Below are 122042 nucleotides of genomic sequence, written 5' to 3' on the forward strand. Positions count from 1 at the left end.
GTCTTCCTACAAAGGTTTCATTTATGCTTTTTTTTATTTGAGATTTATCTTTTAATTTTTATTTTTAAATATGGTTTATGCATTAAGAATTTGATTTTAATATTAATTTAATTTTATAAAACTATCTTGTATATTAACGAGTGATCCGATATTTTGATAACAATATATCTAATAAATACTAAATATTTTGATAAAAGATGACATAATAAATCAATCAAATAAAAAATCTCATTAAAATAAGTTTTAACTCATGATTTTGAATATTAAAAAATAAATTTTAAATTTAATTTAAATTATAGAACTAATTTATAAAATGAGTTTTCCATCTAGTTATATATTTTAAATTGATTTTATAATTAATTAATAATTTGTCCACAAACCAAGAATCAGATTTCAATTTTACACAAGATTTGTTCATTAACCAGGTTTATTCTTGTACTTGTTAGTTAATTATTTGAGGTTTGAAGTATGGTGGGGAATACATGTTTGGCTCACTGTGGAAGAAGGTTAACTTCTATTATTTCATGAGTTCATCATTTTCGTTGTTTTCATGCGAGGTGGAATCTCGTAGACAATCTCACATGGACCAAAATGCATGCCAGATCAGTATGTATCCGCTTCTGATTCATTTAACTTTTTTTAAGAGATTTTATCTTAATCAATCACTGGTTTTTAATACTGTACATAATTTTGTTTCCATATTCATGTAACTTAGAAGAAAAATCATTTATATAATGATATGTAATGATAAAATATAGCGTATAGTGAGTTTATTACTTTTTATGATAGTTATCTTGTAAATCATAGTACAATTTTTTATTCCTAATTAATCAACAATGTAAATATTTTACACTAAAAAAATATTGAAAATTTATTAAACGCACTTTATTAAAACATTAAATTCGCTTAAAAGTTTGTACGAAAATAGAAAAAGTATTTTATTTATAATTTTTCCCATAAAACATTGATTAAGTTTTCATACTTCAAAGTGAACTCAAATTTGTACAACTGTATTCGCAAAAAATAAGAAAAAACATGATAATGGCTACAAAAGTTAGAAAATTATTATTTTGAATTTAAATTATGAGAGATAACGCTTATCTCTTTAAAAAGTCTTTGATGACATCAAGGAATAGTAGAGAGCTCAAAGCATTAGTTTTTTTTCTATTGAAATGAAGAACTTCAATTAATAGAATGAAAATAAATTCAAACTAGAGGAACTTAAGACTATCAATATAGGAACTGAAAATCTTACTTCTCTCCTTGGTTGCGAAGGAGTGAAGCAGAATATTTGGAGGAATTTTTATTTCTGATGGTCTACAAAACGTTAATTTAAATAAAAATGCATTCTCTCTTCTCTGGATTTATAGCTTAGACTTATTTTCCTTTCATTTAGATGCATAAGACATTAAGTCTGTCTTATCAAAGTGTGATAATGAAGAGTGAGGTCCACATAATTCTTTCTCTCATTTATGAATAGAAGCAAACCAGATATGTATGAAACATTTTCCTCTCTTCTAACCTCACGCACAGTGAAAATTGAGAAGCAAAGGCACATACATAGTGGCCGAAAAAATAGCTCAAATAAAACTAATCCATATAGATAGAAATAAAAATGCTTTGTATAATGTTTTATTGTCCTAAACATCAAGGAACCTTCAAAATCGTCTCAATTATTGGCACACAGATGCGTAGCTATCACTAGTACTAGTACAATAGAACCTAATTTTTCAGTCCTACGGCATCATTCTCAACCCATTAATAAGAACAACAATATTCACACAAACATCTTTTTCCTACAAGACGAGCTTACGTAAAATTGCTCAAATCATATTACCGGAATATCCCAAACAAACGTTATCTTTAACCTCGTATTAACAATGTAAATAAGTTTTAACACATAAGCTGTTGTACAAGAACAATATCACATGGCCTCATCAATCCTTCAGAGAACCTGTGTTAGCTGGTTTCTGAAAGAATCTTACAACCGGCGTCCCATCAGCATCATCGTTTCCTGCTCTCCAGGCACGATCTTTTTTCCTCTGCGGTTTTTTATGATGTTTATGCGATGCCTTGGACTTCTTAAGAGTCGTACTTTTTGGAGCAAGTCCATTAGCTAGGTCGAATGAACTGAGGTCATCCAATACATGCTCAAGATTTGGTGCAAGACCACTCTCGACATCTGAAGAATCTTCAATATCAGACGAATCTGATGCATGCAAGTCAATTGAGTCATGTGTGGTGGGATCTTCCAAAGCTTGTTCCTCTTCTGATGTACCTGGAGGCATTTCATAGTGAGGCAGCTTCCCATCAATGTAATCTTTCAGTATCTGACGGGTGGCCCTAGTTTCATCAGGGAGTCCACTAGAAGCAACATACCCACGGGAAGCACAGTATGCTCTTAAAAGTTCAGATGCTAGAGGGGGACGGGATTGGGACTCATATGGCTTAGGTTTAGGAAGCCTTATCTTATAAATCTGTTCGATGACATGTCTTGGGACTCTATCAGCCACAACTTGGACAGATTCCCGGTGTTCAGTCATCCTATCAATTGGCAACACTCCACAAGCAATCATCTCATATCTTGAGCTAGAGAAAGATGGAAAAACTAATCCAGGGCAATCACAGAGGGTCAGCTTATCAGAGATAATTAATGTCTGAAAGTGCTTTGTTTTCCCAGGGGTGGAGGTGACACCAGTCCGTTTTTCACCAACGAGAGCATTGATAGTTGAACTTTTCCCCACATTAGGATATCCAACAAATCCCACAACTACATTACTCGATGATGAACTACCAGCAGTATTTTCAGCAGGTGATTTAATGTTAGATGGCCCTGCACCGGAGGTGCCGGAATTCCTCCTGTTCACTATCTGTTCTGCTTCTGATTGAAGGCGGGCCAATAGCTCGTCCCTTCCGTATATCTTTGTGTCTGGGCTATTAGTTCTCCCCGTGTTATCATCATCCCATGATGAACCAAGATTTTTGCCTTCCAGGGCTGCTGTGGCAGCTTTAGCAGACCAGAAGATGAAGAGAATATCGTGAGCTCGAAAATATTCTGCCCATTTATCTCTACAAAAAATAAAAGAAATACGGACAAATAATGAGGCAAGATACAACCAAGGCCAATGATTTGATGCTGTATAAACCTCATCGTGGAATGGGACATTCAAACCTGATAGAAGCAGGCAAAAGATCTGCCTTATTAACCAGAAGCAATGTGCGTTTATGTTCATCAACCTCCCGTGCATAAGCCTGTCTCAAAGAAATAGGTGCAAAACAAATCATGCTTGGCTCATGCGATAGTGATTCTTAAAAGAAATAAATAAAGATAAGGGTTCAGAGTAGGCTATACAAACATACAATGTCTGATCAAATCTATCTCATTACTGCTTGCCATAATTTTTATGGAGATTAATTTAAGTTAATATTTTTTAGAGAATAGAAGTAGTAACTCTGAAAGGATGCTTTAACTGTTCTGAACTCATTACACAAGAATACCCAGTCAAAAATCTTCCATTATTTGCTACAAACCTAACCACCTCTAGAGTTGTCAAGTTAGCATTTAGTTATGAAGAATGAAAAGAGCATCTCACCTCAAGGTCTGGACACCGATAAAACAGAGGATCTCGGGAATCGACAACCATAACAAGCTGACAAAAAGGTATGAAAGGATCGTCAACTTTAACATTTCATGCACTTCAAAAAAAAAGGAAATATATAAAAAGCACAATATATATATTGATAGGAAGAAAAAAATGAATGTACATCTAAGGAGGAATAAGTAGACCGATATCCACTGTACCAGGTTTCCTACTAGAGCTTTTCTTTCTTTTTTTCATAGTATTAGAAAGTTGCAAAATGAGATTGTTTCGAACAATTCTCAATTTGCAGCTAATGATGCAGCTCCAACTTGTTTAGCCGTTTTCCCTTATTTTTTTTGTTTGAATAACAGGCCAAATTAAAGATAAGGCCGGTAAGAAATGGAATCAATGAAACCAGTATAGTTAAACAAGAAAATAATAACAAAGGATCACAAAGTGTTGTGGAACTCCTTCTGTATCTATTAATATACTACTAACAATTATCTTAAACAGAGCAGAGCTCCATTATTTGTTATCATACCAATATACTGTTTTCTTTCCAGCAAATGAAGTGATTAGGGAATTGAGATAGAACTCACCAACATAGAAAACAAGAACATGACACACTAGACTTATTTACTTCAACAACATAAAGTATTGCATGGATAAGAGGATGCCGTTGTTTTGCAATCATATTCATAAAAAGGAGAACCATGCTTATCTTCATTGTGTACAATCCAAGTAACTAGGTCATTATCAGTCATTCCAGCATATAACATAATCAGACTATTCATCAACCCATAAAACTTCAAAGAGGATATGAACTCACCAGATCACTACGCTCAACAACACGCCAGAGCTGTCTCCAGATGTCAAGATTTTTCTCAAAAGGTGTAAGGACAAGCTTCTTATTCTCCTCAAGCCTGAACCACCGCCAAAACACAAACTAAAATCCTCTAAATCCTTTAATAACGCCAGCAAAATTAGAAAGATGAAATTACATTCGTAATCCCAGAACATGCAATAACCCTAGTTTCCATAATTTAGTCTAGAAATCCGACTCATAGCCTAATATCCGGACAAGCCTAAACCAACTACAACTAACCTCGCTAAACTGCGACGCCAAACCAAAAAAGCTTGTGTTTCGCTGTCGTGAAGCTCATCGGGAGACATGTCGGGCTTCCACGGCGGCCGGCGCGGAACTCGGAGGCTGCTGGCGTGGATCGCCTCCTCCTGCTTTCTCGTTTCTTCAGGCGTCATTTCGGTAGGGTCCCTACTCTCACAGAAGGATTAAAGTCACAGAACATTCGCGGAAAGAAGGGCGTGGCGCGTGAGTGCCGAAGGAAAAGAAAGAAGACTCACAGGCTGATGATGGTGGTGGAGGCGACGGCGTGTTCGGGGAGAGATTCGAGGGATTGTTCGATGACGGCGTCGATGTCGGAGACTTCGGTGAAGGATTCGAGAACCTTCTTTTTGTAGAAGCGAGACTTGTCCTTGCTCTGTTGAATCATCTGATTGTGCTGCTTCACTAGGGCTCGACCTAGCCCCGTTTTCTGGTTCTCGTTCTTCTTGCCCATGGCTTCCAAGCAGTGCTTCTTCTCCTTCCTCTTTCTGTTTCTTTGCTTTTCGCTTTCTGCTTCCGCTATGCTACCATGGCTGATTTCGGATTTAGGGTTCGGATTTGTTGCAATGAAGAGGTGCCGTGACCCGGCCCCGTCCGGTTTATTTAGCCTGTTAAACCGACCCGATACGCAATTAATACTTCTATCTATAACCATATGTAGTAGAATATAAACTATTCATACCAAGATAAAAATGAAGATAAGAATAAATAAAATTTTCATAATAAACTATATGTAGTAGAATATAAATATGTAATAATTAGACAATTCATGGAATGATAAAACAACTCTTTATTAAAAGTTAGATTTACTTAACTATTAAAAATTATTTAAATATTTATCATCTACTTAAGATGTTTGTTTCTTGATATCTTTTTATAATATACTCATCCATTATTCAGTGCCAGCATGTTTGATTTTGTAAAATAATATTATATAAAAATGAATAAATTTTAAGAATATAAATAAAGATTGAAATAAAATTTAAACTAAAATAAAAACGAAATTTTATAATTAATGAGTATTAGTAAAAATAAAATTTAAGAAAAACATAAAAATAAATCATTCTATAAAGTACCTAAATTTAAATTAATTAATTTTAGGATGGAATAGAGTTGAAGGAGCCAGACGGTTAAGAGAATAGGGGTGAAGGATCGAACGGTTAAAGGAAGGAGATAAAGGAGACCAAACAGGGAAGGGGGTGAAAGGTCGAACGATTCAACACTTAAGAAACCGTTCGGTTCCTTCACTTCCTTCCCTTGACCGTTCGGCCCTTGACCGTTCGGTCCTTTACCAACATGGCAAAAGTTAAGAAGGAAAAATGTCATCGTGACCAGAAGCTTCTTTCTAACGTTGGTTGTTTCGGAGGATGAAAAATTGATCAAAATATAGCTTAGTTTGAAAGAAAGACTAACAGACTAAAAACATATTTAACCCTTATTTTAATAATTATTCTTCAAATATTTTATTTTTATAAAATATTTTAAAAATTATAAATTTTTTAAATATTATAAACTTTTTAAATTAATAAAACATTGTATCTCCTATTATATTTTTTAAATAAAATAATTAATAAATCATTATATATCTTATCATATTCTTTTGAATAAAATAAATCTTTTGAAATAATTAATAAACAATTTTATCTCCTATCATAATAAAATAAATTTAAAATTAAATAATTAGTAGTTCACTTTATATATATATATATATATATATATATATATATATATATATATATATATATATGTAATTATTATAATTTTTCAGGTATTTCATTATGGTTGTAAGAGAATAAAAATTAAATTAAAATTACAATGTCTAGAGAATAAAATTTCGGATAATATATTAAAGAAAACTAAAATTGTAATCTAGTTTAATAATACTGTAATATTATTTTATTATTGTCTTTTATACTACAATTATTAAGGAACCAAAATTTCCAATGAAACAAAAAAATTATTTGATAGATGTTTTGTGTATTTAATTTGGAGAAAGATTAGTGGAATGAAAAAAAGAGGGTAGAATTTGTGTGCAAATTAAAATGCTGAAAATGTTCTTTAATAAAGTGTAGAATCTACTATGATTTTTCTGTAAAAGAACAGTTGCTTGAATTGCTAGTGATTAGTTAATTAGGTGATACATTGTATCTTTTTCTTTTCTGAATTGACATGGAACCTTTTCTTTTCATTCTCAAGCCATTGTAGTATATATCGTTCAATTCTTATATGCTATAACCTCTTCTCAAGCCACATTTTCAATACACAATTTCAGATTTGGTAGTAAACTCTTTTATCAAACTAATGAAACAAACAAATTTAAATTCTGTGGTGAGTTTTTTTATATTGTCATTTGTTGTGTCTTTAAAATATACTAATATACACTGATTTTAATGTTTTAAAAATATATTTAAAATCTTTTTAAATAAATGAACAAGTAAAAGCGCATGCAGCCTGCAAGAATGTACAAACACTCTTCATGTAATGCTGACATAAACCAAAAACTGGTATGCAATAAATATGCAGTAACAAATAAGAAGGCAAAGAACAATATAGTCCCAGAAGTTACAATACCATCCCCAAACCATTAAAATAATCCATAGGAAGAGATTTTCTTTATGTTGTTAAAAGAATTTGTTATACTGGCTGGTGAGAGAGTCCCTCAGATTTGAGTACAAGCCGTAGAGAGAGTACTGCCGCAGATTTTCCACTTCATACCATGAATTAAGCACTGATAGATGCTTGTCTGTACCAGAAAATGCTAGCTGAATTCCTAGACTGCAATCTACTGCCCCTCCTCTGCCTTTACAAGATGATGTTCTGATAGCACAATCTTGTTTGTTGAGGCAAACAAAGTTGGATTTTCCCTTGCATGAAGAGCAACCATCTCTCTTCCAGTACAAGTTCTGCAGCCTACCCTTCTGAAACTCCAGCACCTAATCAAATGGAAAGTCCAACCACACCTTAGATTTTTCAATAACTAAACAAAACTCAACTCATCATGTCCATGATCTACATCTCTTACCAGTGTGAAACTTGTCACTGTATACGTGCTGTTTGCAACAAATGCAAGTGGAGACCGTGCAGCATACTTTCTCCCAGCAAATGCCACCATATATCCACCATAACTATCCTACTCATTGAGATGAAAATGAAAGTTATACATTAGTTGTTATGATGCCACTGTTCATGCAAGTTTCATTTCAGCTTGTGGTTCTCATTTTTGCTTCCAGGGTAACAAAAGTTGGTTTAAGGGATCCCAGTGCAAGTTACCATGACTTGTGATTTTCAATTCTATCCTATCAAAGCATAAGCGTTTCAAACGGATGTTTGAGTATAGCCTTCTCCAATACTTAAAGTCAACCAGGGAACTTGTATAACAATCTTGTGAATTTGAATGTTTCATGAAAAACATAACAAAAGTCATTTTATTATTAACTCAATTTTCAAATTCCATACAAAAATCATAATATACAATAGCAGTGTAAAAAGTTTTTACAAAGTCATCTGTTAAAATCACCATATACGATGAGTTTGTCAACTTAGACAACAACTGTACCGAATTACAATGAAATTCATTCTTCCCATGATTTCTAACTAGTTGTGACCTAATTTTTTTTTTACACTAATAGTACATCTAATTTTTTTTCTTCTCTAAAAGTAGCAAGCTCCTTACTTTAGATTATGCTGCCTAATTATTTGAATTTGTGGTTATTGATTTTATGTCTACGCACATGTGAATGAGCCTAATAGTTAAGAGTAATTTGCATACTGCAATCCTAACAGTTAAGAGTCATAGTTAGCTTTACTATCTCAATTTGAGTTTATGTTGAACATATGTACATCTTCTACAATGTGTTAAACAAATTTGTCATGTCAAACAGAAATAGAAATACTGCCAAGTTGGCCTGACTTCAGCATATACTCGTTGAGGAGTGGTTTAATTTCAACAGTGAAGATAACTACATAAAAAAAATTTAGATAATTTGGTCAGTACACTGTGTGCAATCAAGTTGAACAGTTGTACCAATAAGGGGTGGCTTAACTTTAAGTTGGAGCTAAAACAAGAATAAGGGGAAATAGTTTGTAAATAGCAGGTTATCAGGATATATCTTCATAGTAATTATGAAATAAACAGTCCATCTTAATCAAGTTCATTAAGGCTATTCTGTCACCGGATATTGTGCTCTTCTTAAGCCACCCACAAATATCTAATCCAACATTCAAGATGTTTATTCCTCAACATGAGAGTGTGTGTTGAAGATTCCATATCAATTAGAAAAAAGTCAAATTATAATATATAAATAGGATGCAATCTCTACTATAAGCCAACTTTGTGAGATCGAGTTAAGGATAAGCCTATTGACTAATACATAGTAACATGTCAACACAGTAAAAATACATTATGGTTGAAACTGGTGGATGAGGACTATTCCAATCCTATAGAGGCAAATACTAGCAAGAGAAAAAATTTAATTAGCACAATGCAAAAATAAAAGAAAATGACATTATTGACCTAAATGCAAAGAATATAGGTCAGGTTTGCTCGTTGTACCTAACTCCTTTAAGCAGGATTCAGGACAGGGCGTGCGTAATATGATGGGTATTACTGCAATGGGGGTTGAATCTCTATTCCCTGGCTTAGGTTTACCATTTTGACCAAAGCTCTAGTTGATCTCTCAGCAACATGGTATATTGTACCATATTTGATGTTTCTATATTGGAGCACAAGTCTCTGAAATACATAACAACTTCTCCTCCATGTGCTACAATAATAAATAACCTCTTATATCTCATCTAAAACACTTTAAAGCTGGATTTATGACATTCAACGACCTCAATAACCTCCTCGTACAGCTTAATTTCTTCTTGCCATAATTAGAACATAAAATTAGGTTCATTGGTCATGTCGAACGAGAAAGTCGTATGACAGCTATAAAAATGTATGAAAACTTATTTCTACATCTAACATTTTCCCAGACCAAATTCATATTTTCCAAAACAATATCGAATGATTGTTGAACCTTCACCATGACACGAAAGATGAATTCATCGCTCACAAGAACTACAACAAACCCGAGAAGTCACCAAGTCAATATCAAATACAGAAGTGCCCCACTTGACCAACCAATGAACAGAAGCCACAATCCCATTATCCCCATCCCATATTCTACTATGAAAATTATAACACATAAATATAAGGGATCCATTGTTTGTACAATGGTATCATCCACCATTTTCTTTAACCTCTATCTCTATCACACCAACTAACTAATTTTGTACAAAACTTTTATACCAATAAAATTTATCCAAATATAGTCTTCATCTAATATACATCACTGATTCGTACAACAATATCACCATGTCGACTATTTTATCCTGAGCATTGTCTTATCTTACTCTCTTATATATTTATGGTAGAAAACGATAAATTTCTATGAATACAATCAACATATCACCTCAAAGCTCCAAACTTTTCAAAACAAACAGAATCAAACATTCATATCACAGTAAAATTATAGCCCCAAAAGTTAACAACCAAGAGAAACAAATGGATATCATCAGTTTCAATCAGCCAGAGACCCAGATAAAAAACGATCAAAGAATAACACCAGATGGTGAGAAAACGAGACGAGAGGTGACACTGTTACTTACAGGGAAAAAACTAGAGGTGTTGATGGTGAGGAGAGAGATCTCATCAACCTTGGGACGAAAGAGAGCGAGCTGTGAGTTGGAGGAGGAGAGAGAAAGACGGTGGTCACAGGGAGAGAGCTGAAGGGATTGATTGAAGAAGAAAGACTCCCTGGAACTGAAGGCAATGCCAAAAGTGAAGCCATCAGATCTCTGAATCTTGGCATCAGCACAAGGCTGGTACACGTTATTGGTGTTAGTGGCAATAACAACAGCTACTACCAGTGGCAGCATCATCAAACACAATGCACCTTTCGCTGCCATTGTTGTGTTTGGATTTGATGATGATGATAGTGTGGTAGGAGTCCCAAGCTTTTGTTTTCTTCTTTCCCCTCAACTTTGAATCTACTGGCTACTAACGGGGTGTGGCTGGTTTTTATCCTACTTTACAAACTTTGCAGAGCTATAAGACGAAAATGGTTATTAGAGTTCTGTGATGGTGGCAAGTTTGGTAACAAATAACAAAATTCTTTTTTTTTTTTTAACTTGGTTCAATTTTAGATTGTTAACTTTTTTTAACTTTAGTATTTTCGTAATATTGCAGCAAAGAATGTGTTAAAAAGATAATAAAAAAGGCGGAAGTAATTTATTTTTAATTGTATTTTTATTTCTCAAAATAAAATTATTTTTGTCTTTATTGTTGTTTTAATCTCTTTAATTTAAAAGTTGTTGGGATATATATATATATATATATATATATATATATATATATATATATATATATATATATATATATATATATATATATTTCATAAACTTCTACGTTAGAATTAGAATTTTTCTTTATATGATATACTTTTATGTCAAAAAATTTGATAAGTGTGAAAAGGAGTTGTTTTTACACTTATAAATAAACTCAATCTGATAATTATTTATGTTATTACTCAGTGAAAGTTGTAATAAGAAGTATATATTATATAAAACATTGTAAGAAAATGTTGTATTATTTGGATGGTTGTCAATCATTTCTCGCTAAGAGCAAGCCAAAATTCGTATTACCAAAAGGAGGACATTTGCACAACGCACCAGTATAGCGTCAGTTGAAGTGCAACAGTTAAGAAAATTCGCACAAGGCATACACACATGTGCGCTGAGCAAATTAATGAAGTTAAGTGGCTTAAAAAGACGTGACAAAAAGACAAAAACTATCTGACACAAAACAGAGCACGAAAAATGCTAAAGACTTCAGGAGACGCTCAGGAGACACTTCAAAGCATCAAGACTTTGCTTTATGCAAGGAATTGTTGTAAAGAGTATGTTCTAGATGTATAGGAGAGGCTAGTTTTTTTGTTCTTTGGAATTGGTTGTATGACTTTACATTAATGTAAGCTTCCTGTTTGTATTTTTGTGCTTTTCTTTACTTGCTTATGATTATACCGAAGTATAAATTTCTTTAAACGTTCTTTTGTACTGGGATGTATTTTTGGAAAAGAAACTTAAGAAAAGCAACTAAAAGTAACTACGCTAGGGATAACTTCTGTGTTTTTGGTCATTTTCAACATCTGAAATTAATGCAAAGTTATCTGTTAAATTAATTAAGGAATTAAAAATTTAATAGATAATTTTAGAACTTGCTTTAAGGAATTAAATCAAGATACGCTTATGTGAATGTTTGAATAGAGAACAAATGTTGTTCAGTTAGTCAAGACCAATTCCAATGATCTTTTATTCAATTTTACATTATTAAATTTTTACATTGTTAATTTTATGCTATTTTCCAAAGTTGAAATCAAAAGTTATCATTAGAAATTGATTTTGATAAACAAGCTTGATTAAATAACGTGACTCAAATTCCTTTGGAAGAACGATATTTTACTTATTCACTGTATTACTTGTAACGATTTGGTATACTTACCAAAAAGTTATCAAATTTTAAAATAAATGAATATAATATAAAATGAAGGGTTAAATACTTTTTGGTTTTCATCTATTTTTTAAACTTTGATCAATTTTCGTCCTTATTTTTAAAAAAAACCTCAAATTTAGTCTTTCATAATCATAATGTTAGTTTTTTTTTTCTGATGTAATTAACAATGTACCATGTCCTCAAAACACGTGTAACATTGTTTGATAAGTGTGATATTACATTCAGATTTATAGGATTCAAGAACTCCATCTTCCTCTATCCTTTTCATCATTCCAGTCCATTATTGTGTTCTTGATGTATAGGAGTAAGTAACTAAACATCATTTCATTCGGTTAGATGTAATGTACCTTAACTTTTTGTAGTTATTTTTGTGGAATAGAATATCTTTCATATTTCTTGTGTTTTATCCTTTTTATTCACTTGCATAATGAAATATCTAGGCTATTTTGGTGATGTCTAATCATTGGAAAATGCTTTGGATTCTAGACATGGATAGAACAATCAAGAAGTTTGGTTTTAGACATAGACCAAGGTTATTGGTCATTATAAACATCTTTTCTTAATGCAAATCTTATGTTTGAATATCTAAGGGATTAGTATTCTCACACAAAGATTTAAAGCTTGCTATAAGGAATTAGGGCTTTTACACTTGTGATGTGAATGTTTGAATATGTTAGAGATATACTGTGTGGATGAGTGCATAAAGTTTGGATCATGAAGTCCAACCCCGATGAGTCTTTACCTGTATCACTTTATAAACTTTATATCCAGTAACTTTATATATTTGCAACTTATTTGAATCAATCATTGTTTATATTCATTGCCCAAACCACCAAGTAACCACAATTATCTAAAAAAACACAAATCCCTTGGGAAACGATACAATTTATATTACTTAAATGATTTGGTGCGCCTGCCAAGGAGTTAACACGTTTTAACCATATTATGTGATTTTTTGACAAGTCATTGTACATGTGTCAATTATAATTTTGTTTCAGGTTATAATTAAAAAAACAATTAAACATGTAGGGCCAAAATTGGGAATCCATCTTTTTTTCATTCATGCGTGAGGAAACTTCCTATTTCTCTATTGATGCCAAATGGAAGCATCGAAGGTGCAACATCTTCGATGAACCTCCAAGTCTTGTCGTTGATGGAAAGCATGAATGGCGAACGAAAGCATCCAAGGTCACCATGGTTCCCCACCATCTATCGCTCATAAACCCACATAAGTTTGTCACCCACCTCCATAGATTTATGCTCCATAACGTCCAACTCATAACACTATTATTCATTACACTTTCCTCATCATTCCTTTATGCTTATCATCAGCCTCCCAATCACTACATCATAAATATCTATCATCACCATCTTCATAATACCCTTCATTACCCTATATATTCATAAGCTCAACCGCTTCATTGTCCAGACTCAATGTAATTTCAAATTCTCCACCTCTGCAAGCACAAAACTACATGAATAATTGATATTACCGACGACCATAATTCATCTGTAATGTATAAAATTCGTCGATAATTGTCATGTACCGACGACTTACCGACAGTCAAAATGTCGTTGGTAAAAACGTTGTCGGTAAACTTTACCGACGAACATTTCATCTATCGAAAAATACCGCAACCTAGTTCATCTTCTTCCTCTTCCTTCCTCCCTCTGTGTCATTTTTTTTCGTTTTCACGAACTCCGCCACCAAAACAGCATCACGACAATAACCAACTCATTTCCAAACAATCAAACAATCAATTTATTTTCAATAGTTAAAATCACAGGGAATCATGTAGAGTTTCTCTGCAATTCTCAAATTTGTAAGAGAAAGAATATGTTATCAGGACCGGTGATGTTCCTAATCGCACAAATCAACTCCGCAACGGCTCGTCGGAAAAGTTTTGTACGCCAAAAAAGTTGAGCTCGCCGGAAAGGCTGAAAAGTGGACAGTGGTGGATTGCAACAGTGGCAAGCCCGCGACGGTGGAGAGCAGCGATGATGAAACTACGAGACGATAAGAAAAAATGAAAAACAGAAATGAATAGTGTTGGCAAGAAGTTTCCAGTGACCCAACATTGGAGGGTGACACTGCTAGTGGGAAAAAGTATGACACTGAGATGGTAGGGAAAATGAGAAGGATAAATGAGCGTGATGTTTTCCCCCATATATGGGCACTGGAGGCGGAATTTGGGAGGGAAAATTCCCGCTCTTTGGGTATTGATAGGAGGTATAATGTGCAAAAAAAGCACAACTTCAATTGATCGAACATAGACAACAAATTGATAGGATCTTTATATTGAGTAATATAGGAGAAAACTTTAAATTAAGGAACTTTCACACTATATGAAATGCTTTGAGCACTATCGAAGCATTAGGATGAAGTTGCGTAAGGACGCCATTTAACACATGCAATCCTCCTATGGTTAACTCATCAAAAAGGAGTTTGACATGAAAATTTGTGATCAAGGTCAGTGTATATATAAAAGAAGTCTCGAGGTACTCCTCTTGAGCATGACATACATTACCTACCAACCTTACTCAATCAAGAGATACATTGTCATTTGAACAACCACTCTAAAACGTAGTGCGCAATGACAAAGCTACAAACTAAACATAACCATTAGTACATGAATTTTATTTTTATTAATGTTGTTTGAATATAATTTTTATCTTTACAAATTATATTTATATTTATTAAATAAAAATTAACGTTAGTAGTCTTTTATTAGTAGTTTTTCATTGTATTTAAAATAAAATATATTATTATTTTTTGTACTAAATGTATTAACTATTCTAAAATAATTAGAGAATATTGTCTTATAATTAGGAACAAATAAGCTACTTAATTTAAATTAAAAACGATATGAAATAAGTGGGGAAGGGGTGAAAAAAAAAAGGCAGGAGAAGAGGTGTAAGAACTAAGGAAGAATGTAGAATTTCAAATAAGAATAAAAAGAGAAGTCTTAAGAGAAAAACTACTGAAAAATGAATGATATTTTCAAACAAATTAGTTAATTTATTTTAAAACTAATTTAAAAAATGAATAGTAGAATAATCTTTAAAAGGAATATTAATTAAAATTTAGATATAGAAATATACTATTGATTTTTAGATATTCAATTTAATTAAAATAATATCTCATTGGTGATTATTTATATTAATTTGTTAAAGTTAGTTTGAATAGAAGTGGCTTAAAGTTTCTTAAAAGAAAAATTTGAAAAAATTTCCAAAACTAAGATGTTAAACATTTGATAAAAACTAATTTATAAAACAGTTTAAGATTGTAAAAGGGTAAATTAAACCATAATCAACAATTGAATCAAATATTAACAATTTTTAAATGTATTTTTGTTACATTAGATTTCGAGTTTGATTTGTATTTAAACTAAAACGTAAAATGTGTTTATGAAAGGTTAAAATATTTTGTCCATTCGATAAGTATAAAGTAATTTGTGTTTATATAACTTTATCTAACAAGTAAAATGTTTATAATATTTGTTAGATATTTTAATACTTATTATATATGTGGAAATTGTTTGCTTATTCATTCTTTCAAAAGGAACATGAAGTGTCATGACATAAACTTAATATTCTTATTATTTTAAGCAATCTTGGGTCATTTTTTTGTGAATAAGAATATTTTTGTGTTAAATAAGAACTTGAAAGAATGTTTCTCATTTAATATATGTACTAGAATATTATATCAGTTTTAGTTAGCAACCCGTGATCTAAATCACATAATTTGTTTAACAAAATAATTTAATCATAAGTGATAGGATCTAAAGAATACTCAATTTATAGTCAAGATTTTAAAAAATAATTGTTTTGGTAGAAATGACTCTGTTAAAAATAATACTTAGATTTAACGAAAAGTATATGTGTTAAGATAATATTTATATTAGATATAAGTGGTTGAGTCAAAATAATATTTACCTTGTATTCCATCATATTGGTTTAATGAAATCTTAATGAAATTAATCAATAATTAAATGTAGTTTGGATTTATCCAATGAATCAACATTTTTTTTTACAAATCTATATATTTTTTATCCTCTTTACGTTACATGTTATTAATATGTTATTGATGACAAATTCAAAAAATTAAATCAAGTAACATATTGTCTTCTTTTGGAATTAAACTTTGCCTCCCTTCAAATTTATTAGATAAAACTTTGTAAAATTGTTAACAAATTGTTAAAGAAAAAAATTCACCTATCCCTTTTAATATTTTTAGTTTCTTTTTCACAATTTTTAATTGTTTTTATATAAATAATTGTTATATATATATATATATATATATATATATATATATATATATATATATATATATATAAACTTATTTTACAATAAAATTTTCAATAATTTATGTACATAAACATCTCAAACTTATCTTAATATTTACTCAAATATTAAGATCACGTAATTATATATTTTAATAATTATAAATTAACAGTTTTTAAATATTTTACAGTCAAATTTGTATACACATTAAGATTCAAATAATATTTGTATAAAAATCTCTTTGATAGTTTAAAATAGTTAACATTTTTTAATAAAAAGGCATTCTATTAAAAATAAATAATCAAAACAAAAACAAATATAACATTACATCAAATCATTAAAAGTTTGTAACTGCAAAAAAATTTCTGAAACATAATCATAAATGTTGTAACTTTCATATTTCTATTTTCTTTTAAAAATAAAATAATAAAATAACTTAACATGAATTAATTTTTCTTAAACACTAAATCAACATCCTACTAAAATAAGTTATATATTATTACAAAACTGCAAATCATAAAGAAAAAACACTTCCATCAACATTTTGTTTACAACACAATAAAAAAGTACTTAACTTTTTTTATGCACATGTTTACTTTTTGTTATAATAATAAAAAAGTAACAATTTTTTATTATATAGTGCTATAATTATAAAATTAAATATTAATAATTTTTATAGTTTTATTATAAATATTTTTTATTTATTTTATAAGTAGTTTTATAATTACAAAATGATTAAATTTAAAAAATGATCAAAATAAAAAAAATAGTTAAATTTTAAAATATTAATATGAAGTTAATAAAATAAATTTAATTTTAAAATAAATTATTTAAAAGATAAAATTATAAAGTAAATGTGAGAATATATATACATATATATTTAGAATACCTATTTTGTCCTCAGTTTCGCTCAAAAATGTCAAATTAGTCCATCCTTTAAAAAATGCGTCAATTACGTCCTCACTTAATAAAATTTACATCAATAAAATCCATTCCGTTAAATCCGTACAAACGACGTTAATTATCTAAGTAGAAGAAAGAAAAAAATAATTAACGGCATTTGTACGGATTTAACGGAAGGGATTTCATTGATGCAAATTTTATTAAGTGAGGACGTAATTTACAAGATGGACTAATTTGATATTTTCGAGCGAAACTGAGGACAAAATAAGGTATTAAGCCTTTAGAATACATATGATTAAGCAACCACTTTTGACCCTTCATTTTTTCTTAGAGAATTATGGATTACAATTTTGACTGAATTAAATAAAAAATAAAAAAAATATTTTTAAAGAATATAACATTAGAAAAAGAAATAGAACCCTCCTGCATTTCCTAGAGCTTACGGAGAAGGATCTAGAACAAAATTCCAAATGGAACACATTCATATCCAATGGTTCACACCTTCAACTTCACCTAAACAAGCAAACAAAAAATTCTAGACTCTTCTACTCTGGGACCCACGCCACAAGCACCCTCTATCGCAGCCGTCCATCTAGCACTCTTCACTCAATCTCCACCACAAAAAATAGAGACAAAAATAAAGAAGAATTTGAATATAAATATAAATATTCAACTCTAGAGTTTTCTTACCTAGGGTGTTTCTTCTTCTCTCGTTTGTTCCGATCTAACTTTCTCTTTTCGCTGTTATTCGCAACCTCAAACTAGGGTTTCCATTTCGATCCATTAGAGCACGATGTTTGGGAGGGCACCAAAGAAGAGCGATAACACACGGTACTACGAAATCCTCGGCGTCTCTAAAAATGCTTCACAGGATGATTTGAAGAAGGCTTACAAAAAAGCCGCCATCAAAAATCACCCCGACAAGGGCGGTGATCCCGAGAAGGTACCTTATCAGTTCAGGTTTATTCCATTTCTGCTTTGATTAGGGTTTAATTCGTTGATTTAGGTTTCAATTGACTTAGGGATTGTTGGTTGAATTAGGGATTAATTGCTGTCTGCCCCTGTCCTTTGTAGTTTTTATGCAAGTGAGGCTATGCTTATGTTTTTTGTTGTCTGGTGTAGTTTAAAGAGTTGGCTCAAGCTTATGAGGTTCTGAGTGATCCTGAGAAGCGTGAGATATATGATCAGTATGGTGAAGATGCGCTTAAGGAAGGAATGGGTGGTGGCGGTGGCCATGATCCATTTGATATCTTTTCATCTTTCTTTGGCGGTGGAAGTCCTTTTGGATCAGGTTTGACTATTCAATTAATGAATGCTTGTTAATTTTAATGGGATTCATAATCTTATGATAAGTTTGACTGTGTGCTAAAGGTGTTATGGCTATGTGAACAGGTGGTAGTAGTCGTGGTAGGAGACAGAGGCGCGGAGAAGATGTGGTTCACCCTCTCAAGGTCTCTCTGGAGGACCTTTACTTAGGGACTTCAAAGAAGCTGTCCCTCTCCAGAAATGTCATATGCTCCAAGTGCAGTGGGTAGGTATTTTCAGAATTTGTTTGGGTATTGATTTATAGTAGTTTTCTTTTTTGGAAAAGTCGTTTGTATTGGGTTTAGAATTATGTTATTAGTTAGTTTGAACATGATCTACTTTATATTGTTGGGAGGTTGAATGTTTTCTTTTATGAACAAATTAATTTTTACGGACAATTTTTGTTTTTTGATTTAATTTAGACATGGAGTAGTTTTTATTCTTTGTAGGTGTATTGAACGATTTAGTTCTTGAGTCCAATTAAGTTCAAGGGAATAATGCCTTTTTTGGTTTTGAGGGAAGGATGCGATTAGTATTTGCTACTTTTTAGTCCCTCTGTCTATGACAATGATCATCTATAGTCTTCAAAATATAATGACTCCTTTTGTTTTCTCATTTGTGGACATGTGTCATATATAACCTTATGTTCATAAATGAAGGACTGAAACCATATATATATTTTTTTTCTTGTGGAAGACAAGGGCTATAAGATGGCATTTTTTTTACAGTTTGTAAGCAAACAACGTTTTTATGTTTACTGGTTTTTATGTTTACTGGATGATAAGCGGAATCATATTTGTCCAGTTGGATTTTATTGTTTGCATTATTGTTGTGTGTTCTATCCATGGGATTTATTGTATTAGTGTTTGTGAATTGTTTACAGCAAGGGTTCTAAGTCTGGGGCTTCGATGAAGTGTGCTGGTTGTCAAGGAACTGGTATGAAGGTTTCTATAAGACACCTTGGTCCATCCATGATTCAACAAATGCAGCATGCTTGCAATGAATGTAAGGGTACTGGAGAAACTATCAATGATAGAGATCGCTGCCCACAATGCAAGGGAGAGAAGGTTGTGCAGGAGAAGAAGGTTCTTGAAGTAATTGTGGAAAAGGGAATGCAGAATGGGCAGAAGATTACATTCCCTGGTGAAGCTGATGAAGCGGTATGCTGTGATGCTTACAATATTCTTATTGGCATTTAGTTTATGATTATTGATTACATAGTTTATCAGACGTTTAATGATTGTTTGTGTGCAATGATTGTTTGTGTGTGCAGCCGGACACCATTACTGGGGATATTGTCTTTGTGCTTCAGCAGAAGGAGCATCCTAAATTCAAAAGAAAGAGTGAAGATCTTTTTGTTGAGCACACCTTGTCCCTTACTGAGGCTTTGTGTGGTTTCCAATTTGTCCTGACCCACTTGGATGGCCGTCAGCTTCTTATTAAATCAAATCCTGGGGAAGTTGTGAAACCTGGTACATAAATGATTCACATGTAATCCTTTTAGGTTTCTATTTATCTGTGATTTTTAACTTTTGTAAGGTCTACACATGCAGATTCATACAAGGCTATTAATGACGAGGGGATGCCCATGTACCAGAGGCCATTCATGAAGGGGAAGCTTTATCTTCACTTCACTGTGGAATTCCCAGATTTTCTAAATCCTGATCAGGTTAAGGCTTTGGAAGCCGTTCTGCCCCCAAAGCAGCCTTCACAGTTAACAGACATGGAGCTGGACGAATGTGAGGAGACCACACTTCATGATGTCAACATGGATGAGGAGTCTAGGAGGAGGCAGCAACAAGCTGCTCAGGAAGCATATGAGGAGGATGATGATATGCCTGGTGGTGCACAGAGGGTACAGTGCGCCCAACAGTAATGACTTGTGCCGAAGGAATGTAGAATCTGAATTGATGAAAAATGAATGATGATGAAACTGATGATGATGATACTGTTTTGATGTTCCGTAACTGTAGCGTGGACTATGGACTAAAAAATGAGTAGCATTTTAGTAGTTGATTGTGAGAAAGTGAAACAGTAATATGTGGAAAGGATAATTTTCGTTTTGTGTCCTAAATACTTCTCTTATTGTTTATTTTAAATATTTCTGTTTTGGTTATTCAATTTTATTACCATTTCTTAAATGGGATTGCTTGCTAATGAATGCATTTAAGAAACTTGCCGTGGAATGGGGATAACCTTATTATTCTCACAAGAAGTATCTCTGTCTGAGTTTGTCAGGATTAGGAAGAGTTTTTATATTGTATGTCTTTTGGTTTTTAAAATATGAAGTTGAATGAGTAGTTGAAGTGGTTGAAATATGGTGGGTTGTTGTACACCATAGGTATTCTTCAACATGTTCATTGGAGTTTCAACATCATTTGCAGCGAGATGCTGATAAATAAGTAACTTTTTGTTCATTTTCTAGATTGTGCTTGAATTGAATACTTTGATTAATTAAAATGGATTCATAACAGTTCAATCGAAATTTTTATATTAATGATATACTAGAAGATGATATATTGAACCATAGGGTAAAATGTTTGGAGTTGAACAAATAATTTAATTATTTATTAAATGAAAATGATGTTTTTTAGTTTACTAAAATTAAAATTAAGCTTGAAAGTTAACTTTAATATTAAGTTTATAGATTTAAGTAAACTCCTTTAAATGTCTTTCTGCAAGGGAATTTAATATGTTAAAAGCTTTTCATAATAACTTTTTGTTTTTTTATAATAAGGTCATATGTTTGTTAACAATTTTAACAGTATTGTATGTCATTATTTTAGTGATTCATTTTTGAAAAAATATTAATGATTAATTATGAGTCACCACTCATCATCATGTAAGTTATAAAAAAAATATTAAAAAAAAAGGCTCCTATGACCTCTGTATTTTACTAGAATACCACATTCCCATGCACTGCACGCGGTGCATATTGTTTATTTTAATTTATAACTCTTACCATTCAATACATTCGGTGACGAGCGTTCGTTCGCTGGTGGACGAGCGTTCGTTCGTCATCTCAGCATCCACTCATAAATTTTTTTAACGCCGTCCACCCAACTTAACGGAAAGGACTCAATTGATATCAATTTTTAAAATTAAGGACCATTTTGATACACTTTAAAAAAACGAGGACCAAATTGAGACATTCGTACATAAATAGAGATATAATAAAGGATTAAACCTTTACTTTATAAAAAAATGTTTGATCAGATGATAAGTTACATGTAATAATTGGTACATCATTAATTTTCGTAAACTAATATGTAATTAATCAAATTGTCTAGTGATAATCATATACCATGTAAATTAGATAATATTAAGGTGGAAATATTGAAAATGTAGGTGGTTATAATTTGCACTGTATTATCTTAGGAACATACTAATAATAATAGGATAGTGAGATATTGGGACATAGTATAATAAAGAAATAAATATTAAAAGAAGTTACCGATATTAAAATCATGATAAATTTAAAAATTGAACGCAGACGTCCTACTCAGGTGAATTAGATCAAGTAGAATTCTTAAAACGTAGACTCATCTACACTAATACGACACAATTTTTTGGTATAACTTTTTTATAATTTTATCCTTACTTTTAAACTATTTTTTTTAAATAAAAACTACTGTGCTATGTTATTTTCATTTTGGTAATTGAAAAAGAAATACCCACACAGGCCCACGTGCTTTCAGAATTATATTTAATGTTGATTTTATTGTATTTGTCGTCACATTGTGGGAGCCACTAATTTTGTTTAATATCTAAGCAAAACCTTGAGTTTATGAGTGTATCTCTTCCTTCCTAGTTCTCACTCTCTTGTTCATCCAAGCTTTCTTCCTTGTTCAACGATTTGCACTGAGCCATGGAGTTTCACTCTCTTCCCAAACTCTACCTTCTCTTTTCCTTATTCATTCTCTTCCTTTCACCCTTTCAGGCACAAGCTGCAACTCAAATCTCTTATTGCGGTACTTCATCACTCTCTCTTTCTGTGTTGACTTTTTGTTCTTATCATTTTGGTTTGATCCGATCGGTTAAATATTAGATTAGAAATTCAGTTTTACTTCTCTGTGTGTTTTAACGTTTAACTACTTCTGTTTGTTGATTTTAACTTTTCATCTGCACAATTGGTTTTTTCTGCTCCCTTTGCCACCCTCCAATTGATCCTGCAAATTTCAAAGTTTATACGAAAATATAAACCTTTTTTGGTTTCTGTTTGAAATTGGAACCTGTTGTTTTTGGACGAAGAAAAACTGCAGGAAGATGCTATTAGGTTGAAATTTATTGAAAACAACAAAATCATGAAAGTGGTTGTCTCCTTACGACTATCTCCTCCCATGTGCGTTTTTAAGAGGTTGATCAATGATAAACACTGCTTCTTAAATTTTTATAGCATCCAAGCATATGAGCTGGCGTTGACTATACTAGCACAATTGATTATATAGAAATGTTGCTTAAAATATTTTTGAGAAAAAAAAAACTATCGAGGAGAAAAATGATCGATCAACAAGACAGATGGTGCAATGCAACCTAAACAATTTGAATGATGAAACTCAAGAAATAGAACTTTGATCCCAAAAAAAAAAATCATTAAAAGGAATCAATTGTAGGATCTGCAAATCTAGATTAAACAAAGACTATAGCAACTTTATTATTCACATGAGTTTCACTGAATAGTGTTTAAATCTGTATGATATTTCAAGATCCATAAAATTAAGTTAAACAGTTCATTTAAGCAACCGTACATTTTGGATGCTCGGTGAGACCTATGAAACTGTCATTTTTAATAAGTTTTAGTATATATTAAGGCGTGCTTTAGTGTGAGCAAGAGCACGTATTGCTAATATTTCTCTTTATATTAATTTTGGGAATGTGTCACTGTGTGATTTCATGTAGTGCTGGTAGCTTATCTGTTGTGTTCATGGTTTGTTCAGGTTGTTTAGGTCATGGTAATCTTCTTGTGTATATTTATTTTTTCACTAAACAATCCTTGCAGATAAGAAGGCAAACTATCCTGTGAAGGTGACTGGAGTTGATATATCACCAGACCCTGTGAAGAGTGGCCATCCGGCTACCTTTAAGATCTATGCTACTTCAGGTAATACCCTTATCCTCTCTTCTTATTTGTCTAGTTTTGTTGTTTTCAAAAATTCCATCAAATTTTATTTTATCTGGATTGTAGTACATTACATACATTTCAGCGTTGTTTTTGAATTTTAAGTATGTGTAAGCAAAATAATTTGTCTAGACGCCTGTAATTTGCAAATGATTCAGAAGCTATCATTTATATTTTTGGCTCACTTTATTTGCTCCTTATCTTAGAGTATCACTTGTCTATTTTAACAGATTACAAGTGAGATTTCTGTCTATCCTTCATGCAGGTAAATCTATCCTTGGTGGAGAGGTAGTAATTGGAGTTTCATACGTTGGGGTGCCTGTCCATACAGAAAACATTGATCTTTGTAAAGAAGTAAAGTGCCCTGTTTCTAATGGCAATTTTGTGATTTCACACACCCAAACATTGCCTGTAATTACTCCACCGGTTAGTTTCACTTTATCACTATCTTACCAATGCTGATGACTTTGCAAAAATATAATCCTATCAGGAAATGTAGCTTCCTTTGATTCTGGTGCTAATTTATTTTTTATTGTTGGGCATTTACAAATTTGCACTCGGTGTGTATTGTACCATCTTCTCTTTTATAGGCTTGTAACTTAAAAATTATTGCAATTTAAAGTTTGCTATGATCAAGAGTAATTAAATTTATCCCATTAGAATGTGAAATGTCTTGCAGTGTTACTTCCAGGAGATCCTCACATGTAGTTCTTTTACACATGATTTTCTTTTTCTTTTGAAAAGTGGGTTTATTGGAGACATTCAAACTAGCCTTTTTTCACATAGCAAGTTTTCCTATATCTAAATGTACTTTTAAAAGTTGTCTTGTTCTCTCTCCGTGACATCAAGAATCACCGAAATGTGAAATCACAAGTCATTTTGCTACCAGTGAACATGCAAATGAATGATCATTGAAATGCTATTTATATCTGTGATGGTCATGGAGACTGAGTTAACAAACCCATATAACAGATTGAATTTGAATCAATAGTCGTTCTGCCTTTCTAAATCAGTCTCTGTTGGCTAAAAGTGTTTAAAGCGAGATCCGTGACATCAAATGTCTGTTACAATACATGTATAAGATGGTCAATGCTCTATGATAGTTAATATTAGGCAGGCAGTGATAAGCATGTGTAGCAGAGATGATATGGTTAGACACGAGGAAAGATAAAATTAGGAACAAATGTATTTGGGGAAAGTTGAAGGATCTCCTATTGATACGATTATGTTTGGACATATGGGAAGAACAATATAAGCTTTATCAAGAAATGTTAATCAAGTGGAAGATAATTCAATCAAAAGTGATAAAGGAATGCTGAATGAAGCTTCAGAAAAATAACCATTAGAACATGCTTTTACTATAAAGAGTTTAACTGAACATTAGGCCTTTGTCTTTTTATATTAAGTCATTGTTGTTCATACTTCCTTCCATCTATAGTATCTTCTAAGGTTCTTAATATTTTTTTAATTTATGAAATACTTTGCAGCTAGTCGAGCATGATTCTTTTCAAGTGGCATTTAAACTTTTAGTAGGCAAGAACAATATATGATTCATGTGTTGGATTTATTTATTTTATATGATTGTCTGAAAGGTTAGATTTAACTCAGTTGTTGGTCCTATGCACGTGCAAACTATAAAGCTCGGACACACCTCATAAATGGCGTGTCCGGTTGTCCCGTGTCTGATATATATCGGACACTAACGCACTTACGATACTCGTATGACACAGAAATCCGTAAAGTGTCCAATTTAAAAGACATTTTTTTGTCTTTGACATGATTTTGACATGGCTCCAACATAATGTTAATAATCACAAATCTAATGATTTTCTAAAAAACTCAAACTTCTAAACTTATTACATAAGTTTCTATTATGTTTATAAAAATAAGGAACAAATCGTATATGATCACTACTTTTCACTTTTTGGATATTAGATAGATAGATTAAATTCATTTTTGTGTTAGTTGACAGTTTGAAACTAATGTGTGTATACTTGCCGTGCCCTGTGTTCTCTGTTTATTCAATTTTGCCATAGCTCTGTGTCCGTATCGCATCCGCGTCCCTATCCGTATCTGGGCTTCATAGGGTGCAAACCTTTCTAATTTTATAGGGATATAAGGCCTTCTTAGGCAGAAGGTGAATAATAGAATAGACTGGAGCTACAAGGATGGATGGGCACATTTATGCATTGGTGGATAGATGTAATAGAATATTAGAAGGGAGGGAGTTTCCTGCTAAAGGTAGATAGAAGGAAGTGGTAGATGAAAATGGTAAAGTTAGAGCGGGTGCTGGGATGTTTACTTTTCCTAAATGTCAATTGTTGTGATCTCTTTCAATGTTTCCTGTCAGGGACTTTGGGATGAAGTGTGCATTCCACATGGTGTGTCACTATGTCTAATGTTGGGTACAAACAAAGTCTCATATCGGATAAAAAGTTTATATACACATAAGATACTTCCATTGGTAAGAAGTCTTTTGGAGTGATACCAAAATAAAATCCGTGGCGGACTGAATGTTTCACAATGGATGAAGGAGTATTGACCACTCGGTATGTGGCTGACCGGGCGGTCATCCTGTACAAGGTCAAACCACAAGATAAAAGGAAAATATTACACCTTTGTAATTGTTGAATATAGTGAAAAACTATATTTGGATTAATCTCCCTTGTGTAAAATACACACATAGGGTTCTCTATTTATAATAGAAGAAATATGGCTGAAATCTACAAAACTGCAGGGACTACACCCATATTTATGTGACTTGCAGTGTCTTGGAAACGTACTCCCCCTTAGTGTGAAGGTGGAAATGTGAAAGATCACAGTTGCTGAACCACTAAAACAAAACAAAATATTAAGCTACAATGCTGAAACAAAGGCATCAAAGATCCAAAGACATGTTGGAGGTCCAAAATTCTTTGCTGGACAACTCCCAAGTGGTGATACTTAGCAGTGTATCAAAAGAAGATCGGACTAAACTCTAGCCCAAGAAGAACTGACGCAGTTGCATCTGTTTGAGACGGTAGCGACTGCAGCGGCGGTTGATAGCTATAAAACTGTAGGGACTAAATTGCCATCACTGACTGATGGCTGGAAGCAACAAAACTACAGGAACTGCCATCACTAACTGACGAGGTGATGGGGGCCTACAGTGGTTGGAAGCATACAGCGTCTGGACAGCGGCAAACAGTGGCTGTACAGCGGCAAACAGTGGCTGTACAGCGGCAAACAGTGGCTGTACAGCGGCAAACAGTGGCTGTACAGCGGAAAACAGTGGCTGTACAGCGGAAAACAGTGGCTGTACAGCGGAAAACGGTGGCTGTACAGCGGAAAACGGTGCCGACAGCAGCCAACGGCAAACAACCGGACAATCAACGGCGGAGACGAAGACAGACGAAGATGGCAGCAATGGCTGCTCTGGAAGGTCTGAACAGAGAGAGGGAGGTCCGGCGAGAGCTATGGAAGGCGGCGCGTGCAGAACACGCGGCCGAGACTGGCCGAGAAGAAGCGGCGCGTGACAGCTGGTGCAGAGGCTTCGGAGAACGGGACCACTAGGGTTGGGTTGCGCTTCTCAAGGCGCACCTAACCCTTGACTTCGTCGGAGCAAACGACGTTCGGCGGCGGCGGCGACGACGGACTGGCCGGAAAGAAGGGTTGTGTGGCGGCGCGTGACTGAGAAGTGGCTCTCGAAACCGGCGTGGTTGGCCGTCGCTCGAAGAGACGGTCCAGATCCCCAGGTCACCCGTCGAAACTGTGACGGTGGCCGGCGGTGGCGACGGCGACAACAGCGGCGGCGACGGTGGCCGGCCGCAGACAGAGGTTGGAAGCGGACAGTGGCTGGCGATGGTCGACGGCAGAGGCGACTGGCTGCACTGGTACTGACTGTGGCACAGATTTAAGAAGAAAAGAAAGGGTTGCCCACTGAAATTTTAGGGGCTGCCGGCGGCCACGGCGGCCGGCCGCCGGCAGACAGTAGAGACCCGGAAGAAGATCAGAGAACCTGCTCTGATACCATGTTGAATATAGTGAAAAACTATATTTGAATTAATCTCCCTTGTGTTAAATACACACATAGGGTTCTCTATTTATAATAGAAGAAATATGGGTTAAGCCCAAAATACAAATGAGAAATAATAACAAACTAATAAAAGATAAAAGATATGATATATCTAATAGTAATTACTGTATTGAGAATAATCTAAGTATAAATTTAAATCCTACATTAGAAGTGGTGTCAATTCCTTACATTTTCACATATATATAATCTATTCCTAATGAATACATCCTCTAAAATAAACCATCCTATTGTAACAAGAAAAAAACACAGCTGAATGTGAACTGTGAGAGTACCCATCTCCCACAAAAAGACAATTTTGTTTCGTTTGATGCTTGATCTGAGCACTCAGGGTAATAGACACTGATAAGGTGATAATCAGCACCTATTTTGTCACGTACTGTACTGATGTTTTGGTTGGGTCCTAAGGCACAGAATAATCACGTGGTAAAATTTTCTTGAATTTTGTCTTCTTGGTTTAGTCATCTGTCTTAGACAGCAAAATTTTGTTTTGGTTAAACCTCACATTACTGAGCTCATTTCCCTCACTGTTCGTTTTGCAGGGACCTTACTCTCTGAAGATGACACTGAAGAATGATCGGGACGAGTTGTTAACTTGCATTAAGTTTAATTTTAAGATCGTTCTTGGATCTTTGGTGTCTGATATATGAAGTGTCCTTTGTATGATTGATCTGGCGAACTTCTTTGCTTCATTGTCAAGTGTTTTCATTGTAATGTGTACCGTATATCACCTTTCACCAGTCAGAATCATGTAAGGCTAAAATTCAGTGATGTCAAAGTCACTGCATGACTTTGGACTTGTGATGCTATATAAGGTTCATGATTGAAATTTATTTCTGTTTAGATTTAATTCAATTTTATAAAATTGCCTAATGAGATGTGGTCTCTTACACTGTGTTTTGGTTGGATAGAAAAAAAATACTAAATTATCTTAATTAATACTAAATTATTCAATAAATAGTTGTATAAAAATACATTTTTTTTTTTCTTGTAGCCATCTATAATACAGCAGTAATAAAAACTTGTATTATTGAAATAATATCTTCACTTTTTTTTACCTGTTTTTCATTTAATCCAGTGTTGGAATAGTATATTCTCTTAGAAATCTCATTTTGTATTCTTTATTGTCTTAAATTTTAAAAATTTACTATTTTTATTTAAAAAAATTATCTCTCTTGTTTATATTAGACCTTTGTTTATAGATTATTATTTTTTATATGTTTATTATTAACATTTTTCTTTCCTTTGATTATATCAAGTGTTGGTTTAAGCACTAACATGAAATTTTATTTAGAAAACACGACTTTTAACTGTATCACATCAATAATGTTAATTATTTTTAACATTTAAGTTTATTATAATTATTAAGTAAATCTAGAAAGCAAATTATTAAGCAATATTATACTTAAATAATTACACAATATTATTATGCATAAGAGTTTTTTTTTAGTTTTTACCTTCAAATTGAAAATATTGAAATAAAAAAAATATTAAAACCCTTATGAACATCATTTGGGTCAAGTTGATTAATTTTTGTTCCAGCAAAAAGAACTTTAAAAACATGCACGATTCACATTTCTTAAGGTAAAAAGAAATAAGAATTATATATATATATATATATATATATATATATATATATATATATATATATATATATATATATATATATATATATGAGTTTGCTAACTTGCATGCTAAGTTGGTACAATAATGTGTACCGGATTTTAGTAGACAAAAATGTTCTCATATATTATGGATTCTAAGTTTTAAGGTAAATGGTATTTGAATAATTTCATTCTAAAAAAAAAGAATAAACCCCAAACCCTTACTCACCTCCTCATTCCTTTCAATCATTTCTCTTTCATCCCTCTCACTCCAACATTTTCTCTGTCATCCCTAATGTACTCCAACTGGAAAAATCAGAAAGGTGTCACGGGTTGCTTTTAATTAACTTATAATTTTTTTCGGATTCGAATCTAAGAAAAAGATAAAAACAACTAAGATAAAAAAGAAGAATTCAAAAAATGATTTGTTCTAATTTAATTGAATCTAGTACAAAAAAATACTACAAAAAGAATACATGGATCTGGAACCATATTTCGTTTCAAATTGCCAATATTTTAGTTTTATCTAAAGTATTTTTTGATATTTTTACCCCAACCTATTCATGAATGTAAGAAATAGTGAGAATTCTTGATTTCTCTCAATTCGAAAACTCAGGATTTGAATTGATGTCTTTTCATTGAATCCTCCTAATTGCATTGATTTATCCGAAAGATTTCACTTCAATTGAAATTGTGTGGGTAAGAGAGTATGTAGACGAGAGAGAAACAAATTGGATAAGTGATGAAAGTGAATTAGGGTTAGACGAGTGTTTATGAATTTTTTTCAGTTGGGATTACAGTAGGGATGACAGAGAAAATGTTGGAGTGAGAAAGATCAAAGAGAAAAGATTGAGAAGAATGAGGGAGGTGAGTAAGAGTTTAGAGGTTTTTTGTTTTTTTTTAGTTTTGAGAATGAAAATTATTCAAATACTCTTGATCAAAAATCCATAATATATGAGAACATTTTTATCTACTAAAACCTGATATACAGCTAAAATATACTAGCTGAAAAAAGAAATTAAACCCTTATTTATATATATATATATATGGTTTTTACTTAATTGTTTACACATATGCTAATAAAATACATAAACACGAACGAAAGAAAATTTACAACAGAAAAAAAAGTGAGAAAAAAATGATTGAAGACTAAAAGAAAAAATATATAGATTCATGCGAAACAAAAAGTACAGACAACTTGTTACTGAATAATAAGAATAAAAAACAAATAAAAAATTTTAATACCAAAACTGAAGAAAAAAAATATTGAGAACCTATTCAAAATTCGCAAATTTACGAAAATGTTATTTAATTCTTATATATTTTTTTTTATTGTTGCTAAAATCTTTGTCTTTATTTTTTCCATGTGTATTTTGCAAACTGTGAGCAATGCTGGTAGAGTTACGGGTTCTTCCTCCTTCTTGAATTAGGGTTTTCAGATTTTCATTTCACTCTCACTTCATCATCCTCGTCACCTGCAATGTATTTTCCTTTGGATCGCTAATTGTTGAACATATCATTGCATTTCCACTCTCGTTCTGTTTCGCTAGCTCGATATTCCAAAGTGCTAATTGATTCGGTATGTTATAGAGCTCTGTTGACATATTTTATCCTTTTTATTTTCCCGTTATTTTGCACGTTCTATACACTTGCTCGTCTTCTATGATTGATTTACTTAAACTTTTTAGTTTGATTTCTTTATTCAACCCTAGGATTCAATGACTTATGTTTATTATACAGACTGATATGTCTTGATGGTTCTATTTGGGATTCAGTTCCCAGAGTTGGTAATTATTTTGAAATATCTGTTTCAATTTGTTTATGGAATGTTTCGTGTGAGAGCAAGTAATCGGTAAATGCGTGTTGCTGTATGATTGCAGTGTGGGTTATGTGGTTTAGTGATTGGTTTGGGTTTTGTGGTTTTGATGTCTCAGAGGTTGTGTTCACATAGGAGTTGTTTGTGACAATGCGACGGCAGGGGCACTATGGGGATCCATCGGCCAACACTAGTGTTGGTAGCCAGATGCATCATATGGTGGCCGGTCCAAGGGGGGAGGCCAAGTCTGGCAATTTTGAAGGACGGCTCGAAGCCTTTACTCCAGAAAGAGAGAATCCGTATGCGAATTCCAAGCCAGAGGGTCAGTGGAGATGGGAAATGGACGAATCGAAGATGTCCAATTCAATGGCATCTCGGATGTTTAGTGAAGGCAAGTATTTTTCGCTGCCACTTCACACTTGTTTATCCTTCTGTTAACCTAGCTATGTGCTGCATCTGGCTTTGTGAAAACAATTATGTTTTTGAAGTATGTCACGTGAGGGGCCCATAAATCTTGAAGTTGTAACTAAGTATTGTTTTTACAAGTTTTTATGATTATTTAGTATAATGTATATTTTGATTTCTTGCCATTTTTTTCATGAAATTGACATAAATGTCGAGTCTTGAACCGTTGGTTTTTCACTAAATAAAAAGTAGGATCTATGATGTAGACTTAATGGAGAAGAGTGTGTATGTATGATATATCTTCTGTTTTTTACGCTGTTGCCAGAACTAAATCACCTGATAAATGGCATAAGACAGAAGAATAACTCATGCTGCACTTGTGTACTGAATTTTGTAAAAAAATATCGAGAAAGTGAAAATGCTGAATTGGAGAGAAAGTAAAGAGAAGACGAGGAAACAAAGATAATGAGATTATAAAGAAGACTAGGAAAAGAAGAGGAAGAGACGTTATATGGTGTAGTCATAGTTATCTAAAGTATTATGATTGTTAACCTTTCTTCTGTATTTCAATATGGAGATTTTTGTTTCTAAATTAGAAGTGAGGTATTAGCGTGACTCAATTGGGCAGCATAATCCTTCAGAAAACAGATTAACAATTCACGTGACTCAATTGGGCAGCATAATCCTTTTAAATGTCATCCTTTCCAATTTGCTATTAAATGCATATAGTTATTCTTGTTCCTGGCATCCTTTCTGCAAATTTTGCTTCTTTTTCAATGAACAGACTTAAAAGTAGTACTTGATGTATAGGAGATGAATTTATTTTACTTTTGATGTCTGCTTTTATGGAGTTGTAATTCAGTAAACATGGCACATTTTCAGAACCTATTTTAGTTTTGAATTTTCAAAACATTAGCTTCCGTGTCTAGAAGGCCTGGTTACACATGTTTATATTACGGAAAGAGTTTTCAAACTCCTAAACAGAGGGGAACCGTTTCATGTTCTAGTGTAGGTCAAGGGGTTGATGCTTCAAAGTCCTATTTTCAAGGGCAGGGCCGGAACAACAATGATTCCAGATCTCAGGCCCATGAAGAAAATATGGATGTTGGATACGAAGGAAATCATTTATCACAAACTTTTGAAGGTCTTGAGCAGAATTTTCGTGATGACATTATTAAACTCACTAAAGAACAGAATGACGCTGAAGATGCAGAATATGCCAGACACAGAGAGGTTTGAGATAAACATAAAAATAAACATTATTAATTTGTTACGGTGTTCTTGAAATACCCTATGTCCTCTACTCTTTTTGCAACTTCTTTTGTCTTGTTTCTTTCTTTTTCCTAATAGATGTTATACAGTTTGCCTTTTTTTGAAGATGTTAAAGATACTGTTGAAGCTATAAAACTTTTTATAGCTGTTACGTAGAGTTAGAAACACACCAAGGTATCAGATACAGATCTTCTTAGAATTACGATTTGCAGGGATCCAACTATGTCAATGCAAGCTTATCAACGGGTTACTATCTCCATTTATGGAATAATTTTTGGAAGGAAAAAATTGTTTCTAATGGATAGTTTTGTTGTAACTTGTATACCTAGGCTTTTCCATTTGATAAACTTAAAGTCATTATGCAAATGTGAAACTGCAGTTATATACTGCTCTTTTTGCATCTAGGTTGATAAACTTGAAGTGATATTGTAAAACTTTGAATACAGCAGTTGCGTGTACTTTTTTGCATCGTTTAAACTATATGAACTAGCCATGGTGTTGTCTGATCTTAGTACTGTGACCCATTTTATAATTTTTATAATACTTCCTGAATATTAAATTGATGTGCAAAATCATCTTTGCATGAGTATTCTTATTTTTTATTGTTGAGTTGGGTTCTTCTTTTAGCTAACTGTGAGCACTGGGTCAGTTGTCACCTGCATATTTCCTTGTATTTTAAATGATCTATGTAACTGTCTTGAAGCTGGATATTTGCAGCACACTGGGTGTTGCAAGGATAATCTTATTCGTGTTGAATTCTGTATATTTTTCAATTCCATTGAGCTTTAACTAAGTTCTACATATTTCTTTTCAGAAAATTAATGCAATCAATGCTCAGTATGAAGAAAAACTGGCAGCACTTCGAGCTCAGCATAGCAACCGAAGAGCTGAATTTCTTCAAAGGGAAGCACATGCTAGGCAACAACAGTACCAGCAACTCATAAGGGATCCTTACCCAAGCAGTGGCTTGGCACCCCGAGACCCTCATGGTTTCAACAATGCGAATGCTCCAGGTGTAGGTGGAGAAGTGCAACGAGGTTATTCTGCCGATCATTTTGATCCTAACAGGGAGAGAGCTCGATTTCTTGGAGGTGGTAGAGATCAAGGATTTGAACCTAGGGGTCCATATCCTGGTGGTCGTGTCTACGACACTGGTTCACGCTACTACAATTGAGTTTTGACCCAAAGGTTTATCTCTCATTTTGGGTTTCTACTGCAGGTGAAATTATATTGACATGATCTAATGCTTTGTCGTTTTATCATCTTTTCGTTACCCTGTTTATGGAAGTTAACTGTTATTTATATAGATCAACATTGGAGGTGCAACATTGGTGTTGTGCATTTAGATGTAGAACCGCTAGGATATTTGTTGTTTGTGCTTATGAAAGTCAATAACATAAAAAAACTATGTAATACGGTGTTTCATTTAATTCAACTGCATACGGAGAGATAGCATTACTCGGATAACTTGTAGCAAGCATCGATGCCAACCACACAAGAAGCAGAGCAAAGCACCAAACCTTATGCTTCTGCTGCTGGTCTTCGATGTTTGTGATTCAAAAGTAAAAACCGCTAATTTAAACAACCAAACAGATAACAGACGAGTGAACCATTTTAGTTCCTAAATGTGTCTTGTTCACACCTTGATTTTTGAAGCTAAGGAGATTTTAAATAAGTTTCTACGTTTACTATTTATTGTCATGTTGGTCACTTATAATTTCAGTCACATTTTAATTTTTAAAGTAGTATGGTTGATCAGTTATACTTTAGATAATCTTTTTAGTGTTTTTTTCAGTTTTAGGACTATTATGATTGTTATACACTTTTAGAACTAAAATGATTTACTGAAAAGAAAAAAACTCTAAAATCCAAACTGGGCACAAAAGAATATAGAATGGCCTTTAAATGTTCAATGACTCATGATAGGACATATGTTGCAGTATATCTAATGCCATAAATTTTAGAGCTTTATTAAGTGACTGATGTTACATTATAAATAAGCAATTATTGTATAAAATTGTTTGGAGGGTAAACAATGAGCAATTCATATAATTTTTGTAGTTAGTTAAACTTATTCCATAAGTCTTTTTCTTCCAATTTCTTCCCCAGCCCATGTAACCGTACACACCATAGCCCTGCATGATCAGAACGTGGGAGAAGAATGGTAGCGTTGGGGTGGACGCAATCGGAGCTCAGGCAAGGAGCATACGGCGGAAGACGATGCCTCCAACCACTCGGTGGGCCTGGATCGCGAACTTGTACAAGCCCATCAGATCGTGCTTCTTAAAGAGCTTCTTGCGATTCCAAGAAGACTGTTGTTGCGCATTGCATCTGTTGGCACTGATTGGTTGTAGAAGGAGAACATCTTTTAAGCTTTTTCGGTGGTTTGTTGGCTTTAAATTTTCAAGTTTACTGGTTATGATTTTTCTTGCCACTGATTTGTTTTTCTTCTCTCTTCTACCCTGATCTCCTCTTCTCTCTATAACGGTAAAATACGCGACTGTATTCTCTATAAAATACATATTTTATTTAATGAGAAGAAAAATAAAATAAAATATTGTATCAGAATAAGACAACCACGAAGACATTTGCATTATTAAAGATTCTCTTAGAAATTATTGGATGTTGAGGTTATACTGAAACGGAGCTTGCAAATTTATTGCTGCTGCTATTTAAGCTAAGTTACGTTGATGGATCACAAAAGTGGGTTTAAAAGAAATTAATTAAGTGGACAATTATGTAATCAAGAAGAAAACAAATAGCAAAATTTTCAGGGGATCTATTCTTGAGCCGGAGACCCTGAATAACCATTATAAGCTTACAATTATAGAAAAAAAGAAGCTAACTTCTCGCTGAGCTCCTTCAAATAATTTCGAGTAAACTTGTATATATTCTTGGATTACGAATATGTAATTTTTGTTCCATTAACCTTACAAGGTAACTATTTGATTAGGACTCATGATAATTTGAAAAATTAACTTCATTTAGAAATATTTTCACTTCGAAATTTATATCTTCATTTGTGAATTTTATGTATGATTTAATTATTCATGAAGTTTGATCTTATTTAGAATTAATGCAATATCACAAATGGTTTCCTATGCTTTATTACGGAGTTGTTATATATACATGTCATTAATAGTTTTTTAAATATATATTTTTTAAGTAAACTCTTAAATTTATGAATAATGAGTTTCCAAGTTATATATATAATAAATTACGTTCTGCTTTTGTGTATTTTAAAAGTGCAATTGTAAGTCTTTGATACAGTTGAAAACTTTCAATGAAGTCTTTATTAAATTTTTGTATTTTTGAATTCAAAACTTAATTAAGCTTTCATTTAAATATATTATACTTGCCGATTGTAATGCATTCAAACTTTAGCATGCAAATAATTTATGCATATGTAACTCGTCATTGTACATTATGGAGTTTATGTGGAGTATGTCATCAAAGCCACAGTAACTAGACTATCATTAACAATACATCACAAGTACTTTCCATATACTACACTTTCTGCAAGAAAACATTGTCTTGTTAGTATTTCATATGATTGTATTTATGGTTTTTTCTCTCTCATTTTGTTCTTTATATTAGAGTCTTACACACAGAACATGTCTATAATTTTTTTGTGAAGAATAAACTACTTGACTTCAAGTTTCAACAATAGTTGTTACTATGAAGGTTATACTGCGCATTGTGTAGTGTATGAATGAGTGTTAGTAATTTCTGAGGTGCACTTTTGTGTAATGTTAGGTATTGTGAAGCTAGCGAGAAGTTGGATCGTTGAGACTAAGAGAGAGTTTGGTGATTGATAAGGGTTCCAATATAGTGACTTCATGAAGAAGAAGCTGGAGACATGTTGATTTTCCTGCAGATAATAATCTTCATCTGTCAGCTTGTATTGCGCATGGAAGTGACAAATCTTACGTACATGTTCCTTTATGCTACCAGGTGCTCATTATAGAGCATCTGTCCATCTAAAACTGCTGTTCATCTTTTCAATACCCATGTTCACCCCATCAGCAAATCAATAGAAGACAAAATCTGCACCTGTCTATGTTTTTTTTTCTTCAGAAGAGTTTCTGTAAGAATATTATATATATAAGAAAAAAATGAAAAAGTTAAATATTATATAAGAAAAGAAATCTTTGAATTTATTATGTTAAGGCTTTTGATTAAAAGTGATATTAAATCAATGCATTAAATTCATGTTTAATCGGTTATTTTTATAATGAATATTTTCTCAATATCATGTGTCCCGTTAAAGTGAATAACAATTCAAATAAAGATACTCATGGTTTAGCTTGAAAGAGATTAAATTTTCAATGTGAAGAGACTTACATTTGACATGAAGATTCTTGAATATTTAAATAGGAGTCCAAGCTTTCTATAGAATAAAAATAAGAAAGTTGAATATCATGTAAAAAGAAAATCAATAAATTTACTATTGTAAAAGTTTGGATTGGAAATTATGTAAATTTCTTATAGGTGAGTTAAATTAAAGTCTCATTTGTGTAATGGAAATTAATTTTCTTCAAGAGATCTCACTATGAGACCAGAAGACAAAAATGAGGTTTAAAATTTAGGATGAAATTGTCACTAGACATCATATCTTATGATAAATAATATCTTGAAACTTTGATTTCTAACTCTGACAATGACATTGTAAAATTCATGTAGCTGATAAGATAAGACAATGTTACTATTATTATCACCATTATTACAAAGTATACAATACAATATATATATATATATATAGGTAACAAAAGTAGGAGATTCTTCTGTGATTGACATTATTAAGACAAGAAGATGAATGTATGCATGAGAAAGATTAAACATGAAAGCCCTGGAAGAGATTGAAGGATAAGTTTGTTGATTCTGAAGGAGGTGTTGAGGGAGAAAAGAAGAAAGAAGATTTTGGAGTGATTACAGAAGCACAGGATTTGAGCAGTAGTATAGTAACATAATGTCTGACATTTGTTAGTTTTGAGCATCATGGACCACATTTCCATATTGGTGTTAAGGAGTGGCAGAAGTGTTGGTGTGTTGTAGGAAAGTACTTGAGAGACAGCCTTAGGGAGGGACCAGTGATTGATAGGACTTAGGGTGAATTTGTCTTTGTCATTCACATTTTACAGATATAATAATTTAAATGCAAGAGACTGAGGTAAAGTTTAAATAAGACAAGGATGATCAAACTAGACATAGAAGAAGCCACTTGTGCCACTTCAGTTACACAACACTTTCAGAAATCAGTTATTTAATACATAATGGCCTCTTTGTTATGTCCAAAAAAAGAAACTCTTTCTGCTATACAATGATTTAATAATTACTTTTCAGACAGTTTTTTTTTATACAACACCAGAATCTAATTTATGCTTTTTAAAAAATTGTTTTCTGAGAGATTATTCCAGGGTAATTTTTGTTCTTACTTTTTTAATACTAGAAGGTCCAAGTTTGATTACACTCCTCCTCTTCCTCAAAAGCAAAATTCATATATACATATCTTTTTGTCTTCATTTTTGTTGAGTATAAAATTTGTCTTATTTTTATTTTCATTGGATAATAAGTATGAATTCTTGGATACTATCCCAAATATTAATTAAATATTTTTCTTATAAAAGAAATACAATTAAAATAAAAAACAGATTACATTATTAACAACTTAACGTAAAAAGAACATACATTTTATTTTCTTCATTGTCAAAGTTAAGAAAAGGATTTTAGTGATCTTGTTGTTTATCAAATAGTCCAAATAATAAGATGGAGAATACAAATTTGTATAGTGAAAAAATATATTTGAAACTAAGAATCCAAGAAAAAATAAAATGGTTTTTTTAGTTTACCTACTAATGATTTACACTATTGATACTGTACATTCTTTCCTGAAAAAAAAAAAGAAGAGTCAAATGTAATATAAAAATTATTTAATTTGATAAAATTGTAATTTATGTTTTTTGAGTAAAAAAAAAATTAAATTAAAATTGTGATGAAAAGAAAAATACCTCTAAAGTTAAAATAAATGAATTTAGTGAATATTGAATGAAGGCAATTAATAAAGATAATGAAAAATTATGTAACAAAAGAAGAATTTTCCAATTATAACGAATTAAAGAATCAAAAGGAGAATAAGGAAAATACGTTAGGTTACATAATACACTAAATAAGTAATTTAAAACAAAGAATGTGTATGATAATGATTGCTTTTAACGGCAAAATTAAAAACCAGCCATTAATTACTTTGCTATTAGGACTTTTGTTACCATAAAAATTCAATTATAAAACATATTAGTGGCCGATTTCTGTTATTTAATGACTGAGTTTTTAAAATAATTTCTTTCTTATACCTATGCATAATGAAAATTCTATATCAAACTCATAACAAATTCCTAATCTGAGCTTATATGCAAGCATTTTCTTATTAATGATTATTTTAATGAGTAGGATCTTACATTATCTAAACTAGAATCTAAGTTTAAATGAAAAATAAAGTTATCTCTTTGAAAACAGTTTTGTGGGTTTTTGGATGTATGGACTAAAAATAGAACACAAACTTTTTAAGGAGACAAAAAATACTTAATGATTTTTTTTTTCTTAAATAAAGATAACATTAGTGACCACCAGTCTTTAAATTAAGAAAAATGATATTTTGGTATATATAATTTTTTTACATTTATTTAATATTATCTTTTTTCTTTCTTTCTTAAAAAAATACAATTTTTTATGACCATTTTACTTTTATAATATATATATATAATTATATATATATAATATATATATATATATATATTAAACGATCTGTCATTATACTATTATTTTTAAATTAATTAAATTAATTGTCTCAAGGCTAACCAGGCACGTCACCTTAGCTTAGTGTTTTAAGTTTTCTTATTAAATAGATTATTTTTTAAAAATTAATCTATTTCATTATATTAAATGTACTTACGCTAGACTTTCATTTTTTAAATAAAATATGTACTTTGTACAACTATACTTATCAGCTTATATTTTCAAAGTAAAAGTCTTCTAAGTTTTTATATAGAATTTTATTTTATTTTAACTAAATCTCATAATATTTTTTAAGCTTCTTTTGCAAGTTTCTCTCTAATAGTTTTATAAAACCTATACTTTTATATTTTAATTTTTATAATTTCAAAAAATTATTTGATTATATAATGCAAACATTTTGAATTCTTAAGATATAGTATTTATTAGGAAAATTCAAATTTTAAATTTATAGCTCACATAATCATGTTTTTGTAGGTTTCAATGTAATTTCTTTTATAATATATATTCCATCGGTTCTTCTAGAAAAAAAAAACACTGAGCTTTTTAAGATGAAGAAAACATCAACATTTTAATTGATGTTATTGGTCAGTTGTGATAACTTTTCAATGCATTTTTCTTTTGTTGCACTTGCCAGTGTTTGCCGAAAACAAAACTTTTGAAAGGACGTTTACACTTTTTTTTTTTTTAATTTTAGGAAATGAGAGGTCAAAACTTAGATGGAAGCATATCAAAATTGTCTTCTTAAAGTATAAGAGTTTTAAGATAAAGAAAAGAAAATTCCGACAATTATCACTATTTAAGACTCTATTTTTTCTAATGAAAAGTAACATTTAATAATCAAGATAATTTTATAATTATAAAGTTTAGAGCTAATCAGATAAAGTTTTTATTTTAATTTTTATAAGAGTTGTATATATAGCTTTTAATATTCATGGCACAGGGAAGTATTTAATTTGTTAGTGGGTTTTTTTGTAAAAGAAAAAATAGAGAAGAAAAGGGCGAAAGTAAATGATCCGTATCTTAATTGGGTTACAGTTTAGATGCATTATTTTGTAAGGAATGGAAGGGACAAAAAAAGAGGACACATGCCATGTTGTAACTAAGACCACTATACTGACTTTGATTAGCTACCAACATCGACCCTTTTTCAAACTTTTCTCTCAAAATAATAATTCATAACATTAAAAATGGATGTTTACTATTTCTACTTTTTAAAAATTTTTAAGAACTGAATTTTAATTAATGGAATAACATGTTAATAAAAACAATAACATTTTAATATTGTTAGTAGCGGACTTTAAACCTAACTCAACTCCACAAAACCAGTTTGTAAGGTGAGGTTTGCATCCACTTATAAACTAAGAATTGGCCTTATTTTTAGTCGATGTGAGACTTCCAACATACCCCCTTCACGCCAAGGTATAGACATCTCGTGCGTTATAGTAGAAATTGGGTGGTCCGATAACGGTCCGATTGCGGGTGGAATAGAATGCCCATTTAGAACTCGCTAGGATAGGCTCTAACCATGGTCTGATACTATCGTTGAAGCCTATTCTAGCGAGTTCTAAGTGAACATTTCTGTTTTCACCATTGTCGGACCACTATCGGACCACCCAATTTCTACTATCACGCACGAGATGTCTATACCTCGGTGTGAAAGGGGTGTGTTGGAAGTCCCACATCGATTAGAGATAAGACCAAATTATAATATATAAGTGAGGTGCTAATCTTGGATATTTGATATTAAAGAGAGATGTGATTTAAAGTACACTGTGACCAGAAAACACATAACATAACCAACCAATATAAAAGAGATGTTAGGATGAATGGCCATGGATGAAAGGGTTTAATGTTATTTTGAGCTTTTGTGATGACTTTGAGCGATGAGCAGAGATAGTTTGCCATATGAGGTAATGTTTGAATGGTAGAATGAAAACATGTTAGAGTAGAATCAAACGTGACTTTATATTATCTTGCATGTCTTGTTACATGTCATGTGGCCTACTACTTGGTGTGAACAGAATAAAGAAATGAATCATCTTCTTCCTTTAATCATCACCACTTCTGCCATGGAATTCCACCATCTTCCTATTCTTATCTCTCCCCACTCACCACTTTCGCTGTCACTGTTTACGTACTTCCATTCAAGGACTACTACTACACACTATTCTTATTTCTTATATATCTGTAACTTCTCTTTTTATATTGCAATCATCAATTACTTCATATACCGTCTCATATATCATATTTATCGCTACTGCATTCATATAACCGCAGATTTGGATTCTTCAAATCCATCAGATTAAGGTGTTTGAGGATACCTCACACTCGTTTCCATCATCTCTTTCTGCAACTCTCACAAGTGCTGCAGCAAAACCTACAGTGGAGTTTGTGCTAGACACATTAGTAGTTATACCCTTTTTTATATTATGTTGCATTATGTATTTATTATGCACTAGATGATTAGCTACGTATATAAATATATTATACTATGTTAGTTATTTTAAAAAAATAATTTTATAATGTGTAGATTTACCATTTAGTAATTTTATAGACTTAGGTAATATATTCGGCTTTTATTTTTTATATAATTAACACAACAATTTATAATAATATAATGATATAACTGCTAAATTAACGAAGTAACTTTTAATATTATATGATTATATTAAGATGGTTAACTAATGCCAAAATATTGTTTTTTAAGATATACATGGATTTTAGATGGGAATAATTCAAAAGATTAATAAGAAAAACAAAGTTAAAATCAATGTTTGACTTATTTATTATATAAAAAGTAAATTTATTGTTAAAGTTTTAGACAGAAAGTGATGTTTGGTTAGATTTAGGTTATATTTATGTAATCTTATTCTAATAAAATGAATCCAGGATGTTCCAAAAAGAAGTTAACTTAAGTTCTCTAAAGTTTTGTTAAAACAATAGAATATAAAAAAATACGATTTTTTATGTGACGAATTTTTTTTATAATTTTTATTTTGTTTTCTTTAACTTATTTATGTTTGAATCATATTTAGAGATAATTTTGTAAAAAAAAAAGTTATATACTTCTAAATGTTTTATATATTTTTTTTTCAATAAAAAATAAAAAATCATCGGTATAAGAATACATGGAGTAAAATTGATTACTAGTATTTTAATATGTGCATTCCAAAAGTTTAAAAAATATTATATATAATTAAAACTCATCAATAATGTATACTTTTTAAAGCTATAAATTGTATTGATAAACAATTCATATTACCATATTAGGTTACATTGACTATTGACAACTTCTTTTAAGACAACTAAAATTTAATTTAAATAAAATATAAGAAAAAAGATAGTTTGGAAAACATTAAATATTTAAAAAATAGTAAAAAATACTTTAATTTAAGAAAGCTCTCAAAACACAATTTCTTGCCAAAAATAATTTCCAGGTATACTGTAATTTGAGATAGCTATCATGATTTAGGTAGGGAAGGTGTATTTTACTAAATATGTAGTTTTTAATATATTTTAAGTTTCTGAAATAAAAATTTCATAAAAAATGATAAAGATGATTTTACTAGTATATATTTCATAGTAATGTAAAATAAAATGGTTAAATATATTTTTAGTTTTTAAATTTATATATAAAATTGAAATGATTTTTGTTTCAAATTTTAAAAATAAATAAATATAATTTTTTTATAATTTGATGGTGCAAATAATTTCTATAGCAGGTTAAAATTTTGTTTAATACATTTAAAAAATTTGAATAAAAAGACTATATTTATTTATTTATAAAAGTTTATAAATTAAATTATCTTAAAAATTTAAAGGGAAATGAGTTTGACTTTCAGTTTCAAATTAAAACCTAAAAACATATTTATAAAAATAGAGTGTGTTTTGATATGGTTTTATAGAAGAAATGAGAAAGGTAATTTAGATTAATGAGTTATGATGAGATGTAAAAGAGGATTAATTAGGGTTATGAGTGGGAAGAGGAAAGGTGTGTGTAAGTGACATGACAGTCTGAATAGGTTTGGGTGAGAGACATCCATTTATTGTTTTGTGCAGAGAAAGATAAAGTGAAGTCATACATCCATCCATCCATCTATCCATCTATCAGACAACACCCTATTTCACATGGATCCATTTAACCCCACCAACCTCCTTGATTTGACCTCTCAGATTCTCTACATTTGACCTCTTCCCACCAAACAAACACCTCCATTCTTCAATCTTCCATTTCTTAAACCATCTTTAACAATCATTTTACACTCTCTAACCTATCAAAACCCTAAATCTAAATCTAAACCTAAAACCTCTCTCTCACGTGTGCCTTCCTTCAATCAAGGATCAAACATTATGATGCTGGAACAGTAGCATTTCAAAGGACCATGCATCTCATAACCATATATAGCCACCCCCTCTACTGTGTCTAACATTATACGTCACGTCACCATGACTGCACCAATAGTAGTTTTTCATAATGGAAAACACTCCCAACAACAAAACAAAACAACCTCTTTCTGCAGCTACCATCCAATCTTCTGCTTCCACCACTCACGCGCCTTTTCACATTTTCCAGATTAATTACTCATTACTTTCTTTACTTCATAATCTATATATACGGATACATTATACTTACTATATATGTCACACTTAATTACATTCTTAATTATCACTCTCTCTATATATAACACTATTTCTATCACTCACATTTTTTTAATTCTTAATGCATATCAAGTGAACTGAATTCCACCATTTCAACTTTCTTATATTCTCTAAAACCCTGCAACTTATACATGTTTTTACTGATTAAATCTCACATCTTTATATTTTTATCAATATTGTTTGATAAAAAGTAGAATTATAGACTTCTTGTATAACCAACTGGTGCTTGTCACATTCTTAATAAGATGAAAATGTAAGGCAAGATTTTAATAGGCATATGTACAGGTTCTGCAAAATGAATGTAAGAGGTGGCCTAAAATTAATGAATTTTTCTTATGAGAGTTTGATAAGTGTATATGGGTGTTGTACAGAAATTATACTTTCCAAATTGATTAAAAAATATTGTTAATATGATTTTTAAGGTAATTATGATAAAATTCAAGTGGTTTACAGTACACTGTTGTTTGTAACTCTACTTTTTATAACAATCATAATTACAATTTAAAGTTATATTTTAAGTAAATTTTATTAGTTGACGAAGTCTTTTACAAATAACTGATCATGAAAAATCAAACTGTTCAAATAAAATGACAAAAGTTTGTTAAAAAGTTACATAATTTTATTTTTCACGAATTTAAACAAAACTTTATAAAAACACAGAACTCTTTACACATTTTCAATTAAAATCTTTGTTTGCTGCAACTCACCCTAAACAAGAGGAATATACTTACAACATTAATGTTTCATTTTTAATATTCAGTATTTATAAGCAGTTTTTGTTTGGGTTACATATATAAATGAATTTTAATACAAAAGTATAGTTATAATTAATATCAAACAGTTGATATTTTCTCATAATGAAAACTTCTAGGTCATTAAATTTTTGTATTTGAGAGAATAAAAGGTAATTATAGTTAAATAAGATTCACAAAATATATACACACGTAAATGAAGCAGTGATTATTTATTACTTTTTTGTATAGTTATTTTGAAAGCATATGTAAAATGATGATACTTTTACATTTGATATAGCATCAAAATTTAAGTCTCCTTTCTATATATAAATAATACAAAAGTAGAAGATGAAAATGAAACCAATTACGGAAATACATAAAGGCAACAGATGTACATCAATGAACTCCAACTAACTGGGTTCATACATTTATGTACTGATTCAACTTTTTAAAACAAAAAAATTATCATTATATCTGAGAGGAAAATTTTAATTATTGAAACAAGTAGTTTGATATATTATTGAACAATTCATCATTTTGTCACTAAAATTTTAGGATTTTGTATACTTGAGGAAGATTTATCTGATATTCTTGCTTAGAACGGATGGGCATGTTGATATATACTGATGCTAAAGAGTATATATTACAATCTTTTTAAATGACAGATTATGATTCTAAAGGATTAAAATACAACTATCTGTAGAATATAGTGATATTTCATTATTAATATTGTGAGTTCTTCTTTTGCCACCTATTTTCCTAGGTTGGTTTATATTTTTGTTTTATTAGTTTATTTAAGTTGGACAGTTTTGGTTTGAATTTATGAGGAGATAGAGTGTTTCCCTCACTGCTTTCCATACAATTCCCTTTTACTTAGAAGCTTAAAAACAAACTGAGTTCTGCGAGTGTGGCAGGTGATCATGCATGCAGAACCTGCACTACATGTTGCTCTTTTAATAGGGCTGTACTCCATTAACTGAAAAAATGGTCCAGGAAGAAAAATAGAAAGAAGAAGAGAAAAAAGGAGCCCATTAAAGAGCAAGAAATGTAATATTACACTCTTTAATTTACTGAAGGAACTACCATGCAAGGTGGGTAAAAAAGAGTTTCTCCAGAGGAAGCACTATATACCCAAAAATGGTCAAAGGGTAACCTTCTCAGAGATGAAAAAGGTGTTCATGTGGTCCTATGAGAGGGTGAAATATTATTGGTGTGCTTAGGGGTTGTCATAAAAAGAATAAATCATTTAGATAAACAGTACATAAATGTAACAATCTTTTCTCTTTACGTCTTCCAAATTAATGTGAAAGCAAAGAGAGATTTAAACACACTCAAACACTTTAGATTATGATGACTGAAGAAGCATCATCATCATTATGATATATAGAGGAACGTGTTGTTTACTTAAGGGCTCAAATTCAACACAATAAATGCAATCACAAGAATGGCAATCATTTCATAACAACGATATATCTATATATATAGAAAAGGGCAATACATGTACTATTAAACATTGGTGAGAGAGGGTGAGGTTAATTTGCAGGAGTCTCCCATCCAGTTGTACGATTGGGAAATTTGATCAACCTCATTTTCACTGATTTAGGTCAAGCATGAAAAAAACAAGCTCATACTCACAGGCTTCCATTTATATCAGTAGAATCCATTGGTCTTTTCACCTCCTTCTCCCTGCTCCAACTTTCCTTGACTGTTACCATCCAGCTTTAACCCAAAGTGAATGTGAGGGAAATGTGCCCACTGCATACACATATAAACATCAAGCACTCTTCATAAAGACAAATTTCATGGACTCACAAACATATATATTTATATATAACAATGAACTGCTGTTTATGCCATATATAGTCAAGATTCTTGCAGGAACTGGCAGATAATATAACTAATAAACTCCAAAGTTAACTTCAAAACTTTGAACAGATTTTCACTTATTAGTCTTTAAAATGGCTATAGCATGACCATGTTATTATAGTAACTCACTTTACAACACTTTCAGATCCATTTTATTAGTTTTTTTTCTGTATATATATATCTTTCAATGGCATTAGTTGTGATGGATAAAGTGAGAGTTTTTTCTGGAAATTCTAATGTCTGTGATGCTTGTGCTTTTCTTGTACAAATTAACATGCATAATTTTGAACAGGTATGGTCATTTTGAAGAAGGGTGATCGATCAGGTCTGGTTTTTCAATCAACTTGGACTGTGTGTGGCGTCCAAATAAAATGCGGTGAAAAACATGCTATGGTACATAGGAAAAATAAGAGAGTTCAAAAGCAGCACAGTGTAGTACATAGGAGAGTGATGGAATCACATGTAGACGAATTAGACAAGTGACACTGGTTACAGCATGTGTTAGGGTTAACAAAGTGATCACGTGAAAGTGAAAGTGGCTATGGCCTATCAAACTTGACCTAATTTGACAGGTTGTAGGCTTTTTAAAAGGGAGATTTGATACGGTTTTATGATAATGAACATAGTTGCCCACTCAAATGCTTAAACATATTCCTCAACAAATGTTGATTCACATCCCTTTTCTAATGCATCAGCTTTTGTAAACTTTGTCTTTACAAGATTGGATAACCTCATGTTGTATGTATTGTTTTTCTATCAACATCTCATGTTGTATATGACCAATAAATATATATATTAATATATATATATATATATATATATATATATATATATATATATATATATATATATATACACACGGCTATAACATAAAATACCATGTTCCTGGGTTGTAAACCAATTAAAAAATGTGATTTCCCACATATACCCTCAAGCTAGATGATTACTTTGGAAGGATGTTTGAAATAACCGTAGGAATAATATTGGATTGTGACCTTGAGCAAGAAGTTTATAGAAGAGACAAGAGTGTCTGTAAATTGACAGAAGTGGCTCCAAAAAACATGAAAAATGTAGAAAAGTGCAGCACGCAGTTGTATGGATCAGAGAATGATATATACTGATTAATGTAGTAATTAAGGTTAAACTCACGTTTTTGGCTGCGGAGCTGAAAGCCTCCCTGTGGCTGATATCTGGATTACTAGCCTTAATCCTTTGGATTTCCTCCCTGCAAAATCAGACACTTGAAAAGACTTGCTATTTGTTTTTACTCAATGGAATCATCTCTACTGTACTTTAGAATTAAGAAACTTATTTACTTGGATTGTTGGATCATCTTTATTCTTTGAATACGAAATAAAATTTTAATCATTTCGCTTGAATTAATAATGCTTGTTTCTTTCTTTAGTAATTACACCCTTTACTATTATCTTTATATATATACTACTTTTTAGAATAAATAATGTAATGATAAATGTTATTAATCAATGACAAATTATCCAATATAATACTTTATTGACTCTTAAAAAATTTAAATTATTATGCATGTCATCACTTTTATTTTTATATAATCTGAAAAAAAAAGTAAAAGTCAGGAAAGTATAAATATAATTGACATTATAACTTTAACGAAATGCGTATAATTATCTCTAATAATGGTGATGATGATAATTTCAGTCCTTAATCAAATCCTACATAATATATCACAGTAATTAGGGAGAAGCAAGGAGGTTGATTTTAAAATAACAAAGGGCGAAAACTACTTACTTAATGAATCGATTATAAGCAGAAGGCACACGATGTCTCTTCTCTGTAGCTGTTGAACAATCATGAGATGAATTAATTAGGAATATTGAATAACGATGTAAGAGAAAAATTAAGTAGAATGAATCATCAATTTGCACTAGATCTGTAACCCAAAAAAATTTACATCAGAGATTCCCCAACAGAAAAACTGGTTGAGATATGGAATTTTTCACACGAAAGGCCAAATTCCCTGGACAGACTGAAGCTGTGGAACTGGGTTGTGGAGGACCATTCAATTATATGCTCTAGCATTCAAATAGCATTGAAATTTCCGTTGTTTATCCAAGAGTCCATTGGATTTTCTTTCTAATTTCTGAAACAGTTTTTGTCGTCATTGCTTTGTACAGTTCACTCACAGCGAGAGAAGATCGACCACTACATAACTTAAGTACTGCTACCTCTTACTACCTTTTTCTTGCAAGTATCAATATAATTACCATGATGAGCTGTTATTATATAATGGTGAAAGGAATCTGTGACTGTAAAATGAATTACACGTGGATAATTGCGTTCAAATGTGTATATGTGTGTGATATAAAATACACAAGTCCTTGTTCTTGTTTTAGGGCATGGCATGACAGCAATGAATTAAGGATGGGTCAATTTTTTGTTACGTAAGGTCACCATCTTAGAGGGGGCCATTAAAATTGATGGAGAAAACAAGATGCCCCAATTGGGCACATAAAAACTGGTTACTCAGATGGACGCCGACTCTCTGAAAAAACTGGAAAAACTTGTTTTTATGACTAGTGGCCCTCAATGATAAGGTCGTTCTGCTGCTGCTGCTGCTTGTATTAAATTAGCTTCTGCTGCTATGGAGAGAGTAGTTTGAGTCTTTTTCATCCTTAATTAAAACTTGTCACTGATATTAAAAAGTTCCTCATCAGGTTAGCTGGTCTAGTTATACATGTTGCCTTTTTGTTCATTCAGATTTAGGCGAATTAGGATACGATCCAAAAGCAGATACCAAAAGGAGGGAAAATTAATCATGAAATGTGAGAATGTATACTCACGACGAATGGGAGGAATCCTTGGTTGTTCATGCTCTACTGCCTCAAATGGCGCTATTTTGTTACATTTTGAAGATGAGGATCCCAGTTCCTTGCTGCTGGGTTCTTCAAAGCTTAGGTGCTGTTTCTGTGACTTCATTAGCAACAGATTACACAGAAGAATTAATAAAGGATCACACAGTTATTCATTCAAAGAGCTGCAGGCTTTTTCTTCTTTTTTTTTCTGTGAGTATAAAGAAATTATGTTATCTCATTTATGGTTGCCCATGGCGTCAGAAAGAGGGAATTGACCAATACAGTCTGAAATGTATATGCATATATATATATATATAACACACACCTGAGGGTCTTGAGGAGGAAATGGTTGAAGGGATGCTCCCATGTTAACTGATAGCAAATTAGCACAATGTCCACATCTAACCGTCACTATGGTTAGCAAACTGTTGTATGGAACACTAACCTGCAACACCCCATTTTCAAATACATAATAAACACAATATACAGTAGAAAAGTGAGTATAAGAACATCCTCTTCTTGTATGCATACAGTAAAACATGCATTCACGAATGAAAACCAAGAACTTAAAGCTGCACAATTTTGATCACCAATGGACGCACTTACACACACACACACATATATATATATATATATATATATATATATATATATATATATATATATATATATGGATAGATATGTGTGTATGTATACATACATACATATACGGGTGTTCACATTGTCAAAAGAGGTTAACGTTTATACATGTATAGGATAAGTGAAGCTTTCACATTCCCAAGAAAAGTGCTTCCAAAGCACACCATGCAGCACTGCAATGAAAAATGAACAGAGAAAAAGACAAAATGCATAGCTGCCAGAAGAAAGAGGTTATAAGAAGATGATAAATAAGCTAGAGAGGGAAGCGAATGCAGTAATTTTTTCAGTTTTTCTCATTCATTCTGAGAGAGGTATACTTTTAAGGGTGTGTAGTGTGCAGTGTCCAGCTAGGGAGAGTGTGGTGTGGTGTGGCACATTCAATACATCCATATAATAGCAGCAAACGCTCTGAACCTGACATGGGGCGATTTAAAATTCAGTACTCTCAATCTCTCACAATGTCCCCTTGTTGTGGGTGCGCATCACTTTTTGCTGACACTACAAGGCAAGATGATAAAAGATAGAAATTGTTGCACACAGTGTGGTGGAAAGAGAGAGGGTGAAAAGGACTTGACTGGAACGGAAACCATCAAGGCCTTGAAGGGCTACACCACCGTTAACCACTACCAGAAGAGATGATGTATCATAATGAAGCAGATTAGCCCTTTAGGTATGGTAAGATCTCATTTGAGAAGGAGAGAAGAAAAGAGAATGCTTTCTCAAAAGGGGTAATTATAATTTCAACATGCTATGATGAAAGGAGAGACACAAAAGAAAGTAACAAGAAAGATTTAAGAAAAGGAGAGAGGGGGCATATGATATGATGTGATATAGCTTGTTCTGGTGGTGAAATATGAATTTATCAGAATCCCCACAAGTTCTTGTAGAAAGAAAGAGAGGACACTGCCTCTGTACTTAAGGGAAGCAACAAGGCTGAAACCGTGAAAAAACTTGATGAAATATACGATATCATAAAAGACGATATGATGCTTCACCCTCATCGCCACAGAAAGGCAATTAAGGGATCAAATCAAAGACTGAGGAGAGAGAAACTGCACTGCGTACCATCACATGGATTTGTTGTGTTCAGATTTAATTTTCTGAACCGTGTTAATTTAGCACACAAGTACACAGACCAACAAAGAATAAAAAATACCATATACCAAACCAAATCATATACTCATATACTAGTTGCTGTTTACTCTTCTGCCAAAAAAAATTATTATTTATTACAAAGTTGAACAAAAGAGGGGAACCCTAATACCTGTGAATAACCCTAGTATATAGATCTCAAGGCTGAGCCTTAGTAAGCATTTTTTAAGCATCTCAAAATTTCTTCCACTTCTGACTCACAAAATTCCTTTATTTCTCACAATTGTGTTGTTAGGTACGGGTAGGGGTTTCAATTATTTAATTTCATAACTTTCTGCTATTACTTTGGCTGCATATATAATATAAATATATACACATATATATCTCTTGCCGCTGACCAAACTAGCACCACTCATATCAAGGTAGAGGTTAGGGAGCAAAACCCAGTTACACTTTCTCATAAAATATTACATAGCAGTGGAATCCTTGGTACAAAAACCACCCATTTACCGAATTAATTCACTTTAAGTGATAGATTGGAGTGTTTCCCCGGGAATTAAGTTACCCTTATGTATAAATTGGGATACTTCTGTTGCATGCTTTCCAACAGTTAAGTTTTCATCCATTTATGTAATATATATAAATATGTGGATATATATATATTCACACACACAGACATGCATTCTGATTAGGTCTGAACTGAATTTCGCTTTTTGATGGGTACCCAGAAGCGCTTTTTCTTTATTCCTGGCTGTTGTATCATCTCACGATCTCGATCGATTAAAGAAATTAGAAAAAACCAGACTTGCCAAATTAGCTGGTGAAGGGCGTGGCGCAACAGAAAGCTCAGAAGAGTATGGAAAGAAATAACCAAAGAGAAGAAAGAAAGAGAGAAAGAGAGACATAGATAGGTAGATAGAAGAGAGAGAGAAAGAGAGTTCTGTACCGCTAGAATGGTGTTGCAGAAGTTGCAGTGAACATAACAAACACGTTCCGTTGCCATCATTTCCATTGACATTTTTAATCTATATGTGACTGTGTCCTTTGAGTGTGTGCTTGGTGGATTTATAGGCAGATCACGGGGGAGAGAATCACTTGGCTGAAAGAAAAGTGAACATGATCATCAACGATTTACAGAAGACGCGGAAGGAAGAGAAAATAAATAAAAAGAAATAAAAAAATAAATAATTTATTTACTTATTATTGTTGTGTTATTTAAGAAGAGAGAGGGAGAGAGAGAGAGAGTGTGTTTGCAGATAGGTTAAAGATGGGACTAGTGTGGTGTGGTCGGGGAAGTGGGGTGGGGTTAGTGGCATTTGATTTAGGAAGAAAAGATTGATTATGGGAAGTGTGCGCGTGTGAGTGACACGTGCGATGAGAGAGTGGGTGTGTAGATGTGTCTGTGTTATGATTGAGAGAATGAGTGGGTGGGAGTGACCCATCTCTAACCATACTGGCTTTCTGTAGCGGACGAGGGGGGCGAGCCATCAATGCTTAGAAATTTGGAATGAATGTTTAGGGATGTGTTCCAAACCAATAAACTATTCATAATTCAATCTAACATAGGAAAAAAAAACATTAAAAAAACCACAACATTGTTCATCTATGATTAAGGTTGTTACGTGTGGAATGAAAGAATTCATAGGGTTTCATTTTACTTCAAAGAGTTGAACTTTTTTTCCTACGTTTGTTACCGTTCATAGATAGATAGATACCTAGCTAACCAGGGTTTTTAATGAAAATAATTGTCTTTGTAGTTTTCAATGAAACTTTTTCAAAAGTTAACTATTTAACTTTCTCTCTGTCTTATTGTATTTGTTACTTTTGGATTGTTTCTCCATTATTTGCTTTCGAATATAAAGAAAATATTAAAAATCTATAATTGTTTATTTAAATTAAATATATTAACAGAAACATGTTGTTTTTCTTAAAATAATATAAAATAATGAGTTTCTGATAGAAAGGTGATGGAACAGGTTCATTTATTGTGCAGGGATTAAGACAAAGAACACAAAATGAATTAAGAGAAAAACATTCCGATTAAGAAGTTGTGTTTTTGATGTAATTAAGCATGAGGTGGAAAAGAGTATGGAAATAGGAAGTGGTGGAAAATAACTTTTGTCCATTTTTGTTTCTGTTTATCTATGGCGGTGTACTGCGTTAAAAGTGATTAGACGTGTTCTTGTACACATTCATCTCACGTATTTCCCCGTGAAACTCTCCACGTGGATTTATCACCATAATTAGAATCTTTTTTATTCGTTTGATTCGTAAATAAAACCTTAATCATATTCGGATCCAAAACTAAACAGAGTGAACCTCTAGACGGGCATGACCAACATGTGCATTTGTCACCAACATTGGGTGACATGATTCAGAATAATCATGTCGTTAAATATTCATAAGCTGTTCCATTTCCGTGTCTGTTTGTATCTATGAATATTTGGTCAGTAGAATTCTTATTAGGAGATTTTTTTTTAATAAATCATAATTAGTATTTTAACAAATTACTTAATGAAAGTTTTGTTACTTTCAATAAATTTGATTGCATTAAAATTGGACTTTAGTAATCATTTAATCTATGTGTGATTTCTATTATAAAAAAAGTTAGTAGACTAAAATTTAAAAAATCATTAAATAACAATTAATTTTAGAGATAAAAGTAATTAATTACTATATTTAAAATGTATAAATTGAATCTAAATTAACTTCTAACATTAGTTAACAAAGTTTTAGTTACTAAGATATTAATGTTTAAACTAATCTATTTAATTCAAAATCAGATACTAGTTTAGAATCAATAATACTAATTAGCTAAAATCTTAGTAGAGATCAATTTAAATTCTAATTTAAAAATTAATTATAATCTTTTATTCATAATAAAAAATATTTTTTTAATCAATAATTTTTAGTTATAAAATAGTATCTAATTTAGTAATATAGTGACTAATTATGTTTATCTTTGAAATTGATTGTTATTTAATGATTTTCTTGTAATCAAATTTACGATAAATTTTTAGGTCTAAACAAAAGTTATTTAAAGTTATTTCATCTCAAAATCATGTATAGATTAATTAAGTCCTTCATGTAAAATCACACATATTAACCAGTTTATCGGGTATTTTTATGTGATTTTTTGTGGATATTATAAATAAAAAAGTATTAAAATGTGTTCAATATTTTTACTCTCTTTTTTTTCATTCTATCAAGTTTATCATGTGTTTTTCTTTATTTAAAATCATTATAGAAATAATATTGCTCTATAAATTCAATAGTGTGGTTTAGTTTCACACTATATATACACACACACACTAAACATTCCTTTTTGAGAAAGTAGGAGTGAGGAACAAAATTGGAGCAACACATTCTTTGTTCCAAAAAGAGAATGTTGTAAAGTTTAAATAGAAAATTAAAAGTGTTGAATTATGATGTGAGTTTGTGTTTGAGAGAAGAGTTAACACTCATCACAAATATGGGTTAGAAGAATTTAGGGGGTTTTCTAAATTTAGTTATAACTTGTGTGTGTGCACCTTCCTCACCTTTGCACAACTTCATATTCTTTCACACTGTCTTTCATTCAACATCATTCATTATTCTAAACAAATAATTACCAAATTATGCGTGCCAGCTGCTCGATAAAAGACACCCTCTAGACACACAAGTTTCTGCATAATTCATTGATTCTAGCATACGGCTTCTCGTTTAGATCTTTCTGTTGATGGAAATTACATCTACCAGCTCAATTCTCCTAATCAAAAAATATGTTCACCATTATAAAAATTGCTTCAACTTACTTATAAATGGATTCTTCGAATACAAATAATACCAAGAGATGTAATTAGACAAACTTTAATACAATAAATTGTGAGGAACACTTCCAACCTAAAATATTAAAATTTTGAGTTAAAAATATATCCTTTAAAAGGTTATTTAAATACTCATTACAAGTTTAAGTCTAATTAATTTTAAAAAATAGTTTTTTTTTAAATGTAGGTCAAATTCAAATTAACTCACTTAAATTATTAAACAGGTTTGTGTCGAGTCCAATAGATTTGATTTATAATCCATCAACAACAAATATTTATTATTTTTTTACCGTATTTTCATAATTTTATTAGCATAATTATTTATTACTTCTAATTATATAGATTAGCAAATTGAGATTTTTATACTGTTTAATAATATTTAAATAGTTTAACTATTTAATTTGTTTGTTTATTGATATTTTAATTTTCAATTACTATATTTATAATAATGTTTGATCAAATAAATATCCATTATAATTGTATGATTATAAATAAAAGAGTCGAATTAATTCATCATGATTGTACTGCGTTAAAATATATACAAAAAAAAAATAAAAAACAAAATATTTTTAACCAAATCAATTCACCTAATTCACCGTCGTCAAGCCAAATAATAAATTTCTATATTACCAAAAAATGAACATAATTAAATTAATTATTTTTAGGTCGATAATACCATTAGTTAAAAATTTGATACCATATCTCTTGTATAAATTGACTTATGAGTTATCGGATTCAAATCTTCCAATTCCCAGTATATTTAGATCTCGAATATATTTACTCAAATAACACACTAATGTTACTGAACTCATGTTAGTATTAAATTCCATTAAAATTACAGGCCTTTATTATAATCACGTTTTAATTCGCATAATAAATCTAATAACAATAGTTACTATATACATCTTAGAATTTCTCATTTCTCATAGTCCACTCACTCATCTTTAAATGTTTTTATTTTTTCGTTTTTTTTTAAAGAATTTAGAACAAATTATTTATATTTTCAGATATAGGAGGGGTAACTAGTAAATGGAAAGATGTGTAAAATTACGAATATTTTTAATGTCTATTCACATGATCTATCAGTGTTCAAGATTTTGCTTAAATTAAATGAGATTACGTTGGACGTAAGAAAATTTTTAGTTAATTAGAAATATATTTAATTACACGAAACATATAATTACAATAAACGGTGATGCCGCAACATCCAGCTAGAAATGTTGCGTATATTATTCACGTAAAGTAGAAAATGAGAGCATTGTCAATTGATGGGGAATTGATTGGACAATAGACCATATGCTTTATCTATTATATTAATTAAGCTTAACTTAATACTTCATGTAAATTATAAACTTTTATCACTGGTTACTCGTGGTAATTTTTTTTTTCTGGTTTCAAATAAAAGGAAAAAGTATTTTGGTCAAATTGAAGTTAATTTTATGTAGTTTTACTCTATTTAATAACATTCTTGTTTCGGTAAATTAGTTGAGGCCGAGATACGAGCGTAATGAATCTCCATCGGTCCTTCCAGTGATACTGTTTCTGTCGCGTCTCCTTCCTGTATAAAGCTTTTTGAAATAAAATGGACTGGGTACCTGCAAAGGCACTCCGACGCTCAAGTTAGAAAAGGATGGATTGAACCTTTATCAGTTCAAAATGAAGAAGAAGATCAATATTCTCTTTCTTAATTTCTCTCTAGGGGAAAAAACGTACATTTCTTCCTCTTGCTTTGTCATATTTATCCCAGTAATGAAAATAAACCGTTTACCTTAAAATCCGGTGGGTTGAGAGTCTGACTTTCCAGAAAATACAACCGTTAAGTCGTACTTGATACTGGGTCAGTTGACTCCTTGATCCGCTGCGTTATAACCGGATACATCCAACCACTTGCTTCTTAACTTCTTAGGATTAAGATGTCAATTTTGACTAAAATCGACCGATCGCCCTATAGTTTAATTGATAGGCGATCGTTAGACAACGATCGCTCGTCAATCGATAGACGATCGTTAGACAGCGATCGCTCGTCAATCGATAGACGATCGTTAGATAGCGATCGCTTATGATGGTTGATGTCGAGGGCGGCGATGACCAACATAGGATGTCTCTATACGATCGTTCCTTTTAATAAGTAGACGATCATTTAGAAACGACCGTAAACTGCTTATCTTCGGTGGTCGCCTGGGTTATTAGTTGATTGGCTCAGGTAATCTACCATACAATTCTTATTCCTGTAATATCCTTCACTGAATCAATATTGTATTATCAATTATTCTCACATAAATAGTCTATTTTAATAATTAATTAATTAAATTTTTAATTTACTTGAATTATATTTTGTATGAAATTAAAATGTTTCAATAATTATATTTTAGAATAAACATGTTTTTTTTGTTTTTAAACTAATATAAAATATTATGTTTCATCTTTAAACTAAATTATAAAGCATTTAGTATTTATACTTTATCAAAGTCAATATAAACCATCTTTTCTAATAAACGACGTGCAGAGTTTTTTCTTGTAATAATAGAATTCCATAATTAAAATAGAAAAAAAAGTGGTTGGACACCACTTTTATTTTTTACGTCTATTTGACACCAAATTTTAATTATATATATATATATATATATATATATATATATATATATATAAAAATAAATATAAATTAAATGTTACAACAAAATAATAATTTTTTAAAGTGTAAATTGAAAGTACGAGAAAATTTACGTTGTCAAATAACTACTCTCCATTAAAATATAACCTTCATGAGTAGTTCGTTGGAAATAATGTTTTAAATAAAGTTTAATTAATAAAATTCTTTATAGATTAATTTAGAGACTAATCACAAATTTTGATAATAGTTTGGAAACGAAAAAACATATTTAATTCTTTCATATTAGTATAACGATAAGATGTATGTTAAATATAGAAATGATAAAAATATTTGCACATAACAAATAAAATTTATATAAGATATTAAATGAATAGCTGCGAATAATAAATATGGGTATTTTAATTACATCCTAGTTAATGGGTGAGTATTCCTTGTTTGTTAATCATTATAAATTGAATATTCTTAAAAGTAAATGATAAAGTAATATTATTAGTAAAATATATAGTGGAGTATGTGATTAGTCTTTTATAGTGTAAACTATGTTGGCACAACATGTTACTTAGTCAGAATCATGATAATATTTGTTTTATAAAGGATCTTCTCTTGTTAAGAATTTAGATGGTGGTGTATTAGTGGAGTCTGGTTTCTTAGTTGGTTTATCTTCTTTAAAAGACTTCATTTCTATTGTCGCGGTAATTTATAAAGTTTACAACAGCTAGATTCACCTTAGTAATTTTGAGAAAATTCCTAATTATTTGACGTCTAAAGAAGTTTATTTTGAGAATGAGTTGAAATTGGCTTTTAAATAGACTAATATTCTAGATGAGAGGAAAATTATAATACTAAAGATAATGATGCATCAGTTTAAACTAAAAAAAACATAGTAGAATAGGTCAAAGAAAGTTATAATACTAAATCATTGAAAATAATGACTTCTAAAAAACATAATGAGTTTTAAAGATTTTGTTTGGAATGTGAGATTCCTAACTAATGATAAAAGTTTTCATATGTGAAAGAATTTGTCTTTTTCCTTATATATGTAGTTTAAAGTATAAGAAATTTTGTGAAGGAAATGGGTTTAATGTTATTAGTTCATGTTTTTACTTAGTTTTTTTTTTCGTAATATGTCATGTAATTTTATATAAGTTTGATGTGATCTTTTTTATTTTTTTATCTTTTTTTCTAATAATATCCTTATGTAATGAGAGTAATATCCAGTATAAACTTATTTTAAAAAAAATATCAATTATTAAATAATTATTTAGAATTTAATTTTATATATTTATACTTTTTATTAAATGATTGATTTTTAAAAAGGTTGATTTTTTTGAAGTTTATACTTTGACGTAATTCATTTAAATTTATCTTTTAAAGAGAGCATTTACTTATATAAATAATTTAATATCTAACTTTATTAAAATTGTATTTTAAAATTACTTTTTTATCTTATTTATATTGTAAGACTTGTTTTAAATAATTTAACTTAAATTTAAAAAAAATATCGACAGATATCATATATATATATATATATATATATATATATATATATATATATATATATATATATATATATATATGTTATACTAGTACAAAATTAGCCTTTAACGTCATCCGTATACGTCAAACTTCAAAATAATCCACGTAAATTATTGATCGGTGGAATTTTTGTAAATAAGTTGAGCATATAGACGTCAGTTAGAGGGGTCCCTGACATCTATAATATTATAGACGTCGGTGCCCCTCCTAACAGACGTTTATATGTCTGACAGGTAGATGAAAAGTTCTTTTTTCCGCCATATAGTCGTTGATCCCGTCATCCCGATGTCTATATACGATTATCGATGTCGGTCCTCCTATCACAGACGTCTATATTTTTTCCGCCATATAGACGTTTGATCTCGCCATCCGACGTCTAAATGACCTGACAGGGTAGGTGAAAAGTTGTTTTGGACGTCAACTCCCCTTACGTCCGACATCGATATACACTGCGAATATTAATTTTTAAATCGAATGGACGTCATATTAGTGAGGTCCCCGACGTCTTATAGCATTTTAATCCAAAAAAATCAAAAATATTTTTTCATCACAAGTAGCTAAACGATAATAGAGTAAGTTATTCCAAACATGATAGATAACATATTGATACTACTCATTCCTGTCATTTCTAATTCAAAATACTGTAAAATTCAATATTCCATATCAAAATTGTGAATGCAAAACATGTGTCACAATATCAAATGATAACTTTATAAAACAATTATAAATTAGTATGATTATGACAAAAAGAAGGACACTAGTCGGGACCCCTCTTTTTTCGTAGTACCACGGTTGCCGGTTACATATATTTATTATAAAAAAATTAAAATAGAAAATTGACATTCAATAATAATTCACATTTGACAATTCATTTCTACCAATCAAATACATATTTAGCGAGTATTGTCCTATGTGTTTCTTAGTTTTAATAAACAAATGTGAAATACAGAAAAGTGAAAATTCAAACCTAAAAATGTGTGTTTAATATGAGTTGAATAATTATGAATAAATGAAAGTTGAGAAGCTAGATTTTTAAGAAAATTTAAAAGTTTGACTACATGACCTTCATATTATATATTTGATTTATTAGAATAAAAAATTATTAGAAAATATGGTTTAGGAAAAGGAATAAAGGAAAGACAACATGCAGTTGTCGAAACTACAAATGTGAAGAAGCACAAAGTAGGGATACGTATCGTACTAGCTACAACTAGCACCCCACCAATAATTTCCCCCCTAAATAATTGAGATAGATAGCAGAATCTATATAATTCTCAAGTGCGTCGTCACTCAAAAAAATCAAATAAAACTTATTTTCTCGTTATACTTTTCACCACTGAAAAAAAAATAGTTTTACAATAAACTTATTACTTTGTTTTTAGTATAATTATTAAGAATTAAAATCTAAGTCTAATTTAATTTTATAAAATTAAATTATAAAATGATATTTTTATTCATTATACAGTGTAATTTCACAATATATTTAATTATATAAGATCTCCAACATATTTTCTTACTCAGTTGACTTTAAGTTTATTTTTCTACCAAATCAATTTGTAATACAAGGTTTAATTTCTATACTATAAATTAACTTTTATTTTTAGTTGATATAAATTTTCAATAATATTAAAAAAGTCTTGAAAATTTTGTTTTAACTTTGCTAATGATTAAGGTAATTAAATATATATTTGATTTTTATTAATTATCACATGTATTATTAAAATAAAATATACGTGATCATTCTTAAAAATCAACCACAGTATTTAATCACGTCAACCATAACATTGAAGGAAATCAAAAGTTGAAATTATTTGTTGTCCTATATGAAAATATATGTTTATTGTGTTGGAGATCCTACCTTTATTAGAGTAAAAGCAAATTACAACATATAAATGAATTCGAATCTTATTTTTTGAGATATATATATTTTAGTAACATTGTTGTTTTTAAATTTATCATATTAATTATTAATATTTAGTCTAGATTTATTGAAATTACGATATATCTCATTAATGTTTAGAATGACAATTGAATATACATATTCTTCTAAAAAATACTATATATATATTATATATATATATATATATATATATATAAGTATAATATTATGTATTATTAATTTTGTAGGTGGTGACCAATCTCATTCTTCTTCAAGCTCCTTGTCAAAGCCACGATAGCTTGCCTCCTTGTGTTGCGGTATAGTTCTTGCGATGAGCAGGGCCACCAAGAAGCTCCTCCTTCTCGCTTGTAAGAGCTTTGTACAAGATCGTATTCATGCAAAACCCTTCTGACACTATGTCTCTTTGTCCTCTCTCTCATCATCATCCCAAACCCCATTCATGTGTTAAAGGTCACTTCCAACATGACATTCTATGGGATTTCGAGATTAGGGTTAGTTCCTACTTATCCCAAAATATATCATTTCACTTCATACACCTCGCGCCCTTCATATCTTACAAAATCATACTTTCTACATTTTCTAAATTTTAATCTATAACCCATATAAAATATTATTGTTATGACGGATTAAAAAACTTATTAGTATAATAATAAATAATATTTTAAATAATGAAAAATATTTAGTTGAAAGAAAAATTCAAGATGAACGATAAGAAAACATTAATTTGTTTCAAACTTGCATTCTCAAAATTTCTTGTTGTCATTCATGTAGAGCCTAATTATATTTTTCCCATGGAGTATAACTCACATGTTGCATGGTAAGAAAATTGCTTTGAGTAAAACATCCATTGCAATTTGAAATATTAGAGCTCTTAACTTTGTCGTAAGACAATAATTAGAACAAATACGTTATATTTATCTCATCCTTTAAAAATGATAAAAATTTGATTAACAACGAATAAACATTTGGGCTCATCTTATTACATGCTAATCAAAACAATATGGTTAAGAATTAGAATTAAGTTTCACATGCATATTTGATTTAATTGTCTACCTGCATTATTACCTTCAAACAAAGAATATGATGTATGACTCATGATGATCATAGGTCCAACCTACTTCATTTATTTTTTTTCTTCTTCGGCCTCAATACGAACTTTTATGAGGTCATATGATCAATATCTGGCTATATTTTTATAAGAATATAAAAGCTCTATTATATAGAGGACTATCTCCTAAAACATATATGAGAAGAACTTGAAAAAAAAATATTCGCAATTCAAAGGATTTATGACAAGGTCCAAGATCAAACAGTCTCCTTAAATCTTATAATGTTTCATGAAGAGAGAATTTAAAAACATTATAATTATGATTATGAGCACAGTTGAAGAATAATTTAGGAAATTAAATAATTTGTAATTTTAATTTAATTTTACTTCGCTGGATGAGCCAATTTGTGTTCACTAGACGAACGGGTCTCATAAGGCAAAAAGTTTGATTTGTGATTTTTTTTTGTTATTTTTATGTGTTTTGGGCTTTGAATTTTATTTTAGGTTTCTAGGTTTTCTTAAACTTATATACTTATATATAGAGATACCAAAAACTAATGTAGACATTATTTAGTCTTAATATATGCATTTGCATTTTTGAGAGAGGATTCTCTTTGATTTTGGATTTGAACTCATATTCTTATCAAAGATTAACATATTTGTGGTGAATCTTCACTTGACTTATCAATATGCTAGATTGTTTTTCTTTGATTTATTTTTATTGTGTCTCTTGAGGATTCAAATTTAGAAAAGATCGTAATCTTTCCTGGATATGATCATATCATTTAGACTTTTATGCATAAAATTGGACAAAAACACCAACCGGAATACACAAACTTAACTTGGCACTTTATTGAAATCTAAATCCAGCCTTTATTTGAGTTATTTGAATACCTGATAACTTTTTGGCAAGTATACCAAATCGTTCCAAGTAATACAGTGAATAAGTAAAAGTATCGTTCTCCCAAGGGACTTGTGCAACACATGACAATTCTTCCTTTTATAACTCAATTAGACATCAAAGTGTACAAAAAACACAAGAAACTCTTTTTGGTATTTTTATCAAACAGTTGGTGTGCAAGGAATTATATTTAAAAGAAACTTTGTTGGAATTGGGTTTCATGAATCATATGAATATAAAACTCTGTTCAATATTTCATTACTTCATTCAAACATTCACATCAAGGCATACTAGTCCTAATCCCTTAGCAACTAGTTCTAAATTAATATATTAAAATGCTAATCCCTTAGTCAATTTAACATACAATTTGCATTAGGGCCGATGTTAAGAATGACCAAGTTATTGAGTCTATCCCTAGATCCCAAATCACTCAGGTGCTCTATCTATGTTCATGTTCAAAATTACTTTTAGTAATCAGAAACATTCAAATAACATTATATTTCCATACAATGATAGTAAATACAAGAAAGAGCATATGAACGAACAACGATATATTGAACAGGAAAATTACATCAGAGTAAGTTCATTACATCCAATTCCAACGAAAGAAAAACTACTCCTAATCATCTAAACTTACACATTTGAAGCAATCCCTTGCAACAATGGTGTCTTGATGCCTCGAGGTAGTCTCCAGAAGTTCCTGAGATGTTTTCGTTTCTTTCTTTTGTCTGGAACTTCTGTTCGAAGAGAATGTTTTTGTCGCTCTGTCACGTCTTTTAAAGCCACTTAAATTCATTAATTCGCTTAGCGCACATGTACTGGTGCGCTATGCGAATTTTCTTAACTGCTGTATTTTAACTGATGTTATTCGCTCAGCGCACAGGTACTGGTGCGCTATGCGAATTTTCTTTTTCTGGCAGTGCGAATTTTGGCTTTCGCTTTGCGAAAATTGGCTGACAGAGTCTAAATAATATATCATTTCCTGTACAATATTTTACATAACAATCTACTACCTATTACAACTTTTCAACGAGGAACAACATGAAAAATTACAAGATTGAGTTCATTTATAAGTATAAAAACAACTCTTTTTCACACTTATCAATACCTTCTCAACATCTTTCACAGTCAACCAAACAATTTTATTGTTCTTATATGTTCATACAATTCATCCTATAGTAATCCATATACATTTTCATATTATTTTTCATTTATTGATTAACCTAGGCAACCTAAATTTTGGAAATGATGTTATTGTTGTGTTGTGATTTGTAATAGTTTTCAATCATTTGGCATACATATTCCGAAATTTTCCCTTTGTTATACAGTTAAATAATACATGTTGAATTGTTTAATCACCTCTTGCGCACATGACACATTCATGGCTTATGACATCCACCCCGCTTTTGTTTAAACCGTCTCAAGTTGAAATTAGATTTAACAATAATTTTCAAAACAATTTGTGACACTTTGATATTCAAAAATAGTTCATATAAATTAATATCTTAGCTTGATTTCTAATTTTATTATATATTGATTTCAATGTGTAAATTTTAGTTTTACTATCCTTCCAAACCCATTTTTCTTCTTTTCCATGTCTAGTGTAATATTGCCTAATTCATGCATTAAAATAATAACTTGTGTTTTCTCGTGTTCAAATCATTCCTTTCATTAAAATAGTAACTTTTGTTTGAATGACAATGCTTGGGGTAGGGATTTAGTACCTGCGGATATCTTTAACTGTCTGAAAAATGAAATTATAATTTTATCCTTCGTCCTTTAAATTATTTTTCTTAGTAGCTATTATATCTAGTATGTGCCGTCAAACCTTAAATCTCAATTTTTTTTTCATACACTCTCCTCTCATTCACATTGCCGTCAGAGAAGGGGAGAAAAAAATGAAGTTCAATCCTAGGGTTTCCTCTAGTCGTTCTCCATACCCTAAATTGCGGTCACAAGCAGCGCCAACCAGTCATCTTTGTCGCGTAAATCTCGCGAGTTCATCATCTTTCTCTCGCGCAACCTGTAAGAAGAATCCAAACAGAGATTCCAGAAAAAAAATTGCAAACTTAATCGCACCTCTCAATCGCGGCTCTAGGGAACCAAAAATGCAACTTGTGCCGCCACCACCTCCTTCGAAGGAGCCACCATGGAGTGCCGCTGCAAAAGAGAAGAGGTCAAACCCTATCATCACGAGAGAACCTCCAACGCGGGGAAAAATTTCCAGCAGCTACCGCGAAGCATCCTTGCCCTGGTCCAATTCGCGGCGCAAGCTCTCTACATTCTGGAACCCTAATTTTTTGGGTGAGAATGAGGGCTGCCACATGGCATCATTCCCATGCTTTCGTACCGCACTAGATGGGGAGGAAAAGGACCACTACGATGAACTTGAGGAAGAAATCCTAAAGAAGGGTTTGGGTTTGGCCTATTTTCAAAAAAAAAATTAATAATAAAAAAGGTGATTTGGACTTTTGGCCCGTTTTCATAAAATAAATGATTTGAACATTGGCCCAATTTTGTTTCAGAAAATTGTATGTTTTTTTTTTCAATTTAATTTAAACATTTTTAAAAAATTATAAAATATTATTTTTTTAAGGTTTAATACATCATTTGGTCCCTACTTTTATGGGTTTGATTCAAAATGATCCTACCTTTTAAAAAAGTTCAACAAGGTCCCATAATTTGTTAAAAAATGTTCAATTCGGTCCTTTTCGCTCACGCCGTTAAAAATCTAACGGTGCAAATGCCACTGTGGCCAAACTTGACTGAGCTGTGAAATTTGATGAATACGTGGCACGTTGCACCGTTAAATATTTTAAAAAATTAAAAATGACGTATTTCTTTCGCCACTTCAAGTTGCAGCACGACCACCGCCACTGTCACCGCTACGGTCACTGCCACCGCCACCACCTATTTCTTCCGAATCAACGGCAACACCTTCCACAACCCCCAAATCGATTGTCATGAATTTCGATCCCAAATCTTCCACATCACCAGCGCCAAACCCTAACTACAAGAAATAAGAAAGTTCTTCCCGGCTGCTTTCTTCGGGCCAAAGCAATCGGTCTCATGCCCATGATTGATCAGGTATAGTATATCAAACATTAAATTTACCACACGCCAATAACTCGTCTTTTGCTGAAATTCGTCGCTTTTTTGAAGACTGTATCTTTCCAAAATTTCAAAATATAACACATGATTCTCAATTTTTCTATTTTTTATGGTCTATAGACGTAATGGAATCATGAAAACGCATTGGTCATTTTAGTTCAGCATGTAATGAAAGTTATACATTTTCCTTCATAAAGGATTTATAGACAAGAAGAATGAAAACAAGGAAGTTGCTGTAAACGACTTTTTGCCTGCCTCAGCTGCTTTTGAAGCGGTTAAGAGATCCATGTAAGCAACACTCCTCTTTACTATTTTACTTCAATCATTACTGGTTTGGAAGCTAAGTGGTCCAAAGGTTTTGGATTGAGTTATTCAGTTCTTAGTTCCACACCATGTTCTATTTTCTTTGAAATGACTTTTTAAATTTGTCGAAACTGTCTTTCAAATTCCCATACATTTAGTTTTTATAGTTATTTTATTGGCATATACAATCAGACCTCCGTATTAGTTTCTTATAAAACTTCTCTTTGTTGAGAAGGAGCTTGTATGCGGACTACATAGTGGAAAGCTTGAGGCGGTAGCCGTTGATGAACGATTCACGTCAAGGATTTTGAATGGCGGAACAATTGATGATATTTGCGTAGTTAGGGTTTGGCGCCGATGATGTGGAAGATTTGGGATCGAAATCCATGACAATCGATTTGGGGGTTGTGGAAAGTGTTGTCGTCGATTCGGAAGAAATAGGTGGTGGCGGTGGTAGTGGCCGTAGCGGTGACAGTGGCGGTGGCCGTGCTGCAACTTCAAGTGGCGGAAGAAATATGTCATTTTTAATTTTTTAAAATATTTAACAGTGGAACATGCAACGTATTCATCAAATTTCATAACTCAGTCAAGTTTGGCCAATGTGCACCGTTAGATTTTTAACGGCATGAGCGAAAATGACCGGATTGAACGTTTTTTAACAAATTATGGGATCTTGTTGAACTTTTTTAAAAGGTAGGATCATTTTGAACCAAACCCATAAAAGTAGGGACCAAATGATGTATTAAACCTTTTTTTAAAATTGCGGGTTAAAACGAGTATCCAACGGGTATCCGCGGGTTGAAAAAAATCCGCAGGTTTTTTTCATGCGGGTATTCGGCGGGTACGGATACAACTTTTTACATGCGGGTCGGATTCAGGTATCACACTATTTGTGTCCGACCCGATCCGTTGTCATCCCTAGTTGGGGGTAACAATCATCATTGTTATTGAAAATAACGATGGTTCTAAGTAGAACTGTCGTCACATGACCATTTAATTTTCACTTTTACATGGCATTCAAATTTCATACCCTAGTTTTTCACTACTTACCCAGGCAACTGCTTATTTCTTTGTCGTTGAAAATGTTCATTACTATCGCTCATTACCGCTAGCACCATCATTCGCAAGCCACCAGAAGTCGCTTCCACCGTTAAAGTAATTGTTCGAGAGTGCAATTCCTACATGGTTTGCATAAATCGTCTCCCCTATTGTCGGTATCTTTCACGACCACTTTCCTCGCCTATGCCACAATCATTCGTAAGCCACTATAGGTCACCGCATTGTTAATAACCATTCGACAGTGCAGTTGGGCTTTCTTACCTGGTTTGCGTACATCTTCTCCTTCGTTGATATTCATGATCACCTTTCTCGCCTTCTTCGTTAACATACATGACCAACCTATTTGCCGATGTTTGCGACCACCGTGTTCGTCGCCATTGTGGTTTGTTGGCCAACATTTTCCCCATCACCTCTCGTTCGCTGCTTTTCTTTCTCATGGTTAGTATACTTTAATTTTAATTTAGTTTTATTATTACTATTTAATAAAATGTATTAATGTAAATGCATAATTTTGAATAAGTTTATTTTTAAAAATGTTTTTTTTCTCTTTCGGTAATAAGTATGAATTGTTAGATAGTTTTTATTTAATTAGTTTGGAATTAATGAGTATGAACTGTTATTTGAATTATCGGTTAAACGTGTTAGGATTAAGTCTGAAGGTATCCGACCTTCAACAAACCATGAGCGATCATTAGTTTTTCGGTTGATATTAAATACATTGATTTGTCTAGTACTCCAATTTTAAGCAGCATAAATTTAATTTTAATTTAGTTGAGGTTGTACTAACAATAATTGTATTAAATCTTGAATTGGCTTATAGGACAGTTAGTGAAGAGTAATCATGTTTTCTTAGTTGATTAATACATAAACTATAATTTACTTTTCATATATTTTACTCAATTTTGGTTTATTGCACTTTGTGTTGATTTTCGTATTCATATTTGACTGTGGAGATTTTTTGTTACTATTTTTATTTCGTGTCACTTAAAGATCAATGCGAAATTTTGCAAAATATAAGAAATAATAATTACAATTTTTGTACTATTCAATTATAATAAAGTGAATCTTTTCGAATGGAATAAAATCATACCTTTTATGAGAAAAAGTAAGATTTGCATGAATTTATAGAGAACTAATTTCAATCATGTATCTACAAAACATAGATATAGATCGGAGTTGGATTAATTTATCACAGATAAGTAATGATTACGAGATAGGGATTGAAAAGTTTTAATATATTTTTTGACTAATTTTCAATGCAGTTGTCATTGGCGGCCGCTAGTTCTACAAGTATAATAGATACGTAAATCTATTTTATAAAACACCTGCTACTACATTGACCTTGAATAAATGTCATGTTTTCTAACATTGAATGTTTTAATTTTAATGTTTTTAATGATATAGTATATTGAGTGGTAGATCAAATGCCAACACTAAGAAGGTCACTTAAATTTTCCTCAAGTATTTATATTTATGTAAATATTTTTATTATATGTGTAGTGAAATAAACAAACTAAAAGTCATGAGTGTGACTAATGGATAAAAATATAGAGTAGTTAGAGTTAGTTTATAATACTTTATATATATATATATTAGTTATTTAGTTATTTGTTACAATTTTAAGATCTTTAAATATTTTGAACTTTTTTAACGTGTTTGTGTAAAAGTTTCAGACAAGTTTGTGATAAAAAGAAATTGTAAATACTACATTAAAAAAAACTTATTTTCAATGATGATTATAGTTAAACTTGTCCTCGTTTTTTAATTGTAAATATTTTTGTTTTTTAAATTTTTATATAGATTATAATGACGGTTAAAATAATAACAGTTGTTGTTTTGTAAAAAATTTATTTTTAAGTTTCAGATAGCTTATGGCGACCTGATTTGAAAATCGTGATGATTTTAAGAGAATTGACGGCGGTCCAGTCATTTTTTTTATACTTTTATCGACAATCATTTTAACAATAGATCTAAATCAGCAGTAAAAAACCTGTTTTAATTTTCGTCCAAAAACTTTTCTCACATACTTTTCTTAAGTATCCCACCACTAAGATTCATAATTATTTTCAATATATAATTTAAGTTTCCTAAAAACTATACTTTAACTCCAAAAATATCTTTCCATAAGGCCGTACTTATCTTTTTTTCTAACCTCCATTGTTATTTTCCTAATAAAACTATGTCAAAAGTTTCTAAATTTTAAACTCCTAAGCCTCTTCTTTAGATTTATACATTTTCCTAACTTAGCCATACAAAAATGTTAAGTTACCCTATATTATTAAGAATGACTCTTTTAAACTTATAGCAATCTGAAATATACGTTATTGTGAATTCAGAAAATAACTTGTTTATTTAACCTTTTCTATTTTAGCATGAGAATATAAATTATATAAAAATATATATTTATTGCTTTTTTTATCAACGAGAATATTGTGAGTATTGCAACCTGTGTAAAAACATAAGTGATATGCAAATTACATGAGATAAATGGCAGGTATATAAAACATATTTTCTCATGTTCATACATAACCTTCATCTTTAGTGACGCTAACCACACACAAAAAAGATCAATTGAACCTTGTACTTGCTTTCGTTACAGAGGTCTTTTTCATCACAATATATATTGAATCGTTTGGAGATATTTTGAAGACAATTTTTAAAGTGGATGTAACTTCATTGTAAGCAAAAGTTGTGGCTAAGCCTCGTGTTATTGTTTATGTTCCAACAAAAATGTACTTCTACTAATCATGCATGGCCAAAACATTCTACTAAATGTTATAAAAAAGTATATATTTTATGCATTTTAAATTTTCTCACTTTACTAAAAAAAAAAGTTATTGAGTCTAAAAAAAGTTACGTTCTTATTCTATCTTACCTACATTATATCTTCTCTAAATTATTTTAGAATTTAAAACATATTTATATATTCATTCAAAGCATAATATCATATTTAAAAAAGATTTATAATCATCACAACATGATGGCATGATTTAAAGTAAGATATTAAACTAGGTTGTTTGGAAAGTGATTGAAAGTAAAATTATTATTAAGGAATTATTGTATGAGAAGTGATTGAGTGTAACATTGCCTTAATTAAAAGGTAATATGTAAAGCAGATAAATGATGGCTAAAAGGAGTTGGCAGAACTTTTTGGTGATTTCCTTAACTAATATTGTTGGAAGGGATATTTAGAACAAGATATGGTGGCTGGTGAGATAGATTGATGGTTGGTTGTTGTTGGTTGCAGACAAGTTGTTTCTTAAGATATGTGAAATCTATGAAACAAGAAAAGAAGCATTAATTTGGCTTTTATCAAATCATTGTACAGTAATATAAATCTATCCAATTTCGGGTCGAAGTCATTCGGGATGTTTTTGACTGGTGATGGTGAGTGTGAGAAACATGGTGACGGTCTTCAACACTATATCATACATATGTTATGTTACTACAAAAGTAGAAATTTTTTTAAGCTTTTGACAAAAGTGTAGTCTAAAAGGATGTTTAAACTCCGTAATTTCTGGTTATTCTTGTTAATGGGATGTCTACTTATTTCTTTGGTATGGAACCATCATGGTTCTTCTTTTATGTAGCAATTAAAAATTTGTCTTTACTAATAGATGAGACAACAGTTGAGTTTATCAAAGGGAGTTCGTAAAAGAGACATAAACACCAATAACATCTGTCACGTCAAAGATTGATATTACTCTTAAAACTTTAAAGCAATAAATATTTTATTTTTATATAATGTTCTACTTTATCAAAAAGTCGTATGTTTAAAGTATAATTTTCAAGATGAAACCTAATTAACTAGGATGACTTTTAATTATTAATTTTTAATTGCAAATAATAATTTAGACTTATTTTTTTCATAAAAGTCATGATCTATTCAACATGATTTTTGTTTTTTTGTTCTAGAAAAGTAAGGATCTATTAATTGAGTATTTTGTTTTTCCTATTTTAAAAGAATTAAAGGTAAAAGATATATTAAGTGGGGTATAAGCTACAACTAAAGAACAATTTAAATTCATAGAATAATAATGCAAATTTATATAATAATTGTTTTATTACATATAATAACGTAATCTTCAACAATTGTAATTAATATATTTATTGAGTGTTAAATTCTTTTTGACAATTTTTTTCATAGATAAATTTTAATATTATTAATACTTAAAAATCAAAATTAAAAATTATATTATTTTAAATGAACCATTACTTACAAAAAATAATTACTGTTTGCTATGTTTTTTGTACTCTGTTATCATCCACTGCATCTTTCTTCCTTTAATTCTTTTTATAAAAAAATAAAAACAAAGTATCCTTAGATCCTTATTTTCAAAAGAAAAACAAAAGTCGTATCCATATATTACAACTTTTATGTTCGAAGACTTTCAATTGAAAATTAACAACTGAAAGTTATTATTAATTGTCACGATTTCATTTATAAATTTCGATGTCAAAATAAAACTTGAAGTCATGTTCAATGAACACAACTTCACTAAGGAAAACATGACCCCTACAGTTTTAATAATAATAAAAAAAAATAATATTAATTTCAATTTTTATAATAATTTTTAGAATTATATATAATATTAACAATTATAATTTTATATTACTTTTACTACAAAGGGTATTTTAGTCATTTTTTATTTCTACTAATTAAATAATTTTTTTATTCATCATGTGATTAAATTCTACATTAATTTTTACAAACTTTAGTTTTAAATTAATTTTCATTCACCTCCAAATCCTGTCAAGAAAACAGTAATAAATTCAATCTCAAATCCATCAAATTCATACACTCACCCTTCCCTAATTATGAACACACTCTTAAAGGTCACCAAATTTTGATGGATGATAAAATACACAAAAAGAAAGGGCATTACCGAAGGCCACAATCCCTTAGAGACAACCATAAATCATCGGTAATGACAGTTTTCCGAGGGCTTATCGACGGTCAAATTACCGGCGGTAATTCTCTTGTCGCTAACCTTTACCGAGGGCTTTTGTCCTTCGGTAATTACCGAGGGGGAAAACCTCGGTAATTACCGAAAAGCAGCAGCCCTCGGTAAAACCTTCAGTAAAAACCAGGCAGAAGGAAATGATATTTGTATTTGTTATCAAACCACACAAACCTGCATAAGATGTTCACAGCACAGATAGACCTGTATAAATTTTCAAACCACAAACAGAGCTCCATAATATAGATTCCAAAATCATTCAATCATTAATGGAGTAAACAACAATATAATAACATCATTTGTATTGTTGAAATTTAAGAACTTGTATTTCAAAATCATAAAACATAAAACAATATGTTCATCTAGCAAATGTAATGTAACAAAATCCTAATGTAACATAAAAAATGTTCTAACAACTATGTTCATTAACAAAATAAAACTAAAAGTCTACATAGCCATCATCAGAATGATCTTCATCATCCTGTTGCTATGTAGATGGTTGGACTGGTGTGGGCTGGATGAACTTTACCTACCTGGAAATGATGAACTGTTGGACACTTGAGTGCAGCCCTTTTGCAACCAGCTTTAACCCATTGTGTTGGAACCTTCCACACATTTTGTGACTCAGTCCCTTATCGAAACCCTAAAACCTTGTAGAATAATGGACAAATTACATTAGCAAAACGTAACACCAACAAATATTAATCATCAAACACCCTCTTACGAAGAATAGGGGCTCAACACATTCAGGTTCAATAAGAAACCTACTTACCTTGACGGTAGGGGAAGTAGCGCAACACAAAACCTCCACTGTAGGGATTGTCCACACCCTCCCTCCAACATAGCCTCCTCGACAGCAACACAAAAGGCAGCAAGTAAGCCTCTACCGTACAATAGCCGTCAACGAAAACCCCTAACGAAGATGAGAGAAACGCACCACCCAGCCTCTCGTAGCGATAGCACCAAACCAGCTCCAAGCCTCACCTCACCACCACCTACCGAAGAAGGAATAGACAATATTGATTGGGAGCAAAGGAGAAACAATTTTCTCGGACTCAAATGGATTGAGGAATGAAGAAAGGGAGTAGTGCTCGAAGAAAGAAAGTTCGAGTAAAGGGAGAAAGGAAGACTTGCGCGAAAACAATTTGGGAGAATGGAGAGGAAAATCCCGAATTCGTATTTCATTAAGTCGATGCTTATATCGACAATCGTAAGCCTTCGGTAAAATCACTCAGCCATTATCGACGGTCACATACCCTTTGGTAAAATCACCTCACATGCTCTTCGGTAAAGCCTTCAATAAATCGATATTACCGACGGTCAAAAGACCTTCGGTATTTATCCTTCGGTAATTACTGCATTTCTTGTAGTGGTTATATCTTAAAAAATCATTATTATGCACAAACATAACGGACAAAAAAAAATGCTTGACAAAGTAAATAAAATGTATAAAAACTTTCTCTATCCATTTAATTAAAAATTAATCAAGTTATTATTATCATATTATATATATATATATATATATATATATATATATATATATATATATATATATTTCATAAGTAATAAGTATATAATATTTAAAACACTTTTCATAATAAATAATAAAAAACTAAAAGAAGACTTTAAATAAATAGTTAGTTTTTAACGAGGAGAATTTTGTATTGCGTATTGTTCTTTACTTTGAATTTAGTTAGTCTCTTAATATACGTGAATTTAGTCTCTTTAGCTAAATTATGTTAAGTTTATTTGACATTCTAAATGCATTTAATGATAACATTTAGAATGTCAAATAAACTTAACATTCTAAATGCATATTATAAACAAATCAAATGCTATCATTAAATGCATTTAGAATGTCAAATAAACTTAACATAATTTAGCTAAAAGACTAAATTCAGGTATATTAAGAGACTAACTAATTTCAAATTTTATTGAAAGCTAAGGGGAAAGAATATTTAATTCTTATCAATACTTATATTTTTCATTTTAGTCTAATTCATAAAATTTGACTTTGGCTCACATTTGCGAGAGAGAAAAACACTCACAAGGTTAAAAAACTAATAAAAAAAAGATTACAAGATTAAAATATAATAAAAGTTTCATGGATAAGGAATAATTTATGAGTTTATATGTATATATGAGGTCAAGATAGACAAGTTACATTGGGCTTATGATGACTCGGTTTTTTCATTTAGATTGAATTAGCTCAACTCCACCATTCAGGCTAACTCACCTTGACCAATAGCTCGTGTTGACACTGCTCAATCTTCGACCCTTGTTTAGTTCAACTTGACCTTCAACGTGAACAGACCAGGCTCCACCCCTTTTACATGAGCCAACTTAATTCAGTATTCGCTAAATTGTCTCATCTCGACTTGTGGTCCTTGTCGACTCGGCCTAACCATTGATCTTGAATGACTCGTCTCAACTTTTGACTCTTACTGAATTTTCTCGAACTTCAACCCTTACAACCTTTTCTCAATTTTTGATCTAAATTGATTTAGTTTGACTTTCAGCCTAGGCTACTCAACTAGACTTTCAGTATAGGTTGACTAAGCTTAAGTTTCAATATAGACTGACTCAACTTAACTATTAACCTAGGTTAACTCAGTTCGACTTTTAATTTAGACTAACTTAGCTCAACTTTCAACTCTTACTAAAGATATTATATTTAAAAATTAATTAAAAAATTTAGTTGATTTAAATCCACTTTGCTACTAATTAACCTTAACCTACTAAAAGTGAAATTTATTTAAAAATAATCGGAACTAACTTATAAACTGTGTGAGATGCACATATCTATTATTATTTTACAACTATAATAAGAAATTATTAATTTTATAACAAATGTCAAAATTAACTTATGTCCTTGCAAATTAATTAAAAAATAATCTATGTCATGTAAAAGAAAGTACATAACTAAACTAGGTGGACAATAAATTAATAGATTTTATAATAATTAACCCAATTATATAACCAATTAAAAAAAACTAAAACGTAAATAAAAACTATACATGCCTTAAAATATCTTATAATATTTTATAATGTAATAACTTATTATTATATTTTATTATTTTTTCAAAATATTATAATAATACAATAATTAATTATTTGATATCTCTAAATGTAATACTTAATTATTCTCAAACAATAAAATCTGTTTATGTCGAGATAGAAACAAAAAGTTCAAACATTCTTCCTTCATGGAAAATTCAAGATAAATTAATAACAATAAGCTCAATGAATAAGTAAATAAAAAGTCTCACTGGCAAATAAATTGAATCACAGAGTGAAAAAACATTTAGACATTGTGACTTTTTTTTTATTCGTTACGCTAATTAGATCATTCTACTTTAGGTATTACTCTCATATTTAATATTTTACCCAAATTTATGCAAAGCAGGTGCTATCAATCGTTCTTAAATAATATATTAGATGTAAAATATGTACAAACAATGTACAAACAAATTGTTCGACATCCAACCACCATGTTGGCTAAGAAGTTGACTATTCATATCAGATACGTAAAACTTAAGTATTTGTAATTAATTATTAGTTTAAATTAAATATTTTTATTTAGATGTCATTTTATGTTTAAATATGAATTTACATTAGATAGTTGTTAAACTAAACAAGCATACATGATTTCAGAGTGACATAATTAATTATTACGTTCAACATTAGATCTTTTCCATAATATCATTTTTGTGACTTAAAAAATGTGAAACATATATTTTGTTGCTATATTAAATTATATTATATTCATAACTATTTCAGACATGACTTTACTTAACTTGTATTAACAAATTAAATTAAATTAGTTGATGCCAATATTTTTATAATATGAATTAAAACATCAATCAAAACATTTACTTTGAATGTGTATTTCAAACCTGATAAAAAAAAATACCACTCAATTTAATTTCAAAAATTTTATTAAAAATATAAACCTTAATTTAGTTATAATTTATTTTTTAATTATAACTTATTTTTTATATGTAATATATTAATTATTTTTTAGAAAGGGTTCTTGTTTTTTTAATTCTATTATATCCATCATATATATATTTTAAGAGGGGTTATTTACCGGTGCTTTTAAAACCCCGGAGAGTTTCGGCGGTTATGACTAAAACCGCAGTTAGGTTTTTTTTAATTATCACTTATTACCTCCAAATTAGTTTCCTCTCCTGTCTGCACCTTCATTTCCCATCCTTCTCCAAAACCCTAGCTCATCCCTCTCTCCCCGTCTTCATCTTGCGTTCTTCAAACAATGCACCGCACCACATTCTTCAAACAAGGCCTCTTTCGTTCGTATTGGTCTTGGTCTTCCGTTGCATTTATGGGCTGAGCGAGGCTCCAATCGTTGTCGAAGGTTCTGTGCCTCCAACGTTCGTCATATCTTATGATATTGTGACACAGTTGTGATTGTAAGACATTCCATTTTCATGATATTTTGCTGCAGTAGAAATACGTGTATATACATAATATTAGAAATTTGCAGTTCCAGAACTATGGTGAGAAATGTGTGGCAGAGGTGTGATCCTAAGATGATCAGTTGGCTAATATGAACACCCACGATGTCGTCAAATTTTCACGTCTTCTCGGCAACGAGATTCGCATTCTCAAGGTACAACTTCTCTTTTCTATTTCTATAACCCTAAACCTATTGATTAAGCTATTAGTTTGATGTGTTCGTTTTCGTCTTCTTAGCATTAGGGTGTCTGAGTTTAATTGAAATTTTTGCTTTGGTTGAAGGAAGAGTTGAAGAGAACCGATCTGAAATTGGAATCTTATAGATCAAGGATAATTCAAAATTTTCAATGTGTTGAAATTCAATTCAATTGAAATTGAAATTTTAAATTCAATTCATCCCGAGAAAGTTATTTATTTTGGTTTGTTTATATTCTCATCCACATTAATTTTGTATAAATTTATTGCTCCCCTGTCTCACCATTTCGGTATGAATCATAGTTGATGCCGAGAATTTTTTCTCTAGTTTGTATAAACTCTCTAGTTTTTTCTGTAATCACTTTCAAGTTTCTGTTTATTCACTTTTCTTTCTTGAAATACATTGAAGAAGTTAAAGCCATTAGAATTTATATGTATCTACCTATCCATCCATTAGAATTTAGTACAAAATCTTTCTAATAATCTATATATGTTTAGCATCGTCCCTTCATGAAAAGATAATTTAATGACCTTGGTGGGGTTGAGTTTTATATTCTCTTACAAAGACAACATGAAGAAAGAGATGATAGGACTTTTATGGCAAAAAACCACGTTTTGGAAAGTAAATTCCCTGCTGCAACACTTTTGACCAAAATTGGAAAGTATTCTTCTTCACACAGTTCTTAACAGTCCTTAGATACTTAACTTCCAATTAACTTATTTATTCTTCCTTCCTAGCACTGAAAAGCTTTAAAGAAATATTTTATAGAAAAAAGAAGTCTCAAGATCAATATATGGGAAATTTTAATGATATCTAACAAATCTCTTAATTTCTAGGTGACTTTTGATGATGATAAATCAAAAGCAGTGGATTTCAATATTATCCACCATCTAATCCTGGTTTCCAAGCTATTGAAGAAGAAAATCCTCCACTGTTATTGAAGAGCCACGGTAATTCTGGTTCTTGAATAAGAAATTATCACTTTCTATTTAATTCTTATTTGTTTGTTTGATCAATTAGATGCTGAAAAGGTGGTCTTCCCTTTGCATTCAACCCTTTTATGTAGCTTAATTTCTACTGATCTACATGATAATTTATAATGGACTGCCTTTAAAAATTATAAGTGTATGCTAATACTGCTTGGGTTGTGAGAGCATTGTAATGACATTGACAATACTCTTGTGAAAGTTGTCGTGTGCATGCAACAGAAACTCCTATAAACATAGAGGTGTTATATACTTGTTTTTCTTCTCTGGTTATTTATATGTTTGTTTTTATTAATACATGTAATCGTTAACCAGTGTTGCTTTCGAGGAATTGGTTTTGCTTTCCAGGACAAAAAGGGAATTTGTTTCTTTCTTGGAAATGGACTTATTTGTGCTCTCTTCATCTTGTATTTATTGGGTAACAATTAATATTTTACATTTATGTTGAAGTTATTTTTTAATGTATAGACTAAATATTTGTTTTAGTACGTAGATTTTTCTTCAACAATACTCCTAAAAGTGTCATGGTTTCATATTCTTTTTCAACTAAAATTCTTCAAATCTTCGTTCAAAAGGAGAAGTTTATTTATAAGTTTGAAGAGATAGTGTGTTGCCCTTAAGAGTAGAATATATAATTTCTTATATGGAACTTAAATCATAGTGTGTACTGAATTATTATGTAAAAGTACTTGTTGTATGAAGTATTGCTTAATGAATCCTTATTGCTCTTATCATCGTGTAAATCTATAATGCACTGTGTTGCCACAAATTCATGATTTGGATTTTGGATTGCAGAGTAGGCCGGATTGGATTGACTACCCTTTCCTTGTAGAATAGGCTATTTGAAAGTTTGCTTATTGGTGTCTTCTATGTTTGACTTATTCTTTATTTGATTTGTTTCACTTTTGTCTCCTTTTTTATTTCTTCTACTTTTAGTGCTAGAAATTTAGCATAGCGGAATAGTTTTTGTGAACCCTTGAAAATGCACTAGTTTCACACATGCCGAGATTTTCTTAGATGACAAAGCTGGTACAGCAGAGAATAAAACTTCCAAAACTTCCAAAGAAGAAACACCATCTAAAGATTCTCCAGCAGGACCAAGAGCTGCTTCTAGACCTGCAGTTGGGTTTCCAAACAATCCTTTTGATTTCTCGGGGATGTAAATCAATACCTCTGTTTTTTTTTTCTTATTTGTATCATGTGGTATAATTCTATTTCTTAATATTTCTTAATAAATATGGCTTAATTGTTAATTGTTATTTAGGTGTTCTTTTCAAGACCACTTGTCAGTTCTCACTAACTATTATAGAAGATATTAAACATAGAGTCTTAGTGTTGTATAACATTTCAATCATAGTCTTGTATTTCTGCCCCCGTCATTCTCAATCTTTGCCACTCTGTTTTTAAACTCTTAATATTTGAATTTGCAGTGGTACTGATATTTCTTTGGACCCTCAAGTTTCGTTTGTTCCATCTGTTGAGGTGTTGGTTAAGGCTCTGCTTATGATGTCACCAGCAGCTCTGAAACATGCTCCAGATTCATTTGTCAGAATATTACTTTGCTCACATCATCCATGTGTAGTTGGTAGTGCAAAAAGAGATGTGGTGTGGAAGGTAGCTTTTCTTCATACTTGTGTGTTGTCCTATATAATTTGCACTTAATTATTTAATTTCTAATAAAGACCAACTAGTATAAACTTGGCAGTCTAGAAACCTGGCAACTTGGGCATGTGATCAGTTAATAACCTAATCTATCCGACCTATGCTGCAGTACAATTGAAATGTGTATTGATTATGGTAGGATCTATTTGGAAAATTATGACAGGTTCCATGCCATGTGGACATTGGTCAATTAGTTTATTTTTTGGCAATTGGTCTATCTCTCTTTCAAATTATTGTTAATCCATTATTACTTGAATTTTGATAACCAAATAAAACGGAAAAGTGCATTTATATGTATTATTGTTATAATTATAGAAAAAAGAAGCTGAACCTATATATTATATTAGGAACATTTTTATTTATTTCCATATCATATCGTTTTCATTTGAGAATGTGAAATCTCCTTTATTTATTTTATTGATTCTTGTTTTGTTAATATAAATAAAGCACCTGTGTTTTCTAAAACTCTTTCAACTTATTGTTTATCTTTTTCATAGAGTTTAACATGATATCTAAACCCTCTTTTAAAACTGTGTCGGCTAGATGTTGGGAACATTTTCATCTAAATTATATATAAAGAAATCTATATTATATATATATATATATATATATATATATATATATATATTATTAGGAACAGTTTTATTTATTCTTGTATCTTATCTTTTTGTTAGTATTGCATATAAAATCTCCTTTATATATTGTATTGATTCCATTATCTTCACAGTTTGTCATTTTTCAACCATCACCGGTAATAATTGTTAAATTCATTTGTATGATTCTTTTTATTAAATATTACTACTGATTGATTATTATGTTAATATTGTAGGGATATGATCAAGCGAGCATGCCAAACAATGAAAGTAATGAAGATCAAAATTAGACATTGTTTCCTTTGTAGTAATGTAATGAACATCTCAGTCATATTTTTGTATTTTAATTTAGTATTGAATATCTTTCTTTTTAATATATGAACAATTAGTTGTATGAACATGTTGAACAATGAATATTTTATATATAATAATCAGTTTTTGTTCATATTATTTCATTGTCTGTTTGGTTAATAAAACTAATTTTATCATAATCCCATTTTATTACAATAAAAAACTAAAAAATAAATAAATTTGTATACGTTTTTTGCGGTTTTGGCCCGGTTAACTTTTGTGGTTCTTTTAGCCCCTATAAGTAATTAGCGGCGGTTTTTTGAAAAACCGCTAGTATTAGCGGGGGTTTTGAGAAAACCGCGGTATTAGCGGGGGTTTTGAGAAAACCGCCGGTATTAGCGGGGGTTTTCGAAAAAACCGCGGTATTAGCGCGAGTTTTTGGAAAACCGCCGGTATTAGCGTGGGTTTTTGGAAAACCGCCGGTAATAGTGGGGGTTTTTGGAAAACCCGGTATTAGCGGGGTTTTGAGAAACCGTCGGTATTAGCAGGGGTTTTTGAAAAACCGCCGGGAATTACTTAGCGACGCAGCTTTTCCCAGGAGTTTTCGTAACCGCGGGTAACATATTTTCCGGGGGTTAAAACCGCCGGAAATGACAAAAATAACCCCCGGTAAAAATATAAATTTTTGTAGTGAACTATTGTTACAATTTGTCTGATTCTTGGTCCAATAAAAGTATTTGTTGCAATGAACAGGCCACGGTCATGTTCCAATCCAAATCCTAATCAGTGAAATTTATCTTTATAAAAATTTAAAATACTTTATACAATAAAATATTAAGGATTAACTTCAACCAATAATATTAATTCAAAATTAATCTATTAGTAAAACAATTTTATTGAGAAGAAACTTAATAATATCTTTAATGAAAAAAAAATATTATAAGAATGAAAAATTTTGAATAAAAAAAAAAAGTTGAATTCAATTTTTTTTTAATTTTTTAAACTTAATTGAAATTTGTTTATACTTTGAATCAATGTTATTTGAAAAATACATTCAACATAAAAAAAATTAACATTTTAAAATTAAAAACCAATGTATCCAAAATTAAATACTTATTTAATCCTGATTTTTATCAAACAAATAGTAAGAACGTGGCGAATTTAATAATGGAAGGAAGGCTGTCTGATGGAGGTTGAAAAAATGCATTGGGCATTGAAGTGTTTTAGGTGGTCACGAGGCTAAGGCCTGGTCACCTACCCAACCCACGCTGCTATTAGTTTGTTTGATCCAACAACCCTTTCTTCCTCGTAACGACTTTTCCATGACTCTGCTGCGAGGTCTTGCGATCTTCTTCCTCTTGGTTGCTCTCTACTGTGGGCTGGACCCCTTCCACCACAGCCCAATAGCCCATTTCCCGGAATTCCAGAGCAAGAGGGTGGACCTTCCCCCATGGTCGGACATTCCCACCGACCAAGACAAACATAATCTGTTGCAGAAGTCCGAGATTAAGTTCCTGAACGAGGTGCAGGGACCAGAGAGCATTGCTTTCGATCATCTTGGTCGTGGCCCTTACACTGGTCTTGCTGATGGAAGAATCGTCTTCTGGAACTCTCACTCTTGGCTTGACTTTGCCTATACCTCTCCCAATAGGTACTACCTCACTTCATTCCCTCACTCTTACTGCACTACTGTTCTTAACTAGGTTTATTTCGTAGGACAGTTTTATTAATGGTATTGTATGGTTTTGTGAATTTTATATGATAAATACTTTTTTTATTTTACAGGTCCTGTTTTGTTTGGTTTACTTAATTTCTTAACATGATTCCAGAATCATAAGGTAGAGCCCTAACGTAAGGTTTAAAATTAACTTAAGTAACTAGTTTTTTATAATAGAAAAATGTTTTTTTAGTTTAGCTATTGAAAATATCAAATGCAGACGGTGTTTTGACGCAATTCTGTGGGATTTTTTTATCCAATTGGATGATTGGGTTTGAAATGCATAAGAAAAAAAAGAATATTTAGATTTAAGAATTTCTATTTAGAGACCGCGGAAGAGTCTCCTTTTGCAAACTTTGTATTATAATATTATGGCTTTTTAAAGAGACATGTGAGTTTAAACTGACTTTTTATAGTAACAACTTGAATCCTATAATATGTTACACGTTAAAGTTGAGGATGTTGGAAAGATTTTAATAAAAGGTGGTTATCTAGGCTTTTATTACTCAACTTCCTCCGATATCATTGTTTATATATATATTTAGAGTCTTTTTCTCTTTTTTCAGTATTTTGTGTTTTGGGCTTTATTAGAACTTAAATAATTCATTAGATGCACAATCTTTAGAGTGTCAGTGGTCATTGATCCATTGAGCTCGTAATCTGAATAAAATTAGTAATAGTAAATATATTAAATTAACGACAGAGGAAACAAGCCAGTAATTCGGGTGTGCCACAATTATTTTAATAAAGGAATATTAAAAACGTTGGAATATTTGGGGGGTGACTATGCACCTGTGAGTCACCCCGTTCCCTTTGACACTTTGAAAATAAGTTTTTCAACGATGAAAGGTTTGTAACTTAACAGCCTATTTCAAATCCATCATAGCTGCATTCATAGATGAATGGCTTAATTGGATGAAAATCTATCAATTCTTTACTTGAAGATGTTAACAGAACTATCAATGCAAGCCTTTTTTTTCCCTAGTCTCTGATTTTCTACCCCACATATCATATTCCATGATACTGCTGTGAAACGCTACCTTCTTGTGACATGATTGATGGACCTTACATGCCAGTGTCATTTTCTATTTAAGTTTAAGCACAAATCTTTAGCATTGGAGTGATGACTAAATGTTAACCTTTTTCCTCATCCAGATTGTGGCTAAGTTTGCATACAATATCGTTTCCACTGTATAGTTATGATTTGTTCCTAAACACAGGTCGGAGATATGTAATCCAGTAGCATCTGCAACCCCATTTAGTTATGTGAAGACTGAGCATATCTGTGGAAGGCCTTTGGGGCTCAGATTTGACAAGAAAACAGGTGATTTGTTCATAGCAGATGCATATTTTGGGCTCTTGAAGGTGGGGCCTGAGGGTGGCTTGGCAACATCTCTTGTGACTGAGGCTGAAGGGATTCCACTGAAATTTACTAATGATGTTGATGTTGATGGGGAAGGGAATGTTTATTTTACAGAGAGCAGTGCTCATTATCAGAGGAGGTAGGATTTTGATCGTCATTAGAGTTGCAAGTTTTATTTGTCACCGTTTTAGATAAAAGTATTCTAACATAATTATAATGTACCACTGCTGAAAAGGGAATACTGATACCATAATTAGGAATGTTGAACTTGTTGCCACACATTACATTATAGCAGTGCTACGTTAGTATTTGTTAATGGAGGTATGGGCGTGATATTATTGGTGAGTGTTATACACGTTAGTTGTTAGGGAACTAATTGTATATAGTAGAAGGAGAAACGTTACCCAGCCTAACTGCCAAGGCAGTTAGGAAAGTCAGTATAAAAGGGGTGGCTTGGTTGGTGAGAAGACAGTTTTGGAGTATTATGTTTTGCGAGAACTCTTGTAGTTCTTTGGAGAGAGGTTAAGCTCTCGGTTACGTTGTAACACCATTCTTGTTGATTTTTTCAATAAAAGGAGGCGGTATAATTCCGAGTACTTGTTCTGTGTTGTGTTTCTAGTGCTATTCATAGGTTCTTGATTAAAAGAACCTATCATTTGGTCCGAGCTGCCGGATCAGAGTGGGGTGAAGGATCAAGAAGTAATCGAGAAACTGCCGGATTGAGACGCCACCGGAATCGTGTGCGGGTGAAGGAAATTGCGGTTGATAGAATGAAGGCGCAGATAGGGGAGCTACGACCAGATTATGCAGCAATACGCCAAAATTATGCTGCAATACGCCAAGATTTGCAAGAAATAATGAGGATGATGGGGGCGCGGGCTCACAACAACGACGAACAATCAGGTGGAAGTCAGGCTTACGTCAAAGGGAACCAGCGACGGTGCGAGGAGGATATTAGAGAGAGTGGGTGGCGATTACGGTGGGACCCAAACCCACAATCACTGTGGCGATCACCAGGAGGTGCAAAATCAATGGCGGAAAAGGGGTGAATTAACCGCTTTCGAAGGGTTGGACCCGTTAAACTGGATCAATAGGGCGGAGAGGGTTTCTCCTTCTACTATATACAATTAGTTCCCTAACATTAGTCAATAACTATAAATACACTATTTGGTCATTTTTGTTTCTAAATCATGCTCAGTTTAAAGAAATGGCATGTTATTGTTTAAAATGTTTTTAAAGGTTATTATTGTTGGTTTGTGGGTGTCCTACATTTTATAGAAATGAGAAATTTGAATAATATAGGAGAATGATCCAATCTACTACCTCAGGGCTTGGAATTTTAAAATGCTTATACTGTATTGTTTCATCTGTTTTGTTCTGGTGATTCTGACATAATTGTTGTACAGGAATTTCCTTCAACTGGTATTCTCTGGGGATGATAGTGGCAGGGTTTTGAAATACAACCTAGTCACTAAGGAAACCACTGTTCTTTTTAGGAACATTCAATTCCCAAATGGCATTACCTTAAGCAAGGATGGTTCCTTCTTTGTCTTGTGTGAAGGGGTTGTTGGCAGGTGAATCTAATATATCATATTTCAGCATTTTCTATGCTAACCTTTTATGTAGAATTTCTTATATGCTCTTAAAGCAAGAAAAGTTTCTGGCTTTTTTTTTTCTATTTCACAAATGGATCTTGTAATATTTGATCTTTAACCAAGCTGAATGACGCCATGTGATTCATATAGTCAACTTCATCATCAATGCGTTTTCCACTTGACTAAACACAAAATCGAAATGCTACACTTCTAATTACAAAAATCTTCTCTTGCTTTGGAGAACCTATGAATTTCTCCCAATGTTTGTTATTTACCTTTACCTGAGCATGCTTTGTACTCAATTGGGCATAAGAAATTTAGTTCTTATTTACTCAAAGCCTGATACTAATATATCTCTCTAGGTTGCAAATGATGCAAATCCAGTTTATTGATTGTTGTTGTCAGCTGCTGGCAATTACTTCTACATCTGAATTCAAGTTACTGCAAAAGTCACCTTCTCAAACCATTTTCTGTTATGTAGGTTACGTAAATACTGGCTGAAAGGAGAAAAGGCTGGGACTTCAGAGATTTTAGCCACTCTACCTGGATTTCCTGACAATGTGAGAGTCAATGAAGATGGTGATTTTTGGGTAGCTCTTCATTGTAGAAGGTATATGTATCCATACTATATGGGTCTGTACCCAAAGATAAGGAAAATCATACTCAAGCTTCCTATACCATTAAAATTTCATTACATGCTACAAATAGGAGGTCACCAACATGCAGTAGTTATGAAGTATAGCCCTGAAGGTAGAATTTTGCAGATATTGGAAGACAGTGAGGGGAAAGTTGTTAGAGCGATAAGTGAAGTGGAGGAGAAGGATGGTAGACTATGGATAGGAAGTGTTCTCATGCTTTTGTTGCAGTATACAACTTGAAATGAGATTCTCTTTGCTAGGTTGACTTGGCAATCTTTAGATTCTCTTTGCTACGTTGACTTGGCAATTGAAGAGGGTTTTGATTCAATATTATCATAATGAGTCTTAAATTCCTGGTTTGAAATTGAAATGTTGTAACAAGTTTTGCTTCCACGTTACCATTACAGTGGTTGGTGGTGTTTCCATTGATAAACAACTTTATATGTGGCTACTACTGTTTTCATTGATTATCAAAATGAAGAATGAATATCCGAAATATTACTTTGGTTTGGTTTGATATTCGAAATTCTCTATTTATATGAATTGGTCTTCAATGAACTTAGCTGCAACGGAAGTAGATAACAGCAACTACTACCTCTAACTTAATATCGTGACCGTGTTTAGAAGGTTAATGTAATTCTGTGCTAGCCAGAAGATTGAAAGTAAATATTATTGGAACAAAGGGTTTGCGTTAAAAAGATAGTAAAAATGCGGATTTGTTTGAAAGTAGGCAAATTCTTCCAGCATCTCCATAATTTTCGTCCTGTCCTCTATATCTGAAAGTTAAAGTATCTTTGAGATTGTGAAATTCAAAAACAAAAACTCATTTTTGAATTATATTATTTGGAAGAGTTTTTGTTTTAAGACTTTCAAATTTCCCAATTTAAAAAACAAAACTTTTGAAAGTTATTTTGCATGAAAGTTATTTTTAATCTTCAGATTTGGATAATCTGAAAGTCAATGACATTTGGGTATTTTGTACAAAAAAAACGAAGGATATTTTGCATAATTTGGAAACTTTTTTAAAAAATGGCTTATGAAGTGTGCAATCGGGATATTATTTGTGGCTTTTGAATTGTGTAATTCAAAAGTATTTTCTTAAGAAAATAATGCATAATTTAGAAGCTTCTAGATTATATAATTTGAAAATCAATTTTCACATTTAAAAAAAACTACTATTGGATTATGTATTTTGAAAAATATTTGTCACTTTTAAATTGCACAAAAGGATAAAATGGAAATTTTATATACACCATTTTATATTCATGAGGGTGTAGGATGAAAATATGGAGATGTCGGAAGAATTTGCATTGAAAATATTGTCCATTGTGACATTTAGGTTTTTTCCTCTTGCACCCCATTATTATTAACTACCTGGTATTGAAATTGGAAAAAACTAGAATACCCCTTTTAACTGCATCACGCCTATGTTACTCGTAATCATCGTTGCTATAGTCATTGTCATCGTTGCTATAGCCATTGTCGCGTTGTGTCATTACTATTGTGCATTTGTTCTTTACTGTTCTCTGTGAGAGGAAGAAGAAAAGAAAAGGCTCATTTTGAAAAAAAAAAACTCGTTACGGAAGCTATTATTTATGTTCCAAAAAGTTTATTCTGCAAATTTTGTTATAAATCCTCGTCTCGAAATGCATTTATGTCTATGGAAAACTTGTTATAAAACGTTTCATATATATTCCAAAAAGTTTTTCTAAAAATTATCATATATATTCCAAAAAATATATTCCAAAAAAAATTCAAAATCTTTGGAAGTCACTTTTCCAAAAGTCAAATGATATTTTAAGAATTATGGAGATGAAAGAAAAAAAAGAAGCCTGATTGAGAATAAATCATGTGTATATGAATTATATATAAGCTTTAACTTAAATACTTTAACACATTTTTTTCGATGATTTTATCTTAATTAATTTATTCATTTATTTTATATTATTTTTATTCTCAAACGTAAAACATGAAGTTGTATATAAATATAAAGAACGGAAACATAACAGTGTATAAAATAAAAGTTAAATATGTTTTTAGTTTTTTTGGTTTTTACATATATATTATTGTCATGTGATTACATTTGTGGTTTGATTATATATCAACATCATCAAGGAATGCTTTTATTTGTGTTCTTATGAATCGAAATTGAAATAAAAGGTTAATGTGTTTGTGAAAACAAAAAGTGTTGAAGAATAGTGATATTAATAAATTTTGTGGTGAAAATAAGGGTAAATAATTTTGTTTTTTTATTATGATAATAAATTAGGGATTTTTAGGATTTAAGTTCTTACGTGTTGATTTGATTAGTGGTCTCAGCGTTGTGTGATGATGTCTTAGTGTTGTACATTTGGATCTTTGTGAAGGAGTTTATAGAAAATGTACAACATTATCATCTTCATAGTTGGAACAATAACTTTAAGCAAACAACATGAATGACAGTGTAAAATAATGTTGGTTTTGTGCGTTTTCTCTTGTCATTCATATGCAATTATTATGTTTAATGTTATAAAAAAATATTATTATATTATTAAATGATTCTAACAAATTGTTCATTAGTACACGTAGGGTATGACTAAAGGCCTGGTTGCAACAAGATTTACGAGGAATTGCATATAACCATTCATATGTTTATGGATTTGACCTTTTAAAGTACTTTATTTGTTATTCTTAGTCTTGGTATTTTGGTTTTGCAACTATTTTGAATGAATTATCCTCCACCAAATTTCTTCTTGTTGTACAAATATCTTGAATAAAATCTATGTTCAACTCCTTCAAGAATTCCATAAAAAAACTTGAATAAATGTTTGCAAGTAATACAATTAATTGTTATGTGCTACTAGGTATAATATTCAATTGTGATTAAAATATTGATAAAAAGTTATTATAGTATCTTTTGCTAGTCATGAATGAAAACCCAACTATTGGTTTAAATATCCCAATGTCATTCAATAACAATGTTAGTCAAACCACAAACACCACTAACCTTTTATTCTCCTCAACTTCAACTTCAACAATCTCACCACTAACACCAACAATCTCTTCATACCCAACCACAACATCAAGACCCTCACCCTCACTCACGTTCACTCCTTTAATCTTGAAACCTTCAACTAATTTAATTTTCTAAGTTGAACTAACAATAGGCTCAACATACATAGCAACATTCTCTTTATTATATTTTGCATAATTAGCCAATTTCATAACATCCTTATTTGTACCTAGTTGCCTTAAATATATTTCTTTGGCTTATGCCAAAGCTTTACCCATTATCAAAATTAAAATCCATTTCTTGTCCTCAATACTTCAAAATGAGACCACATATCAGGATCCACTCCTTGCACAGCTTCTCATCTGTTATACCTTACAAACTTTCCTATGTGATGAAAACTACCAAGAGACCTATATTGATGAGCCCCTAATCCCAACCAAGGATGGAAGAGGAACTTAAAGAAAAATAAACATGTTTAGGAGGAAAGTTTCTTCACCTTCTTTCTTTTACTTTGTTTAGTCTTTGTCTTAAATAAAACTCATGTTTGTGTTGTATTTTGTAAGGATGCTAGTGACACATTCTCTTTTTGGAGGTTGTCACCTTCTATAAGAATGGAGGGTTTGAGAGGAGCCTAGCCCAAGAAACCTTTAATTTTTCTAAAAAGACCATTTTGGAAATGGAAAAAGAGAACATCTAGAAAGTGGAAAAAATAGCATTTTGGAGTGGGGTCACCTTGCACACTTGGAAAAGTGAGAATTTACCTTTTTCATGGTTTTGTAATGAGTAAACCATATTTGCCATTTCCTTCATCATTAAGCTTCTAGAAATATACTTTTTGTTTTTGCTAGATAACCTTCATTTTTTATCAGGTTATCATTTCTCCTTTTTGGTATTTGTTAAGAGGGTCTTCCCACTGTCTATTTAAGAAGGCATATCAACCACTTGTAAATAGTGTAGGGAGGTTCAACATACACACAGATCTCCACATTGGTAAGATATTGTCCGCTTTGAGCTAAACCCTCATTAATTTGCTTTTGGTACCACTCCAAAAGGCTTCTTACCAACGTAGGTATCTTATGTGTATATAAACTCATGTTCATCTCTTGTTTTATCTGATGTGGGACTTTGTTTGTACCCAACAATCTCCCCTCAAACAAAGGACTATGGTTCTCTACCTCCACCTTCCTTATACCGTAAGTCTTTTCTTATCCTCGAGTACACCATGATCCCACTTCTCTTTGCTCTCTTTCACGATCCATGGTCAAACATTGAGCATCTCTTGCTCTCCACCTCTCATGATGCATTGGCTATCTGTCACTGGCCACCTGCAAGGGCTTCACCTTACCATGGAGGGAAATACTTGTCTGAACCCGGTCACCAGACCTGAACCATGGGCTCTGATACCATTTGTAGGGAGGGTCAACATACACACATAGATCTCCACACTGGTAAGATATTGTCCGCTCACGGATTTGCTTTTGGTACCACTCCAAAAGGCCTCTTACCAATGAAGGTATCTTATGTGTATATAAACTCATGTCCATCTCTTATTTTATCTGATGTGGGACTTTGTTTGTACTTAACAATTGATTATTGGGAATCCAAGTGTGAATCTAAGTCCCACATTAGATAGAAATGAGAAAGTAGATCACTAAAGATGAAAGACTCATTAACCCATTGCCTTAAGGTTTTGGGTAGAGAGTGGTGTTGATCCCTTATATGGTTAGGCTCATATGTTATTGACCAATTATTTTTGTGCTTTTGTCCTTCATAGGCGTATTCTGCTTTCTTTATCACTGGTGACGACACTTTATTCCGACGAACCCACCTTTTGAACGTTAGTTTTCGTTTTGAAGAACTTATTTGTTGAACTTGTTTGTTGTTTTTTTTTGTTGAACTTGTTTGTTGTTTTTTTTTTGTTGAACTTGTTTGTTGTTGTTTGGTTGAATTTGTTTGTTGTTGTTGTTTGATTGAACTTGTTTGTTGTTGGTTATTGTTGATACTACACTACAAGCTCATAGTTCTTGCTTTAAAATACCAAAAACTGAAATTTGTTACTTTTTTGCTTTTCAAGTCTCGTAGAGTTGTAAAAAAAACAAAAAAATTGTTTAACGTCGTATATTGATAAAATTCGACGTTAAATTAACGTCGTATATTGACAAAATTCGATGTCAATTTAACGTCCCTGATATGACGCCGTTCGCGAATTCGCCGTTAAAAATCCAAAATATTCGACGTTATATGCGATATTTATACTAGTGGTCTTATTTCGAACCTATGTTCAAGTGGCTACACCATCACTTGTCTTAGGTGGCTTTGATCCCCAAGTGATGTGACCACCTTGCCTGCCTTTTCCTTTTTGATTTTTCATCTTTTATTTCATTTTTTAGCTTATGTTTTACTATATTGTGTTTTATGTTTCATTATGTTGTTTCTTCTTTTCATGAACTTAAATCCATCGTCTTTTATTTCTAGTCGAGTCCTTTGAAGTGAATTTTCACATTTAGATAACTTAGTTATCTTAATGTCTAATAAGAATTTTCATTAGACTTTATTAATCTACTTAAACACAAACATCTTCTCCACTAAAAATCAATAAGATGAATTTGCATCACTTCTCTTGAATTTTTATTCAACAATCATTGAAAAAAAACAAGATAACCCTAAATGTGACCACCATAAACATCAATATTGTTAGCATGCAATGAAAATAAAGACAAATAATATTTACTCAAATAAGACCAAACTTTTCAATAAAAATATACAAAGAAACACTCACCTAACTTGTATCACTCTCCCTCTCAACCATAAAAAAAACCACACAATTGCATCTATTCCATGCAAAGATGATCAACCTTTTGATTTTCACAAAATTCCTCAATGCCACGTATAATGTTCAATACCATGGATTTTAATTTCAATAGAAATAAATAAGGTTTCAACATGTTTTAATTTTAGTAAAACTCAACATTTACAAGCTTTTACCTTCAGTGAAACATTTCATTGCACTTAAAAAAAAATTAAGGTTTAATCCTTTTCGACATCCCTATTTGTGCCGGATTGTCTCAGTTAGGTCCTCGTTTTCTAAAGTGTGTCAAAATGGTCCTTAATTTTGGAAATTGAAATCAATGGAGACCTTCCCGTTAAGTTGGTTGGACGACGTTAAAGAAAATGATGCGTGGGTTGCTGAGATGACCAAATGGTACTGACGTGGCACAGTACTGTTGTTGACCTAGCTTAATGGTGAGTTTTTATATTTAAAAAAGTTAAATTTTTAAATCAAAACGCAACGTTTTGATTTTTAACAGAATAAATGAACGTTTTAAATGAAGGAATCCCTAAATTGAAGAAATGAACGTTTAAATAAAAAACAATTAACAAATGATTAAACCTTTCCTAAATCAGAATCCATTTAGAACCCTAATTTAAAATTTGCAGAGAACCCTAAATTAATTATCAATTTTCTAGGTTTCCTTCTTCTATGTGTGGGAGAACCACATCCAGAAGCTTCTTCTTTTCCTAGGTTCAACTCGTGCAGATGCAGGCAATGGCAAAACCCTTTCACTCGCAGATCTGGTATCGCGTTCACGCTGCAAAAACCATTTGTTCACGCTGCAAAATATTCTGTTTCCTTTTTTTCTGACTAATATCTCTTCAAAATCAAGCACGTCAGTCAAATTCAAATCGTCATGCTCTTCAGCGTTCATAAGTGGTGCTCCATGAAATTCCTTTTTCTGGTTGCTTTCTTTCTTCTCCGATGCTTCCATGGAGGACCTGTTTGAGACGATCTTACAAAAATAGGGATATCGAAAAGGATTAAACCAAAAATTAATTCACAAACTTTCTTTTTAGGAAAGTACAAAACGTGTAAAAAGATAGATGCTATAGTAAAATGCTGCTCGTTAAAAAAATTAATGTTTTTTTTAATAAAATGAACTATAAAAGTTATTTCTAAAATTACGAAAACAAATAGCATAACCATCTTGAATATAAATAAATTTCAATTTTACAACAAAATTTTATTTAAAAAAATATTAGCATGATATAAAAAATACTTAATCCCACCATGAATAAAATACTTAATACTACCATGAAAGACGAATAATTTTATGAAATACGTTTGTACAATGATCGACTATATTTCAATTTTTAAGTTAAATTTTACATTTTAAATAACTTGACTATATTTCAATCTTTGAAAGTATGATTTTTTAAACTAACGTCTTTCAATTATTTTTGTTTAAAGTATTTAAGAAACATAAATGTCATTTATTTGACTTCCTAAGAATAAGTCAGTTACCTTAAAAATGTCAAAACAGAAATAAATAAAACGCATTATTTGTTTATTAAATGTAAATATTGAAAACAAAAAAGAAACCAAATCATCACATTTTAAATAGTTGAATATAAATTTAAATATATTTTTAAATTTTAAATTCTGTACCGAAAGAAAAAATAAATAAATTTTGAGGAGAATATTTACATATCATAAAATAGTAATATTAATTATAAGACATATTACTTTCCACAAATACTTTCTTTTTTTTCTGAAGAAAAGTAAACATATATTTTCTTAAATATATTAAACCATACATACATACTATTTAATACTGATTCTGTTTTATTTATTTTTTATTTCTATGGTACTAAGAAAAGTTAATTATATATATGTTCTAGTAACTTTGACTTTATTTCTCTGGTTTGAATTAAAATTAATATTTTATATTTATGGGTTTTCAAGTCTTCATTTTAAAATTAGCCGAAGTTATTTTTTCTCTTTTAAAATAATAAATAAAATAACTTATAATATTGCTGTTTTGGAGTGAAGTCACAACACAGTCTGCGTTCAGGTGGTGCAAACTTTCTGTTCTCCCGCCCTAAACAGAGATGGTAAGTTAGGGTTCTTATTTTCTCTATCTTTCTCTTCTCTTCGCCTCTTAAAAACCGTTATCGTTTCGATTATCTTTCTCTGCACCTTGAAATTTGTTACCTTATGTTTTTTCTTTCTCTCTGTCGAATTGCAGAGTGATATAAGGAAGTGGTTTATGAAATCACATGACAAGGGCAACAATGCCGCTCCCTCCAAGCCTTCCAATCAATCCAAGCCTTCTTCGGATAAACCCCAGTCCGATAAAAATGTTAGTGTGCTACTGCTGTATCTTTTATTTTATTTTATTTTATTGTTTTTTTTTTCATTTTTAAATGCCGTGAGTTTTGAAGTCAGAGTGTAGGTTTAGTTTCTATTTCCAATGGTTAATGGAAATGGGGGCATGCATGGAAAAAAATAATGGAATTTGAAGAATGCGAAACTTTAGTTCTTACATTGTCCTCAGAACAACAATATCGTTTTGGGATACTTTTTTTTTTGTTACGGGTTTGCTTGCTTGTATAAGTAATGGATAAAAGCAAAATTTTTATGTCGTTGTTTTTTTTTTCGCGTATTTCTATCTCTTTCAGCTGAATATTGTTGTAGGTTTCATCCGGTGCTTGGCGAATCAGGGAATTAATTATTATCATTTGGGATGGTAGGGTATTTGAATGCATAGAAAATTATTGAAGGGAAAAGGGAAAATGATTTTTGCTCTTCTTGCAGGTGGCTGGAGGTCAAGAAAGCTCAGGGAGAAGGGTAACTAGCAAATATTTTAACACAAACAAGCAAAAGGTGAAAGATGAGAAAGAAACGCAGGAGTTACCTGCTAAAAGAAAGAATGTGAAGGACAGCGAAGATATACCGGAGCCTAAGAAAATTCATGACGATGTTGGAGATGATTCTGTCTTGCCCACCAATAAAAAGAAGTTAGCTGAGACCACTCCGAAAAAAAAATTAAAGAGTGAATCAGGTAAAGGAATTCCCCAAAAATCTGCAGTTTTGGAAGAAAGTGACGAAGATGATGACAAAGATGCCGTGTCTGCTGTTAAATCTGCTGGAAGGGGTGGTGGTGGAAGGGGAGCACCTGGGCGATCAAGTGGTGGGAGAGGTAGAGGAGGTGGTAGGGGTGGATTCATGAATTTTGGAGAAAGAAAAGATCCTCCACACAAAGGAGAAAAGGTTCAGATTTATCAAGCATTTGGATTTTTTGATTTATGTTTTTTTAAAATTTTTGTCAATGAATTGAGACTTCTTTTGTGTGTCAGGAAGTCCCTGAAGGTGCTCCTAACTGTTTAGCTGGCTTGACTTTTGTGATTAGTGGAACACTGGACAGGTAATTGAATTCTAAATTTTTTTCGTAGCCTTCTCATATTTTCCTTGACTTGCTTGTTCAGAACTTGGTTTGTTCATTGCTCATCTTTTGTCCTCCACTATTAGTTTTAATATTGTTTCTCATTCTATTTTTGAAAGTTTGGGTCTACAGATCATATTTCGCTAGTTTAGGTTTTTATATATTTTTTATTCTGCACATTTACAGTTTGGAACGTGAAGAAGCTGAAGATTTGATTAAGCGCCATGGTGGTCGAGTCACTGGATCTGTCAGCAAGAAAACGGTTGGATAAGGGTTTTGCATTCAAGTGTGTTTTAATTTTATAATCAGCATGTGATTAACACCCTCCGTTGCAGAATTATTTGCTATGTGATGAAGACATTGGGGGACGGAAGTCTGAAAAGGCCAAAGAGCTAGGGTTAGCATTATTTTTTATGCTGTTACAAAGCATTTAAAACAGTTTTTGTTTCCATTGTAATACGACCTATGTTTTATATTTCTATATAGAACTTCCTTCCTCACGGAGGATGGATTATTTGATATGATTCGTGCATCAAAACCTGCAAAAGCTCCTTCACAGGCAGAAAAGAAACCTGTGAATAAGGATGTTGTAGTAGGATCCCCGTCAAAAGTTTCTCCGAAATCACAAGTAAAGGGTAAGCCCTAATAACTTTATGCTTTCTGCTTCTATTTTCTGCATTGTTTGGTTGTGCTTTTAATTATCATTTTTTTTATATTCATGAATTAGCAGAAGGTTCAAATTAACTTATTACAATCAAAGGGTATTTGTTTATTTACGTTCTGAGTTGCATTCCTTATGAACAAATGCAGTTCCTCTGTCTTCACGCTCACCTTCTAAGCAAGCTAAGCCAAAGGCTGCTACTACTGTTCAATCTTCTGTGATGTGGACAGAGAAATATCGACCTAAAGATCCAAAAGATGTCATAGGGAACCAGTCACTTGTATATCACTAGTCTTCATTGGCATATTTTAGCGGTTATATTCTGTTCTAATGTATACCTGAACTTGAATAATCAGTTTTCACTTCCTTAAATGTAATGTACAGATTGTTCAACTTCGTAACTGGTTAAAAGCTTGGCATGACCAATTTTTGGACACTGGTAACAAAACAAAGGGTAAAAAGCAAAATGACTCTGGTTTGAAAAAAGCTGTCTTGTTAAGTGGAACCCCTGGTATAGGAAAAACAACTTCAGCAAAGTTGGTCTGTCAGGAGCTTGGTTTCCAAGCCATAGAGGTTGCAATATTTCTCGGTAAATTTGTATATTTGGATAAATCTATTTTGCCATGTAATTTCTCTCACATGTGTCCATACATGCATTGAAGGTTAATGCTAGTGATAGCCGTGGAAAAGCTGATAACAAAATTGAGAAAGGAATTAGTGGAAGCAAGACAAATTCTGTTAAGGAGCTCGTAACCAATGAGTCTATTGGTGCTAATATGGAACGGTTGATCTCTCATCATAACATGTAAGTTTTGAGTCCATAATGCACCTTGTTAAATCGTTTTAATTATAAATTTCAGGTCCAAGCTTACCAAATCTGTGCTAATTATGGATGAGGTTGATGGGATGTCAGCTGGTGATAGGGGTGGTGTTGCTGATCTTATTGCTTCCATCAAGATATCAAAAATTCCTATTATCTGCATTTGCAATGACCGTTACAGCCAGAAACTTAAAAGCCTTGTGAACTACTGTTTGCTTCTAAGTTTTCGGAAGCCTACAAAGCAGCAGGTCTCTCTGTTTTTATCAATAAAAATAGTTAGTCTTATTGGGCGATGCTAAATGAAGTACCTCCAGCCAAATATAACTATTTTAAATGTTACATACCTTGCCTCAACTGTGGAGCTAATTTAATTGTTTTTGGGAGGGAAATGATGACAGTCAGTTGTTATTTTTTGGCAAATAGTTTGTTATTGGTTATCCTGTTTTCTTTGCTTTCCCTCTATGGCATAGATGGGGTGTATAATCTCAATACTGAGTTATTTCTCTATATCAAGATTGCCAAACTTTAAAGTTTGCATAAACCTGTTAGAGGTTCATAGGCTCATGAGAGTTCATAAATATTTAAAAGATTGTCAAAATATTTATAAATAACATAATGGTTGAACATTTTAATTTCATAATAATGCAAAATAGTAATCCTCTATTAAGTTAACAAATCTAGTAGTTCATTACCATTAAATAAGCTCAAGCAATGTGAAGTAGCAAATTCATAACAAGTCTAGCAATAACATTTGTTTGCTGTACTTTACTATATATATCTATGTATCTCTCTCTCTCTCTCTCTCTCTCTCTCTCTCCCTATATATATATATATATATATATATATATATATATATATATATATATATATGCCAACTTAAGGTAGAGTTTTTTTTATCGGCAAATGTTAGTTGTTAGTATTTTGTTAGTGGAGGAAGTTGAATCCACAACCTCTCTCACCCTCCCTTCCAAACCTGTCAAGCCAACCTTATAACTCTTAAGTGTTAGTGGGGGGAGTTGAACCCACAACCTTTCCCACCCTCCTCTAACTTAAGGGAGAGTGCTAGATGTATTTTACTATATGGACCTAGGCCCATCTCTATTTAATGCAATGTAAATTATATATATATATATATGTGTGTGTGTGTGTGTGTGTGTGTGACATGTTTCTTTGTTGTGCTTAAGACATAAGGATTCCGTACTATGACTCCATTTATATCTTCATCTATTGTGTTTCCACCTAATATGTACCATTTTACTTCTACTTTTAACATTTGAGAGGCATTCCCTTTTCCTTTTGCTGAATTTTTATACACTCCTAGGTATATTAGATTATAAGATGGTACTAACAATATAGGAATTGCAGAAGTAGTAAATTCGGACTATAAGAAGTAAATATGAAAATAAAATTTTAGTTTATGTTCAATAATGCAAGGAGAGATTAATTTCAATAGTTGTGCAGATTTCAGTTAAAATGCACAATGTCTTCCTTAAATTGAAAGTAAGTGGGTAGAGGAGAAGATCATGCTTGTGGAGTTTCCAAACTTTTATGCAATCCCACAACAAGGCAGGGAGAAGAACAAATCATTGTTCGATAACCATGATGACAACCTTCAACTGCCCAAAATCTTGTAACAAACCTTAGAAGTACTGTCATGAATGGAGAAGTGTTGGATCCAATGTTTATTACTAGGCCAAATGATATAACTAATAGATTGGGTATAACTTTTTTTACTCAAGGTTGTAACAATCCAAGTGTCATGTGATTTTATTGCTACTTTGTCCACCTGGCTTCCTCCACAAGACAATTGATGCAACCTGCAACAGAAAACATTTCTATTAACAAGAAAGAGAAAGGGAGAGAGAAATGCGAACTACACATTAATTGCTTTTTCTTCTTTCTTTGTAAGCCAAAAAACAACACAACTTGAGTTGTTTCACTTAAAAGAAAAAGAACAAATAGTCTCGCCAACTTGATCACAAACTTGCTAGTTTGGTTGAGTTTTACTTGAGTCCACCACAATTCTTCATAGCCTGCTACCTAATTAACTTGAAATGAGGAGTTGGGATCTTTAACCCGTGCAATTTTATGACCATGTTCTAGATCATAAAAGTGATTATTATTGTTAAGTGATATGTGCTTCATTGCATTTGGAAATTAGATTATCTTAGTTTTTATATGTAGTCTGCATAGCCTAAAATGCAGGTCTATTCGGCAACATGTAGCATTACTTTCTTAAGTTTGTTAGTTTCCTTTGCATGTTAAAAAAACAATTATGCTGAGGACGGAGAGTTTTGAACTTAATATTTTATTCATGTCAGATGGCAAAGAGGTTGATGGATGTTGCAAAGTCTGAAGGGCTTCAAGTCAATGAGGTGATTTCTTTTTGACTTACGAAGTTCCATCTTGTTTGTGAGGATTTTTATTTTGGATTAATTGTGTGGACTTTGAGGGTTCAAAGTTACTTCCAATCATTTATATCCATCTCAAATTGTGAAATATTTTCTTTGCGTTCACTTACCTATTTTCTTAAATTGTTCACAATGATTGTTTCAGATTGCTCTTGAGGAACTAGCAGAAAGAGTTAATGGAGATATGCGGATGGCAGTAAATCAGTTACAGTATATGAGCCTCTCTATGTCAATTATCAACTATGACGACATTAGACAACGCTTTCTTACCAATGCAAAGGATGAAGACATTTCACCATTCACGGCTGTTGATAAGTATAATATATATTTTATCTCTGTACTAGTCTTTAAACTCATTATATACTGTTGAATATCTCATGCCTTCGTTCGTAGCATTAGAATGTCAATGGGCCTCCTTAATGGACTAAACAATATTTTATTCCCTTGGAATAAAATATGAACTTATTCAAAGGGAGATTTTTCTGTGAGAAGTTTTATATGATAACGGGACTTGGGTGAAGGCAAAATGGACTTTCAATTGGTATTCTGAGGAGTTAAGAAAAATATGTTTAGGATGTGAACTGAGTTGATATGGTTTAGACAAACAAATGAATTTTTTCTATTAAAGTTGTTCTTTAATGAATATGGTTCTTTCTCTTAATTATTTTTATTTGTTCCAATTAATCAATTTGAGGATCCCTACATTCATTTCAAGTGTTGATTTCTAGTTATTATGTTGTTTTTTTTCACTAGTCTGCTCTGATACAAGTGGGTGTGATGACATTTATAAGGTTTATACTTTATAAGCTGTAGTTCTGTGAATGTTTGCCGTTTCATCAATGATTCATTGGGAGTGGGGGCGGGGGCTGGTTGGAGGCGCTCTGCATGGCTTAGATTTCATTCAAATCTGAAGGATTAACTGCCCAGAAGGTTGTGGCCAAGTTCAATCTCACAACATCTCTTTTCTTGTAGGCTTTTTGGTTTTAATGCTGGGAAGTTGAAAATGGATGAGAGGATAAACCTTAGCATGAGTGATCCTGATCTTGTTCCTCTTCTTATTCAGGTTTGGTAATTCATTTTCATTATTTTATCAATTTAGCTTGTTTAAATTATTATCTTTGAAGACAATAGCCTGAAGAACTTGGTGGACAATGGCTTGGATAGCACTTCTTATATTAACCTCTTTCAAATTTGATTTCACGTGTACATTATATGAACAGTATTGCAGAATGACTTATTTAAAATTGGTATGGTTTTAGATTTCAATCAGTTGTTATACCAATTATATGTTAGAATTCCCTATCCTGAAAATATATCTGAAACCTGCCCTAGGTTAAATTGATCCATGAACATTCGTATTCTTGAATGCTGCAAATGTGGCTTGTGTTTCAAGTACTCCTTTCATAACTGTTCCTTATGGCATTATGCATTGCAGGAAAATTATATTAATTATAAACCAAGCTTGGCCGGTAAGGATGACAATGGGATAAAACGCATGAACCTGATTGCCCGTGCTGCTGAGTCTATTGCTGATGGGGATATAGTGAATGTTCAGATTCGCAGATATAGACAGTGGCAGCTCTCTCAAGCTAGTTGTACAGCAACATGCATAATTCCGTATGTAACCTTGTAACTGATATGGCAAATAACAGTTTTCTTTTAGATTTTGCTCTATCTAGTTTTTATCCATTCACTTTTTCATCTTTGTTTATTTCAGTGCATCATTGTTGCATGGCCAAAGAGAAATACTTGAACAGGTAAAAAATTTATTCTGTTGGCAGATGCAGTATGTCTTTACCATCCTGCTGCCCTCTTTATTTTGGGCTCAGGGGGAGAACATAGTTATCAATGGCACATTCAGCGTGTGGCTGAGAAGCCTTCAGCAGTGACAGTACATGATGAGTTCATTTTTCATTCACGTGTCAGCCCTTTAAAGTTTTTTTGCCCATAAAGAAGGGTTGCTATAGTGAGGACAAAGTTAACTTACGGACCTTTGAAAATGATCGAGGACAAAGTTAACTTACGGACCTTTGAAAACTAGAGCACCAGAGTCCCTTCCTTCTATGCTACCCGAGTGACAGAGGCATCCATCTCCAGCGAAACCCATCTTTCACTTCAGTCTACTATATTCTGCAGTTTTGGATCTGATTAGAGTGTTCCTTAAGGTTTTAAGTTGAAGGGGATGTCATGATTCCATATATGGGTTTACTCATGACTTATATCTCTTAAATTTGCCTGGTGTCTTCCCTAAAAAATACTTAACAATCAAAGTCGTTGGTCGTAGTGACTAGCTCAAATGTGTACCAACATGGTTTGGGTGAAGAATACTTCCATCGAGGGAGAGTATAACCAATGTCAAAGGGACACACTTGAGGGGGAGTTCATTAGAGTTAAGTATGTGTTGGAGTTTCACATCTCGTGTAAAAATATACAAGAATAAAAACATATAAGAAGAAAAGACCCACAAAACTATTGCATTAAGATTTTAGGTTGGAGGAAGCGTCATGGTTCTTTATATGTGTTTGCTCATGACTTATCAGTTTCCAATCTCCTCTAGGTCTCTCCTCGAAAAAATTGGCGTTATCTCAAGTTTACAAGTGTTATATGTCTTTATATTAATGTCTTGTATGCTTGGCTCATGACTTGGTTTCATTGCATTCTCCTATTTAGATACTTGAAGATGTAAAACGATACCGTACAAGTTAATATATTTGGAAATTTCATAACAGACAGGTTAGGTTAATATATTTAGATATTAATGTCTTGTATGCTTGGTGTCAAGTGTTATATTTGGAAATTCCATAACAGACAGGTTAGGTTAATATATTTTTTAAAAAATTGAAATAATTAAAGTAGGTTAAAAAACGATACCGTACAAGTTAATCACTAAATAAATATAAACAGAAAATGAAAAAAATTCAAACCACTGATAACCATAACGTGCAAACACAAATCAGTGATGATATAATGACAATCCTAATACCTCACTTTTAGAATTTCAAATTGAAAGGAATCAACTGAGCAAGTCATCCCAGCCCGTTGTTGACTTGGTGGATTATGAGTTGCAGTCCATTGTTGATTCGGTTGATTATGTTGCGTTGGTTGTTTTTGCGGGTTGGTGGGTTCAGTCATGCCACCAACCCATTTTGGCGGGGTGAATTGATTGACCTTTTTGATTATCCCTATTCATGGTGGGCTTTTGTGGGTCGTTTTATACTGGTCTTTTCATTGAACTCATCTGATTTTGCTTGTAGGTCTCTATCATAACTCGTATTATATTTGCAGGGAGAACGCAATTTCAACCGGTTTGGTGGGTGGCTGGGGAAGAACTCGACAATGGGTAAAAACTTTAGGCTTTTGGATGATCTTCATGTTCACATTCTTGCTTCTCGTGAATCCAGTTCAGGAAGGTAAATATGAATTCAATATTTTACCTTCAGATCCCATCTTTTTGTGAGTTTATTGTCACTTGCTAAATGCTTCTGTCGATACATGCAAATTTGTAAACCTTGATGATTTTGGAAAGAAATAAAATGCAGATCAAATCCGGTGACATTGTGTCATCTTTTTTATATTTTTGAATATTTTGCCAATCTTTTGGTGCTTCCGTTTTATATGTACAATGTGGGCTTATCTATTAGGTTTCTAGAGTTACATCTCCAGTGATCTCCATTACTACAGTTTCTAGTGGAGTGATTATAGTCACGCTTCACTAAATGGTTTGCAGGGATACCATTCGCATGGAATACCTTACTCTTATTCTTAAACGACTGACTGAACCCCTACGAACCCTTCCTAAGGTTGGAAGTATATGTGTTTCTTTGATTCTAAATATTCCAAATGTTTTAAGCTGAAATGCTGAACAAAATTTAATTGCCCTTTCGGAATAATGACCAGGCTGAAGCGGTTCAACAAGTTGTGGAATTCATGAATACATACTCTATCAGTCAGGAAGATTTTGATACTATAGTAGAGTTATCAAAATTCAAGGTTCCTTAAATATATTTGATGTTTTTCTTTATACTACATACTACTATCAACCTCGGGTTAATGTTTTGATTTTACATGCATCAGGGTCAATCTAATCCACTAGATGGGATCCAGCCTGCTGTTAAGTCAGCTTTGACAAAAGCCTATAAAGAGCAAAGCAGATCTCGGGTGGTTCGAGTTGCCGACCAAATCACACTTCCCGGTGTAAAGAAGGCCCCTAAGAAGCGGATTGCTGCTATACTTGAACCAGCCGAGGAAGGAGGCAAAAATGAAGATGACACCTTGGACGAGAGTGAAGAAGAGAACACCTCTGATACAGAAGAGTTGGGTAAGTTATTTGGTTTTATTATTATTATTTTAATATTGATTGATTGCTTCTGACAATTTTTGTTCTTGTGATGCATTAGAAGGCATCACCAAGGGAGAGAAGCTGCAATCAGAACTTCAAAGCTTGAATTCAAAAGGTAGGTGCTCGTCATGTGCCATTGGAGGTTGCTTTATTGGAGTTTTAAGTGATTTATGATTTATACATCTTGATTCATGTAGCCACGCAAGTACAGTTGGAACTGAAGGGAACGGGTAATTCGAGTTCCAAGAAGGCATCGGCTGGTAGAGGTAAAGGTGCTTCCGCATCTGGGAAAAAGGTTGCTCAAGCTCCAAAAAGAAAAAGGTGAAATATTAGACATCTTGCCTTTTTGTCGAGCCACTAGCAGTATTTGTATAGAACCATGCTCTTCATGTAATTGATGTTCAGGCTTCATAACTTCACGTTTGAGTTTTAGTAAATTTTCCAAGGAGAACATGGATTGACTACTTGTGGTGGCTGTAGATTGTTTCGGTCTGTCCACGTTAGAAGTTAGAATTTTGCTTGCTGTTTTATGAAGCGTTTATTTCTGGTTTGAGCTTTTACTCTTTTCTTCCGTGATATTCTTCTGCAAGGACATGAATGCCGAAATGATGTTTTACCTGGATGAGCGATATTAAGTACTTCAAACGGAGAAAATTGAACGAGTTCATTCTTAAATTACGTAAAGTTTTATCAATTTTTGCCTCCTTTTGTTTTGGGAAAAGTTCAATTGTTGGGAAAATGAACCAATATATATGAAGAATAATAAGTTGGATAACATGAATTAATTCTATTTAAATTAATTTCAGTTTTTCAAAGATGTTTTATATTTGGTTTCATTATATAGATTGAACTTAACTACTTTATGTTTATTCATTGTATCAGTATGAATAATATTTTTTTTCGGTTAGGGAATTCATGAACTTAATCGCCCTAACTAAGGGGAAGGCTTCCTACACCTTCCCAAGATTCGGATGTTCTTAATTGAGGGCACACTATCTTATATATATACACAAATTGACGAGAAATATGAGTGAATTATAATATATTCATTATTGGATTTGTTTATATTTTCTTAAATTAAATATCACTCACCAACCATTACAATTCTGTGATTTATTATTACTTTATAAATTGCATTATGTTTGAGGATCCAAATCTGCGTGGGCCTGTGGTTGTTGTGAGCTTAAAAACTAAGATAGTGACTTGTCAACTCAAAAAATGGCCCCCAATTCTTCTGCACACGAGTGAGCAATCTGAAGATAATAATAATAATAATAATAATAATAATAATAATAATAATAATAATAATAATAATAATAACTACAGTAACAATAGTGAGTAAAATATTTTAATTTTGCCAATCCACAATAAAGAGGTGATGTCCCTTTCATTTTCAGATTCAGAATGTTGTAAATCATATTTACTATTTTAAATATTCATACAATAAATTTTAAAAAAAAGAACTGTAAAATCACATGGATTATACTATATGAATGTCTACAGTTAAAATGCTTGAAGACTTCTTGGCCATATTTGTTTTTATCTGTGTTGTTAGATCACACTCATTGACTGATAGACTTTATAGCTATAATGAGGTTTTGTGATTGGACGTTACATTCGTAATATTCAATCATCATCGAGGACTAAAATCATGCTTTTCATCATATACGATTGAGGCACTGAATTATGTAATGTTTCTACAACTAAAAGAACCAATTATAACTCGTTTTAAAGTAAATAGAGAGATGAATGGTAGAAAGGGATGAAGAGGAAATGTACAAAGTGTGAATACAGAAAAGAATCATTTTATTGATCGATTATTACTGTATTTCCATTTGTAAAATTACTTACTGAATCGGGCACAGATTTCCCTGCCATCTTATTACATAAAAGCCTTCTCATCCCACCAGACACAACCTCCTAACGATTTGTGGCAGCACTGCTAAGAACTGAATCTAAATTGCATATATGCACTATATATTGTTTTACTACACTTGAGGAGAAGAAGCTTTTGTTCTCCAGTTCAAGACCCAAATCCACAAGGAGAAAATCGAGAAGGAAAAAGAAAAAGAGCATCACAAAAACTGGGGAATATAAACCAAACCCATAGAACCTGCTATTAACCATTTTCATGTAACCTGGCCTTCACATTCCGTTGACTTTTTACATCTTTGGAATTTCCTGTGCAGCTGCATCCAACCATGTGTAAGTATTAACTAACTTGAAGGTCAACTTAATAGAAAACAATTGTTACAGAATGTATTAACTAACCCCAACAGCAACTAACCAAAATGGATATGAAAGAGTAACAATAAATGAAGTTTACTTTTGCATATTTTATACTTTTTAGAATTTGATATTCAAGCCCACATGGTAGAGAGGGAACACCAACTTAGCAGATTTTTATACTGTTACAAGAATTTTAGCTTTGAAAATTCAATTATTGTACAAAATAGATGAAAGTTGACATGCAAGAATACTCTCTTCATAATTAATCCTTAATTAAGTCAACGAGATCCAGTTACCAAGCTAAATATAGTTGTCACGTAACATGAGATACAGAGTTAGAATCTCACTATTTTCGTTCTTAACGAGTCTTGCTAGCATGCTGATAAGAGCAGTTTATTGACAAGAGATGAATCTGGAATTCTGACCAAAGCTTCCAAGCATCCTACACGCTGTTTCCAACAATTTTCCTGCCATGCCATTCAAACTTTAGCTTAGAAACTAAAAGCATTTAATCAGTTATGAAGAGTATCACTGAAATAAGACAGATAATTTCTTTATGTACATATTAGCATGTGAAAAGAAGTATCACAGAAATTAAGAAAAAATCAGTTGACAAGTCAAACATGTTTGTAGATGGAGATTACAAAGGTTGAGCTCACAAATATCTTTATAACTGTTTTTTACGTCATTCATCTCTATTGTTCATCTAGTTCCCAAATTCTACATGCAAGCATGCACAAAGTAGGAACTTACTAATTTAGTGAGAAATGGTGAAGCATTTAAGAAGCAAAAGGTTAGAAGTAGAAGATGATACTTGTTGGCATATGTGGGACAATAAAATATTGGTATCACCACCATCATATAAAAGAACCCAACTTTTCTCAAAAGTTTCTTTCCACCTTTCAGAAGCTTGACCTAACAAGCTATTCGATACGTTGAGTGGAACTTTTATACTTCTTTCTTAAAACTTAAGAATCCGTTTTAAAGTTTTCTAACAGTCTAACCTTAGGCAAAACCAAAACATTGCACAAATTCTCACATATTCCAAACGCCCAATTCAAGAAACTACAACTTTTGATCTTAGCTACAATCTATTTTCAACTAAGATATAAGAATTTCGTATGAAAATTATTTAATCCTATTTTAAACTTTGATTGTAAAAACATCTATACACTATAGAATTTATACAACAATTACCTGTGTTGAGGTACTATATACATGTTTTACTAATCCTTAATCAATAATTGAAAAAATAAATAAATAAAACTAGCACGAGTCTAGCCACATAATATAAAGTAAACGCAAATAATAAGTTAAATCTAAAAAACCAAATTAAACGCACATCATAATCAGCTTTTCCCCATCTTGACTTAAAAAACACCCAAACAAATACCACGAACCAAAAAGAAAAGTAAAAGCGAAGAAAAAGAGAAAAAAAATTAAACAACCAATTAACGCACCTCTTCTTTGCTTAACAACGACCTTAGCAGGTTGGGCCCGGGTCACAGGCCCAGCCTCCTCCTCCTGAGGCGGTAACAGAACGCCGTCGATTCCCTGAACGGAGATCCGTCCATCCGTGTAAATATCCGGGTCGAACAAATACGCGGACCCGTCTCCGTGACCGAACTTGACGGAGCCATCAGCCTCCTGCGCCGTCACCTTATGAGGCAACCGTAACGTGTCGTAACGGACCTTCCCGAACCTTCTAACGGCATTGTACATGCTCTCCTCGGTCTGATACTCGGGAATCAAGTGATAGTACATAATCTGTTCGGGCGAACCCGGTTCACTCAGCTGGTCCGTCGTTAACTTCGCCATCGCTTCGTCGTTAGGAGCCAGCACCGTCAAAACGTAACCCTCCGAAACTAACCGTCCCATCTCCGTCGCCAGTGACGTTAAGTTTACCAGAATATCCGCCATTTCGTTGTAACCACCGTAGTGGAGGAGCGTTTGGATGAAGTCTTTCACCTGTCTCTCTCCGTTGAAGTGATGGTGGGGTCCACCCGGTCCAGGCGCCGGCGCCGGCGCCAGTGAGGGTCCCGGCGCCATCGCGTCGTAGATCGGAAGCACAGGTGGGGAGCCTGCCGGCGACGGGGGAGCTGGTTTTTTCAAGCGGTGAGTGCGCGGGTCGACCTCCGGAGCGGATTCGGGTTTCACGGCGGCGATGGAGACGAGGTTGCGGCGGCGGTTGAAGTCGTCTTGTACGGAGCGAGGGATGATGAGCGAGTCGATGCCATGGATGACGCCGTCGGGTCGGGTCAGGGAATCCGGGTGGGTGACACGTGAAGAGTCGACGTTCCAGTGAGTGGAATTAACGGTCTGGAGAGAGAGGTGGTGATTCGGGGCTAGGGTTTTGTGTCGGGTGGGCCGAGCTGGGTTACTTAACCCGGATCGGTATTCGGGTTTAGTGATTCTTTTGGGGACGATGTGGGACATGAGAAGGGTTTGGAGAGACTGCAGGTTGCGGGGTTCGAGAAGGAAGCGCTTGAAATCAGGGTCGAGATCGCGTTCGAGAGCTTCGTTTCTGGGTGCGAAGATTGTGATGTTGTGTTTCATTACCGTGTTTTCGAGCGTCTGAAGGAGCATGGCTTTTTCCACTAGCTCAGCAACTTCAGTGTAATGCGAGTCCAACAGAGCCACGAGGATTGAGTTTGAGTTTATTTGGCCTTGCGGGAGAGAGAATGTGATGGTTGGAAGGAGGAAGAGAAGGATGGTGACGCCATAGATGCGGCAATCCATGGCGGCTTTTGCTTCAGACACAACACGGAAAGAGAAGAGAGAAAGAGAGAGAGAGTAACACAGACACTACCAATGTTGTTTTTATGTTGTGTTGCGGTGTGTTTGTGAGATTGTGTCTGAGACAGAGCAGGTTTTGTTTTGGAATCGGTGGGGTAAATGGTGTGATTTATTGCCTTTGATGTTGTTGAGGTCGATATGAGACTGAACAAGTCACACTAGTTATTACTAATCAGTGTCAATGGCTGTGGGTAAATCCAGAGGTGTCGGTTGCTTCGTGAAAATCCAAGGCTTACGTGGCGGGTTTTCATTGGAGGGGGAAAGGGAAGTGAGAAACAAAGGAGTGGGGTCCACTAACCCAACTGCTACCTGGCTCGTGAATAAATGAACCATGATAAACCATAAACATTAAACCCACTCTCATTATTGTGAATAAGTATTTGGACGGAGTGTTTTGACTGTCTTGGATAACTTTTTCACCTTCTGCATGAGTTGTACAATGAAACCCTTTTGCAAAGTTGCTAATTGAGGGTGATTAATCCGTAATGTAAAGTTATTATTTTGTGTGGATCTTCGACTTTAGGCGTTAAAAAAAGTGGGGATTAATTAATTAAATGTACTAGTTCGCAATTAGCACGCAGAGAATAAGTTGTTTATGAGATGATGATTAGTGTGTGCGTTTATTAGTACTAAATAAAGAAAACCATGGAAAAGATGCATTGAAGGAGATGTGAAAAATAAGAGTGGAGGTGGTGGCCCACTTGGCTTTGGGTTCCCTCATATGCTCAGGTATTATTAGCTGAGCTGTTTCTGTCCTCTAGAGTCTCCTCTGTACGTACCATACAAACCAAGGAATAAAAAACCTTACCAAAACTCTAGAGAAAAGACATTTCGAATAATATCAATATTGCAAAATGTTTTTTTGGTTGAATAAATCAGAAAAAATATACATAAGGAATGTGATAGTGTTTGTTGGGAGATTTGGATTAATAGGTTTAGAAGGAAAGTTTATCATCAGAAAACAAATACCTTTCTTTTTACCATTTTCCTTAAGTGAAGCATCTGTTCCATGTATGGAGGGTGACCTATCCCCCACCGGCGGGCTATCTGTCTGTCTCTTCACCTTTCTTTACTTACTCTTTTATCTTCTCATTTATGTCAAGCTCCAAAAATGGTAATATATTTGATTGATGGATGAATAATTCATTGCTTATTAATTAAACACTATATATTAATAATCTCATTGTTTATAATTTCCCTGGATTCTGCTGTCAACTTTTTTATATTATCTTAAGTTACTTAGTTAATTTCAACATTAATATACCATGGACGTTAAGAATTTGGATTCTTAACTTTCTGCTTTTATTCAAAATATATACTTATGGAAATTGATTTTTTAAAATCTCTATATACTCGGATAGTTAATGTCACACAACACATTCCATATTACATGTGAAATATTACGAATTTATATCACAATATTTTACATTAATAAAAGGTAAAGATGTATTTAAATTGTTTTTAAATTATCATAAAAATAACGTAAGAGTATTAGATGTATCGAAATATATGTATGATATGATACGATGCAATAAGAAAAGGAGTGTAGAAGTGGGTATAGTATGATATGTGAAGGTTTCCTTGACCTAAGAAAGTCATATAAAAAAAAGAATTGACTATAGATTTTGGGCGATAAAAGACAATATGGAAAATACAATTAGGAACGTAATTTCTATAATGAGTATTGGGTGGGGAGTGGTAGAGGAATCCATTATTGTATAATTAACAATGATTTTGGTGAGATTATTAAATGAGTTTGGTTTGGTGTATCCTTCAACAGTATGGTAGGAGAGAGGGAGTTTTGGTGGAAAGAGTATTAAGACTGTGACCATATAAGCCCTAATTTTCCTTCCTTTTCGTAACCTCAATAGTGATACACCGAAATCTGTCGGTGGAACTATGCATAACCATTTAATCACAATTATTTTAATGTATGGAATTTATAATTTCTGACTTCGGCATATCTTTCAGTAGTTGGCAAGGAATATAGATACGAAAATGTGAATTCACCAAAGTACCCTTCGAAAAGTATCTTCAAAACTTGTGAGTCATTGTACATGAAAAGGGTATCCTGGACTATACTCACTAGACTTTGCTACCAAACAAAACATCTCGTCAAAACAAGTGTGCTTGCTTTTGTTTTTGTCCTCTGATGATTACACAAATTCTACATGTTGTTTTGTTTAATTTGCATATTATAGTGTGGTTAGAATGGACGTCTCACTTGTTTTATACACGGTTTTTCGTTTAGGTGCATTTTTTTCTTCTGGAATTTTTTTTCTGTCATGGGATTTTTATGGATCAAATCCATTGCACTAGAAAAGACTTTCAACAAAGACATGCAAAAGCACTCTCAGACAGCATATTTCACGACGTATGATTTTCAGACACTATTACTTTTTGTAGGTAATAGTTTCATGTTGGAGTCTCATAATTTGTGTCCGAACAAGTTTGGACAGTCATGATTTATGCTAGAAAAGGAAGAAGGAAAGAAAAGTTGGAGGGAAGAAAAGGAGAAAAAAGATGTGTGTAAGGTTTGCACAGAAAACTGTGGAGGCTGAAAATTCAGATTAAACATGGAAGATCACATGCTCTCATCAGTTAACAAAAATGTAACAATAAAATATGTTTGTTCTTTATTCTAAAATGAAGAGATATATTTAAGTGTTTTTTTAATAATAACACATAAAGTTTTGTAAAGGGGTAAATTTTAAGGAATTAAATGTTTTTTTCTCTAATTTCTTATATTTTTGTAGATATTATTTGTATATGAATTTGGATTGACTTTGTAGCATTAAAGAGGGCTAAAGTTGCAACCCACAAAAAACCCAAAATTGATGTTCTAGTAAGCCCAACATATGGTAGAGTTGCCATAAACATAGGCCATGACTAATTTTTGGACTACTCTGGTTCTAGGTTAGTTTTCAAGCAAGTTGCGATGGTGGAAAAAAAAATATAGCAACTAAAATGTAATACTAATTTAAATGAATTCAACCATGTGATGGTTTATAATATCTAAATTAAAATACTTTAAATTATTTGAACTGTTAATAAATATTTATCTTAAAATATATTTATCCCTTATGTTTTTTTCCCACCTTCTCACCATCCCAAAATATTATAAATGTCTTCTTGTATTGAGTGTTTATTACTAAGCCAAAGTTATAGTTAGACCATAACTTTTTTTTTTTTTATTTAAGAACTTAATAAACCCAGTGTTGTTAAGAATTATGACTTATGAGACTTAATAATCTATCTTTTTCAGCAAAATAATTTATGCCACGTCACTTGTAACAATTTCTTTTACAACAACTATTAAATAAAAATTAAATTTGTAGCTCTAATACTAATTGTTAGATTGAGTATTTGTTATTAAGTAAAAAAATATATTTAATAATAAAAACTCAACTAGTTATACTTATAAGAGTATAAGAGTCAAAACTCTATAATTTAACTATAAATTGACCTAGTCTATCTCATATTACAATTGATATCACATGCGATATCCTTTCTTCTTTCATGTGACCCCAAATCCCATATTAAGATTACAAGGAGAGTTTAAAATGCTAGCAAAAAAGAATTGGGTAGTGGAGTAGAGCATGCAAAGTTATATGTAATGGAAATTATGATCTATACTCTTATAGTACATAAATAATAGGTTTAATAGCCAATTTAGTCCTTGGTTGAAAAATCTCAATTTAGTCCCTCGTTATAAAAGTGTTTTGAATTAGTCCTAACTTTTAAAATAGTGGGTCAGATTGGTCCTTTCTGTTAAATATAAGTTAACAAAATTAATGGATGATGATGTGACACAACTTAAAGCTAACGAGGGACCAATCTAACACATCAGCTTTAAGCTGTGTCACATCATCATCCATTAATTTCGTTAACTTATATTTAACGAAAAGGACCAATCTGATCCACTATTTTAAAAGTTAGGACTAATGTAAAACACTTTTATAACGAGGGACTAAATTGAGATTTTTCAACCAAAGTGGGGACTAAATTGGCTATTAAACCTAAATAATAATAATTTTTATAAATAATTAAGACATTAATAATTAAGTTTGTGTACTTCCATTATTTGATTAATTCATTAATACATAAATTTATACACAAATATCTCACTTTTTTGTGTGTGATATTTTTCCGTTAGAAAATATTATGTTTTTCATAAATAATTAGTAGATATATTTTACTTAAAATTCTCTATTTATAACAAAATTTTTACAATACTTTACTTTATTATTGAAGTGACGTGACTTAAGAGTGATAACCACAATTAAATACACCAATAATAATAATAATATAATATAGAAGGATTAACTTTTTATATTCAAAAAACAAGAAGTTTAAATTTTTTCTTAAAATACTTTTGCCTCCTGAACTTACAGCCTGGCGCCACATTAGAATCGTTCTCTTATTTATGAAATTTGGGGACAACCCATAAACAAATGTCTAAGAAATCTAAACCTTAAATCAATCTCTTTAAGATTCAAACCAGATTAACTATGTATACATATACCTAAATTGTAATGTTATTTCATTAGATTAATAATTTTTCTTTAATTTGATTTGAAGTATTGATGGTTAACTTTGTTTTGTTAAAGAGAAAGGACCTTTATGCATTGTTTTACTTCGTAAAGATATATTTAAGTAAAAAATGTGGCAAATTAAAATAAAGTTTAATTAATAATTTAGTTTGTATATTTAAGTATTTGACTTTTATATTTTATTTAAATTTAATTGAATCTCTATTTTTGTAAAAAATTCAATATGATGTGGTAATTGTTACATATCAAAATTTAAGTATAACACTTGTAAAAAATTAAATATTTTTATTTTATAAATAACAAGACATGTTTAGTCTATCTAAAACAACTCATACTCGAATTATTAACATTATTTTACATGTTATATATGCATTTGGAAAATAATATGTGCTTTTTATATAATTAAGAATAAGAATGTTAATTGGTTTATTATTTTTCAATCCTATAATTTTCTTTCTTATATTTAATTTTGAAAATAAATTTAATCCATCAAGATCCAATAAAACTAATTACTCCAGGCTAAGCACGTTTAACCATGGAGTTCTTATGAGTTAGGCTACCGAAAAGCAAATGCATTTTGGTGATATGAGTAGTCAAATCAATTCCTTTAAGCTATCCTTCAACTGTATAGTCCCATACCTACACAGTCTCCAGATCCCTCTCATTCCGGTGTATGTTCGATTCGTCCATGTACCCCTTCCACTCGAAGCTGCCAGGAGCCGCTCCTTGTCTGTGCCCCCTGCACCATGCCTCTTACACCGGCGTCACTCCCCGCCCTCGTCAGTGCCCGGATGTCACATTAAACAGTTTTCTTTCAAAAGTATATCGTTTAATGACTTTAATTTTTTAATATTAAATAAAAAACAAAAATGTCTTCGTATATTTTAAATTGTTTAAATCTACTTTGAAGAAGGGTAATTACTTGATCTAAAATGTACAATTGATTCTAAATGATTCTTAATATATTTTACAATTTCATTCTCAGTATGTTTATCAAACTGTTTCTTTTCGCGACTGATATATTTATTTCAATAACAATTTTATTATCATAAATAAATGCATTTTCAAATATATTTTCCATTACTTTTCAAAAAATGTAGAAAGACCTTTTAATTGTTAATAACTTCATTAATGAACATATTTTTTTATTGTAAATTCTTACTAATGGAAGTTACTATTGACTATAATAAACTAATAAACATAGACTAATGTATCAAATTGAATTCTGAAGCAAAATTAAGTAGATGAGAAGTACAAAAGAAAAAAAAATGGAAATTAAAATTAAATAAAAGAATATAGATACCTAATTATTCTCTTCCTCCTAAACAAAGTTATGATTTATTTCATTAAATGTCTCTTTTAGTATCTGTTTCGACCGGATCTGATGGGACCATGCTAAAACACTCACGAACGATAAAGACTGACGGACGAATGATACTGCATGCTGGCGGATCGGACGAACGCTTGGTTACGGACGGACGCTTTCTCACGAGGTGAAGCAGACCGCGCGGCTCTGTCTCTAGGGTGCACTAGAAGCTGGTGAAAACCGGACGGTTACCTCTTGGCTGAGGGTTGGACGCGCTGGGAAGGGCCGAACGGGCTCTCTCGTCTACAAGTCCTGGTTGTAGTATTCGTCCTATCTCTCCTCGTTCTCCAAGCCGGGCGGTCGTGTACCTGTCAAAGGCACTCCGACGCTTAAGTCAGTAACATGACCAAGTGGTATGTAATGCATGTGTATATTGCATTGTAAGCAATCTGTTTAGAACTCATACCTGGAACCTTTATTTATATTGATTGTAATGGACTTTTACCTTTCGTGGGCCTGATAACGATCCAATCGTACCTTAATCTTCGTTAAGGGCTTTAGTGAGTCATTAGTATTTAACCGTGTAGTCGACCTGGGTCGGTCTGGACCGCCGGTCAGAAGGGGTGGTCGGCCAGGGATGTCAACCTAGGTGGACGGCCACTAGGTTCTGCTGATCGGTCAGCTTGGAAGCTCGGTCTTGATGGTCGACCCGAATGGGCAACCTTTGGAGGATCGCTCGTTCTATGTACGGTCAGTCCAAGGAGAGCGTTTTCTTCGACGCTCGGTCCTAATGGTGACCTGGGTGGATTACCCGTTGGTTCTGGCGATCGGTCAGCTTGGACGCTTGACCCGGATGGGCGACTTTGGAGGATCGCTCGTTTTACGTACGGTCGGTCAAAGGACCGTTTGCTTCGACGCTGATAGTGACCTGGGTGGACGACCTTGGGGCAACCGTTCGGTCTGTCCTTGGAGAGTCGTTCGGCCAAGAGGACCGTACGGTACACAAGCCCCCAAGCATAAGCATGATTTTTATTATGTGAAGGGGTTTTGAAAAGGGGCGGGATCTCTGGTTGGCTTTCGTCCCTAAGTCGCCTGTTTGGAGGATGAGTGACGAGGCCTTTGGAGGCCGAATGCCGTGGCCAAATTGCCGAGGTTCATCGGAGATGCCAAATTTGGCTGATAGGCTGAGGCCGAACTACCGAAGACGGGCAAAAAGATGGCCTATTGGTCAACACCTTTTAAGGGGCGAAAAGCTTGAGGCCATAGGAGGCCGAGGGCTTGGGACCAACGGATGGCCGGAGCTGGGTAGCTAAGTGATTGAAGTTTGAGAGGCCAAATAACAGGTGAAGAATTTGGTTAAGTATGAGGTCGTGGAAGGCCCAACAGTGGAGGCCAAGGTCTGGCCAAAGGGTACAACCGAGATGGTGAGGCCAATGTAAGGTCGAACAGTCGATACCACTTTTGGCTAATTAACCGAGTCCGCAGGAGGTTGAGAAGTTAAGATCAAGCTCAGGCCGTACGATTGAGGCCTTCGGAGAATGATCGAGGCCGACTGGCCAAATTCTAGGAGGCCAAAGGGTGGGTTCCAATTGGTCGAACGAATATCCGAGAGATCAGGTTATGACCAAACATATGCGGCTGGATGGTCGGTGTCGAATGACAATCTAGATGGCAAAGATCGGATGGTAAAGGCTGGATGGCCGAATGATCGAAGCCAGACTTGGCTGAGTACCTGCGAGGCCATGGAAGGCCAAGCAATTGGACACGGGCGGCCGAAGGGCAGAGCCAAATGCTTGAGGCCGGATTAGCGATCAATAAAGGTCGAAGTGAGGTGAAATCTTTGTCGCCAAATTTGATTGAGTTGTGAGGCTGTGGGCGGACGTCCTTATAGTTAAGGTCGTCTGGTCGAGTGACCAAATTTGGCTGGTGTGGCCTTCACATGCAGCAGCTGCATCTAATGTACAAGCTGGACGACTACCTGGACGATATGGTGGATTTGTCGATGATAGGACAAGGCAAACCATGATTGAAGCAACTCCGGATGGTGCTGTTGTTTTGGGAAATCCAGTTGCACCCCCTGTAAATGGGGACATACATACTGATATCAGCACTGCAAATGCCTTACTCCCAGGATCTAGGTATGTCTATTTTTATCATCTGAACGTATTGAATTGTTATTTTGGCTGTCATTCATGTGAAGAATTTTTAACAGGCGAACAAGCAAAGGAGTTGAATATCTAGTTGAAGCATCAGCCGCAGAAGCTGAAGCTATTAGTGCCACACTGGCTGCTGCCAAAGCACGGCAAGTAAATGGGGAAGTTGAATTGCCTGACCGAGATCGTGGGGCTGAGGCAACACCTAGTGGGAAACAAATATATTCCTTGATTAAGCCTGATTCTTCTGCGTCAAATAACATTCCTCCTGGTGGAGTGAGGCTGCATCACAGAGCTGTGAGTAGACATGCCTCCTGGGGAAACAAATCCATTGTTCATGAAGGGTTCTGCACGAGGCACACTCTGTCCATCATCATCTTTATTTGTTCTTCTAGCTTTCTCTTTAGCCAACTCTGCCTCTACGACAATAACCCTCCGTTTAAGTTCTACAATTAGATTGTCTTGCTCGTCTAAAGCACGCATAAAACTTTCTCTTCATCAACGACAAACAAAATAAGCAAAAGGGAAAATCCCTAAAACGAAAACAACAAAAATTTTAGCACAAAAGGGAAAACCCAAAAGCCAAACCAAAAACGAATGACGAAAAAGGAGGAATAACACATTTACCTTGTTCGAAGGACCATGGTTACCGGATCTTGCCATTTCGCACAATACCCTCAACAAAGAGGACGATGTTGAGAAAAACGAAGAGATGCAATGACAACGTATAAGAAGAACGACAACCAAGATCGAGAGCGACAACAAAGAGGGAGAATGAGAACGAGAACAAGAACGCAGAGAACATTGTTTTCTATAATGAAATAGGACAAGGGGCATATTTGGAATTCTGAAATTCTGAAACCCTCCTCAATTTTAACATCATTTCTTAAAACAAAAAATAAAATAGATACAAGTCAATGAATTCATGACACGTGACGTTGGCAAAAGTGTGTCAAAAATCTGTTGTCAAAATATCGGGATCCTTTTTGTCTTATTTGCGTAGCTTTTTCATTCAAACATTCTAGATTGGTCAGCAATATCAAAACCAATTGTACAGACTTTTGTTACGCGCACCACTGCCTATATATTTGTATTTTTTCATTCCACTCTTATGCTTAGACCTAATACCCAGACGCTATCACACACTGCTATCATGATGTTATCCTTTGTTATTCTAATATTAGGTTTGATCTTCCGCTTCTTTTCAGCCATCTTTAACAAAGAAGTGCAGGAAGAAGAGAAATTTGTTGTCCAACCAGAAGTCCAAGAACATGGTAGTATTATTGTGTCCGGAACATTTCTGGAATCTTCACCTGCAGTGGCACCTGCAGTGGCACAACCTGCGAAACATACAGTGGAGGTCGAACTGGAGCCCATGCCACAACTTCAAACGGTAGCTGGTGTAAGTACAACAATATTAACTGGTGGAACCCAACCTGGTGCAGCAGAATCAGCCACAGCAGGAGTAGCAGAACCTCTGGACATAGAATCGGCCACTACAGGAATAGCATAACCAGCCATTGCAGCAGGAGTAGCAGAACCAGCCACTGCAGCAAGAGTGGAAAAGAACCATGCCAGGCAAGAACTATTTCGAAACTATATAACTGGATTTACTTTAATAACTTTCGGATTTTTATCCGAAACTCCGATTCGTACCATTAAAAAAGAGGCCTTCATTAATACGATACTTGGTACTGTTCTAATACCAATAAACGAATTTTTAATATTTAAACTATTACATCGTAATAGTGTAAGAGAAACGAGAAAGAAAAAATTAATAATTACAGTAATAGCATCAACATTTGGATTTTTTCTGGGTGCCTTAACTGCTATACTATACTTCAATGTTGTTCGTCACTTGGAAATTAGACTAAGAATATCAGTTACTGTATTGAGTATAATCCTTCTTGTAATTCTAGGAAATACGGAAAAGACATTAAAAAATTATTTAGGAGGTTTTAAGAATGGTTTGGTACTTCTAGTAGGGATTGGGATAACAATGTTAGTTAGCTTTTTTCTTAATAAATATTTTGCAAAACTTTAAATTAGATTTAGAATAGTTTTAGTTAATTTGTAGGAGATGTTTTTATATTATCGTGTAATAGTTTCAGATATTGTGTAATGGATGTTTTTATATGATATATTTCGTAAATGTTGTGCTTTGTTGGTTTCTATATAATTATTTCTCTTCTCTATTTTCTTTAAAAAATACTAACATTAATATTTTATTTTAGGTTTAATCCTTTTCGACATCCCTATTTATGTACGAATGTCTCATATGGGTCCTCGTTTTCTAAAGTGTATCAAAATGGTCCTTAATTTTGAAAATTGATATCAATTGAGTCCTTTCCGTTAAGTTGGCTGGACGACGTTAAAAAAATTGATGAGTGGATGCTGAGATGACGAACGAACGCTCGTCCACCAGCGAACGAACGCTCGTCCAGCAGCGAACGAACGCTCGTCGACCACCGAACGAACGGTCGTCCAGTGTGGAACGAACGGTCGTCCAGCAGTAAGAGGTCGACGAGCGTTCGTTCGCTGGTGGACGAGCGTTCGTTCGCTGGTGGACGAGCGTTCGTTCGTCATCTCAGCATCCACTCATCAATTTTTTTAACGCCGTCCAGCCAACTTAACGGAAAGGACTCAATTGATATCAATTTTCAAAATTTAGGACCATTTTGATACACTTTAAAAAACAAGGACCCATCTGAGACATTCGTACATAAATAGGGATGTCGAAAAGGATTAAACCTTTATTTTATTAAAAAGTAGTTTCTTTCTAAATTAAAATAAACATATGACAAGCACAGCGTGCAGTGCATGGTGCGATGTGGTCTTCTAATAAAATACAGAGATCATAGGGGCCCATTTTAGTTTTAGGATTAGTAAACTAAGAGACTGTTGCAACGGGAATCGCGACGGGACGACGATGCAAAAAGAGCGAATGGGTTTTGAAAAGAGATTTGGAGTCGCCACCATAGTTTATTATGGAAAACTACCGAAAAACCATAAAATGATAAGGCATGGTCTAGGAAAAACCAGTTTCTGGGTTCGGGAGTCGGTTACGTGTAGGGAAGGTATTAGCACCCTACAACGCTTGCCCTAAGACAATACCTTTAACTAAATACGCGAATATGATGTGGTTTTCAAAATGTTTAAATATCCCCTAAAATAAAACTCTAAAAAGACAAAATATATTTTTTAGTTTTTTGGGCTCGACAAGGATTGACCTTGCTCCTACGTATTCTCATTCAGAATGAGAAATCAGGGTGACGTAGTTCTTTTGAATCTGTTTGAGAAATTTCGTTTAGGAATTTGTTTGAAAATTTGTTTTGAAATGATTTTGGATAATAGGGAAGTGAAAGAGAAAGGTTTTTAGCACAAGGACGATGCGTGCGACCACACATGTGCCTAAACCTTTAAAACATTTATATTATTTTTTAGAAGAGAAGAAGAAAATGTTCTAACACAAGGACGATGCGTGCGATCACACATGTGCCTAAACCTTTAAAATATTTATTATTATTTATATTTTTTTAGAAGAGAAGAAGAAAAGGTTCTAACACAAGGACGATGTGTGCGATCACACATGTGCCTAAACCTTTAAAACATTTATTATTATTTTTTAGAAGAGAAGGTTTTAACACAAGGACGATGCGTGCGATCACACATGTGCCAAAACCTTTAAAATATGTTCTTTTTAGAAGAGAAAAAGAGAAGGTTTTAACACAAGGACGATGTGTACGATCACACATGTGCTTAAACCTTTAAAATATAATTTTTATCATTTCTTATAAAAGTGCATTTAAAATGGAAACAAAAGAGACAGAAAAGAAAAAAAATAAAAAAAAAATAAAAAATAAAAAATAAAAATAAAAAATAAAACAAATAAAAAGGAAAACGACAAAATAAAATAAAAGTGTAAAAGTAAAATACATAAAAGTAAACTTAAAGAAAAATAAAATGAAATAGCATAAAACAAAATGGAATAACATAAAATAAAATAAAGATAAATCAAAGAAATAAGATAAAATAAACAAAATAAAAATAAAACCAAATAAAATGAAGTAAAAATAAAATAAAATATAAACAGGAGGGGAAATAAATAAAAACGAAACAAAGTAAAAACAAAGGATGAAAATAATAGAAAAAGGAAAACGAAACAAAACCATCATTTTTTTTAGACTTCGTATCAAATTTATCTTTGCCCGTTTATTTTATTTATTACCCCTTTTTATCTCTAGATATTTTTTAACTATCTGGACGAAATTGGGTATTAACAGCTGCCCCTCTTTACTTAGATATTACTGGATAATATGAAAATTTGATACTTTCGTATTATTGGAGTAAAAGCTAAGTAAAGAAAGAAACATTAATTTTGTCTGGATTTCAAAATGAAACAAGGAACAACATGGAATTTTAAACAAAAAATGAGCATGGCTAAGAGAATTGAGGTGTGCAAACCTCATGGAGGGTGTCATAACCCTATGGATGAATGAATGAGGTGTAACAACCTCGTGGAGGGTGTAACAACCCTATGGACAAGTGAATGAGGAATAACAACCTCGCGGAGGGTGTAACAATCCTATGGATGAATGAATGAGGTGTAACAACCTTGGGGAGGTTTTAACAACCCTATAGATGAGTGAATGAGGTGTAACAACCTTGTGGAGGGTGTAACAACCCTATGGATAAGTGAATGAGGTGTAACAACCTCGTGGGGGTGTAACAACCCTAAAATGAGGTGTAACAACCTCGCGGAGGGTGTAACAACCCTATGGATGAACGAATGAGGTGTAACAACCTCGTGGAGGGTGTAACAATCCTATGGATGAATGTAGTGAGCGTGATCATTGGGTTCGACCATTACCAAGCAGAGGGCCGTTAGAAAAACTAAAATCTAGACTTGACCATTACCTTGCAGAGGGCCAATATCACTGAACAACAACCTGGATTTGACCATTGCCTTGCAGAGGGCCAATATCGCAGAAGAAAACTTAAATTCAACCATTGCCAAGCAGAGGGCCGTTAGAAAAACTAAAATCTGGACTTGACCATTGCCTTGCAGAGGGCCAATATCGCAGAACAACAACCTAGATTTGACCATTGCCTTGCAGAGGGTCAATATCGCAGAAGAAAACTTAAATTCGGCCATTGCC

At 32.4% G+C, this 122042-nt stretch overlaps 9 protein-coding genes and 2 long non-coding RNA genes across 16 annotated transcripts; 7 read left to right on the forward strand and 4 right to left on the reverse strand.

Moving 5' to 3' along the window:
* Window positions 1–1600: 1600 nt before the first annotated feature.
* LOC124846310 (GTPase LSG1-2-like) lies at window positions 1601–5293 on the reverse strand. Its single transcript, XM_047323547.2, has 6 exons — window positions 4944–5293; window positions 4687–4854; window positions 4411–4504; window positions 3594–3650; window positions 3173–3252; window positions 1601–3069 (listed from the first exon to the last, which is right to left on the reverse strand). The coding sequence occupies exons 1-6, from the start codon at window positions 5156–5158 to the stop codon at window positions 1938–1940; spliced, it is 1746 nt and encodes a 581-aa protein (XP_047179503.2). The 5' UTR covers window positions 5159–5293; the 3' UTR covers window positions 1601–1937.
* Window positions 5294–7164: 1871 nt separating this feature from the next.
* On the reverse strand, window positions 7165–10788 carry LOC148203097 (uncharacterized). The gene is made up of 3 exons (XM_088106241.1): window positions 10357–10788; window positions 7727–7834; window positions 7165–7637 (listed from the first exon to the last, which is right to left on the reverse strand). The coding sequence occupies exons 1-3, from the start codon at window positions 10654–10656 to the stop codon at window positions 7326–7328; spliced, it is 720 nt and encodes a 239-aa protein (XP_087962367.1). The 5' UTR covers window positions 10657–10788; the 3' UTR covers window positions 7165–7325.
* A 7351-nt stretch (window positions 10789–18139) lies between these two features.
* On the forward strand, window positions 18140–20867 carry LOC148203098 (dnaJ protein homolog). The gene is made up of 6 exons (XM_088105647.1): window positions 18140–18389; window positions 18569–18737; window positions 18839–18977; window positions 19635–19911; window positions 20025–20223; window positions 20305–20867. Exons 1-6 carry the CDS (start codon window positions 18240–18242, stop codon window positions 20625–20627), a joined length of 1257 nt encoding a protein of 418 aa, XP_087961773.1. The 5' UTR covers window positions 18140–18239; the 3' UTR covers window positions 20628–20867.
* Window positions 20868–22531: 1664 nt separating this feature from the next.
* On the forward strand, window positions 22532–28792 carry LOC124825774 (uncharacterized). Its single transcript, XM_088105648.1, has 4 exons — window positions 22532–22722; window positions 23751–23852; window positions 24136–24296; window positions 28485–28792. The coding sequence occupies exons 1-4, from the start codon at window positions 22620–22622 to the stop codon at window positions 28590–28592; spliced, it is 474 nt and encodes a 157-aa protein (XP_087961774.1). The 5' UTR covers window positions 22532–22619; the 3' UTR covers window positions 28593–28792.
* Window positions 28793–30902: 2110 nt separating this feature from the next.
* LOC148203099 (uncharacterized) lies at window positions 30903–35470 on the forward strand. 4 transcript variants are annotated; one of them, XM_088105651.1, is made up of 5 exons: window positions 30903–31125; window positions 31481–31753; window positions 32780–33000; window positions 33854–34258; window positions 35149–35470. In XM_088105651.1, exons 2-4 carry the CDS (start codon window positions 31513–31515, stop codon window positions 34211–34213), a joined length of 822 nt encoding a protein of 273 aa, XP_087961777.1. In that variant the 5' UTR covers window positions 30903–31125; window positions 31481–31512; the 3' UTR covers window positions 34214–34258; window positions 35149–35470. The 4 variants fall into 4 exon arrangements, with proteins under 4 accessions (XP_087961777.1, XP_087961776.1, XP_087961778.1 ...); XM_088105650.1 differs by lacking the exon at window positions 35149–35470 and having other exon boundaries at window positions 33854–34487; XM_088105652.1 differs by lacking the exon at window positions 35149–35470 and having other exon boundaries at window positions 31498–31753; window positions 33854–34487.
* An 11105-nt stretch (window positions 35471–46575) lies between these two features.
* LOC148203100 (putative axial regulator YABBY 2) lies at window positions 46576–52955 on the reverse strand. Of its 2 annotated transcripts, none has more exons than XM_088105655.1 (7): window positions 52847–52955; window positions 52596–52748; window positions 50244–50363; window positions 49907–50030; window positions 48855–48903; window positions 48240–48315; window positions 46576–46979 (listed from the first exon to the last, which is right to left on the reverse strand). In XM_088105655.1, exons 2-7 carry the CDS (start codon window positions 52665–52667, stop codon window positions 46875–46877), a joined length of 546 nt encoding a protein of 181 aa, XP_087961781.1. In that variant the 5' UTR covers window positions 52668–52748; window positions 52847–52955; the 3' UTR covers window positions 46576–46874. The 2 variants fall into 2 exon arrangements, with proteins under 2 accessions (XP_087961781.1, XP_087961780.1); XM_088105654.1 differs by having other exon boundaries at window positions 49907–50036; window positions 52847–52953.
* A 13633-nt stretch (window positions 52956–66588) lies between these two features.
* Window positions 66589–67155, forward strand: LOC148203101 (uncharacterized). The gene is made up of 3 exons (XR_015784487.1): window positions 66589–66616; window positions 66769–66850; window positions 67101–67155. It is a non-coding gene; the product is annotated as an uncharacterized LOC148203101 (long non-coding RNA).
* A 10126-nt stretch (window positions 67156–77281) lies between these two features.
* Window positions 77282–81192, forward strand: LOC148203102 (uncharacterized). The gene is made up of 4 exons (XR_015784522.1): window positions 77282–77515; window positions 78394–78507; window positions 79974–80157; window positions 81035–81192. It is a non-coding gene; the product is annotated as an uncharacterized LOC148203102 (long non-coding RNA).
* A 1085-nt stretch (window positions 81193–82277) lies between these two features.
* On the forward strand, window positions 82278–86921 carry LOC124834794 (protein STRICTOSIDINE SYNTHASE-LIKE 3). The gene is given in 5 exon segments (XM_047309585.2): window positions 82278–82740; window positions 84027–84308; window positions 85576–85743; window positions 86246–86616; window positions 86619–86921. Coding segments are annotated over 5 exon segments (1179 nt in total). The 5' UTR covers window positions 82278–82411; the 3' UTR covers window positions 86648–86921.
* Window positions 86922–94217: 7296 nt separating this feature from the next.
* Window positions 94218–104406, forward strand: LOC124820555 (replication factor C subunit 1-like). Of its 2 annotated transcripts, none has more exons than XM_088105656.1 (22): window positions 94218–94284; window positions 94419–94532; window positions 94988–95443; window positions 95530–95597; window positions 95802–95877; window positions 95951–96012; window positions 96102–96250; window positions 96426–96556; window positions 96661–96849; window positions 96939–97060; window positions 97137–97344; window positions 99418–99471; window positions 99653–99822; window positions 100480–100570; window positions 100943–101124; window positions 101225–101264; window positions 102793–102917; window positions 103235–103307; window positions 103405–103497; window positions 103582–103825; window positions 103905–103961; window positions 104044–104406. In XM_088105656.1, the coding sequence occupies exons 1-22, from the start codon at window positions 94282–94284 to the stop codon at window positions 104169–104171; spliced, it is 2835 nt and encodes a 944-aa protein (XP_087961782.1). In that variant the 5' UTR covers window positions 94218–94281; the 3' UTR covers window positions 104172–104406. The 2 variants fall into 2 exon arrangements, with proteins under 2 accessions (XP_087961782.1, XP_087961783.1); XM_088105657.1 differs by having other exon boundaries at window positions 103908–103961.
* Window positions 104407–105635: 1229 nt separating this feature from the next.
* On the reverse strand, window positions 105636–109217 carry LOC124820557 (fasciclin-like arabinogalactan protein 16). Its single transcript, XM_047292271.2, has 3 exons — window positions 107536–109217; window positions 106423–106542; window positions 105636–106035 (listed from the first exon to the last, which is right to left on the reverse strand). Exons 1-2 carry the CDS (start codon window positions 108812–108814, stop codon window positions 106469–106471), a joined length of 1353 nt encoding a protein of 450 aa, XP_047148227.2. The 5' UTR covers window positions 108815–109217; the 3' UTR covers window positions 105636–106035; window positions 106423–106468.
* Between the last annotated feature and the right edge of the window lie 12825 nt (window positions 109218–122042).

The sequence above is a fragment of the Vigna umbellata genome, chromosome 2, assembly GCF_029865625.1.
Source record: "Vigna umbellata cultivar VRB3 chromosome 2, Vumbellata_1.0, whole genome shotgun sequence".
Taxonomy (NCBI): domain Eukaryota; kingdom Viridiplantae; phylum Streptophyta; class Magnoliopsida; order Fabales; family Fabaceae; genus Vigna; species Vigna umbellata.

Bases quoted from the DNA above. Each gene is read 5' to 3' on its own strand.
- LOC124846310 (XM_047323547.2), bottom strand. From the start codon at position 5,158: ATGGGCAAGAAGAACGAGAACCAGAAAACGGGGCTAGGTCGAGCCCTA. The intron at 4,855-4,943 runs GTGAGTCTTCTT...CTGTGAGAGTAG, and splicing joins TCCACCACCATCATCAGCCT to GGACCCTACCGAAATGACGC. The intron at 3,651-4,410 runs GTGAGTTCATAT...CCTTTTTGTCAG, and splicing joins TTGTTGAGCGTAGTGATCTG to CTTGTTATGGTTGTCGATTC.
- LOC148203097 (XM_088106241.1), bottom strand. From the start codon at position 10,656: ATGGCAGCGAAAGGTGCATTGTGTTTGATGATGCTGCCACTGGTAGTA. The intron at 7,835-10,356 runs GTAAGTAACAGT...CTCAATGAGTAG, and splicing joins ACACCTCTAGTTTTTTCCCT to GATAGTTATGGTGGATATAT. The intron at 7,638-7,726 runs GTAAGAGATGTA...CCATTTGATTAG, and splicing joins CAGTGACAAGTTTCACACTG to GTGCTGGAGTTTCAGAAGGG.
- LOC148203098 (XM_088105647.1), top strand. From the start codon at position 18,240: ATGTTTGGGAGGGCACCAAAGAAGAGCGATAACACACGGTACTACGAA. The intron at 18,978-19,634 runs GTAGGTATTTTC...AATTGTTTACAG, and splicing joins ATATGCTCCAAGTGCAGTGG to CAAGGGTTCTAAGTCTGGGG. The intron at 20,224-20,304 runs GTACATAAATGA...CTACACATGCAG, and splicing joins TGGGGAAGTTGTGAAACCTG to ATTCATACAAGGCTATTAAT.
- LOC124825774 (XM_088105648.1), top strand. From the start codon at position 22,620: ATGGAGTTTCACTCTCTTCCCAAACTCTACCTTCTCTTTTCCTTATTC. The intron at 22,723-23,750 runs GTACTTCATCAC...CAATCCTTGCAG, and splicing joins AACTCAAATCTCTTATTGCG to ATAAGAAGGCAAACTATCCT. The intron at 23,853-24,135 runs GTAATACCCTTA...TCCTTCATGCAG, and splicing joins TAAGATCTATGCTACTTCAG to GTAAATCTATCCTTGGTGGA.
- LOC148203099 (XM_088105651.1), top strand. From the start codon at position 31,513: ATGCGACGGCAGGGGCACTATGGGGATCCATCGGCCAACACTAGTGTT. The intron at 31,754-32,779 runs GCAAGTATTTTT...GTTCTAGTGTAG, and splicing joins ATCTCGGATGTTTAGTGAAG to GTCAAGGGGTTGATGCTTCA. The intron at 33,001-33,853 runs GTTTGAGATAAA...ATTTCTTTTCAG, and splicing joins AATATGCCAGACACAGAGAG to AAAATTAATGCAATCAATGC.
- LOC148203100 (XM_088105654.1), bottom strand. From the start codon at position 52,667: ATGTCAATGGAAATGATGGCAACGGAACGTGTTTGTTATGTTCACTGC. The intron at 50,037-50,243 runs GTGTGTGTTATA...TTGCTAATGAAG, and splicing joins TTCCTCCTCAAGACCCTCAG to TCACAGAAACAGCACCTAAG. The intron at 48,904-49,906 runs GTGAGTATACAT...ATTGTTCAACAG, and splicing joins AAGGATTCCTCCCATTCGTC to CTACAGAGAAGAGACATCGT.
- LOC124820555 (XM_088105656.1), top strand. The intron at 102,918-103,234 runs GTAAATATGAAT...AATGGTTTGCAG, and splicing joins CGTGAATCCAGTTCAGGAAG to GGATACCATTCGCATGGAAT. The intron at 103,308-103,404 runs GTTGGAAGTATA...AATAATGACCAG, and splicing joins CCCTACGAACCCTTCCTAAG to GCTGAAGCGGTTCAACAAGT.
- LOC124820557 (XM_047292271.2), bottom strand. From the start codon at position 108,814: ATGGATTGCCGCATCTATGGCGTCACCATCCTTCTCTTCCTCCTTCCA. The intron at 106,543-107,535 runs GTGCGTTAATTG...ATGGCATGGCAG, and splicing joins CGTTGTTAAGCAAAGAAGAG to GAAAATTGTTGGAAACAGCG.